Source organism: Sarcophilus harrisii, chromosome 3 (assembly GCF_902635505.1).
Source record: "Sarcophilus harrisii chromosome 3, mSarHar1.11, whole genome shotgun sequence".
Classification (NCBI taxonomy): Eukaryota; Metazoa; Chordata; class Mammalia; order Dasyuromorphia; family Dasyuridae; genus Sarcophilus; species Sarcophilus harrisii.
In genome coordinates, this window is record NC_045428.1 from 577,824,465 (window position 1) to 577,965,670 (window position 141,206).

The 141,206-nt window shown below is 45.2% G+C and overlaps 4 protein-coding genes across 6 annotated transcripts; 2 read left to right on the forward strand and 2 right to left on the reverse strand.

The window, feature by feature from the left end:
- Positions 1–5,568: 5,568 nt before the first annotated feature.
- ZBTB48 (zinc finger and BTB domain containing 48) lies at positions 5,569–15,543 on the reverse strand. 2 transcript variants are annotated; one of them, XM_031962946.1, is made up of 12 exons: positions 15,186–15,543; positions 14,381–14,497; positions 11,278–11,943; positions 10,600–10,841; positions 9,257–9,368; positions 8,454–8,546; positions 8,145–8,231; positions 7,720–7,874; positions 6,598–6,734; positions 6,317–6,481; positions 5,967–6,055; positions 5,569–5,892 (listed from the first exon to the last, which is right to left on the reverse strand). In XM_031962946.1, the coding sequence occupies exons 2-12, from the start codon at positions 14,423–14,425 to the stop codon at positions 5,596–5,598; spliced, it is 2,088 nt and encodes a 695-aa protein (XP_031818806.1). In that variant the 5' UTR covers positions 14,426–14,497; positions 15,186–15,543; the 3' UTR covers positions 5,569–5,595. The 2 variants fall into 2 exon arrangements, with proteins under 2 accessions (XP_031818806.1, XP_031818807.1); XM_031962947.1 differs by lacking the exon at positions 14,381–14,497.
- A 1,465-nt stretch (positions 15,544–17,008) lies between these two features.
- On the reverse strand, positions 17,009–25,440 carry TAS1R1 (taste 1 receptor member 1). Its single transcript, XM_012545761.3, has 6 exons — positions 25,256–25,440; positions 23,546–23,852; positions 20,250–21,008; positions 19,536–19,748; positions 19,066–19,186; positions 17,009–17,940 (listed from the first exon to the last, which is right to left on the reverse strand). Exons 1-6 carry the CDS (start codon positions 25,438–25,440, stop codon positions 17,009–17,011), a joined length of 2,517 nt encoding a protein of 838 aa, XP_012401215.2.
- A 3,303-nt stretch (positions 25,441–28,743) lies between these two features.
- Positions 28,744–52,047, forward strand: NOL9 (nucleolar protein 9). The gene is made up of 12 exons (XM_031961562.1): positions 28,744–29,889; positions 31,782–32,001; positions 32,612–32,739; positions 36,577–36,718; positions 36,854–36,950; positions 39,126–39,223; positions 41,842–42,003; positions 42,145–42,433; positions 45,326–45,437; positions 46,615–46,792; positions 50,158–50,291; positions 50,667–52,047. Exons 1-12 carry the CDS (start codon positions 28,744–28,746, stop codon positions 50,775–50,777), a joined length of 2,817 nt encoding a protein of 938 aa, XP_031817422.1. The 3' UTR covers positions 50,778–52,047.
- Positions 52,048–56,085: 4,038 nt separating this feature from the next.
- Positions 56,086–121,035, forward strand: LOC116422856. Of its 2 annotated transcripts, none has more exons than XR_004233393.1 (2): positions 56,086–59,884; positions 119,712–121,035. XR_004233393.1 is itself a non-coding variant. In XM_031962948.1 (2 exons), the coding sequence occupies exons 1-2, from the start codon at positions 101,235–101,237 to the stop codon at positions 120,047–120,049; spliced, it is 675 nt and encodes a 224-aa protein (XP_031818808.1). In that variant the 5' UTR covers positions 100,725–101,234; the 3' UTR covers positions 120,050–121,035. The 2 variants fall into 2 exon arrangements, 1 of the variants encoding a protein (XP_031818808.1); XM_031962948.1 differs by lacking the exon at positions 56,086–59,884 and adding an exon at positions 100,725–101,571.
- The last annotated feature ends 20,171 nt before the right edge of the window (positions 121,036–141,206 follow it).

Genomic DNA, 141,206 nt, shown 5'->3' on the forward strand with positions numbered 1-141,206 from the left:
AGAGAGAGGGATTCTGGGTTATCTCCCAGAGTGCTCTCTGGCCCTAAGGGAGGTGTGAATTAGGATATCTCATACTAATCCCTGAAATCTCCCAAAAGTGTGAACTCCATTGAGTACTTAGATACTTATGAGCTCTCTAAAGGTGTGAACACAAGCATCTTTTCTATCAGTTGTACTTAGTACCTTGTTTCAAGTTCTGGCCCAAAATATCTCCTTCTAAGATCAAATCAATCATATTGAACCATGCTAAATTAGATAATTATTGTCTCTATCAACTCCAATGTCTTAACATTTTGTAAAGATTCCAACATTTGATAAATCCAAAGATCAAAGCTTTGGGATTAAGAACTCAACATCAGACAAAAATTGCTGGAACTACTAGAAAACAATTTGGCAGAAACTAGGCATAGATCAATAGCACATATCATAGACCAAGATAACGTAAAATAAATACATGATTTAGACAGGGGTGATATCATAAGCAAATTGGGGAACATGGAATAGTTTATCTGTCAGATTTATGGGTAAGAAAAGTATAGCAAAACAAGCTAGAGAGCATCTCAGGACATAGATTGAACAAATTTGATTATATAAAATTAAAAAGCTTTTGCACAAATAAAACTAATGCAACCAAAATTAGAAGGAAAACAAAAGTGAAGGGGAAATTTCTTTGATAAAGATCTTATTTCTCAAATAGATAGAGAACTGAGTCAAATTTATAAAAATAACCATTTCCCAATTGTTAAATGACTATCAAAAGACAGCCAGTTTACAGAATAATAAATCAAAGTTATCAATAATCACATGAAAAAAAATCTTTAAATCATTACTGATCAGAGAAATACAAATTAGAAAACTCTGAGATACCACTTCACACCTATCATATTCATAAATATGACCCCAAGAAGAGGAAAATAACAATGTTGGAGGAGATATGGAAAATTTGGGACAGCAATGCACTGTTGGTGGAGTTGTGAACTAATCCAATCATTCTAGAAAACAATGCTATCCAAAGGGCTATAAAAGCATGCATATCTTTTACCCAAAAATGACACTATTAGATTTGTATTCCAAAAGCATCAAAGAAATTGGAAAGAGACTTATTTTTTTTTTATTTTTTTAATTAAAGCCTTTTATTTAAAAGCATATGCATGAGTAATTTTTCCAACATTGACCCTTGCATAATCTTTTGTTCCAAATTTTCCCTTCTTCCCCCGCCCTCTCCCCTGCATAGCAGATAGTCCAATATATGTTAAATATGTTGAAACACATGTTTAATCCTATATATGTATACATATTTATACAGTTATCTTGCTGCACAAGAAAAATCCAATCAAGGGAAAAAAAAACTCAGAAAGAAAACAAAATGCAAGCAAATGACAACAGAGAGAGTAAAAATGCTATGTTGTGTTCCACACTCAGTTCCCATAATCCTCTCTCTGGGTGTAGATGACTCTTCATCACTGAACAAGTGGAACTGGTTTGAATCCTCTCATTGTTGAAGAGAGCCACGTTCGTCAGAACTGATTGTCGTAGAATCTTGTTGCTGTGTACAATTTTCTCCTGGTTCTGCTCATTTCACTCAGCAAGAGTTCATGTAGGTCTCTCCGAGCTGAGACTTATTTGTACAAAAATGTTTATAGTATCTCCTTTTGTGATGGCAAAGAACTGGAAATTGAGGGAATGCTCATCAGCTGGGGAACAGCTGAACAAGCTGTGGTATGTGACTGATAGAATACTGATGTGTTATAAGAAATAAAGAGCATTATGACATAGAAATTATTTGGATCCTGGAGCGCTTCTGGGTAAAGGCCATATCTACAGTAAGAGCAAATTAACTCAAAAGATGGGAGGGGAAAAGAAGGAAAGGGTAGGCAGGTACCAAGAGCAAAGTGCAGGAGTAGTGCTGTACTAGACGTAGACCTTTCTTTTCCACTCAAATATTGGCTTTTTTTTTTTTTTTTTTTTTTGCTGAGGCAATTGGAGTTAAGTGACTTGCCCAGGGTCACACAGCTAGGAAGGGTTAAGTGTCTGAGGCCAGATTTGAACTCAGGTCCTCCTGACTTCAGGGCTGGTGCTCTATCCATAAATATTGGCAATCTTAAACAAGATGAATTCAAAATAACCTCCCTTGCTTCCTTGACTGCTCTTAAAGAGAGAAGGTAACTCCAAGATTAGACCATTGTGATTATACAAATAGGGAATAGGAGGAAACTCATTTATCTAAGCAAGGCAGCAAAAAAGAAATCAGCTGAATAGATTAGAATATACCAAAGAATACGTGAGAGAATAAGCTCTTCAGCTGGGAGTGAGAGAAGGGCCTGAATTTACCCAAAAGAAATCATCCCGAGGGAGGTGTTCTGGAAATCAGGACATGTTTGAAGAGTCACCTTCCTTTGTACATCTCCATGTGTATCTTTGAAGAATGGAGAAACTGGAACCAAATTAGCAAGTTCCCAATATGTCAGTAGTGTTGTCTCCTTATTTATATTTGGTTTTTTTTTGCTTTTTTTTCTTCCTGGTGATTTTTCCCGTTTGTTCTAATTCCTCTTTCACAACATGACTAATATGGAAATGTGTTCAACATGATTGCACATGTAGAGCCTATGCAGTATTGCTTGCTTTCTTGGGAAGAAGGAAGGGAGGAGGGAGAAAAATTTGGAGGTCAAAATCTTGCAAAAGATAAATGGAAGGAGGGAATTTAAACACTTAAAAAAATGTTAAAAATTGTTTTTATGTGTAATTGGGAAAAAATATTCAAAAAAAAGTTTTTAAGCAAGCATTGTGCCAGATGGAGTTCTCTCCATCACTCAGGAATACCTCCCTATATACAACAATGCACTAAATGTCTCAGGCTATACTGACATTACACTTCTAATAAAATGTAAGATTTTTGAATGTAAGATTTGATATTTGTCCTTCTCGTCTTAGAAATTAACATTAACACACAAGAGCTCAATAAATTCCTGATAATCGAGTGATGTGAACACTTGACCCTAGCAATATGTCCTTTAACTCGTTTTGATGAATCAAAAATCACTTAGACATTAGAGGAGAAAAGCTTTTTCTGATCAAATTAACTTAAATATAAAGGTATTTTATATATATTATTTATATTTATCTATAAAATATAGGTTTATCTATTTTGTTGATCATAAAAAAACAGCTTTTAGTTTTATTAGTTCAATAGTTTTTTGTATCAATTTTAATAATCTCCCTTTTATTTTTAGAATTTCAAATTTGATATTTACTTGGGGGCCTATTTATTCTTTTTCTAGTATATTTGGTTGCATGCCCAATTCATCGATTTTCTCTTTCTCTATTTAATGCAAATAAGCATCTAGAGATATAAAACTTCCCCTAAGAACTGCTTTGACTGCATCCCACAAATTTTGATATGTTGTCTCATTTTTGTCATTCTCGGACAAAATTATCGATCGTATCTGATTTGTTGTTTCACCCACTCATTCATTAGGATCAGATTATTTCGTTTCTAATTAATTTTTGGTCTCTTTATTCCTGACTTTCTATTACATGTGATTCTTTATTGCATCATGATCGGAAAAAGATGCATTTACTATTTGTGCCTTTCTATATTCGATTTTGAGGGTTTTAGGCCCAATTTTTGTATAGGTTCCATGTACTGCCAGGAGAAAAGTATATGAGGAATGGCTTTTAAAGGAAAAAAAAAAAAGGTTTAAGTGAGTCTCTGTAGAGGCAGTGCACCTAGAGAGGTGTTCAATCCTTCTTGAAGCTGAACTTCACCTGGTCTGAATGCTGGCAGAGGCTGAAGGAGGGGTGGTACCGGGGTTACCGACAGCTACAGTCAGTTATTTGTAGGGGCCTTGTGAACAGCAACCCATTATTGACTTAGGGTCTCTGCACTTTCCTATTGCTGACTACATGATGGGGCTGAGTGTGTAAGAGATGTATGAAAAGTAGAATTATCTAAGTATCAGTTACAACCTGAGACAAATTTTCCCGTTTCGTGGATGGTCAAGTTGAAGTTCAGGGAATTTGCTGCTGAGGTCCGTTGCCCCTGAAGGCCTAGGCAGCACCAAATGGCACCCTAAGATCACAGATTCAGGGAACTATTCCGAGTCCCATTTTTCAGATAAGGAAACCGAGGCTCCAAGAAGTAAGGTGCTTTCCCTCGGTCAGACTGGCAGAGCGAGTAGTTGGTGATCGCAGCATTCCTTCCACCGTGGGACTTTGCTCCTCTAATTCATAGGATGATAGGACAGGAGGGGACTTTTTGGAGAGGGGAGGTGTTCCAATCCACTCACTGCCTGCCCAAGTATCTGATTTGGATTTGAGCTCCGGTCCAGTTCTTTCCTTTCTAGGACGCATGGTCCATGTTTAGGTCTGGTCCACCTTTGTTCTGAGATGTTTGACGTGGTCCGAATCTCATCTGGGACACTTTTCCCAAGAAAGCCTGTGGCCATTAATTCTCCACGAAAGCAAATTGATCTTATTAGACTGCCCAGAATGAGCCTTCTCCCACACCAAGGGTAGCCCCGAGGCCATGAGTGGACTTGGGAGTTCAAGGGGGGGACCAAGCTTCTTGCCTCCCGATATTACTGGGGTGGGAGGGGACTAGAAGGTTAGAAGCTTGGGGATGGATTCTGCTCCTCCCGTCTAAGACTCCTTGTGAGGGTAGTATTACCCAAAGTAAGTGCCTTTTTTAATTATAGCTTTTTATTTACAAGACATATGCATGGGTAATTTTTCAGCATTGACCTTTGCAAAACCTTCTGTTCCCAAAGTAAATGCTTAAAAAAGTGTAGGAGTTCCCAAGTCAATCCCAATAAACTTGGGTTAGAAACTGCCATCTGCATCCAGAAAAAGAACTTGGAGACTGAATGTAAATCAACACACGCTATGTTCACTTCTTTTTTAACTTTCTCCCTTTTGTTCTGCCTTTTACCCCACTAAAGAAATGTGTATTAAAAATAAAATTTAAAAAAAAGGAAAAAAGTAGAAACCTTCACCAGCCAACACCTTAATATTATCAGTGAAGGCCTTGGAATTTAGGAACAGGGAGTGGAGAGCCGGCCTTTATGTGAGGTGCGAAGGAAAAGTCCAGGGCCTTGAAAAAAAGACCTGGTTTCAAGTTGTGCTTTTGCATAAATACTTGCCGTGTGACTTAAGCAAATCTTTTGTTGCTTTTTGCTCCTATTTCCTCTTCTGTAAAAAGGGTTCAGTCCAGACAAACGCACAGGCCCGTTCCAGCTCCTAACACCCCGAGGTCCTGTGGCCCCCCACAGGGAGCTCGGAGCGCTGGGCCCCAGTCGGACAGGGGTCCCTAGGAACGTCTGGGGGGGCGGCTCTAACTGCGCACCCCGTGCTCCTCCTGAGTTACTTGGGTTCTTCTCCACAGCTGCTTCTGGGATGAGGGCCCGCTGTGCCGAGCCTTGGGGCCACCGTTTCTGTGCAATACAATTGATCTTGAAGTTCAAAAGCCCCCCTGTATTCCTCGTGGGCTGCCCCCCCCCCCCCGAGGCCCATCAGGACAGACGGATGTGGGAAGAAGGCAACCACCGAGTCCAAAGCGAAATCTTTATTGGGGAGGGTTGGGGGGCTGCGGGACAGGGGCTATGTCTCACAGTCCTCCGGAATGGTGGCAGTGATAATGAGGGACTGCTCAATGACGTCGGTGCTAGAAAAGTGCTCCTCGGCGCAGAGTCTCTGGCCGGGGAGCTGGGGGGCCAGCCCTCCCTGCGTTAGGGACTCCACGATCACCTCGGCAGAGCCCATCTCCAGCTCCGGTGGAGGCTGCAGGGCCACCACGACCATCTTCTCGTCCTCGATGACCAGGTTCCGAAGCTTCCTCTGACGGGGATTGTAATTTTCTACCCGGTCGTGGATCTCCATGTGCCGGCGCAGGTGAGCCTGGGGAACAAGCAGGGCTCAGCGGGGGCGCCGGTGGCAGGGCGGGGGCGCGTGGAGCCCCTCCCGAGACCTACCTGGCGGGTGAATTTGTAGCCACACTCGGTGCACTCAAACTTGCGCACGCCCTTGTGTCTCCGCACGTGTACTCGCAGCTGCTCCACGGCTTGGGGGGCAGGGGGAGAGACACAGTCCTTTGTACGGTCCGGGGCCAGAGCACAGGACTGAGCCCTCCCGAGACAAAGGCGGGGGCCGGAGATGGGGGGCCAGAGGCGGAATCAGCCCCCAACTACTGGGGAGGACCTAGGAGACGGGCAGTCCCCACAACCGGACAAATCCCGGGAACCCCTCCTCTGGCTCCAGCCCCTTGGGCTCCCCCCTCCCCCCACAGAGGGTCCCCCTGGAAGGGCCTGAGGGGAGGGGGCACCTTTGAAGGTCTTCCCGCAGATCTGGCAGAAGTGGGGGCGGCCCTCCTGATGACGGCTGGCCACGTGCCTCAGCAGCGGCCCCTTCTCGGTGAAGCGCTGCTCGCAGAACTCACAGCTGAACGGGCGCTCACCGGTGTGCGTGCGGTGGTGCTTGTCCAGGCTGGCTGCAACGGAGCGGAGAGCGGGAGGGAGCGCGGCGCTCGGCCTGGGCAGGGGGGAAGGGCCAGACAGAAACCAGGGCCCCGGGCTCGGGGCTCCCCTCCCCCACCCCGGGGAGTACCTTGTGTGCGGAAGGTTTTGCCGCAGAGGTGGCACTGGAAGGGCTTCTCCCCGGTGTGGGTGCGCAGGTGCATGTTCAGGTTGGCCTTCTGCGTGAAGGCGTGGCTGCAGAACTCGCAGACGTACGGGCGCTCGTTCCTGGGGAGAGGGCCGGGGTCGCTCAGAACCCGCCCAGGCGGAGGGAGGAGGTGGGGGAAAGGGGCGAGCAGGGAGCTCAGGCCGACCATGGCCGGAAACGACCCTCAGGCGAGACCCCAGGGACCCACGAGGGCCCGGATGGAGGGGTCAGGCAGGAGACTCATACCCACAGGGTTCCCCTGGGGAAGCAGGGGCCTCTGTGCCAGGAGCCGTCACCAAAGAGGAACCAAGGGATGACTTCCTTCGCAGATTCCTTCCCGCCACTTAACAAGCAGTCACTAAGCACCTACTAAGTGCCTGGTGCTGGCCATCCCAAGACAAAACTAAGACCAGCCAGGCTCCCATTGACAAGAGGCCAGTTGAGAGGAGCAGAGAAAGCTGTTTCTGGGACTGCCAGAGCTGGCCACGAGGGGTCCAGGGCTGGGCGGCTCCACCCCCAGTACCTCCAGGGCCCCGGCCGCCTGTCAGCCTCTTCTCCACAGTCCTGACAATTCCCAGGACCCCCTGAAACCCAAATCCCGAGAGCAACAAGGCCCAGGGACTGAGGAGGGGCCACTGGTGGGAGAGGGGGGTCACAGCCCTGCCAACATCAGGCTGGGGTGGGGGGGCTCCCAAGGAAACAGGATGATCAAAAACAAAGGGGACCAATAACAAGCATCTTTTTAAAAAAGGCAGGTTCTAGAACTTTCTTTGGCTCTCCATCCACAGGAGGCTGCCTCCTTCCCATCCTCCACAGACCAGAGGCCCTCGGCCAGAACCCAGGGCATCTCCTGCAGCCATCACCGTAAATCAACCTCCTGGCTTCTGGAGACCTAGGGGCTGGGAGCACCCTGGGACCTCCCGGGAGCCTCTGGGAGCGCCCTGGGACCGCCCGGGAGCCTCTGGGACCGCCCGGGAGCCTCTGGGAGTGCCCTGGGACCTCCTAGGAGCAGAAGGGCCCGCCCGGACTCCTCCGAGTGCCAGCCCAAACAGGGAGGGTCCTTACCTGTGCTTTGCCTTGATGTGCATCTGGAGGCCATTGCGGCTGGAGGCTCGGTGCCCGCACTCCTCACACACAAAGAGCTTCTCCCCTCTATGCTTAAAGGCTTCATGTAACTGAAGCTCTGTTCGAGACAGGAAGCATTTGGCGCAGGTGGGACACTGCAGGCAAGAGGGGCAGGGAAGTTCACGGCCGGCCCCTACACCTCATGGCCGGCCTGGGGTCTGGGCCCCGTGGGGGGTGGGGAGCAAACAGTTTGCTTAGTTTGCTCCTGGAGGGAAGCCCCCGGCCCAGAGCTGCGGCCTCTGTCTCTGTGCTTCTGGGCCTGCACGGGCTCAGGGGAAGGTTGGCCTTGGGCTCCTGGGTCCCTTCTCCCCAAGGGGACCCCATGGGTCCCCGGCCCAGCTTCCCCTCCCCCCAGAAGCACTCACCGCGTGGGGCTTGGGGGCCCCGTGCAGCTTGATCATGTGACTCTGCAAGTCCTTTTTCTGCATGAATTGTTGTGAGCAGGACGAGCACTGAAAGAGAGGGTCCAGGGTCAAGGCCATCTGCCCAGGGAAGCCCCAGTCGGACCCACCCCACGACAGCGTTTTGGGCCAATGTGACCTGGTGGGGGTTAGTTCTGAGGTTGTGGCTAAGGGAAGGGGAGAGCTGAGCCGCAGGGGCATAGCAGGGACCACAGGGTTCAGCGGAGGTCATGGGGGCTTTGAGTCAGGGCCCCACCCTTCCAGCCCCCTGACCTTGTAGGGCATTTCCCCAGTATGGGAAACCATGTGAACACGCAGCTCCATCCTCCGCCGGAAAGTCTCCTGGCACACGGAGCAAGTAAACACCTGGAAGCAACAGGGGCCGGCATCAGGATGTGTGCTCTGGGTCCCGAGGCTGGGGAGCCACATAGGAGAGGGGGCCATGGGCAATGAGAGCAGCCCTGCCACCTGGCCCCTTGGGAGCCCCTGGGAACAGGAGGATTTGGGGCTATGGGCCAGGACCTCACTGCCCACAGCACTAACATCTTTCCTTACTGGCAACCTGGCGCCGACCTTCTGGGCCCAAAGGCCACTGAGGTTCCCAGGACAAGCTGTGTGACTGGGAGCAAGTGCTTTAACTCTTAACATCCCGTGTTCTAGGGCCCTCCCAGCTCTGACCTCGAGTTCTAAGGGCTCTCCCGGCTCTGACCTCCAGGGTTCTAAGGGCCCTCCCGGCTCTGACCACCTGGGTTCTAAGGGCCCTCCCGGCTCTGACATCCTGGGCTCTAAGGGCCCTCCTGGCTCTGACATCCCGGGTTCTAAGGGCCCTCCCGGCTCTGACCTCCTAGGCTCTAAGGGCCCTCCCGGCCCTGACATTCTATGTCCTAAGTTCCCTCCCAGGTTTGACATTCTACTTTGTACAAGTTCTATCCTGGAATTACTTCTTGTTCACACAGGTTGGACAAGGTTACCTTCTGAGATACAAAGGTTCTAAGAAAGGCATTTTCTTGGGGGCTTGAGCCACACCCAGATAGAGTGGGGATAGTGGGGCAGGGCCTCGGGCACCCCAGTAATACCTGCTCTGAACGGTTCAGGCAATTCCGCGCTTCGTGCTCCAGGAGATTCTCTTTCCTAAAGTAGCATTTCCCACATTTGGGGCATTCAAAAGGCTTCTCCCCCGTGTGTTTCCTGGAAGGAATAGAGCCCAAGAGGGATTTGGGTGCTAGAAAGACTTCCCAGCCTTCACAATGGACCCACTTCCCACCTCCCTCAGCCCTCCCAGAGAGAGAACAAGGACGGCAGGGGAACTGTATGCTGAGGGGCCTGGCCAGCGAGAAGGCACCCGGGGCAGGCGAAGACCCCCCAGGATCCTAGGCTCAGGACGCTGGCCAGACGGCCAACTTGCACTCGTGGGGAGAAAGCCAACCCCTCCAACCTGCCCCGATGCCGGGAGGACCGCAGCACATCCTCGCATGCACAGAGGCCGTGTTTAGTGCCTGACCGGCGGAGCGAGCCTCCTTCCAGGGGCCGAGAGCAGACCTCCAAGCGTGAGCAGCCACGGGGACGCTGACGGAGACTCTGGCCAGCTCTGGCCTGCCTCTGCCTCTCTGTGGGTCTGCTACGAGGCTATCCACAGAGGTGACTTCACAGCATTGTATTTGGGGCAAGGCCCGACCTTCCGCCAATCTTTCACTCAGGAGACAAGGACAGATTTGTTCCTAGTGTCCGAGCCACGCAAAGAGGGGAAGGGAGCCCACAGAGATGACACTAAGCAGAGGTTCGTAAACTGTGGCCTCTGAACTTTTAAAAATTATGCTGAGAAGCAGATTTCAATAGTACTGCTTTCCTTAGAAATTAATCCTCTGTATTTTTTTATTTTCTGCATTTAAAACCATCATTCTAAGAAGAGCTCCTTAAGTCTACCAGGTAAGGTCAAAGGGGTCCTTGACACAAAATAGCTTAAGATGCTCTGTCCTAAGAGGAAAAGCCTCACCAGCTTCCACTGGGAACACCCCAGAGCCACTTCCCCTTCTGCCAGGGAGCACTTCCCTCCCTCTCTTGCCATGTTCAGTGAAGGAATATGAAGGTGAAATGGAGAAATTTCCCATTTTTTCTTCTATCACACATGAAGGTTACACTGAAGAGTTACTTTGCCACCCTATTTACCCATCTTCTCCTGTCCTGTTCCTCTCTAGTTCTATGCACCCGCTTACTGCGAGAGCAGCCTGGGCTAGACGAATGAGAGGCCCGTCTGCCGGTGGCAGGGACCAGACTCCCTCTGAGACCACGGCAAACAGAAGGGATGATGGGAAGGAAGAAAGGTGGGAGGGACCTTTTCAGAACAGATAAACGGGCTCCCTGCTCTGGGTACAGAAAGGGCAGAGATGGGGAAAGGGAATTAAAAAAAAAGAATCTTTACCTGTTGTGGACTTTTAGATAATATTTGCTGAGGAACTTTTTATGACATGTGGGGCATTCAACCGGCACAGCTGTACCTTTTCTGTTCCCGGGGGGCTCGGTGCCTGGGGGCCCCAGGCTGAGGGCCGGCTCCAGAGCACCAAGCTTTGGGGCGGGGTCGGACTTCCTGGTGGTCCGCACAGTCTCTGTTTCAGAAACGTCACCTCCATCTGCGTCATCCTCGACTTGGACCACCACTTCCCACTACGGCAGAACAGGCAGACCAGGGAGGCGACGTCACCAAAGGAACTCTGCCCGGCCTCAGGCCGAGCCCAACTGGCGGCAACAAGCCGCCCTCTCTCCCTACTCTAAGGGCCTCCTGCCAGCCAGCCCTGGGACCCAGGGAGGAGCTAGTCCCCACTGCGCCCTGGTGAGGGTGGCACCTGGCCAGGGAGAAGCGGCTGGGAGCCCCCGCATTCAGAGGGGTCAGTCCCCAGAGGCCGGCCGCTGGTCCCCACACCTGGGCGCAGAGCCCAGCCCCAAGCCCATCTCTCTGTCTGTCTGTGAGAGTCTGTCCCACCTCGTCCTCTGTGAGGAAGGCTCCTTCCAGATCACCCCCAGGATCTGCCCTGGGGGTCCCCACCAGCTCCCTCCTTCTCCCATTCCCTGGGGGCACCTCCCCAGTACCCTCGGACAGCACCTCATTACTACCAGCCTGCAGCAGGACCCCTCCTGCCTTCAAGGGTCTCTGGGGGTCTTTACAGTCTTGAGGGTCCTTGTCCCCAGGACTGGGGGGAGTGCTAGGCTTCAGAGCTTCCTGGAGTCTCTCATGGGGAGAGGAAGGGCTCTCCCTCTGACTAGGGGGGCCAGGCTTGGCCCCAGGGGGGTTCTGGGGAGAGCAGGGCTGTGGAGCCCCAAGGCCCACATAGAACGCTCTGGCCACGTCCTCCTCCTCGGAGTCAGGGGGCCGCTTGAGGTGGCCGTTCACGTCTCCGGCCGGCTCTTGCCCCCCCAAGTCCTTGAAGCTCTGGCACAGCTCCACGACCTCGGGCACGCGGAGCTCCCTGGCGGCCAGGAGCACCTTCTCCCGGTTCCCTGCCGTGAGGGCCAGGTGGCCGGTGTAGAAGAAGTCCAGCAGCAGGCCGAAGATCTCGGCAAAGCCAGCAGGGAGGCTGACGCTGCCCACAGTGCCGTCCCCATAAAGGCTCTGGAAGAAGTGGCTGCAGCAGGCCAGCACGCTCCAGTGGGCCTTGAAGACCAGGCCGCCCACGTCCAGGGTGGCGTCGCAGTACTGCCCCTTCTCCCGTTGCTTGTTGAGCTCCTGCAGCACCCGGACGCTGTGCTGGACAAAGGAGCCGTCCATCGTCTGCAGAGGGGAGGGGGACACGGGGGTCAGGGGCTGGGCACCGGACAGCAGCTGGGCCAGCCCGGGACTGGAAGGGGCTCCTCCAGTCACGGATACCGAGCACCAGAGCTGATGTCCGCAGCAGCGGCGTCTGTTGGTCATACTCTCCCTGGGGTCACCCACCCCAGAACCTGAGCCTCTGTCTTCTGGAGACCCTGCCAGGGGAGGGGCACTGGGGGCAAAGTAAGGGGCACCTTTGGGACAATGCTGTTGGGGGAGAGGCATGACTGGGGGGTGCAGCTAGTCAGGAAAACAGTCAGCGAGGTACAGCTAACAAGAAGCTGCCTACAAGCAGCCAGGTGGTGCCGTGGAGGGAGCACCGGTCCTGGAGCCCGGAGGACCGAGGTCAAATCTGGCCTCAGACACTTAACACTTCCTGGCTGTGGGAACCTGGACAAGTCTCTTAACCCCAATTACCTCAGGGGAAAAAAAAAAGGCAGTAGGATTAGGAGAGAATATGGTTGAATGGAAAAAAAAACTATCAAATTTCTGTCATAAAGGTTTTGTATCCAAGATAAAGAAACAATTAACATATTACTGATTAACAGCTATTCCTCAACAATGGATAAATGGTCAAAGGGTACAAACAATTTCAAAAGAAGAGCTGCAAAGTATTCATAGCACTTGAAAGAATGCTTCATATCACTAATCATAAAAGAAACATAAATGCTGAAGTTGCACCTACACCCTGTAAATGGTCCAAGATGACAAAAGAAAAAAAAAAAAAAAAACAGTGATAATGTTGAATGGGTTGTGGAAGGACAGGCATGTTAACACATCTTGATGGAGTTGCGAAATGGCGCAACCATGTTAGAAAAAACTTGGAACGAGGCGAAGAGTGATTAAAAATTTAAAGTGGTTAATACAATGTCAACAAAGAACCACTTATGCCAGAAAGAATCAAAAGTGACTGTAGCAAAATTAGAGATCCAGCAGGAATGGAATGAAGAGCTAAGAGAAGTTGTCAGGTGCACAGGTGTCGGACATTTATTCATTAGCTAAGTCGATTTCTTTCTCTTCTTTGTCTTAAAAATGTTATGTAGAAGAGTGGGAGGCGTGTTGGAAAGGGGTACCGGAAAAAACTATGATGATGTAAAAAAAGATAGCCATAAAAATGTATGAATGGGAAAAAGCTCAAGGGTAACTTGGAAGATAGAATATCCCATATTTACCCCAGCGTGGGTGTTATTTATCTGACATATTTTGGACCTTTTCAATATATTGATCAGTTTTTTCCCCCTCTTTTCTTGTCTTTAAAATTATTGTTACATAAAATGGCTCTCTGGGAGAGGTAACAGATCTTTTTCACAGAAAATTAGAAAAATAGACATATAATAAAACCTTATAAAAAGGGCCAATCTGGTCAGCTGAGCATGGTTAATGAGGCTACAAACAGCTGATGGAAACTTATGGCAAGAGGCACATTTGATATGAATGACAGCTAACAGAACAGGTTCATGGTGAGTCAAGCCAACAGGTGTTGGCCATTCTGCACTGGGAACATCAAACAAAGGCAAGAGATAGTCCCCCTCCTTAAGAAGCTCACCTGGGGAAGATAATGTGCAAACATTTGGAACAAACAATTTATACAGAATAATTTGGAGATGACACAGACGGAAAAAGGGACCGGAAAGAATTCTTATAGAAGATGGAACTTAAAGGAAGTCACAGAAGGCAGAAGGTGGAGGAAAGGAGAGCGAGCATTCCAGACCTGAGTGACAACCAGTGAAAATGTTCAGGATCAGGAGATGGGAGTGTTGTTGTTTGAGGAAAAGCTGAGGGCAGTATCCTTGGTCAAAGCGATGGGGAGGAGTTAAAGCACAAGAAGACTGAAAAGGCAGAAAGAGGTCAGGTTATGAAAGGCTAATCCTGGAGGCCATAGGAAGATACTGGAGCTTACTGAACATTGGACGGACATGGTCAGATCCGGGGTCTGTTTTCACACGAGACTAACTTTACAGGTGGACTGAGCAGGGACAGACCTGAGGCAGGGAGACCCTTCAGCAAATCCATAGGAGTTCATGAGATGGCCAAAGAATACGGTATAGTGCGTAGGGGAGCCAACTCCCGGTTACTGTATTTTGGAATGGCCTTTCATTGGATCAAAAGCTGTAAAAACCATCCTTAGCTGGAGCGCTGTACAAAAGCAGCAGCTGGGGACGGCTGCAGTCTGCTGACCCTCTGGGAGAGGAGAGGAAGACCAAGGACGCCCACCGTTAGTGCCCGGGACCGGGATGAAGACCAGGAGCAGAACCAGAGACGGGAACAGCAAGAGTGTGAGCGACAGTGTCAAGGCTGAGGACAAGAAGGATGGTGCCGAGGAGACGGTCGGCCTTGGGGGGGGAGAGGTGGGAGAAAGCCCCGGAAGGGGGGTGCAAATCCAGCCTCAGACACTTACTGGCCCGGTGACCCCGGGCAATGCCGTTTGCCTCTGGTTCCTCATCAGTAAAAGGAGCTGGAGGAAGAAAGTGCAAACTAGTCCAGTGTCTTTGCTGAGAAAGCTCCACGCAAGGGTCTGAGGAGGGGGAGACGTAGTAGTCAGCAAGGACGCAGTTGGTGGGAGGAAGGATCAGAAGCCGTCGGGGCCCACGGGGAGAGGGGGCCAGGAATGGGGGGGGCACAACTAACTGGCACAGTTAATGGGGGACCCCAGGAAGAGGGGAAGGGTTGTCAGGGGCCTAACTATCAAGGAACAGGGGAGGAGACGGCGAGCAGGGGGCACAACTACTGGGGAACGACAGCGGAGGAGCTCCTGAGGCGCGGGGCGCCCCGCGACTCAGGGACGGAAGCAGGGTTCGGGGGGACACAACTACTGGGACACCGGGCAGGGGCAGTTAGTGGGGGGCACCGCTGGCAAGGCTGGGTCAAGGACCACGGCCAGGGGCTGATGGCCAACGGTGAATTCCGTTAGCAGGACACGGGAAACGAGGGGTCCGGCCGTCGGGGCAGGGCAGCAGCTCACGGGGGAAGACTAGCGGGCCGGTTAGCGAGCGCGGTTAACGCGCAGGGAGGTTCGGGGCCCCGGTTAATGGGGAGCGCGGCTAGCGGGACCCGGTTAACGGGGCGAGGCCGCGAGCCCCGCCCCCGCCCCGCCGCCGGCCCCTCTGCGCCTCGCGGCCCGGCTGCGCACAGCTCGACGCTCCCTGGGCGGCGCGCCCCCGCGCCTCTCCGCCCCTTCCCGAGAGCGCGCCCCGCCGCCTCACCTTGCCCGGGCCCGGCCCGCTCCGGAGACTCCCCAGCGCCTGCCAAGCTCCCACCGAGGAACTGCCAGAGCCGAGGAGTGCGCAGCCGCGCCGAGCAAAGCCCAGCGGCGCCGCCGGATGTGACGTGGCGCGCACGAGACTGGGGCGGGGCCACTCGCGGCTTCGGGCTCGGAGCGGGGCTCGCAGCCGGACGCCAATGAGAAGCCCTCAGAGGGTGGGGGTGGAAGCGGGGGTTGTGGCGACCGGATGTTGCTCGAACCCTCGGCCACTGAGAGAACCTCGAGGCGGCCAATAGGTTCGCGCGAGGGGAACGCTCCGCCTCCCCGCCTCCCTGTTGCTGAGGCAACGGCAGAGTGTCGCGCCTGGCCCCGCCCCCCCACCGGACAGGCGGGCCTGGCCCCGAGCGTGGGGCTGCCTGCCGAGGTCTCGGGGTCAGCCCTTCCCCGGCCGGAGGCGGGGCTCCCTAAGAAGTCGAAAGCAGAGGCGGAGTCGAGTTCTTTTTGGCATCCCCAGCTAGGCCGGGATTTCCTCTTTGCGGGAGAAACCGGCTCCGCTCCTCTCCAGCTCGGGGACTGAGAGCTTCACCTCTCCCGTCAAAGTGGGTCGCTTTGGACCAGCTGACCTCTCCCGGCCTCAGTTTCCCTCCCCGTAAAAGTGGGTCGATTTCGACCAAATGACCTCTGGGCCTCTGTTTCCCCCTCTGCAAAATGAACGGATTAGGCCGGATGGTCTTTGATCTGATTCTGAACGGGGGTAATGGGGGTGGGGAGATACCTTTTCTGATCCCCCACGGCGGGTGCCCTTGGTTCCGGCCCCTCGCAGCCAGCTCGGGCCGGATTCAGCTATGCAGTGACCTGTTAGCCAAGGCAGCCCTTAGAAGTCACCTCATCGCAACCCCCGCATTTTAGAAGGAAACCGGAAGTGAATTTGCCCAAGAGCACACAGGTGGTGAGAGGGAGGGCCAGCTTTTGAACCTGGATCCCAACTCCCAATTCATCTTTCTTTCCACTATCCCACTAGATCTATGAGCCCATAATTCGTATTTCATAAAGATTCATACTTTTTTTTTTTTTTTAAAGAAATAGGGGTTCTCTGCTCCTTTATATGGGGCTGACTTCAGATGTCTCTTTTCCTTTCCGGGACTTAATTTCCCCATCTGCAAAATGAAGAATTTGGAGTAGGCAAAGTCCTCCTTGGTTTTAGATCCTATTACTTAAAGGGCAGCGTATCAGGAAGAGCACTAGAGTCAGGCTACTCCTACCACATAACTATAACTCTGGGCCTCAGTTTCCTCGCTTGTAAAAACGATGGCATATTGGAAGATCTCATGTATTCCAGTTCTAAATCCATCTATTAGCCCTTTTGTTAACTCAAAGCCACCTTCCACCCAAGAATTCCAAGATCCCTTCCAGCTCTAAATCCTAAAGTCCTAAACTGCAGTGGAAGTTGATAGAAAGAGATTTAGGCTTAATGTCTGGCACAACTTCCAGAGGATTAAAGCCATTTAGAATTTGAACAGGTTCTCTCTTCAGGTAAAGAACTTTTTACTAAAACTGAGTCTTCAAGCAGAGATTGAAAAAAATGCCCGAGGAGACACTTGATTGGGTGTGGATTGGATTTTATAGCTCTTGACCATCCATCTGACTTTGTTGAGCTGTGCTGGAGAGCTATGATTTGGACTAGTCTCTGAACTTCCTTCCTTCCTTCTTAGCCTTTGAACTACCAAAGTTCAGGAGAGGAGAATATGTCCGGCAGAGACTTCTCATTTCCTCATCCTATTCCTCATCCATCCATCCATTCTCTCCCCGCCTAAGCTGCAGCCCTCAGGAGGAGCTGCAGCGCTGTGTGTAATCTTGGATAGAGGCCTGGAAATACTCCGTAGTGTTGAGGTCTGGGCGGCAGAGGATGACATAGCACTTGGGGAGGAAGTAGCCGCTGAAAACACCGCCGAGGCTGCTCATGATGACCAACGCGTTGATGGCTGGCAGGTATTTGCCCTGGTAGACACTGATAGTGGTAACCAGGCCGATCCAGGAAATAAAGTAGAGGAGCAGGCTGAAGGTGATGCATTTGGCCTCGTTGTAGTTCTCGGGCAGATCCTTGCCCAGATAGCTCCAGGTGAAACAGCTGATGGAGAGCAGGCAGGTGTAGAGAATGCTCAGCATATAGCCCGGAGAGCTAGCCCCGGAACACTCCAGCACCACCAGCTCGGGGAACCTGTTATATTCCTTGGTGGGCCGGGGGGTCCAGGCCACCAGCCACGTGATACATATGAGCAGCTGGATAGTCGAACTTATCACCACAAAGATGCCGGGTCCATGGTTCTGCACCCAGGAATGATAGAGGGTGGGCCTCTTGGCTGACAACTTGAAGATGAAGACCAGCTGGAAGGAGCGAATGGTTAAGCAAGACAGGAAAACGGCAAAGCCCAGAGCAAAGAGAGATTGCTGTAGCAGGCAGGTGAGTGCTGTGGGTTCCCCGAGGAAGCAGTAGGGGCTGCAGCCGGCGCCTGCCAAGGAGCCCAGCATGAGGAAGCACATCCTGCCCCCCGCCGATCTCACCACAGGAGTGTCCAGGTGCCGGGCAAACAGGCTGGCCACCCCTGCCAACAGGAGGAGCAGCAGGGTGTTAGCCCCCATGAGCACCAAGGAGACTGGATGGTGCCAGGGAAGGAACTCGATGGTGCGGTTGAAACAGGTCTGGCTGCCCTCCGGGGACCATTCTTCTTTCTGACATGGCTGGCAAGTGTACTGGTCTGGAAGGAAGGAAAAGAACCCTGAGCAGAGACCCCTTCATCAAAGCCCAAGACAGCAGGAAAGTTTACATGGAAGGCCTGAGGCCTGGGAGATCCAAGGCCTGCCTCATACCCTGAGGGTTTCCTGTGGAATAGCTTTGGCAGCCAGCAGCTGGGGTTTAGCTCTCAAGGCTTCCATTATTCAACTTCTGTTACTGGCTGTATGCAAAGCACTGGGCAGATTAGGGGAGAAACGGTAGAAACGGGATTCTGTGCTTGGAATTGTCTCAGCAGGCTCCCAGAGGAGATGAAAGCTCCCACATGTCCTTTTCTATGACGTCATAGGGCCACACACACATATCCTAGAGACCCTTCTACAGTACTGGGGCTATCTGCTGTCCTTCCTACTGAGCTCAGCTATTTTGTGGGCTCCAGTGTATCCCCCCTTTTTTCCTCCGAATGGTCAATTTATTTTTACTACTTCAAAGAGGAAGATGATTTCCTTTTTCCTCTCCAATATTTTCATTAATCATACCTTTCTGACTTAGGATTCAGTGGTTTCTCTGCGCCTGAGTATGTAAGAACAGAAAGGAATATGCAGCAAGAATATTCCGAGAGAAATATACGAAACTCCAACCTAAAACTGGGCTGGGAAGAACAAGGCACTTTAATCACTAGGATTACCAGTATATGGTACACATTTAATAAATGCTTGTTAACTGATTGATCTTGACTATGGTTTATATAAATCCTCTTTGAATAGTGTAGCTCTGCCACAATTTTGTCTACTGGGAGGATTCTATTATTTGTTTCTTGGCAGAGGACAAAAATCTGCCTTTTGCAGGGTAGGTCAGCGAGTATATAAATATGGCATCCTCAGGTGGTATGTTTCTAAAAGTAGGGCCTTTATGAAGGAATGGGGAAGGAAACAATTTTAATGAAGTGGGAATGAGATAGAAGCTGTAGCTACACACTGAACCTCTGCTCTGCCTTTTCTGATGAGAATAACCGCTTTGCAAACTACATAAATGTCTGTGGTTATTTTAGGGTGACATAAACGCCTGCTAAGATTTGGCTGTGTTGGTTTCTGGGACTGGGGGCAGAACTGTGAGGAGGCAGGCAGGCTTCGGGAGGGCGGACACTCACCACTTTGGTTGAGGAAGGTCCCAGCTGTGCAGAGTATACATTCAAAGCAGCAGTGGTGCAGTCCCACTATCCTCCGGGCCGCTCCTGTTTGACACTCCTCAGAGCACACTGATCGAGGCACCTGGATCCAACCAGAGATATCCCAAGTTCAGCCTAGAGGGGGCCACAGCCAAAGGAGGGGGGTGGGAAGGAGGGACCTTAAAAGGCTCAGGAAGCCAGGCCACAGGGACAGATGTTAGAGCCTTGACGTTCCTGGATAATTAATTCCCTTTGGATTTTCCCAATAGAAGTAGAGGAGAGTTGTGTCCTCTGACCCCTCAAGATCTGGCATGCTGAGAATTTGTAAGTGTAGTTCCCCTCCTGACATCCCCCCCCCCCCAGTCACCCTTAAATTCTGGACAGTGACTGCTTTATCAGAGAGTGGCCTGGCCACTGGCTGTCCCATTGTGATTCCCAAAGGGGCTCGTTACCTGGTTTTTTTCTTTGTGCCAGAGGATTTTAGTCCCATCTATTTCCAAGTGATCTGGGTACCATGTGGAAGATCCAATGACTTTGAAAGTCCAGTTAGGGCCATTCCAGTCCCATGTAACAATATCATATCCACTGACCGGATCTCCATATTCATTGAAGGACACAGTGTTCCCGTGCAGTATGAAATTCACCTTCTTGATCTCCTCCAACAGCTGCAATATATAGCAACCATATGTCCCAACCACAGACTGTACAGAGCTTCCCTTAAATACCTGACCTGAACAAAACCAAAGAATTCAAAATAAGAGCTGTTTAAAATGAGAGGAAATGGGGCAGCTGGTGGGGGGGTGGGAGGTAGTAGATAGAGCACTGGTCCTGGAGTCAGGAGGATCTGAATTCAATGTGACTTCAGACTCTTACTAGCCTTGTGGCCCTGGACAAGTCACTACATCCCACTGCCTCCTTAATTGAGTCCAGGTGCTATTTAGAGACAGCTTTACCCTTCCTAAGTGAGCTGAGTTAAGTATAGGGGGCTCCCCTGTTGAGGTTTTTACCCCTGAATTTCACTTTCAGGCAGCCAGGGACATGACAGAGAGGAGGAGAATGAGAAGCTGGGGGGAGAGAGAATTTTCCTAATGGGATTTGCCTTTGAGTCCCTGAATGATGGGAGAATGAATTTCCAGAACTGTGCTTTGTGGAGGCAAAGCTCTCACCTGCCAAGGATAGATCCTGCCTGTGGCGCAGACTCCTGAAGGGCAGCCCAGGAGCTGGTGTAGCCCGCGGGCCACAGCATACACGGCGGTGTAGACACTGTAGGCTGTATTCATGGAAGAGGAGCTCAGCTCAGTGGGGATATCTGCTGTGAAAGGCAGGTGCTGATTGCAGGTGTGATGGTCCCCATACTGGGCAGGCTCAGCTACTGACTCTGAGGCCTTCTTGGCTCGGATGTAGGCCTCTTCAAATGCCGTCAAGCCGAGGATCTGCTGCTGCCGGATTGTGACGCCAATCACCGTCCCAATCTTTGAAATGCCGGGCACCTGGGTGATGTAAGTGGAGATGGACCAGGCTTCTGTGCCCAGCCACACTTTGTCAGTCACGTTCCGTAGCACCACGGCCTTAAAGAAGATGTGAGCCAGCCCTTTGTCGCAGAAGACCACCACCACCTTTGTGCCAGAGTTGGTGATGGAGAGCATCATGTTCTGCATCACGCCGTCATTGGCTTGGGCTGAAAGGGGCACAAAATCCTTATAGGCGATGCAGATTTTCTGTTCGGTGGTCAAGTCCTCTAGCAACTGCAGCCCAAGCCAGCCATAGTCATTATCGCTGCCGATCGCCGAGATCCAGGACCACCCGAACTCCTTCAGCAGCATCACCATGGTGTGGACTTGGTGCTTGTCACTTGGGACGGTGCGCAGGAAGGAGGGATACTTCCCCTTGTCACTGAACATCATGCTGGTCGCTCCGTAGCTGATCTGTGGGGTAAAGATTAAACTCTGCACTAGCTTCCAGGCGCACTGAGACAGAAGTAAAACCTCTCAGATTCACCTTTGAGCTGAAGACTGGGTGGTTTTCCATGTGGACACACACACACACACACACATACAAAACAGGACTACAAGGAGTTCAGGGAAGGCTGGAAGGCTGCTGGACAGAGGCACAGAGGAGGGAGACGGAGAAGTAGAAGGTTGATTTAATTGAACGGCTTGGTAGATGAAGGCAGTATATATATAAATCTGGAAAGGTAAGTTGAACTCAGACTGCAAAGGATTTTAAATGCCAAGCAGAGGAGTTAACATTTGAGCCAAAGGGTTATCAGAAACAGTGGTAGCTGGAGCATCGGCCTGAGATGAAGACTTTAGTTCAAATCCTACCTCAGACCTGTGAGCAGTGTGACCCTAAGCTGGTCATTTACCTCTGTGTACTTTCAGTCCCTTTTTTGTAAAGTGAGACTGGCCTCTAAGATCCCCTCTGCTTCTAAATACGTGATTCCATGACCCTTCGAGGTCTATGTTCAGCCCTCTGCTCTAGAAATATCACTGTAGTGGTTATATTTAGAAAGGGTTGGGCTGGGGAGAGACTTGAGCCAGAGAGAAAAAAGAACAAGTTTGTGGAGTGATTCAGGCCCGCACTAACATAATGAGTGAGGAGACAGAAGGGAGCACGTGGGACAGTCAAGGCTGTGTGCGTTTATGAAGTGCTTGCTATATAATTTATGGCACAGTGCTAAGTATGGGGAGATGATTAAAGGTAGAGTCAGCTCCTGAGCTGAGGGCATTCATAATTTAATCAAGAAGGCAACATGTTAAGAGTTATATACAAACAAGACAGAGACAGGATGAGTTGGAGCTAATCGACAGAGAGAAGGCCCTAAAATTAAAGAGAATAAGAAAATCCCTCTTGTAAATGGTAGAATTTTATCTGAGACTTGGAGGAAGCCAGAGAGGGATTGGAGATGGATAGGAGAGAGAGCATTTCAGGCAAAGATTGTCTTGTGGAAGGAACAACAAAGAGGCCAGTATCTGGGTCCCAGAGTACAAAGGTTAAGAAGACTGGCCAGTAGATGCCCATCAATTGGGAATGGCTGAATAAATTGTGGTATATGAATAATATGGAATATTATTGTTCAGTAAGAAACGACCAACAGGATGATTTCAGAAAGGCCTGGAGAGACTCACACGAACTGATGCTGAGTGAAATGAGCAGGACCAGGAGATCATTATATACTTCAACAATGATACTATATGATGATCAATTCTGATGGACCTGGCCATCTTCAGCAATGAGATGAACCAAATCAGTTCCAATGGAACAGTAATGAACTGAACCAGCTACACCCAGCGAAAGAACTCTGGGAGATGACTAAGAACCATTACATTGAATTCCCAATCCCTATATTTTTGCCCACCTACATTGTGGATTTCCTTCACAGGCTAATTGTACAATATTTCGGAGTCCAATTCTTTTTGTACAGCAAAATAATGGTTTGGTCATGAATACTTATTCTGTATTTAATTTATACTCTAATATATTTAACATGTATTGGTCTCCTGCCATCTAGGGGAGGGGGTGGAGGGAAGGAGGAGAAAAATTGTAACAAAAGGTTTGGCACTTGTCAATGCTGTAATATTACCTATGCATATAACTTGCAAATAAAAAGCCATTAAAAAAAAAAAAAAAAAAGACTGGCCAGGTTAAGAAGGACTCTTTGAAAAAGGGAAAAGATGGGGATGAGTAGGAATACAAAATAAGTATTGTAGGTCTGGGCCAAGTAAAAAAACAGAGAAACACTGAAGTTGGGAACCTGGGTTATTGGCAAGATGGCAATAGTCTCAAGAGAATTATGAAAACTCAGAAAAGGGGGGCATTTGGAAGAAAGATATTCTGAAGGAAAGAGTGATCACTAGTGTCAAATGTTGCAGAGAGGTCGAGAAGGATGAGAACTGAGGAAAAAGTCCTCAGCCTTGGCAATAAGAGATCCACTGGCAGCTTAGAAGAGAGTGGTTTGAGTTGAGTGAGGAGGTCAACCTTCAGGTAACAAAGAGTATAGAAAAGAATGAGAGGAAGGAAATAGAGGGGATAAGTGTAGGCACTTTTTTTTTTGGAGTAAGGTTTGGTTGAGAAAAGGAGAGATAGAGGAGATGTTTTTTGAGGATAGGGGAGACTTGAGCAGTTTTGTAGGCAGGAGGGAATGAGAAAAAAGTTTGGGAGCAATTTATTAAAGATGAAATGGATGGGATTTAGGAGGCATGAAGAAGGGTTAGCATGGTCAAGGAGAAAGGCCACTTATTTATCAGACATTTACCTGTAAAGGAGAGGATAGGTAATGGTATCAAGATGACATGAAATATAAAGGAGAAAGGAAGTCTGCGTAAACCAGACAAAACCAAAAATTGCCAGTCACTGGCTAAATCCCCAAATGACCCCCAAATAGACTGGTGCACACTAATGGTGCCTATAAATCCCTAACTTAGGGCTGGCCTGGACAGAGATCCAAAAGATTCCAGCTTACCTGGGGGACCAAGAATGTGCTCAGTAAGGATGCAGACACAGAGGTCAGCTCTGTGTTATCTGGCCCGATCACTGCCACCGCCTTGGGGTAATAGCTGAAGAAGTTTTCAGGAATTCTGATGCGATTGCTTCTGTGCTGAGAGAGAATGCTCAGTGTGGCGTACATATTCGCAGACTTTGAGCATGCATCGTAGAGCTCATAGCCCAGAGTGATGTTGGGAAGCAGAGAGCTGGAGTTGTTGATTTCCTCTATGGCGTACCTCATGGCTTGGAAGAGGTGATAGCCATGTTGATTGAAGCCATTGGACCTATTGGAAAAGCAGGCTCAGAGAGAAAAGGTCATCGACAGCCCAAGATCCCTCAAGGATGTCTCTTCCAACTGCAGTGTGGTCTTTGAACCTAATCTTCTACAGAATGGAATAAGGTGCTGTATGAGATTATCTCATCTGATTCAGGCTTTCATGTTTCCTTGAAGGTCTGTGATATGGATATGCTATTACTCCCATTTTACAGGTTTTCTATCTTAGGCTCAGGGAGGTCATATAACTTGCCAGGAAATGTCTGGGACAGGATTGGAATTTAGTTCTAACTCTAAGGTAAGTCTTCCATTCACAGCACCATCTGTTCTATAATCTTTGGGTACTCTGCAACTGGCAATAGCAACTCCCTTATTGTGGAGTGCTTAGTCTATTGGAAGCAGAGGTTAGAGAGAAGGCTGGTAGGAGTCTGGAAGGTCTGGGTCCAAGTCTCAGTTCTGACACATGGGATGGTGGGCAAACCAATGAGCCTCTCCATGCTCTAGACATGTTCTAAAACTTAGTGGAAGAGAAGGTACATTAGTAGAGGAAGTTTCCTCATATGGGAGATCCATAGATGAATGAGATCACAAGTCTGGTCACTGCCTGTTAATTCTGTTTCTATAAACTTGATTTTTACATCCCTTTGCAAAAAGGTGAATCTGGCCACGTGATGTCAGGAAAAGTTTTCACACTAGAACTAGTCACGGGTATGATGGGCTATTTTGGAAGTATAGTCCTTGTCAATGGATGTCTTTAAGAAGAGAACACTTGCTTAGTAGCCTGGAGTGGGGTTCCTTTTTGGGTACAGTTGGGACTAATTGACTCCCGAGACCCTTCCCACTTTAAAATTCTGAGAGAAGGAAGAAAACAAGCATTTTTTAAAGCACTTAGTACTAGACACTGTGCTAAGCCCTTTACTCTCACAACAACTCTGGCAGGTAGAGGCTATTATTTCCAATGTGCAAATGAGGAACCTGAGATAAATATTAAATGATCTGTCCAAGATCCTACTGAGACATCCTAGTGTCTCAACCGGCATTTGATTTCAGGCTTCTCTTGAGGAGTCTAATTGGGCAAGACAAAAGATGTGGAGCCTAAAATTCAACAGAGATGCCAGAACAAAATAAGAAAACGAGTAAGGGCAGAGGGAAAAGAGTAAAAGATAGATGAGGATAGGTGAACATCCCAAGAAAAGATTCCCCCAAATTCCCAAAAGCCTTTCTCAATGGAGATCTTGGCAATAGAGAATGGCATAAAGGGAAGGTGGTTCAGATGGAGGTTCTAATCCAGCAAAACCCCAGAGACAAGAAATTTGCACGTTGGCTTCCGGCTGAGTAGATTGCACCGTGGAAGCCATTAGTGCTTCTCAGCAGATGACTTCCATGAGGTTGGGATTCAAATCCCTCACTTACCTCTCACATAGAGTCACCTCAGGTTTGAGTCTGACTTCATCATAGACAGAGTGGATGGGGAACATTCCTGCGATGATATGGTCACCAGGCATCTTGAAGTCGGAAAGGGCCTTTATTTCTTGAAAGCTGAAGAGGCAAGAAATGAAAAGAGGCAGGGATACAAAATGAAATTTAAAAGGGATCATACTGCCCAGATGGAGAATCTCTTTTTTTCCACTTCAGTGTCAGAGGTACTCCCTCTCTGGAAGCGCAGGACTACTGAATGAGTCAGAATCTGGAGCTCTCCCCTCATCCTCCTCAATTTTATGCTTTGGAAAGGGGCGGGTTTTGGATATGATACAAAACCCAACACCAGCAGCTAAAATATTTGAGTTGGACTTCCTGGCTTGCGGTTCTACACAGGAACCCAAGGGATGCTCTTGGGGCAAATGAGGGGATGAATTGTCCTTGCCTCAAACAGGTGGCCTCCATTGCTTCTCATTTGACAATTGTGGATTTTAGATCAGGAAGGGTGTGGTAGAGTTTTTGTTGTACCATACTTTTGCTAAACCCTGGGAGGCTGCATTAAAGGAAGCTATTTGTATAATTTAGCTGGGGGGAGGTCTATCCTACTGTATGTTTGAACTAGAGCAATTGAGCCTTCCCTGACCATCTTCCTAAGGCAGATCTTGATTGCTTTGTTCTGCATTTTTTTTTTTTTTTTTTTTGCACTTTGTTGGGAATAAGGGAAGGAGCTTGGAGTGAGAAGGGCAGTATGTTATCATGGAGATGACAATGGACTTGGGAAAGGGAAGACTTGGGGTCAAATCTCAAAGTCACTTAACTTCCCTATCTCAGTTTTCTCATCTGTAAAAATCAAGGAGTTGCAGTGAAAGAACCCTGGGAGATGACTAAGAACCATTACATTGAATTCCCCCTTCCCTATATTTTTGCCCGCCTGCATTTTTTTTTTTTAATTTCCTTCACAGGCTAATTGTACAATATTTCAGAGTCCGATTCTTTTTGTACAGCAAAATAATGGTTTGGACATGTATACTTATTTTGTATTTAATATATGCTTTAATATATTTAACATGTATTGGTCATCCTGCCATCTGGGGGAGGGGGTGAGGGGAAGGAGGGGAAAAATTGGAACAAAAGGTTTCACAACTGTCAATGCTGTAAAATTACCCATGCATATAACTTGTAAATAAAAAGCTATTAAAAAAAAATCAAGGGGTTGGTTTTAGCCTTAAAGGTCCCTCACTCAGAGTTTTAAAACCATATTGTCTTCAGTCATTCCTGACTCTTGTTGACCCCATTTGGGGTTTTCTTGGCAGAGATACTGGAGTGGTTGGCCATTTCCTTCTTCAGTTTATTGTACAGATGAGAAAACTGAGGCAAACAAGGTGAAGTGACTTAGCCATAGTCACACAACAAATAAATGACTTGAGGCTGAATTTGAGCTGAAATGAAGCTTCCCAACTCCAGGGTCCATACTCTGTACACTATGGCGCCACCTAGTTGCAAATCTATACAGTTTTTGAATTATTGAATTCCTCAATCTGTGAACTAATTTTTAATGTTTTCATAACTATTTCAATATAACTAGTTTCTTTTGTAATCCTGTATATTTTATTTTATGCATTTAAAAGCCTTATTCTAAGAGTCCACAGGCATTATCAGATAGTCAAAGGGATCCATGACCTCCTCAAATAAAGAATCCCTGCCTTCCCCTGTGTTATCCATGACTTTGAACGCATGTTTGAGCACTTTTGGGGAAGCATCTGTGTTAGGTTTGTTTGATTTCAACATCAGTGTATTATCCACTAAAGCCCATGTCTGTCTTTATATAAATTATCTGTGCATGTGTCTTATTCCCCTACTCTATTGTAGGTTCCATTATTTATTTCTTACCTAATTTTTGTTATCCTCAAATCCAAACTCAGTTCAACCTTGATTCAATGAATAAATCCTACCCATCAATTCTATCTGCAGAACACAGGACCTAGTTCTTCTTATTGACACCTCCTCTTCACTAAAAAGTCTCTGCAGCCTCCTTGACAAGCTGGGTAGGTCCCCTAAATGATCTTTGGCTCCTTCGGGCATCACATATATTGATCTTAGAGTTGACTGAGAAGCCAGGAAAAGGTCACATTTCCCACCCCACCTTCTATAAAGGGATTCTAGCATTGGGGTAATGCTGGGGGAGGAAGGGAGTGGACTTTAAGACATAAAGCTTGATGAACTGGTAGCTGCTACTATTGAGATCTCAAAATTTTATGGAGACATTTGTTCTTGAAACTCAAGCCTCTAAGATGACAGGAAAAAATAATGATGAGTGTTGGAGGGGATGTGGGAAAACTGGGACACTGATACATTGGTGGAGTTGTGAACGAATCCAACCATTCTGGAGAGCAATCTGGAATGATGCCCAAAAAGTTATCAAACCCTTTGATCCAGCAGTGCTACTACTGGGCTGATGCCCCAAGGAGATACTAAAGAAGGGAAAGGGACCTGTATGTGCAAGAATGTTTGTGGCAGCCCTTTTTGTAGTGGCCAGAAACTGGAAACTGAATGGATGCCCATCAGTTGGAGAATGGTTGGGTAAATTATGGTGTATAAATGTTATGGAATATTATTGTTCTGTAAGAAATGACCAGCAGGATGAATACAAGAAAGGCTTGGAGAGACTTACATGAACTGATGCTGAGTGAAATGAGCAGGACCAGGAGATCATTATATACTTCAACAACCATACTGTATGAAATGTAATCTGATGGAAGTGGATTTCTTTGACAAAGAGACCTAATTCAGTTTCAATTGATCAATGATGGTCAGAAGCAGCTACACCCAAAGAAAATACACTGGGAAACGAATGTAAACTGTTTGCATTTTTGTTTTTCTTCCCAGGTTATTTACCTTCTGAATCTAATTCTCCCTGTGCAACAAGAAAACTGTTTGGATCTGCACATATACATTGTATCTAGGATATACTAGGACATATTCAACATGTATAGGACTGCTTGCCATCTAGGGGAGGGGGTGGAGGGTGGGAGGGAAAAATCGGAACAGAAGTGAGTGCAAGGGATAATGTTCTAAAAAAAATTACCCTGGCATGGGTTCTGTCAATAAAAAGTTATTATAAAAAAATGCTAAAAAAAAAAAAAGAAAAAAAAAGAAAAAAGAAACTCAAGCCTCCAATTCTGTTTGCTATGAGGTATTCAATACACAGTGCTGGGAAAACCAGAAGGGCAGAAGAACTGGGCATAAAAGCTCGGATTTATGGAGTACTTTTTCCCCCGTCTCATTTGATCCTCATACAAACGATGTTAGGGATAGGGAATTGATGTGAGGTTTAGGCACTTGTCCAAAGACCTACAATTTGCGACAGAAACTGGACTCCTCTCACCTGAAAAGCTGATTAAAAAATACCCCTACACTCTGAGTGGGGAAAGGCAATAAGCATTTATTAAGCACCTTCTGGATGCCAAACTTTCCCTCGTTTGATGCTCACGACAGCTTTGGGAGGCGAGTGCTTTTGTTATCCCCATTTACAGGTAGGGAAACTGAGGCAGGCATTCCCCCACGCCCTTCCTGTCCAAGGCCAGCGCTGCTGGAGGCAGGGTTTGCCCCTGAGTGTTTCTGGAAGCTCCATCCGGAGGCAGGCTGTGGGAGTGGGCGGGGCTGGGCCGCTGAGGGGCCGCCCCCGTTCCGACAGGCCCGGTTTGCTCTGGGAGGCCTGGCGGGGCCTCCAAGCACACCCAGGGTCCGTTCCGGCTTTCCACGCGCGCCGCCCCGGGAGTCCCCCGGACTCCGCCTTAGGCTGTAAGACAAATGTATGCAAACCGAGGCATGCAAAGGCGCGCCTGCTTTGGTTGGGCGGGTTCGGGGGCGGGAGCGAGCGCCAGGTGGCGGATCCTTCCGGAGGCGAGGGAGGGCCCGCACTGCGCCAGCGGCCCGCGCGGGGGCGCTCGCGGGCCCGACGCTTCCGTTCCCATGACGTCCTCGGGCGCGCAGGAGGAAGAAGCCCAGCCAGTTCTCGCGAGAGGCGCCAAGGGGACGGAGCGGCGGGAGCCGGCGGACGCGGCATGGCCGATGTGATGGTCTACAGCAAGGAGTGCACCGGCCGCCTCGGCTGGACGCGCCTCCGCCGGGCCCGCTCCCCGCTGGGCGTGGGCCGCCGGGCGCGGCGGCGGGCCCGCTCCTTGACGGCCGGGAACCAGCGGCGGCTGCGGCTGCGACTTCAGCAGGCCGAGGCGAACGGCGTGGCCTGGCTCGCCGAGGAGGACGCGGCGGACGCCGTGGTAGCGGGAAGCGAGTGGAGCGCCCGGGACAAGAAGGCGAGGAGGAAGAAGGAGCGGCGGCGGGAGCGCGCCGAGCGCGAGCGCGAGCGCCGGGGGCGCGAGGAGCAGTTGCTGGAACGCGAGCTAGAGGAGCGGCGGTGGAGGCAGCTGCGGCAGCTGCGCGAGCTACAAACGCGGAGGGAGCGCGATGCGGCCGCCGAGGAGAGCGTGGCTCCCGCCCCCGCGCCGGGGCCGTTGGCGGGCGGCGACTCCGAGGGGCCCGAGGAACCCCCCCGGGCTCCGGGCCCGGGGGAGCCCTTTGTGGTGCGGAGCAAGGCCGGCCTCCTCGTGCTGCTGAGCCACACGCAGGTCAGCCCCGGGCCGGGGCAGCGGGGAACTGAGGCCCGTGGGCCGGAGACTCCGCCCCACTCGCGGCCAGCTGGGGGGGGGGAGGTGGGTTCCCTGCCCCTGACGTCAGCACCGCCCCGGAGAATGGAGACCCTCGGCTCTTCCCCCGCCCCGGGGCGCTGTGTCCGAGCCACGCCCCTTAATGTGGAGAGTGGCTAGTAGGAGGCAGGCATACAGGTGGGAGCCTGAGCCTGCGCTTGCGCGTGGCCGCCGCTACTCGGTGCCCGCGGCTGCCCTCCCCGGGGCTCCCTCTGCATCCGAATCCCAGCGCGAGTTGCCTGGCTGCGGAGATGCGTGACCCGATGGCGGCCTCCACGCTGCGGTCCTCTAGGCTTGGGGCGTGATTGTTGGCACGGAAAGGGATTGGGCTGAGAGAGGAGCCCCTCACAGGTTTTGAGTTGCAAGGGGTTTTGGCCCTAGCAAATCATTTCATAGAAACGAAAGGCAAAGCCCCGGATGCTAAGGGATTGTTTATAGACTCTTTCCTGGAGTCTGGAACTATGGGCTTTGGTTCAGACTCTCGATGTTACACCATGCTGGCTTCCTTTCTGACGCTCAGTTTGTTTAGCGTAGGCGAGGGCGGCCGTACTTTAGCCGGTTGGATTTTTTAAAAAAAACTAGTGCCAACTGCAGTCCCCGTTCGTGTGGATGCTGCTTCTCCCTAGAGGACGAGTGTATTGGATGAGAGTTGGTGCCTCATCACAGTCCCGTATGCCACGGTGAAAGATGTCTTCACTGGGTGTGGAGGCATAACCTGGGAGAGTAATGAAATCGGGAGAGCTGTCTTAGAGCAAAGCTTAGTCTACCTACTTGTAAGAAATTGGATTGCTTACATTATAACTCATTTCCTTTATAATTCTGTGCATTTTGAAAGCAGCCTCTAGATTTCAACAGATTTCCAAAGGGATCCATGCCACAGAAAAGAGAAGGAACGCTGTCTTAGAGACTGTAACAGGCAGCCCTTCCCTGGAAGGTCAGAGTGGAAAGAACCCCTCATTTAGAGTAAGAAGATTTGGAACCAAAAAACTAGTGTGCCTCATCTGTGAACTGGGAATGGATGAGTCAGTAAATTAAAAAGTTGTTAAACTCTGAGCTGAGACTACAGATAGAAAAATCAGGGATCTCCCTGGTCTCAGAGCTTTCCCCTTGTAAAAGAATGTTCAGGGGCTGATGGAAAGTCTGAAAGTGTCTAAGGGCGTTAGGGTACGGGAGCAGCAAGGCCAAAGACCCATTAAATTATGATCTGGGCATAGAGGTAGCCCAGGGACCTTCTATTTTTTTTTTTTTTTTTTTTTGCAGGAAACAGAGTGGTTGACTCGCATCTCATTCAAGTTCTGTGAACGATTCAGCGGGTGGGAAAAAGTGGTTTCTGGTCCATAGAAAATCATTAATAAGTACTTGTTGGTGAGCTACTTTTCCTCCTCTTGCCTTCCTGCCCACTGGCCAACCAGAATGGATTCTGGGATGGCTTGGAGGAGGACACAAGGAGGAGAGAAAAGGGATGGTTCCCCATGTTAACTTTTTGAGTCTAATTTCTCATCTTTATAATGAGGTGAATAGAGTAGGGGAAGGATTCTTAACCCTGGAGTAGCCTAGAAAAGCTTAATCATCCTTTTTCTGGAGAATTTATAAAATAGAATACTTAGGATTTACAAAGGAAACCTATTTTATCCAAAAAATTTATTTTTTTAAGTTCACAGACTCTAGATTAAGATGATCCCAAGTCCTTATTTTCTTGGTGTTTAGAAATTATGACATGATGGTATATGAGTTCCTCAGAACTTTGTAATTACTTGATTATTGGTCTCCACATATGTAAACTTTAATTTTTTTGTTCTTTTCTTTCCCACTAGACTTTTACCTTCACTGGGAAGTGTCGGATGACCTGTCTTTATGGCCGAGTACAGGTATTTGGTTTTATCATCAGCCAAGGCCAGCCAGCCTATGACCTGTATTCCCCCCTCACCAACTGTGCCCTGACTATTGAAGCAATTAGCTATGTGATGCCAGAGAAAACCCTGAAGGATATGAAACTGGAAGTCCGAGCTTTGATCAAAGATCATCTTTTTTCAGGTAATTAAAAGATCTGGACAATGATCACTATTCATTCCTCAAATTTGAGATGGGCATTTATATAGATAGATAGGATGTTGTTCTGGGACCTGAAGGATCCAGAGTTAAGTAAGATAGAGCCTCTGCCTTCTTGATCCTTAGCATGGAGATGAGAGGCAGGGAGGACACCTGGGTCATGGCTGCAGATATGAGTGATAGGCCCTGTGATAGGATAAATGGCTCGAAGTGTGGGACTTGGGTTCAGAGAAGGGAGAGAGCATAGTTGCTGAGGAGGTGGACCAGGGCTCCCGGCCATCATAGGTAAAGGAGACCTATGAGGGAATAGGAGAAGAGCAGCAAACAGCTTGTAGGCTAGAAAAAGAGACTTGGGAGTCCGAGGGAGCAGACTGGGCTAAGTTGGCAGGGAGGGGTGGATGAATTAAAGGGAAGAGAAGAGTAGAACGCTGGGCTGAAGGCTCTTGTAATAGTCCATACATTAGGAGATAGGGCAGATGAGCTAGTTTTTCTCTCTAAGATGGGGGTGATCAAGTTTGGAAAATTGCACCATAACAGTTTTCACCATGTGGATGAATTACAACTTCTGAAGTAATTTGCTTTGTTCTTTTTGCAGCTAACGCATTTCATGTGTTGAAACAGTTTTCTCCTATGTGTTCCATTGTTCTTCTCGAAAGTCTGGAGACCCGTGCTATAGACTTCATCCTGAGCTACTCATCTTTTTCTCACCTTTTCTCGGGAAAGGTAATGTCCTTCATATTTTTTGTAGAAGTGGCCTGATAGAGCCAGCCTCACTCAGAAAGCTCTGTCATCTGCTCCTGAGAGATGCTTATGAGCTGACTCTTGTGAAGAAGTGGCTGACTGGACTGATCTCAGTGACTCAATAGAATTGGGTGGACAAGACATTGAATAGACAGGCTTTTAGAGGAGTTTGATCACTCTACCTGGCTTTTCTCCCTGTCTTCTCTGCTAGCTCTTCATACCTTAAACTTGGGGGACTCCAGGGCTAGGTCCTGAGCCAATTTACCACAGACCTCTGTGGCAGGCAGTCACTCTAGTGAAAAACTTTAACCCCTTCTCATAACACTGTTTTTAAATACATGAAGTAAAATACAGAAGATTACAAAGGAAGCCAATGATGTCTAGATGTAGTCATCAGAATATTATAGAAACATACCCCAGATGCTCCAGGACATCTTGCTTTGTGGTCTCAGCAGTTCAGTTGTCATTTTTGGGCTGCTGACAGTCTTGGCTTCTCTGAGCTCACTTCACCTGTGGCTATGGGATATTTTGAACTTGATTTCCCAACAACATTTCAAACTCAGTACAGAACTCATTCTTTTTTATTTTATTTTGTTTTTTCCCCAGTTTCACATTAAAAATGACCTTTTCCCTTTTTTAAGATCTCTTTGAGATACAAGCCCAGTAGAGATACTGCTGGATCAAAGGATACGCAGAATTTTATAGCCTTTTGGGCATAATTCCAAATTATTCTCCAGAATAGTTGGGTCACTTCACAACTCCCACCAGCAACGTTTTAGGGCCCCACTGGTCTCGCATCTATTTCAACATTTATCATTATCTCTTCCTGCCATCTTAGCCAATCTGAGAGTGTGTAGTGGTACACTCAAGAGTTCTCTTAATTTGCATTTCTATAATCAGTGATTTAGAGCATTTTTTATATAACTCGAAATGGTTTTAATTTCTGTACAAAAATTGTTCATTTCCTTTAACCATTTATCAATTGGAGAAAGGCTTACATTTTAAATTTGATTCAATTCTTTATTCATTTTAGAAATTCTTTCTCCTGATTCGCTTATAAATATCACACTTTTATATCTTCAATCATGAACCCATTTCGATCTTTTCTTGGTATAGGGTGTTAGGTATTGATCAATACCTAGTTTCTGCCATATTGTTTTCCAGTTTTCCCACCAATTTTTGTCAAATTGTGGGCAGAACTCATTCTTGTTTTTTTTTTTTTTTTTAAAGCTTTTTATTTACAAACACATGCATGGGTAATTTTTCAGCATTGACCCTTGCAAAACCTGTTCCAAATTTTCTCCTCCTTTCCCCAATCCCTTCCCCTAGATGGCAGGTAGTCCCAGTACATGTTAAATATCCAATATATGTATACATATTTATACAGTTATCTTGCTGCACAAGAAAAATCAGATCTAGAAAGAAAAAAACCTGAGAAGGAAAACAAAAATGTAAGCAAACAATAATCGAGTGAAAATGCTAATTTGTGGTCCACACTCATCTCCATAGTCCTCTCTCTGGATGTAGATGGCTCTCTTCATTACTGAACAATTGGAACTGGTTTGAATCATCTTATTGTTGAGAAGAGCCGCGTCCATCAGAATTGATCATTGTATAGTCTTGTTGCTTTGTATAATGATTTCCTGGTTCTGCTTATTTCAATCAGCATCAGTTCATGTAAGCCTCTTCAGGCCTCTCTGAAATTGTTGGTTGTTTCTTACAGAACAGTAATATTCCATAACATTCATATATAATAACTTATTCACCCATTCTCCACTTGATGGGCATCCACTCATTTTCTAGTTTCTTACACTACAAAGAGGGCTGCTACAAACATTTTTGCATATAAAGGTCCCTTTCCCCCCTTTAAGAACTTCCTGGTTTATAGGCCCAGTAGAAACACTGCTGGGTCAAAGGGTATGCGCAGTTTGATAAATTTTTGAGTATAGTTCCAAACTGCTCTCCAGAATGGTTGGATCCGTTCACAGTTCCACCAACAATATATCAGTGTCCCAGTTTTCCCGCATCCCCTCCAACATTTGTCATTATTTTTTTCTTGTCATTATTTTTTCCTGTCATTTTAGCCAATCTGAGAGGTGTGTAGTGGTATCTCAGAGTTGTCTTAATTTGCATTTCTCTAATCAATAGTGATTTGGAACACCTTTTCAATGGCTACAAATAGCTTCAATTTCTTTATCTGAAAATTGTCTGTTCATATCATTTGACCATTTATCAATTGGAGAATGGCTTGATTTCTTATAAATTAGAGTCAATTCCCTATATATTTTGAAAATGAGGCCTTTATCAGAACTTTTGAATGTAAACATGTTTTCCCAGTTTATTGCTTCCCTAGCAGAACTCATTTTTGATCCTCACTTCTTCTGAATCTCCCTCTTGCTGTCTGCTGGACCAGCATCCTCATAGTCATTCGGGCTCATGAATCTGACTCTCACTGCCCCAGGTCCTTGCTGGTGCAGGCCAGGCCTCATTGTCTGTACCTGCTGGTCGACCTCAGTCTCTCTCCCCACTCTAATCCATCCTTCACTTGGCAGCCAAAGTGAGGTTTCAAAAGCACAGGCCTAAGTCAGCCCCAACTCGGTGAGCAGCAGTGGCTTTTCCTTGTGGTTCACATCGTTCTCTGTGATGACCGCGCTAGCACCCCAGACACCCCAGAATCAGCTGGAGTCAGGATAAGCAAAAGTCCCTAGTCTTTATTCTTGGTATTAGATGCAGGATTGAACAGGATGGAAGCAGAATCTCTGCAACTGCCTTCTCCTTCGTCTACCGCCAAAGAGTGACTCTGGCTAGTCTTACTCCACCCCCTAGTCCCTCCTACAATCCTCTATACACCAATCATTGAGCCAGCACTGATAGTGGAAAGGACCATTTTCCAAGCATATGCCCATAGAGTATTGTCCAGTCGGTAGTTAGCCTCAAATGCTCAGCAGTCCTGACCTCAGTGCAATGACTCAATAGTTTCGGCCCTCTACAGTTCTCCATAGAGGATCTCTGCAAAGAACTGTCAGTTATGGAATATCTGCTCTGCCCTGGGTACTGTTCTGGGTGTTGCAACTCCAAATGTATTCAGTGAAGCAATCAATAGCCAAAAGTTTGCATTTTAACATGTGATAGTGAGCTAGATAAGGATGTACAGAATAAATTTAAAGAAAATAACTACATGTAACTACAAAGTAATTGATGGTAGGAGGAAGCACTCTCAGGAGCAGAGAGATGGTTGTGTTTGAACTGTAAATTGAAGGAAGAGAAGGAATGATTTTTAGTCATAGAAAGAAGCCAGCAAAGGTTGGTAAATGATAATAAGACAATGACAGGATGTTGCCTTTGAGAGAATTTTCTGTCATCCTTTTAAAATGCACACTTTCACTCTTTCCTCTGGGGGTACCTCTAAAAAGAAGGAATTTTAAGCCAGTGGAGGCTATAATTCATTTATAACAATGATGCTTAGGAGACCATTGGACGGCCTCTTAAGAGGTTTTTTTATCTGAATTCTCTATTTTTGAGGCTTGTAATATATAAAGATAGATGTAGATACATACCATAGCCGTATGTGCATACACATATCTATGTGTTTGTGTATATTTAATTTGAGTAGATTAGGATTCCTAGGAAATGAATTTCACAGTCAATAGGAACTCAGGCTGATATTGAGTAGAACTAGGAAGATGAGGGAGATGTGAGAAAGATGACAAGGAAAAAGCCAAGAAAGGATGAGAATGCAACGAAAAGTTCTTTGTTTCTGTGATACGTGGCATTTTGCGTTTCAGACTCTTTTTAAAAGTTGAAATTGTTCATCTTTAGAAACAGGCGATGTCCTCCTCCTACAATCTGGAGCAGTTAACCATGTCTTCTATCGGCATTAAGAAATGTGAGGAGGAAAGTGGCTTTCACTTGTCTGAGAGTAGCAGTTCAGCCATAGAAGAGTTAATCTCTGCTTGTTGTGGTAAGGAGCTGACATCAACTACTTTTACTCTCTTCCTAAATTAAAGCTTGATTTTAGGCCACCAGAGACTGGAGAAGACTCCTATGAAAAAGTTTGCCACATTGAGGAATTTGGTGTGTTTTGTTTCCCTTCCAGAGGAATTTGATGGCTGCCCTATCATCTTGGCTTGTGGGCCAAAGTGCATCGGCAAGTCCACCTTTAATAGATATCTGATTAACCAGCTGCTGAACTGGTGAGTGCATTCCTGGGCCTTGGTTTGCCATTCCTTCCCCCCAGCTGTGTAATTGACCCCAAGTCATCCTACATGTGTAATTTTGCTGAGGATTTAAAGTGCCTCCCCTCATCCCCTCTCCCCCCCCCCTTGGAAACAATAGCATTTGAGTATGAGGACTGATACATTTAGGTGATAGAGTAGGTTTGAGACTGTGAAAGAATGCTGGGTTGAAGTCCCTCCCCTCCCTTTCCCCCCAACTCTTAGCCAGATAACTTTAGACAGACATTGCCCAGGCCTCCAGTAAAAAGTTGGGATTTCTAAAGTTCCTTTCTGATACTAAATCTATGGTTCTTTGCTACTCTGGATGTAGGTTAAGGATGAATCTGTCCCACTGTTGATCTTCCCATCCCCACTGGTCCTTGGAGGCAGAACTCTGTGTTTTTATTTCTTCCCTCCAGCTCTATGGCAGAGTTTTAGTGCATTTAGGTCCCCAGTCTCTCTGGGGACTAGCTGCCCTGATGGAGTGTGGATTCCATTCACACCTTTTCTTTCTTGTTGCTTATGCCTTTATACAACTGAAAATCTGCTGTAGGACCCTGCCCTCAGCATGGGGGGGGGGGGGGGGGGGGGGGGGAGGGAGGGAGGGCTTCTCTTCAGTCTTGGAGACCAGGACTTTTTGGTCCCCCTGTTATGACTGGCCTAATAGGTTTTGCACAAATGCTCATCTAATGAATGGAGACAGCAGGAATAAGTTTAGGGATAATCAGAGCTGCAAAATGATTATGAGGGAGACTCAAACAATTCTTGGAATATGAGATTTTTAATATTTTTGGAATATAGGCTGTGTGATGGGAGGGAGGCAAGGGAGATTGAACTAGGGCAAGCTAGACTTGATCTGGGAGTGCTCTTGCTCTTTAGAAGCATTACTCTCAATTCAGGATTGTTACAATGGCCTTGTGGTAGCCATTTGCACTCAGAGAGAGGTTGGGACTCAGTGTGCATCAAAGTGTAGTGTTTTCACTTTTTTTTGGTAATATTTACCTGCTTAGTATTTTTCTTTCATTTCCTCCCCTTTTGATCTGAGTTTTCTTGTGCAGTGTGGAAATATATTTAGAAGTTGATTGGTTGCCCTTCATTCTCGAAGGGGACTACAAGGACACATCACTATGTTAGAGTTGAGTTCTAGTATGTCTGACTATCGCTGGTCAGACCAATACGAGTTTGAAATGCTCTGCCATAAATCCAACACAAATATTCCACATGAACATTTGGGGAGCTTCTCTAACTCTGCACACCTCATGTTTCCTTTGGACTAATTCAGTTCTGCTTTGCTCATAGAGCCCAGCACCTTCTCTGATGATGGCACGCCACGCTCTGGGTGGTCCTGTGCCAGTGTCTCCCATGTCAGACAATCGATTCTAAAGTTCTTAAGAGAAACCTTGAGTGTCCATGCATTGCTTTTTCTGATCACCTCATGAGCACTTGCTCTGTGTGTATTCTCTATAAAATATTTTTTTTTGTCAAATGTACATTTGGCAATTGAACAGTATGGTCAACCTAATGGAGTTGTGCTCTCTGCAGTAGAGTTGGAATGCCTAGCAGTTTAGTTTAAGAAAGGTCCTCAGTGACCACTATCTTATCCTGCCACAGATCATCTTCCTAAGACAATTCAAATGGAAGCGATTTAATTTCTTGGCATTTTGAAATTGAATGTTTGGAAAAATTGCACATGTTTAACCTATATTGGATTGCTTGCTGTCTAGGGGGAGGAGGGAAGTGGGAAGGGAGAGAGAAAAATTTATAATGCAAGGTTTTGCAAGGGTGAATGTTGAAAATTATCTTTGTATGTATTTTGAAAAATAAAAAAAAAATTTTTATTATTATTTTGCTAAGGCAGTTGGGATTAAGTGACTTGCCCAGTGTCACACAGTTAGAAAGTTTTAAGTGTCTGAGGCAAGATTTGAACTCAGATCCTCCTGATTTCAGGGCTCCTACTCTATCCATGCACCAATCAGCTGCCCCCAAACCTATTATTTAAAAAAAAAAAGTATCATACTGCTGCTGCTCTCAACAGTCAGTATTTTGTCTTAGCATATTAACTCCTCAGTGTCATATGCCAATGTAGATTTAATAAGAATTGCATTGATCTTTTCAAAATGGTGATGATTTTCTTTCTCTTTTTTTTTTCTCCAGTATTCCCTGTGTCGACTTTTTGGATTGTGACTTAGGACAGACAGAATTCACTCCTCCTGGTTGTGTTTCTTTGTCTAATGTTACAGACCCTATTTTTGGTATGTATTTAAGTACTCATTTAAAGGCTTTCTTGCCAGTTGGCCACCCTGACTTCTCTGCTACTACTGTCCCTTCATTTTCATCAAACCATTCAGATGCTTTCATGCTGGGCATCTCCTTGTCCTAGTTCTAGTCATTTCTGTGCTCCGATGTATGTCCTGTTTGTCCCATGTTGGTCTGTACCCAAAGCTTCCTTCAGGGCTTGGCTCAAACTTTACCTCCAAAAAGGCTGGCTCTTTACTGTCTTTTCCCTCTTCTTTCACGGCATTTAGACAGATATTTTATGTTCCACTGTTTTTGTTGCTTTGTTACAGTCTTGGTTTTTTCAGGGATATGTCTTCAACATTTGGTGTGCACCCAAATCTCTGATCCCAGGTCTGTGTGTATGAGAGTTGTTTAATAAATAAAAGTGGAAAGAGTGAATGAAAATTTATTTTGGTTGGGAGTGGAGTTTAAGGTCATGTCCCCAGGAAGTCAGCTAACATGCAGGTGCTCCTGTACTTTTGACCTGTCCTCAGCACACAGACAGGCCTATTCACATGCAGGGGATCGGACAGCACACTCCTCCCATTGCGTGCTCACAGACACACTTCCTAGAGGGCAGAGCAGTGTTAAAAGGGATCTTAGAAGCCATGTAGCCCACCCCTTGGTTACCTGGTATCCTAGGAAAGGAGTCATCTGATCTCTGGCAAGAAACCCCATTGCTGTTTTTGGATAGTGTCATTAGATGTTGACCCAGCATAATCGCCGAATTTCTTAACAGGAGCATTGACATATTTACCATTCTTGCCATTATCTCTGCCTTCTTTGAAGAACATTAACAAAGCTAGAGGCTGTGTGAAGGAAAGAAGATTGGAACTAGACCTTCCTTCTAAGCCTAACTGAAGGAACAGGGGTCATTATTCTGAAGAAGAGAAGTCTAAAGGGATGGGATAGTGTTGTAAGTTTCTGAAGGATTGTTGTGGAATAGAGGGTTAGGCTTCCTTGTTCTTAGTCCCCAGTGCAGATGTAGGAATGCTGGGAAACAGTGTGTTGCAGATGGCAGTTTATAGTTTAATATGTGGAAAGACTTGACAAGAGTTGAGAATTATATGGAAGCATAATGGGCTTTGTCAGTCACAGGAACTTCCTTGGGGCGCTTCAGGTAGCGGAAACTGAGTGGCCATTTCTGTTAAAGGAGAATTTTTGCCCAGTTTTGCCCAGTTATGTCTTGGACTAGAGGCCTTTTGTGATCATGTGGCAGAGCAGAGAAAGAAGCCGGAATTTTGAGTTCTGAGGACATTCCTTGGTGTCCTAGCCCTGGTGCTGCTTATTTTTGTGATCTGGGACTGATCTGATAAGGTCATTGAGTTTGTCTAGGTTGTGTTCTCTCCATCTGTAAAGTAGGAAGGTTGGGCTGAGTAACTCTAAGAGCCTTTCCAGCTTCACATTTATGGGACGACAATATCATGTTCTTTAGTGAACTATTAAATGTGTCATTCTGGCCTGAAGGTAATCCTTGGGTTCTGTGAGCAGACATCACCTTTGGCAGGCTGCACCAAGCTAGAAAGTCTTCCTGGACAATCTATTGTACTGTGTGTCTCTCATCTGAAGAGGAATGAAGCTCACATACTCCACATTATTGTGTGGGCCACCACATGGTAATGCTTTGAGGCCGCAGTAAATTGAGTCCCAGAGGGGGCGGTGATGTGTGTCAGAGAAGGAACAGCCATCCTCTGAAATAAAAACAGATTAACAGGCAGAAAGTGAAAGGAAAATGAAAGGTCGAGACAGAGGTTCCTTTTGCTGCTGTAGCTCAAGGGTTGACTCTTTCCTACCTGCACCTCTGTTATTTAAAAAAAGAAACCACTTTCAGTATCAATTAACAGTTTTCTGACTAATAGAATGAGTTTTGGTTGTTTTGATTAATTATATGAATTTGTCAACTTGAATAATAATTATTTAACATCTTTTCTAAAAAAAAAAAAAAAAAATCAACCCTACTGTATGTAGTCTGTGCCAGTCATGAAATGTAAGGCATGCAGTTGTCTGAACATCTTTGAGCACGTTTTTTTTTTAAATATCTTTTTATTTACAAGTTATATGCATGGGTAATTTTACAGCATTGACAATCGCCAAACCTTTTGTTCCAGTTTTTCCCCTCCTTCTTCCCACCCCATCCCGTACATGGCAGGATGACCAGTAGATGTTAAATATATTAAAGTATAAATTAGATACACAATAAGTATACATGACCAACCATTATTTTGCTGTACAAAAAGAATCGGACTCTGAAATATTGTACAATCAGCCTGTGAAGGAAATCAAAAATGCAGGTGGGCAAAAATATAGGGATTGGGAATTCAATGTAATGGTTCTTAGTCATCTCTCAGAGTTCTTTTGCTGAGTGTAGCTGGTTCATTTCATTACTGCTCCATTGGAACTGATTTGGTTCATCTTTGAGCACATTGTTAAAGTAAATAGGAAATTATTGTGAGATGAGTGAAGCTTTCTGCAAAAAACTGATGACTTATACTTCAGGAAAGGGAGTTACAAGTATTCTTTTGGGGAGAATTTAAGACAAAGTATTTTGTAGCAGAGAGCAAAGCTTTTGTAATCCTTTTTTCCATTTTCTTAGGGTCACCCTTCACTCATCAAAGGAAAACTAGAAAAATGGTCTTTTATGGTGATTCTTCTTGTGAAGATGACTGTAAGAAGTACACTGAGGTTGTGAAGTATGTATTCAGTGCCTATCAGAGAGAAGCGCCTCTCATCATCAATACAATGGGCTGGGTGAAAGGTAGGTCTCACCATGTGTGTTCTGTTCTTGCTGCAAAAACTACTACTGTGGAAGCCTACTTTTCTGTGTTTGAATCGGAGTTGTATAAAAAAACAGCTCTTGCTTTGATTTAATGGAGTTGTTTTGTCCCCTTTCTTCCAGGTGATGGACTTTTGCTCCTCATTGACCTTATTCGAATGCTGGCCCCTACTCACATTGTTCAGTTTAGTTCTGAACATTCCCACGATATGCCCCTGCTTACCCCAGAGTACATTGCTGGGATGGCAGGTCTGCAGACAAAAGGCAAGACCAAAGTAAAAAACAGGCATTTGAACTCCGCTGAATCGGAGAGTTCAGGGGATCCAGATGAAGGGAGCCTTTTGCACTCATCAGGACACAAACTGCTGCTTATACAGTCTGAATTTGCTGGTGCTGGCGTTGCTCAATTGACGTAAGAAAGATGTGGCATCTCAAGCCTGGGAATTAGGTTTTTTCTGCAGTATTTGAAATTTATTTCTTGAAATGGTGTCCATCCTCCATAGTTACCAAGTTGCCTACTCCACAGTTTTACAAATTTAAATAGTAGAAGAATCACCTCTTTTTAAAAGTAAATTTTGATTGCTATCTTAATTTTTATATTCCCTTGGTTTCCCAATAAACTCCTCCCAAACTACCTCCCAGAGAACTATCACTTATAAGAAGAAAAAAAGAGGAAATAACATTGTAGTAAAACTAACCAGAATCTCTACTAAACCTGCCCTGATAATGCAGGTATTCTATGTTCATGGAATCTCCCTCTGTAAAGGAGGAGTTGTGCCTTTTATCCTTTCTTTGGGGTCAACTTGGTTATTTTAATTTCACAGGATGCAACTTAGTTTACATTGTTGAAGTCATTGTCTTATGTTTTTTTCTGGTTCTGCTTACTTTGTTTTGTATCCAAAGTTTCTACAATCTTCCTATACTTCCTTGTATTCTTCAAATACATTGTTTCTTGTAGCACAGTAAGACTTTTATAATCAGGTACCACAATTCGTTTTATCACTTTCTAGTCTTTGGGCATCTACTTTGTTTCTAGCTCTTCGCCCCCTCAAAAAGTTTTGCTGTAATTTTTTTTGCTATATATGGGATCTTTTTATCATTGATTTCTTTTGGGTAATTGGCAAACAGTGGGATGAAAGGTCAGGACCATTTTGCTGACTTTTCTAGCATAATTCCACATTGCTTTGGAAGTTATTAGATCTACTCATTGTTCCCCCAATGGTATGCTTGTTATATCCCCTAATAGTATCATCCACCATCTTTGCCTAATTGTCTTTGTCAAGTCAACAAGCATTTATTAAGTGCCCATCAGGTGCCAGACCTTAATATGCTGGGGATACAAAGAAAGCAGGCAAAAGATGGATGCCTTGCTCAAGGAGTTCGTAATTCCATTGGAGGGGAAAAAATATTCAAAGAAACAGATTCAGCTGATATAGGACAACTTAGAGATAATTACAGAGGGAAGAGTGAGGTAAAAGCTCAGTTGTATATTTTTCTTATGAGTGATTTGAAACATCCTTTCATATGGTTATCAGTTTGGCATTCTTTTGAAGCACTTGGTGATTATTACAGGGCTAGACTTGGTGTGAGGAGGATTAGAGTTAAAATCCAGCTTTAGCTTATTGACTTACTCAGTTATGAGACCCAAGGCAAATCACTTCATCGCTAACTTCGTTTTTTGAACTGTGAAATGGAAATAATAGCAAACTGTTGTGAGGATCAAATGAGATAATATTTATAAAGTACTTAGCACAGTATTTGGCTCATGATAGGCACTTAATAAATGTTTTGATTCAATATAAAAGTGGTTTTTTCGCCCCCCCCCCCTTTGCTTTTTCTTATAACTTAAAAAAAAATTTCTTTAATTAAAAAAAATCTATTTTCTCCTCCTACTTCCTCCTACCTCATTGGAAAAAACCCAGAAAACAAACAAAGCATCCTTGTAACAAATATATATATATACATGTGTATACATATATACATGTGTATACATGTATATTTAGAGAGAGTAAAGCAAAATCTATTCTTGCATTGGTGACATCCAAAAAATATATATATCTCAGTCTGCATGCTGGTCTGTCAACTTGTCAGTAAGTGGATAGCATATTTCTATAAAAGGTCCTTTGGTTGGTCATTATACAATTGGAGTTTTTAAGTTTTTCAAATTTGTCTCTACAGTTATTATTTTGTAGCTTATTCTGATTCTGGATCAATTCATCAATTATTTCTAGGTTTCTTTGCAATCTTTCCCTTTATTCTTAAAGAACTAAAATTCCATCATATTCATGTACCATAACTTGTTCAGGCATTTGTCAGTTGACAGCATCCCCTGTTTGCATTTCTTTGCCATCAAGAAAAAGAACTATTCTAAATGTTTTTCTTCAAATGGGTTCTTTTCTTTTTTATGATCTCTCTGAGTTATAAAACCGTCTCTGGGAAGTGGACCATTTCATAGTTCCACCAACAGTGAATTAATGTATTAGATTTCCCACAACTCTTACAACATTTCTCTTTTTGTTTTTTCCCTTCAACTTTGCCAACCTAATGGTGTAAGGTGAAAGTTCTCAGGTGCTTTAATTTATTTTAATTATTAGTCTTCTGTAGCATTTCTTCACATGGTAGTAGATAGCTTAGATTTCTTCTTTTGAGAAGTACTTGTTTATTTCCTTTATCAACTGGATAATGGGTTTTCTTTTTATAAATTTGAATGAGTTTCCTCTGTATTTTGAAAATTTTTATGAGAGAAGCTTGATGCAAAGATTTTTTTCCTGTATTCCTAACTTTAGCTATATTTGCACAAAAATTTTTATTTTAATAATCAGTATGGTTCTTTTTTTCTGCTATCCTCTGTATTTGTTTGCATGTGAACTCTGAGCCCTATTCATAAGGCTGAATGAAAGGTGATTACTTCCTTTTCTAATTTATTTATGGTATCACTCTTTATGTTTGTCATATAGCCATGATTTGGAATCTATTGTGGTATATGGTGTGAGAAGGCTGCTTCTCAGATGCATTAATTTGTTCCCTATAAAAATTAAACTTTTTTTTCAAAGCCATAACTGTCCAAATGCAAAATCCAAAAATATTTGCTCCCTCAGTTGGATTGGAACCCTTTGGACTTGTAAAAAAGGATTTTTTTATTTTATTATTTTTTTAAGATTTCTGCCTCTTCTATGATGGGGACTGGTGGAAACCTTAAAAAATAATATACCTCAGAGAAATGTACTGTATGTTTGATTATAAAAAGATTTTTGTGATAAAATTGTACTGTCTTTGCTTAATTTGATTCTAATTTATTTTTTAGGCAATGGCATAGCCCTGTTCTTCGTGATATGGCCTTGTTAGGTTACCTTTCCCTGCTACAGCCACCACAGGCAAAAGCATTTCTTCCATTACACCATCTAGTCCCCTATCAGGTAATTTGAGCATTTCTGGGAGAAATGCACATGGGAGTCTTTATCCAAACGAGGTTCCATTTGGTAGGAGTTTATTACTTGTTAAGCCAATTGAAAATTATCAAAAATACTAGTACCTTCTTTTGTAATTTTGGGTCACCTTGTTGAAAAGATGTGCTCTAGGATCTGGATTTAGCCATTGATCTTTATGATATAGCTTTGCCAGGACTATGTTGCAGGCTCTTTCAGATTTGTCTTTGTAGGTTCAGCTCTTTGAGGAGATTTGGGAAAGTCTGGAACGTAGCTTCCTATTGCATATTCTTTTTTATTTTTATTAAAACTTTGGTTTCTAAGGGATGGTTTAATTGAGGAGTGATGTATAATGCTAAAACCAAGACTGAGATGCTCACAGCCTTTGAATACATAATCTTTTAGGATTAGGGAGAGGGATTTTGTCTTTTTGAAATTTAAATGTGAGAAGCTGCTCCAGTCATTTTTTTTTTTTTTAAAGTCCAGAATGTCCTTAAATCTAACTAGCATATTAAAAAGATAAAATTTCCTTTGGTATCTTAGGGAACCTTAAGAGTTGTAAGATGGGGAACAGCTAGAGGGTGCAATGGGTAGAACATTGGCCCTGGAGTCAGACCTGAGTTCAAATTTGGCCTCAGACATTTAACACTTCCCAGCTGTGTGTGACCCTGGGCAAGTCACTTAACCCCAGTTACCTGGTGTCCCCCTCCTCCCCAAAGTTGTAAAGTAGGAATGCATTCACTCTTGTTCTGTTCTTCTGATCTCATTGTGTTATTGTAAAAATGAGTGGGAGGTGTTTAAAAAAAAAAGTTTATGTGGATACTACTTTAGGAGATTTAGCAGTAGTAGGTGTTTTCACCAGTCTCCCAGTACTTTAATTTGCAGCACCCTCAGACTGCCATTTTGTCTTTCCTTCCAGGTAAGAAAGACCTTTGCTTCCTGCTGTAGTGCTGGTGTTCACTAACTTTATTAATTCTTTATGTTCCTCAGACTTCAACAACTAAATATTAACCAGAAGAGTGGCTAGTGTTTGCAATTAATGTTTATAACAGTTTTCAGTTAATTATATAGCAAGGGTATTGGGGAAACTTATGAGTAGCCTTTAGGTTGATTAAAAAATTAAATTGCCATTTCAGGGTGGAACTAACAGAAGGCCTTTATTTTCCAGATCCCTTTCAGTTCTGTTGCTCTCCGGGTTATTCACACTGATGTTGCTCCTACACATACCATGTATACAGTAAATGCCAGCTGGATTGGTCTTTGTAGAATACTAGATGATGTCAAACAGAAAACTGATGGACCAGTTTTTCTTACAGACAATCCAGTCTGTGACTGTTTGGGGTTTGGTAAGTTCACAGAGGTATCTTTCTGCCTCTCGTTACTGAAATGGCCTTGGTTTTGATAAAATAACATGATCTTTTTTGCGTGTAAAATGACAAAAACCTCTTAATCAAGACTGTACAAGTGGTTCCTAAGTCATGTTTAGGGAAAGTCATATTTCTTTGGGTCATCAGATGACTCACTCAAAACCCAGAAAGTAAAGTTTATCATGAAGTGTGCTTGCTTCTCCAACAGGATTTGTTTATATTGCTTCACTGGTAGATAAAAAAATTGGATCTTTTTTTGATAGTCTTACTAGGTGTGTTGAAGCTAAGTAATTAGGAATTAGTCATTCTTAAATAAAAAATTCACAGAATCACAAAATTAAGAGATTTGGAAAACGTCCCAGGTCACCTAGGCTAATTTGCAAATAGTAGAACCCTATGTCCCCCAGAACATTCTATCTGTGTTTGAGCACCTTCGAGGTAGGCCGCCCCATTTCCTGATAGAGTGACATTCCTTCCCCCATCTTTTGTGTGAGATCTTCCCTGACACCAGACTTAACATTTGCTTCTTTGCAGTCTCTGCCTTTTTCTTCTGGTTGTGCTCTGAGTGGCTAAATAGAACAAATTCAGTCCTTCCTCCCCGTGACAACCTTTCAGATGCTTGAAGACTCTTTGCTGCTCCCTTTGAGTCTTCTCTGGTTTAAACCTCCCCAATATTTCAACAGATGCTCATGATGTGGACTTAAGGTACTCACCATCCTATTTAGATGTTCTCCAACTTGTTAGTGTCTTTAAACTTTGATGCCTAAAACTCATGAGATCAGATAAGGGCCGAGGGCATTCCTAGAAGCAGGGCTTCTCCTGGTGATCCCAAGACCTTTTTTTCTTTGGTTTCTATATTGATCCCACTGCTGAGTCACTTTGAGCTTTTGTAGTCCATTGAAACTCACAAATTCTTTTAAGTACAGCTTCTGCCCCTGTCTCTGCCATGCTTTATTTGTGAGATTAGTGTTTATGCTACCCAAGTGCAAGACTCTACATTTGTGTGTATTAGATCTCATCTTATTATGTTCAGCCCAGTGTTCTAGACTGTCAAGACCCTTTTGGATCCTGGCTGTCATCCACTGTAGCAGCTAACCCTCAGCTCGGTGCTGCTTTGGATGCCCATGTCATCTTTGCCTTTATCCAGGTAATTGATAAATGTGAAACAGCACAAGTCCCAATGTAGATCCCTGGGGTCCTCCACTGAGGACCTTTTGGCTCATTGAGATGAGTCCAGTCAACTACCAGTTCTGAATTCTCCTACTTGCATCCTTTCTGATTGATTCATGGCGGTCTTTCCAGTGAATGCACAAGAAAAGAGATATTTGCTCAAAATCTTTGCTAAAACTTAGGTGAGCTAAATCTGTCGCATTCCACTTAACCCCTTGAATAATCCTGAGGAAGTCAGGGTAATTTGATGACAATTTCTATATATATATTTTTAAATAATAGCTTTTTATTTTTCAAAATACATGCAAAGATAGTTTAGACATTCTCGCAAAACCTTCTGTTCCATATTTTACTCCCTCCTTTCCCACCTCTATCCATTCTTAGCAGACAATCCAATATAGGTTAAACATGTGTATTTCTTCTACATATATTCCTATAATTATGCTGCACAAGAAAAATTGGATCAAAAAAGGGAAAAAAAAAAAAACAAGCAAAAAACAAAAAGATGAAAATATTATGTTGTGGTCCACATTCAATGCCCATAGTCCTCTCTATATGCAGATGGCTCTTCTCATCCCAAATCTATAGAATTGGCCTGAATCACCTTATTGTTGAAAAGAGCCACGTCCATCACAGTTGATTGTCACATAATCTTGTGGTTGCTATGTACAATGTTCTCTTGGTTCTACTCACTTCTCTTAGCATCAGTTCTCCAGGCCTCTCTAAATCATTCTGCTGATTCTTTTAAAAAAAAAAAAAATTACTTCCTCATAGGTATTTTAATTTTTTTTTAACCTACATGGTTTTTCTTTATATTAATTTTTAAAATATGCATTTCTTATGAATCATGTTGGGAGGGAAAAATCAGAACAAAAGGGAAAAACCATGACAGAAGGGGAGAAAAAAGTGAATATAGCCTGTGTGGACTTACATTCAATCTCCATAGTTCTCTCACCGCATGCAGAAGGAGTTTTCTGTTCTCAGAATTTATTGGGATTGTCTGGATCACTGAAGCACTGAGAAGAATCAAGTTTTTCATACTTGATCATTGCACATTCTATTACTGTGTACAATGTTTTCCTGGTTCTGCTTGTTTCACTCAACATCAGTTTGTGTAAATCTTTCCAGGCCTTTATAAAATTAGCTTGTTCATCATTTTTTATAGAATGATAATATTCCATAACTTTCATTTACCATAACTTACTCAGCCATTTTCCAATTGATGAGCTTCTATCACTTTCCAGTTCCTTGCCATCACAAAAAGAGCTGCTACAAGTATTTTTGCACATGTGGGTCCCTTTCCCTTCATTATAATTTCCTTGAGCTACAGACCCAGTAATGGTACTGTTGGATCAAAGGGTATGCACACTTTGATAGCCCTTTGGGCATAGTTCCAAATTGCTCTCCAGAATGGTTGGATCAGTTCACAACTCCAACAATGTATTAGTGTCCCACTTTTCTCATATCTCCTCCAACATTTATCATTATCTTTTCCTGTCATCTTAGCCAAATCTGAGAGGTGTGAAGACTAGAAATAGCTTTCTTTGTCTGAAAATTGTTCATATCTATTTATCAGTTGGAGAAAGGTTTGTATTCTTAAAAATTTGAGTCAATTCTCTATACCTTTTGGAAAATGAGGCCTTTATTAGAATTCTTGGATGTAAATCTTTTCCCCCCAGTTTTCTATTTCCCTTTTAATCTTGACTGCATTGGTTTTGTTTGTACAACAATTTTTTAATTTAACATAGTCAAAGTTATCTATTTTGTATTTTATAATATTTTCTAGCCCTTCTTTGGCCATAAATCCTTCTCCACAGATCTTAGAGGTAGTCTTATCCCTTCTTCTCGTAATTTGCTTTTTGTTTAAATCATGAACCAACTCATTTTGACTGTTTAGTCAAACGGGAAGAGGATGTTAGGTTGGTCACTGCCTAGTTTCTGCCATACTGTTTTCTAATTTTCCCAGCAGTTTTTGTCAAATAGTGAGTTCTTATCCCAGAAGTTAGGATGGTCTTTGACTATGACACAACTCATTCTTCAGGGTGCTGGCTGGCTCAGGGCCTGTCAGAACCCTTTAATCTGCTCCACAGTATTCTCAGTCACTAGGGTCACGTGTGCTGTCTTTTGAATTGGATTATTATCATTATTATTGTTGTTATTTTTTTATATTAAAGGAATTATCCGAGGGATCAGCATGGTGAAAAAAATGTACTACATTCTGACTCCTCTGTCTCGTGAAAAGTTAAGGCATGTGAATTGTCTGATGATTGGAAATATCACTGTTCCTCATTGCGTCTTGAAGTACCAGGTACAGTCCATGAAGAAGTTTGCTTATCTATAGCACAGCTCACCTGTTTTTCCCAGTTAAACCAGGTGAAAAGGGGAGGCGTATTACAGACAATGTGAAGAGAAGTGAGGGCGGTAAATTAGAAACGATATTCTATACCATTTGGAATGTTGATTCTAAATTTTGTGTTGTAGCTTGTACGGGGTGGGACTGCCAGGGAAGGCTGCCATAGCCGCTGCCCAAAGGCCTCAGTGTGCTGAGTTCTGTGGCCTTGCCCCTTCTGTTGGGGGGAGCAGCTCATCCCCTCTCCCAAATTCTGCCCTGCAGGGAGGTGGCCATATCCTGTATCTTGTGTATATGCATTTCATCTTTCCTTCCTGTATCTTTGTGTTTCAGCCCAAGGTTGAGGGGGATATCCCGTACGTTACTTCTGAATACAATTTTTCTATTTGGGGATCAGGAAAACTCAGAGTGAGGAAGCTTCTGCAAAGAAGAGAATACCTATAATCGCCAATGAACTTTTCACCGAAGAATTAGCCTGAAGCTCTTGGTTTAATGAGGGAGGGGGATGCAGAGGTGTCCAGTGGAGTGAGGTGAACAATTCTCCAGCCAAAATACTGTTTATAGTTTACAAGTGTTTTTGTATTAAAATATTTTCTGAAAATTCTTCTCAACATGATGTGATCTGAAATGCAAAAGGCATCCCCCAGGCATGGCCACGGAGCCCTGGGGACCGCATGGCCCTAGACTCATGCTTCTCCCCTGGAGAAATTCAGGCTACAGCAGGCCTTTTGACGTCCTGATTTGTGCCTCGTCCGTTGGATGATGACGTTGCAGCTCTTTGATTTATAATGCACTTTAAAATTTTCAGAATACTCTCCTTACTACAACTGAGGAAAATCGTGTCAAGACTATTACCTCTTATAGTTAAGGAAATAGTCTTCAAGAAGGCTAAGCAGTTTGTGGAAAGTCTCAGATCTGGCCGGACAGCATCGGAAAAACCAGATCTTCTTATTCCTTGACCAATATTCTTATCCCATCCTACCTCCTCATACAGTTCCTTATTCAGTGAACTCCTTAATTAAATTAGGACATGAAATAAGGACCAAAAATAGGAGATTTGGGCCAGTAGAGCAAAGAAGGAGGAAGGATGAATTGACATCAGACATCAGGAAATCTTAAGGGTCCTATGGCATGAAGCTAGAACCCCATCATCTTGTTTACTGTGATGATTCATATATGCTAACTACTTTTATTGGGTCCAGCTGCTCATATTCTGGATTGATGGAGCAAATACCCCTTTTTAATTATCCTTGACTGCATTGTATTTAATTCCTGATGTCTTTAAATATAAATATAAGTAGTTGAAACAGCCATTATTAAAGATTTCAAGAATCCTCAAGAATGGCACCTCCTACCCCCATTATAAACTGCAACTCTATTTTAGTAAATTGATGGTAATCATGTTACAGTAAACCAACACCTTGCAAAATAAGCTCTCCAGATTTGGGTAGTATCTGTGTGACAGACAGAATGTGTTTTGGGCCTGTTTTATTGGACCTGTCTGATGTTATGGTCCATTGTCATTGCCTTGGAGCCCAGGGCATTCCGTGGAAGACATCAGAATTAGGATTTCCATGGAAGAAATTTGCTCTTGGTGTGGGTTTTTAAAGTCTGTGGTTGATAATGTATAACCTTTGAATAAATGTAATGTCTTTTTCATGTTTTAGCAAAAATAGGTGGAATAAATTGCCTCCCAATCTCTTTTTTAATCCTATAGTTTGGTGCTTGTCAGAAACAAGTCCAAATCCTTACAACTTCCAGGTGTATATAAATACTGATTTTATAGAATGATCAAATTATTTCATTTGAAAACTATAAAAATCAACCATAAAATTAATTGAAACAATTCAGCCAAGTTGCAGAATATGAAACATCCACATAAATTGTCAACATGCCTGTGTGTATTGTATTACTAGCAGAATCCAGTGAGAGTCCCATTGGAAATCACCAGAAGCTATAAAATGTTGGGATGAGTAGTACATCTAGTAGCAAAGCACCAAACTATATTAATTGCTCATGGGTAGGTCAAGCCAGTATAAAAATGATACCCTACCTAAATGAATTTCCTTATTTAGTGCTGTAACAAACGAGGAATATTTTACAGAGCTGGGGGGCAAGGGGAGGGAGAAGCAAACCTTGTGGAGAAACAGAAGGCCAGGAAATCAAAGGGCTTAATGAAAGTGGAAAGGAAGGCTACCTCTGTCTGATGGAGGTGACTGAAAGCAGTCATGAAAGTGATTCGATTGGCCAATGAAACAGCTTATATGCAAACAGTGTCATTAATGTTGACTGTTCCAAAGACTAGTTTCCAGAGGGAGGGCTTAGTATGTGACAAAATCTGGGAAACTGGACTGCAGCATGGCATGATGACATGCCCTATGCCCAGATACATGGCCTAGATTTAAAGGTCACATACATTAGAGGAACAAGGAAGAAATTAGGTGTTTGAAGGTGTAGATATGGGAATTCGTGAATAAGTGCCAAGGTGGTCACAGAAGATGAACCATTTCAGTTATATAAAATTTAAAATTTTTTGTGCAAACTAAAAATTAGAAAATTAGGTTTTTCTGGAAAAAAGTCTTATTAACATAAACACACCCACACACACATATATTGGTTTAGTTGTATAAAATAACTAAGCTAGAAGTTGCTATAGTGCACAGAGCATTGGACCTGGAGTCTGGAAGACGAAGTCCAACTCCTGACTCACTGTGTGACCCTGGACAAGTTACTGCACCTCTCCCTCAGTTTCCTTAACTGTAAAATGGGAAAGATAATGGCACCTATCTCAGGATTGCTGGGAGGATCAAATGAAAGAAAATATGTGAAATATTTTGTGAATCTTCATGTTATTATGGTAATTTAATATTAAGACCCATTGCCCAATAGAATAACCATATGATGGAAATCAATAATAAAGGCAAAATAAAGCAATTGAGATCCCACTTTATAGCCTTCTGACTGGTGAAGATGAGCAAAGTGACAAATTTTGAAAGGGCTGTCAGGGAACGGGCACTTTAGTTCAGTGCTGAGAGCTTTAAATTGGTCCAGCTATTTCAGAAGCTTACCAGGCTTTATATCTGCCCTTTGACTCAGTTACCCTTGATGGGTCTATACTATAGAGATCAAAGACAGGAGAAGGACCTATACAAAAAGGGAGCAGTTCTTTTTGTGGTGGTCCCAGATGGGAGTCTTTGGAGGTATTCTATTGGGAAATGGCTATACAAATTAAAGTAGAGATGTAGTGGAATTACTGTGCTGTAAGAAAGGACAGAATGGACAATTTCAGAAACTGGGAAGACCTTTGAACTGATGCAGAGTGAATTGAGCAGAAGTATAAACATGTGACAACATTGTTAAGAAAATCAACTTGGAAAGACTTCAGGACTAATTGATTCGTTGATAAATCCAGAGTCCAGAAGATTAAAGATGGAAGGTGCTACTGACCTGTTGTTAGAGAGGGGGTGAGCTTGAAGTGCATCTAGTGTAGCCAATGTGAGCATGTGTCTGGCTGGACCAGGCACAGTTAGGATGAAAGATTTTTTTTTAATTCAATGGAAGGGGCAGAGGGAAGAAAAGATTATAAATGCGTGTAAAAATAATATTTAAAAATAAATTTAGAATTGGGCAGATCACGAAGGTTCATTGAATAAAATAACTGAAAAAGACAAGATAGCACTGTTAAGCAAGCTTATTGGAATAAGGATACTATAAATACTTAACACTGGAAGAATTTTAGTTAAGCCTCTGCTCTTTGTGAATATTTTTTTTTCATGTTTGGCATAATTACTATCAACAAATTTGGGTCATTGGCTGGTCCTTACTAGGCAAAATGTTAAGTAATGACCTGCCTGACTTCTCTAACCTGTAGTGTGTAAGGTGTCTCTATTAAGTTATATGATTTTTTAAACACATCAAGAGTATTGTGTTTACACCCTTGAAACCATCTAAAATGGGTCTGTCTTGATCACTGATGGGGAATCATCTATATTAGGGCATCAGGAGCTTTCCTTCAAATTTTAACATTTTATTAATTTGCACGAAAATTGTTAAATTTTACTGGCCTATTCCAGGAGAAATGTTGATAGATAGAAAAGATAATGTGGTATCTAAAGGCCTACCTTTAGAATTAGATCAGGTCCAGGCTGACACAAACAGCCGTGTGGACAAATCTCTTTAACTTCTCAGTGGCCTCAGGCATCTGGGATTAAAAATTGAGGGGGACCTGCAAGTTGGAATCAGTGGAGAGATCCTTACATGGATCAGAAGTGAAAAAACCCAGTTGAGTCAGAAAACTTGAAATTGGGAGCTACGACTTGCAGGACTTGGGCAATACATGCCTTTTCTGATGCTTGGTTTGTTCAAAATGCGATAGTTGGACCCTGTTTCCCCCAAGATCGTCCCTTGGGGTGCTGGATGCTATCTCACCGACCCTCTCGCCTCCTCAGAAAGGCAACAGTTCATCCTTTGAGAGTGGATTTTTCAGCTTAAAGTTATTTGAATTCAAATCTGGTGGAATGACTTTTTTTTCTTTATCATTCATATGCTTCTACACTAACTTGGAAGGCAGTAGGAGAACTTTCAACATGTTTGAAATAGTGGCTATGTGGTACAAAGTCAGACCTCGAAGGACAGCACTTCTGTGGATGTTAATTAGTTCTGATATCCTCGGGGCAAAAAAGGCCATTAGTGTACGGACATAAAAATGGAAATAATATTTTAAGCGTAAGGATTCTGAAATTTCGCAAGCAGAGTCCAGTTCGTGGAGAGATCTTTATTCCAACTGTAATTTTTAATTTGATCATATTTCTAGAATCATAACATTCCTCTTACTGAGAAATTTTATCAAATGATCGAGCAATTTTCTTAAACAAACAATTGCATAGCTCCCCATAGCTGAATCCTAGCAATCACTGCCCAGTGGTCCTCATCCACAGGAGGCCCCACTTTTGAAAAATGGACAAAAACCACATTTGGCCACTAGAGGGAGTTGAGCCTTGGTGATCTCTAAGCAGTTTTCACCTGGCCTCTTGGCTCCTTTGCTCGGGGGAGACTTAATTGGAATTTCCAGAGGAGGTTCAAGAACTTGTTTATTGGCCCTAGTGAATGCTTTCAAGTCCTAGGTGTCTCCCAGATCCTCTCCCAGAGAATCTTCGTGGTATTTTGTCAAAGGCCAAAAGGCTGTTAATGTTCTAAATTTCTGGAATTGATTATCAGTGTCAGGAACAAATTCAGTGTTCTTTAACTAAGGATGTAGCTGTTCGATGTTCATGTCAATTTGCTAATCAAGGGGAAGGAAAGGATCTTCCTATTGGATAATTCAAACTGGATATCAAGCTGACTGTGTCATAAATTGAATTCATTATCTTTTCCCCCCAAATCTTTCCCTTATCCTCATCATTACTGCCATATGTCCAGTCACACTGGCTCAGAACCTAGTTATCAATCCCTTTCAGCTCCTCATTTTTTCCCACTCCTCCTATAACCATTCTATTCCCAAGGCCTACTGATTCTACCTTCGAAATGTTTCTTGTCTTTACCTCCTGTATTCCCACCCTAGAGCAGGCCTTCATCACTTCATGCTTGCTGGGGTGGGGGTGGGGGTCTGCCTGCCTTAAATTTGCCCTGACAGCCCATTCTCCACCCAGCCATCAAATGGATTTTCCTAAAAATACAGGTCAGGTGATATGGCCACTCCCACCCCCTTCTCCTCTATTGCCTCTAGGATCAAAAATAAGATCCTTATTTGAATTTGAAAGTCCTTTGTAACCTAACTCTTTCCTACCTTTCCAGTTTTCTTACACTTGCATGTATTTTGCAGTCTTCTCAATTTTTCTGGCATAAGAAATTCCAAGTCTGGGCATTTTCACTGAGTATCCCCCATGCTTGGAATGTTCTCTCTCCTTGCCTTCATTTCCTGGTTTCTCATTTCACCTTCCTCAAGAATCTTTTCCCAGCCTTCCTCCATGTTAGTATCTTCCCTCTGTTGATTATCTTGAATTTATTCTGGATATATCTTGTTCGTATGTTTGTTTGCATGTTGTCTCCTCTTTTAGATTGTGAGTTCCTTGAGAACGAGAACTTTCTTTTGCCTTTGTATATGTTAGCATAGTACTAGTCACATAATAGACTCTCAATAAGTGCTTGTCGACTTAAATCTACATTTTCCAAGATTTGTTCTAACCATTTCAGTGCTTTGAAACCAGTGTTCCAGTTGCTACTTTGAATGACGTCAATGGATCCATCTGTTTCTTTAAAGAAAAATCTATTTTCCGGATAGATTAGCATAGATCAAAAACTTTCCTTAACTTGTGTACTAGGACAAACTAGGACTTCACTGAAAATTCTGGGGACTGAAGATGTTCTCTCTGTGACTGACTAGTTGGAGGCGAGGTGAAAAAGTGTTAAGGCAAGATATACTTATTAAGGATTTATTATGTGCCAGGACACAGGAGGCACAAATATGAGCAACAAGAAAGACGGGCCCTGCCCTCACAGAGTTTACAATCTAATGGGGAAGACAACACACCAAAAGGATCTGGAAAGATGAAAGGAGAAGGAAAGATGGCTGGTCCCGGTTCCAATGGATGATGTGACAGTCTGGGAAGACAGCAGAGGAGGAGGCCATGGGAGCTGAGGCATTCCCCAGGCAGCTGTGTCATGGTGTCTGGAGCATCAGCAGCAGAGCTGGAAGAGGAAATGGGTGAGAAATAAGGAAGTGAATGGGAGTTTGAGATGCCTTAGACCAAGGTGACTGAAATCATTTCGTTATCTGTCATCTCTCCAGCAACGTCGGTAACTCTTGGAGAGAAGTCCTCCATGCCGTAAGGCTGAACACAGTATTCTCTGATGGGCAGAACTGGGGCTGTATGCTGCAGACTGGAAAGGACCAGTCATCTGGTCGGGCTTTTTTTTGTTTTGTTTTCAGCAGACTGTCTGCACTATGATGTGGCAGTCAAAAAAGTTGGGAGCCTTGCCAGGTGTTGTGCTAAGATTACACAAAAGGGGCAAAGGACAGTCGCAGCCTGCAGGGAGCTTGTAGTCTAATGAGAGAAACAAGCAAACACAGGTGTATGGGATAAAAGGGAAAAGAGGAAGAGGGAAGGGGTTAGAATTAAGAGGGGTCCAGAAAAGTTTCCTGTGGAAGGTGAGATTTTAGTTGGGACTTAAAGGAGGCCGGTAGGTAGAGGTGAGAAAAGCCAAAGAAAATGCCCAAGAGACAGTATCTTGTTTTTGGAGCAGCCAAAAGGCCAGGATCACAGCATCCTGGTGGGAAGTGAGGCATAAGACTGTGGAAAGATTCATCTAGTCCCACCATAGGCTTGATAAGGTGATGGCCATGTTGATGGATAGACCTTGGCAATAACAGACTGGGTATGAGGGAGGTGGGAGAGGGAAGAGTTGAGAATGAGATCTAAGCGGCAATCCGGGTGATGGGAAGGGTGGGAGTACCCCTACCATAACAGGGAGGGTTTGGGGGGAAAGATAATGTTGATTTTAAGACATGTATGACATCCAGTTTGAGATGTCTGTTAGGCAGTTGGAGACAGAAGCAAAAGAGGTTGGGTTTGTTATCTACTTTTCAATGCCAAAGTTTATTGCCCTATTTACAGAGAAGCGTGCACCCTAAATTTTTCACGATTCAGGAAATCTGTCTTTTTAAAAGCTCTTTATCTCTCCCTCAGACTTGGGGATCATCATTGGTAATCCATTCCAACTGGAGAGAAATGAGTCCTTAGTTCTTAAAAGAAGGTGAATCAAATTTGGGGGCTAAGAGAAGACCCTCAAGATCCGGGGGCCCATTTCGTAATTGCACACAGGATATAAAGAGAGTGGCAGTACAGTATAGTAGAGAGAGAGAACACCAGATTTGGAGGCTGGAAGAACTGGTTTCCTGTGTGACCCTGGGCAGTCTACAGAACTGCTCTGGGCCACGGTTTCCTCCTAGGTAAAATGTTGAACTGAATGGCCTCTGAATCGATGCCCTTGGGATCTTTTAACTAGATACCAGTCCAGAACTAAGTCTAGGTTCTAAGCGTCCTCTGCTGACCTCGGTGTCAGTAAAGTGAAGGGACTTGGACTTCTTTTTTCTCTTGAGTTCTAAATCAGGTCTTTATGGCCCTGTCCACTTGCAGGTCTGGGATGCCATTAGTTTTCTGTGAGCCTCAGTTTCCTCCTCCGTTAAATGAGGGACCCTTGAGGTCCCTGCCAGCTCTCTTTGAAGCTCACGGATGGCTTTTATGCTAATTTCCTGATAGACTTTCAGGAAGCTCCATGAGTTACCCATGCCCTGTCCCTCTTGACGTCATGTATGTAGATTGTGCCCTTCAAAGCTATTTTTTTTTTTAAATCCTGACTCATTTGAAAGCAGACTGAATCTGTGCCTCTAACCCTCCCTTTTAAAGAGTTAAAGCTTTAGCTAATCCAGTCTTAATTCTCCCCATATGGCTGGGCCTGGCAGCAGAGGAAAGAGTTGGCTGACAATTCAAGCCTGAACAGTGGCTAAGATAAATATGGGGGCCATCTGTGCAGCTAGGAAAAAAAAATTCATGTGAGGAACAGACAGACCCTGCTAAGTTAAACATATTTCCGAGACTCTGCTGGGGGAAAAAGGAGGGGCCCAGTGGGTTGGGGTAGGGAGGAGGAGGAGGCTTGCGGAGCCGCCAGAAAAGAGGCAAAGTTGGCTGTCTCACAGGCAAGGGGGTCCGTTCCGAAAATTCTGGCAAATTGAATGATCAGACCTGGAGATGGGGAAGGGAGCTAGGGAGACAGTGATGTACCCAGGCGTTCCCACGGCAACCCGCCCCACCGCTGCCGTGATGCTCAGAACGCTGCAGTCTGGGTTTGTATAAAGGGCTGGAAAATCAGCTCGTGCGGGCTGTGAACATTTCTCCCAAGCAGGGGCTGAGCTGGCCCAGGCAGGTCTGGGAAGCTACAACCTTGAAGGACTTCCTCCTGGCTCAAGACAGCGGCTGGCTGGCAGAGGAGGGGCTTGGAGCTGGCTCCTGAGACTAGAGAAAAGGGGGTTTCGCAGTCCTGGGTGCCTGGAGTAGGGGCTTGGTCAGCGCTGGTCAGGCAGGGTGGGTTGAACGGCAGAGCCAGCCAGCAGCGCGGAAAGTGAGCTTCACGGCTTCAGAGACTGGACTGCCAGAGCCGTACCTTAAAATATACAGCACCCAAGGGGGCCCTCAACCCAGCGGGAGCCGAAAGCTTCATATTCTTTTGGCACAAAGACAGACCAGCTGGAGAAATCAAGAGCAGGACTGAGTCTGAGAGGGGACCTCCAGCAAGCATCCAGACTGCTCCCTGGCAAAGCCGGGCCAGACCGGCCCCAGGCGCCGGTGGGCAACCGGGTCTGGGATATTGGGGAGCAGCGCTGTCCTGATGCCATCCGGACCGGAGGGCTTTTAGCAGGCGGGATCCATTGGCCAGCCCCCCAGTCTCGGGGCTCTCCTGGCTTTCACTCCCAGCCCCATCCAGGAGCATGAGTTCAGTTCTGACAAAATATGGATCTCCACCACGCAGTTGGCTCAATCTTCGCTTGGGAACCAGTGAGTACATTTTTACCTTATTCCCCCTTTGGCCCCAGTTCATACCTAAAATAGGAGGTAGGGCTGGGGAGAAGAAGGGTGCTGGGGAACGGGACTGGGTCTCGCCTTTCTGGATCAGCTGGGGAACAGCTGAGAGCTTTTAGTCACTTGGATAATCTGGAGTCTTTCTCTGCAGTGAGATTAATCTGTAAGGTGCCAGGTTAAGGGCACAGAGACAGAAAGCACCCCACTGAGCAAGGGCAGAACAGTCAGGATAATGCCCTGTTCTAGAAAGAAGGACGCAGCCGGGTCATAGCTACTTTCTGGGCCCGAGGGGAGCCATCTCTTGGGAAAAGCTCCCAGGAGTCTCCAGGGTCGGTGGTGGCAGAGCACAGCTTTGGTGCATCGGAACGTGCAATGGCAGCGTGTCCTTGGAAGAACAGTCTAGCCGCAGCTGACTCAGAACTTCTGGACTCTCCAGCAGGGAAGCCCGGATTGAATCCCCCATTCTGGTTAGCTCAGTGTCTGGTGTCTGTGCCGTGAGGGGGAGAAGGCTCAAAAAGCAAACTCAAGAATCGAGAAATGTTTTGCTGATGCCTTTGTTATCCTTCCCATGCTTTCATTTCCAAGGACCCCCTTCACCCACAACAAAAGTTAGTTAAGCATGAAGCAAACAGAACAAAACAGCCCCCAAATCCCATCATTGGCCAGGTCAGCATCATGAAATTCTCAACAAGATGGCTGGAATTTGTTTTAACTCACTTTTTACAATAATATGCCCTGTAGCATTTTATGGGGAGGGGGGAGAAGAAGGGGATCAGGCTCAATCAGTGACCGACATGCTGGAGGCCTCACACACACACACACACACACACACACACACACACGTATGTGGAAGCCGTCTGAAAATTTTCACCTCAAAATGTCTCCAAATCAGAGTACTGGGATTATGCCTTTCATCCAGATGGGGCTGGCCTGAGACAAAATGGCCAAGTGTGCAAGTTTAGCTCCCTGGGGCCTCCACCCCCTCTCCTGTTTGTTGCCCGCTCCCCCCACTGGCGTGGGGAATAAGCATCCAAATAATACCTACTCTTTGCCAGGGCTAAGTGCTTTTTACAGCTATTATCTCATTTGATCCTTCGAGTCCAAGTGTGTGTTATGATCTCCATTTTACAGATGATTAAACTGAGGCAAGAGGGGTTGAATGTCCAGGGTCACACAGCTAAGGGCCAGCTACCCTTCAAATAAGGAAAGGATTTGTGTTGATGATATGAATCTGTTCTATCTGGGTCACATGTGGTCTCTACCGTCAGGATGCCCACTTTGGAGACTCTTCATTCGGTTCCCATAGCCTGACACCTGCTTCGGAGGAGCTTCTGTCCAAGGGAAGAGACCCTGGTTTTGTCCCTAGCTAACAGGGGGCTCACTGAGCCAAGACACATCAAGTCTGATGTATCCTAATTGTCCTTGAGTGTCCTGAGTGGTTTCTGGGGGTGGATTCCTCTCACCAGATTCTCATCTTGTCACAGAGGTCAGAAGATACCCTGAACTAGTATGTAAAAGGGGGGGGCCCGGTTCCATTCCCTGGTCCCCTACCTCAGTGACATACCCTCCTCTCGTTCTGATGCTGACTTAGCCTTTCATTGACCTGAATTAAAAAAACTACAAAACTTCCCTAAATGCTCAACCGAAACCCCCATTGATGGGAAGTAGGAGGAAGCAGGAGGCCTTCCTGGATGGGGCCTTCTTGGCTGCTCTCAGAGGGTTAGCCTTGTGTCATGTGGTATGGGGAGCGGGTGCAAGGGAGCCCTGCAATGTTGCTTAGGAAAGATAATGACACTGAGAAGCTCGTGGAGACTGATACGGGCTTCTGAGGGTCCGGGTCCAAGGACCTCACTGATTCATTGATTGCCAGCTAGAAGGGACCCTCAAAGTCAAATGGAGACTCATTTACTTTTAGAGTTGTAAGGTAGGACCTTGAGATATCTTAAGGTTCATGGACTTAAAAAAAAAAGATTTTGATAAATATGTTTCAACAGAATTCATTTCCTTTATAAAGGAATTTATTTTATTTTATTTACTTTTATTTTTTATTTTATTTATTTTATTTTTATTATTAAAATTATATATTATTTTATTTACTTAAAAACTTGATTCAGAGAAGAGGTCTTTGACATAAAGGTTAAGAACTCATGACTTCTAGGCTGACTCTCATTTTACAGATCATGAAACTGAGGCAAACAAAGAGAAATGACTTGTCCAGAGTCATTCAGCTAGTTAAAAACTCAAGTCTTTCTGACTCTATACCCAATGCTGCCTCAGTGATCCACCCAAAGGGACTGCTTGTAGATTGAAGGAACTGACCTGGATGACCTCTCAGTCCATTTTATGATTCTAAAATGTGGAACTTGGGCCCTGAATTGGACCCAGAATGCCTTAGTATCCAGCAGCTACTACTGCCCCTGAAGTCAGATTCTAATCCTGACCTCTGTCCTAGGGCCAGTCTCCCTGCCAAATTATTGATCGTGAACTCTGGCAGTAGGAAAAAAATTGGTACGCATGACCAATTTGCATGTATTTATTAATTACATAATATACTACTGTTCTGATAACTACATAGATTATAAAACACCTAAAATAGAAATAAAAGGGACCAGATGAAGATGAATTGGTATTTGGTTCTAGAATTAATTAGCCACTAGAGATTTTTGAGTTGGGGGTGACATGGTCAGACCAAATCTTTTGGAAAACCACTGGCAGTTGAATGGAGAATGAATGGGGAGATTTCACTCAAGGAGATCAAATTGGAGAGGTCCGGAGAGATTGAGGTAGCCGGGTAGCCGAGTGAGTAGAGAAGGGTCAAATGTGAGAGATGTTGGGAAGGGAGAAAGGACCAAACTTGGCGACTGATTGTATGCGTGGGATGATGGAGAGCGAGGTTTCAGAAATAACAAGGGGTTGATGGGGCTGAGAGGCTGGAGAGATGGTGATGCCCTTGATGGAAATTGGGGCCTTGGGAAGATCATGTCATGAGATCTGTGATGCAGATGATAAGCAGTCTGTTCCGGCTCCTTTTATGAACTCCCCCCAAAGGAAAGAGGGGGGTCCGCTCTTATTGTCACATTGCCTGGGTTCCAAGAGCCTGAGCCCCAAGGGGCCCGCCCAAAGCTGGAGCAGGGCATGGTGGCCTGGGGGGGGCGGGGGCAAACACGTGTGCTAGCTGCTGCTGCTTCTGGTGGGCACCTGGGCTGTTCTAAGAGGGCTGTGGCTGATTCAGGAGGCCGGGAGTTTGGGCAACAGGGAGAGGAGGAGAACGAGGGAGCGAGACACTACCCAGCTCCCTGCTCTCTGACTAGCTCATTATATAATCCTCTGCATCCTGACATGGCCCAGTTTGGAGACTCCTCATTCGGTTCCCATAGCCTGACAGTTGCTTCCGAGGAGCTTCTGTCCAAGGGAAGAGACCCTGGTTTTGTCCCCAGCTGGCAGGGGGCTCACTGAGCCCAGACACATCAAGTCTGATGTATCCTAATTGTCCTTGAGTGTCCTAAATGGTTCTTGGGGGGTTGAGCTTCAGGACAGCAGGATTGTTGTTCCAGAACCCGAGGGTGAGACAGCAGGAATGGGCAGACCTTCCCATCTGGGGAAGGAAAAGATTGAGACCTTGAAGGGGAGACCCAAAGAATTCTCTCTCTGTTTTGTCTGTCCTTTTCGTTCTGCGACCGCCTTCTGTTCCCTCTGTGTCTCTGTCTGTCCTGTTCTGTTGTTGCTTCTTGTCTTGTGTGTTTGCCCTCTGTTCTTTCTTGTTCTACTTGCTTGCTTTTGTTCTTTCCTTGCTTGTTTCCTTGTGTTCTGTCCCCCCTTCCTCCCCTCCTTTTTTTTTTCTTCCTCTGCTTTGTTTGCTTGTGTTTTCGTCTTTCTTTTTTCTTTTTTTTCTTCCTTTTTTCTTTCCGTTTTATCCTTGTTCCGTTTTTTTCCCCGTTTGGGAATGGAAGAACTTTAAAATTCTTTCAATCCTAAACAGGGAGGAAATTGGGAATTAGACTTTAAACCTTACTCTGGAAACACTTGTTCAACACTATTCAAATGTAACCTCAGACACTCCCTGTAAGACCCTGGATATATGACCTGACTTCTTTGTCCCAGTGTCCTTTAGAATGATGATATTAATAAAAGCACCTATTTCTCAGGGATGTTTTGAAGATTAAACGAGATAATGTTTGTAAAGTGCTTAGCAGAGTGCCTGACACATAATAGGCAATTTCCTTCCTTCTCTTCCTCCCTTTTCCCCTCTCTTCCTCTCTCCCTCCTTTAATCCCCTTTTTTCTTTCCCTCCTTCCCTCTCTCCCACTCTCTTTCTCTCTCTCTCCCCACTCCCTCTCCCTCTTTCCTCCAACAAGTATTTATCAAAGGCCTCCTGTGGGTGAGTCTCTGGGGGCTTCGAAGATCGAAGGGAAGCAGCCCCTGCTCTCAGTGAGTTCATATTCTGTGCATGGATAAGTTAGAACCAAACAGATTCAAAATGGCCCCTTGGGGAGATCTGACTTTGAAGTCAGGGTTATAGATGGAGATCTGGGAGGCACCTCAGAGGCCATCTAGCCCAACCCCCTCATTTTACAGATGGGGAAACTGAGGCTCATACCGGTAAAGTCTCGTGGCTAGGATGGGCCAAAGGCAGGGCTGGACCCCATGGTTCTGGACTCCAACCTCAGTAATCTTGTCATTCTGCTGCCCTGACTCCTGGGTCAGTTTCTGGCTCGTGAGTGCTTCTAGGGGAAGGAGTGCGTTTCCTGGGCAACCTGTGTCAGTCAGGGAGCGCACCTGTGGCTGGACAGAGGCAGCGCCCGCTCAACCTGGAAAGGGTCTGGCCCACAAATCCCATTGGATCCTTGTTGACTAGCTCACTGGGAATGGAGGGCTTGGGGTGTGGCCCAGCCTCTATGGCCACAGCACTGCCCCCAGTCCTGCAGGTGGGTTCCCATCTCTTGCTCCTTTGCTCCCTCCTCAGCCCTGTGAGATACCCGGCACCCAGAGGCTGCTGGAATCACTGCAGTAGACGCGGCTGCCTGACTATTAGAAACCACCTCCTCCTCCCTCCGTGGCTGGAGGCCGACTTGCCAGCCTCTCCGAACCACCAGGGACACCAGGAGAGAGGGCCTGGCAAGGGGAACAAGGGACTCCTCTGGCCGTCATCGTCTTGCTCTGGGAGCTGAATCTTGGCCCATTTAATGGAGCAGAAGAGCTACAACCTTGAAATACAAGAGTTAGAAAGGAGGGAGGCTCTATGAGGGTTCCATTTTCCCAAATAGAGAAGCTGCTCATTGTCCAGCCTCTCTCTACCTGGTCAGAGGTAGGGGCCAATAATAATAATAGCATAATAATTTCTGAAGAAAGAAAGAGGGGGAAGAAAGGAAGGAAGGAAAGAAAGAAGGAAGGAAGGAAGGAAGGAAGGAAGGAAGGAAGGAAGGAAGGAAGGAAGGAAAGAAGGAAGGAAGGAAAGAAGGAAGGAAGGAAAGGAAGGGAGGGAGGGAGGAAGGAAGGGAGGAAGGAAAAAAGGGAGGGAGGGAGGCAAGGATGGAAGAAGGAAGGAAAGAAAAAAAGGAAGGAAGGGAAAGAGGGAGGAAAGAAGGAAGGGAGGAAGAAAGGGTGGGAGAGAAGGAGGATGAGGAATTATCTGTTCATCTTCCAATGGAGCTTCCAATGGGAGGGATCATGGAGATCTTTGGGAAGGTCCTGATGTGTCTCTCCCTGGAGTGCTGGACCTTGGTTCAGGAAATTCTCAAATCCAAGTCTGGCCTCAAACATTTACTAGCTGTGTGACCCTGGGCAAGTCATTCAACCTCAGTTTCCTCATCTGTGAAATGGGGATAATAATAACACCCATTGCCTAGGATTATTCTGACAAAATGAGATTTGCAAAACTGTAAATCTTGAAGTGCTATGTATTCATTAGCTATTGTAATTATAACTTTCGTCTCAGTTTTTAGAGTATGGCAGCAGCTCTAATGTAGTAGATGGCAGAGCTGTTTACGCATGTGTAAGGAGGATTTAAGAGACATCTATATATTAGATGTGCTGGGTGAAATAGACACTCCATCAGAGGAGATAACATACATATACAGACATATTATTTATGTGTATATATGTATAATATATACATATGATGTACAATATGCATATATATATCTATTGTATAATACAATTATATAATACATGACAAAATATAACAATATATTATAAAATATAATGCCTATAAAAATAACACAAATAATATACACATGTGTATATTATATATACACAACATAATACATACATATTATAAATACATATATGTATGTATGATATACAAATATATGATAAAATACCATACAATATAATCTATTAATTATATATATTATTTGACATACAATATACAATTTCATATTTTATCATATATTTTATATTTTTATTAAATTTATTGTGCAGTGTTATATGTATATGCATATAGAGACAAGGTATGCATGCATACATATATATGTGTATCCACATACATATATAGTTATTTGAGAGGGGGTGGACTGAATCTATGATTTCATTGGGGCAAAGAGGATCTTCTATTACAGTAGATCAGCACCTTCTCGAAATCTTGAAGAGAATCGGTGTGTTGTCTGGGAAGATTGAAGGGCTAGGTGATTTGCTCTGGATCACTCAGATATTCTTTGTCAGAGACTGGACTTGAATCGACCAGTGCTTAGCACAGTTCTTGACCCATAGTAGGTGCTTAAGAAATGCTTATGGACTGACTAGAGCAGGGTTCTTCTACTTTTTCCATTTGTCACCTCTTTTTCACCTGGGAAAATTTTTACACACACCTACTATGTAGTTAGATAAAGTAGGTATACAAGTCAAACATTTACTGATAATAAATCATAAAGAAATTAATTTTTAAAATCTTTGGTATACATATAATTTTACCATTTGTTAAAGGTAAAAAATTTGCTTTCTAACGAGATGGTGTGCTTGTTTGTTTTTACATAAATAATTAAATCTTGATCAAATATTTGATAACTTTCTTTTGCTAAATTCGCGCTGGTTCTGTTCATTTCACTCAGCATCAGTTCATACAAGCCTCTCCAGGCCTTTCTGAACTCATCCTGCTGATCATTTCTTACAGAACAATAATATTTCATAACATTCATATACCACAATTTACCCAATCATTCTCCAATTGATGGACATCCATTCAGTTTCCAGTTTCTCGCCACTACAAAAAGTGCTGCCACAAACATTTTTGCACATACAGGTCCCTTTCCCTCCTGTAAAGGACTTTTACCTCCAAACAGAGATTTGTTTGTATCTGTTCTAGAAATACTGTTTGGGGGGGCCATTGCAATTTACTGAGCAAGAGAGGGAGTGACATCGTCAGCCCTGTGCTGCCTCCTGGTTGGATGACAGTAAAAGCTGCAAATAAGGGACTTTATAGAGGGAGCCTCGATGCAAACATTTTCAGTTTTTGGACCAGCCCAATTTCATTAGGAGATAAAATTTACCTCTTTGGGAAAATTCTGCCTGTTAATGGAAAGCCTGACCTCCAGTTACCTTTGGGGGGTGACCTGGGGCTTTTAAAGAGAACTAACTTGCCCAGAGCCAGTTCTCTATTCCCTGTCTTTGCTGCCTCTCTAAACACTTAAAAAGCACCTACTATGTGCACAGTGCCAGGAAAATTGAGAGAATAAAGGAGGAAAGCATTCATTAAGCACTTACTAAATGCCAGGCACTGGGCTGGGGAAAAAAATACAATAAAAAAGACAGAGCCTGCCCTCTCCAAGCTTATATTTTAAGGGGGAAAACAATAGACAAAAAGGGGCAGAGGAGTGGAGATGGAAATGAATATCAGAGCATGGTTTGGAAGATTCACAGGGAATGAAGAGCAAATACTAGTAGTTGGATTGAGGCAGGAGGGAATCAAGGAAGGCTTCATGGGAGGTGTTGCCTTGACTGAGGTTGAAAGAAGAGGAAAAGTCTGAAAGGATGGCTTGGCATTCAGGGATCTGCCCATCCTTCTTCATGGACCCCTGTTTGCCAAATCTGGTCCCTGGGCTAGGGGCACCAGCCCAGCCCAGGGTAGTGAGGGGATCTGCCCCTGTCCTGCCCCTACAGCATGAAATGTGCCATCTGCTTTGAAGGTTACAGAGTTTTAAAATTAATATTCAATTTAAAGCAACAAACATGTATTAGGTGCCAGGTACTCTATTAGTCTCTGAGAAGATAAAGGCAGTCACTTTAGCAAGGTGGCTCAGTAGATACCACACTGGGCCCACCTGAGTTCAAATTCAGCCTCAGCCCCTTACTAGTTGTATGGCCCTGGGTAAGTCATTTCATTTCTGTCTGCCTCAGTTTTCTCAACAGTGAAAGGTCATAAGAACACTTTCCTCCCAGGGTTTTTTTATAAGCATCATCTGATTTAATATTTGTAAAATACTTAGCACAGTGCCTAGCACATTTAGTATTTAATGTGCTTCCTTCTCTAACTAGGGGATAGGGAGAGAAAAAGCAATATATAGACACTTAAAATATATAAAGTAATGGAGAAAGTCAAATTACCAGGGAAAGGCCTAGGCTAGGGGATGCTGATTGAACTAAACTTTAAAGGGAGTTAAGGATTCCAAAAATTGGAAGAGAAAACTTCTCAGATATGTGAAGGTGAGAATAGGAAATGTGTGGAAATTTGTATATGAAACAAATATGTATATGAAACAAAAATATAGTGGAATTGTGTTTTTTTAAAAGAAGGTTAAAAAAAGTACCAAAACAAAATGTATTTTCTTTTTAACTGCAAAGTATTCATTCTGCCCACGTAGCAGAATTCTCCCCCTTCCTCTCCAGCTGCTTTGGTGACCACAAGCAAACACACACAACTGTTTAGAGGGAAGCCGGCCCTAGTCTTGGAGAGAGGGGGAGGCTGGAGGGACCCAGAGGCAGAGAGGCCCTTCTGTCCTCAGCTGCCAATCTTGTGGTTAGCTAGAAAGGGTTTGAGGCCTGCAGCATGCACCTAGTGTGGATGTGGACTCTATTATGTCAACCTCCCCTTCCTCACTCCGGCCTCAGCCAAAGTCCTTCTTCTTTGGATCCTTTATCCATGTGGCTTCTCTGCCTTTAAGAGCTTATTTGTTCATTCAATAAGCATTAATTAAGTACCTACTGTCGTGCCAGGCACTGTGCTAGAGTCTGAGAAACAACATGTCTCTGGAAAAATCAATATAAAAAGTCAATAAAAATAATTTCAGAGTAAAATGCACTAGTCACTAAGGAGACTGCCTAATACTGGGTTCACATCCCACCTGTGATGTTTACTCTTTTGGGTAAGTCATTTTACTTTCCTGGGCCTTGATTTCCTCATCTGTCAAATGAAAATGCTCTCTTTTAGTTCTAGATGTGAACTAGAACTCTTTGCACATAGGTTACAGAACATAAGCTGCACTTTTGATGGAACTTGAGATTCCAAGTTCTTCCTTCGTGTTCATCTTTGTGAGCTCAGGCTCAGGAGCTTGCATGGACTAGCTCTTAGTGTTTAGGAGACCTCTGCTTTCAGTATCTTTGTAAATCTAAGTCCTCGGAAGGAGGAAAAAGGAACTGGCTTAGGCTTCTTGACCACAGGATGGCAGCCCCCCAGAGGGTCCTGGGTCATGATGAATTTCAGCAGTTGCAGGTAGAACAATATCCTTATCCTCGGGGAGGGGGTGTCTTCCTGAAGTGAAAGAAATAGTTGGAACCCAAGAGATGAACTATAGGGAAATTGCCTGAGACTAGTGGAGCTGGGGGAGCACGGGGATAACGGGCGGGGGTTATGGGTGGAGTCATGGGTGGGGTCTTGTCTCTCAGCCCGACCACCTTTTGGACAAACCAAGAACAAACCAGAAGAGCTATTTCAGGCATGTACTTAGGAGGGAAATCAACAGAGATGTTGATGAATGATTGGCTTGGATGCCATTCAGGTGGCTGGGTCCCATTTTTCCACAGCCTTCTTCCTAATCTAGGGACTTGCAGACAGCTCTGGGGCAAGATGGCTGTCCTCCAAGCAGATGTGTCTGGAGTTCAGCCTTTGGAAAATCTGGTGGGGAAGAAAAAATAACCCTTGAGCTCACAACCCCACCACCCATAGGGACCTTTAGTTGAGATTGGGCTTGCTCAGACTAGCACCTGCAAGTGTTGGGGGGAGCAGATACAAATGGGATCCATGTTTGGTCATCGTTAGCCCGTAAACTGGATAGAAAGGAAGGCAAAGTGAAGGAGGGGATCAAAAACCATGGGATTCAATCAGAGCAACTGAGAATGCTCAATCCGGAAATGGGAAGATGGTGGAGTTATCCATTTGGAGCCGCAAGGGATCTCAGAACTCATCCAGCCTGACCCCCTCGTATACAGATGGTCCTGCAGAAGTGGTGTGACTCATCAGAGCTGCCTTCCAGTACATGAAAGGAATTGGATTTGTTCTGTTCACATTCAAAGGGCAGAACAAGGAGCAACTGGGACGTAGAGAGATCTATTTTAGCTCAAAATAAGGAATTTCCTAACAACTAGTGAAGTTAAGACAACAAGCAATTATTAGCAGGTTCTGGGCACTGGGATGAATGCCGAGAACACCGACAAAAGCAGAAAATAAGTGTTGGCGCTCAAGGACAGTCTAGTAAGGGATTCAACATCTGTTTATGATAAGCATCAATTCAAATCAAATCAATAAGCATTTATTGCTTATGTGCCAGATACTGTGCTAAGCACTAAGGATACAAAGGCAAGCCAAAAATTGTCCTTTCCTCAAGGTGCTCACAATCTAATTTTAATGAAGGACAATAAATAGTTAGGGATATACTTTACATGAATACATAATATATATGTGTGTGTGTGAATACATGTGTATATATGTATATGCACACACAGAATGAGACCAATTGGCAGAGAGAAGATGAAAAAGAAAGAAGAGAAAGAGAGAAGAAGGAGGAGAAGAGAGAAAGAGAAGAAGAAGAAGAGAGAGAGAGAGAAGGAGGAGGAGACAGAGGAAGAGAGAGAGAGGAAAAAGGGAGAGACAGAGAAAGAGACACACACACAAAGAGACGGAGACAGAGAGACACAGGGAGAGAGAGAGAGAGAGAGAAGGGGTAGAAATGAGAAAAAGAGAGAGTCAGCTGGCTGATTGTATCAATTTCCAATGAAATGATCCAATACTACCAATAGTATATTAATGTGCCTGTCTCTTCCCAACCTTGCCAATACTGACCATTCCCATCTTTCGCCGTGTTTGCCAGTTTGCTGGCTGTGAGGTTACTCCAAGAGTCCCAGGAATGGCAGCCCCCTCCAGACCACACATCCTGCTCGCAACCTGGCCTCCTCAGCCTTCTTCCAGGAAAATAGCTCAGGAAAAAATAAGATTCTGCCCCTGGAAGTCCCTGACACCGTGATCAGACAGCTTCACTTAAGAAAGATGATGGTTTTGTTCATGGGACGCACTTAAGGCTGCTTGCTTGTGAATCCCCTTAGAGGCACGAATGTGCCCCTTCCATGTGACCGCAGACAGCTAGCCCCTCCTCACCCCAGAGCTAGACCATGAGCTCCTCCGAGAAGGACCTGTCATTATAGTGTTTGTATTCCCAGCAGGGACCGGTGCTCAATTAAGAGTGTGAGTGTAAGTGCGTGTGTGTGAGTGTGTGTGTGTGTGTGTGAGAGAGAGAGAGAGAGAGAGAGAGAGAGTGTGTGTGTGTGTGTGTGTGTGTGAGAGAGAGAGAGAGAGAGTGTGTGTGTGTGTGTGTGTGTGTGTGTGTGTGTGATCACCAGCCCCTCCCAGTGAGTGCCTGGTGCTGGACCTACAGTTTGGAAAGCCTGAATTAAAACCCTCCCCCAGCCACTTCACAGCCGCGTAACCCCGCCCAAACTCCAGATGCTCTGCCTCAGTTTCTTGCTTTGTTAAACAATAACCCCTGCCTTCCAAGTTTGTTGTGGAAAACAAACGGGAGGATATATGTAAACTGCCTTATAAATCCTTCTCTAGAAACGCTACTTTTGAGTTCCATTTCACAGAGAAGTAAGCTGAGGCTGAGACGGTAAGAACCTTCCCGAGGTGACGGGCTAGAGAGGGACAGGCCGGAAAGAGCCCTGACCCTCGGATCTCCTTCCTTGTCTGCGGCCCTGGCCGGGGCTGGGAGTGTTTGTGGGGCCTGGGTCCCCGGCAGGGAGGAGGAGGAGGAGGGGAAGGGGGCGCGGAGGGCACCGCAGTCAGCGGGAGCCCGGCCCTTGGGCCGCTTATGTAAGCAGAGCCCGTGTTTTTGGCTGCGGGGACTTGATTCATACCAGAGGGGAATTGTTGTCTGGGCTGAAGCTGGGAGCGCTCGGGCCGCTTCTGCAGAGCCTTGTCACGCGAAGCCCTCGGCGGCTGGCGCGGCCTCCTGGAAACAGCCGGCCCCTGCCAGCCCTGCCCGCCGCCTCCCAGACACAGCTGGCTCTGCTAGGAGCCCCGGGGGGCCGCGCGGGTGGTACCCGATGGCTTCTCCCGGGAGGCTGGGGTCAGTCACCTGCTGGAGGGGGGGTAATCCCTGAGGGGGGGGCACAGGGGAAGCCGTTTTCGGGGCTGGGGGGTGGGGAGTCAGCCTAGACTCAGAGAGCAGGATACCAGGCTTCCCTCGGGAAGAGGGAACTGCTTCGTCAAGGGACATCCAAGATGTCCATCTTCTGCATGGAGCCTTTCCTGGTTCCCTCCCCTCCCCCTCCTGCCCCCCTTATTTTTAACTCCGAGATTTACTGGTTGGATGGCTTTGAGCCTCCTTTTTTAATCTGCAAAATGGGAATAGTGATACTTTCTCCACTTACCTCCAGTTTTCCCATCTGCATACAGGGGAGGCAATGGTTTGAAGTTAAAAAAGATTGGGTTCAAATCCAGCCTCTGAAAAGAAGTGACTTCAAGGCAAATGAATTAGTCTAGTTGAACCTCAGTTTCCCCACCTGCAAAATGGGAATGGTGATACTTGCTCTACTTAACTTCATTTTCTCCAAAGGTGAGGCAATGGGTAGTAAAGTTCAGAGTCAGGAAGATGGGTGCAAATTCAACTTCTGATATTATGTGACTGGAAGGCAAATGGATTAATCTTGTTCAGCCTCACTTTCCCCATATGCAAAATTCCCTTTCCTTATCATAAAATAGGATTAACTGTAAGACCACTGCTTGCTTTGAAGAAAGGGCTTTGTTAATCCTACAGTGGCTGTGTGGGGAAGAGGATGGGATGGGGGTGGGGCTGGAAAGGGGAAAAAGGCTTCTTTTTCAACCGTTGTCCTACTGAGATTGTACCTTCCCTCTCTGGACTGTCCAGCCCGGGACTCCATCTCCCTAGAGAATTCTCCTATATAAATAAATATAAGCTTTCTGTTACTAATCAGTGGATCACTTGGGGAAAGGGGAAAGGGAGGACTGGTTGGGGGAGGGGGAAAGGAAAATGCTGGATTGGGGGAGGGGAAAACTGTCAAGATGACTCCTCCAGGGCCATCGTCACCCTTCTTAGCCATTCTACAGAGCCTCTGGACTTGGCCAGCCATTGGCTGCCCCGCTTGTTAACACACAGCACTGGAGTCAGGCACGCCAGGCATTTTGTGCTAAAATTGAAGAAATCAGATCTGGATTTCTTTTGGGTACACGCCGTTCCTCGACAGCCTCTCTTCCCTTCCTTGTTCTGAGCTTAGCAGGTGTTCTTTTGAAACTTTCAACAACCACCCTTATGTCACATTTCCTTTTTGGAAGGAGTGTCTCTTTTATTTCCCTGGCTAGAGCCTTCTTGGGCTGCAGCAGCAAGCCACAGATTCAGCCAGTCCTAAGTTCAAATGCTACCTCTTGGCTGTGTGATCCTGGGCAAATCACTTAATTTCTCTGGCTTTAGTTAGCTCATCTGTAAAATTATGGGTCTGGACTAGTTGAGCGCTCCCTAAATCTATGTACACACACACACACACACACACACACACAAAACACACCACACACACACCAGAAAAACCCACCACACACACACACACACACACACACAAAACACACCACACACACACACCAGAAAAACCCACCACACACACACACACACACACACACACACACACACACACACACACAAAATCTATGATCCTATATATTCCCTCCACTCCATGGGGAACACCTGTCCTTCATCTCTCCCCCCTCCCCAGTCACAATCATGGGTTTGTAGGATTTCCAGCAAGGAGAGTCTTCAGAAATCATAGAATCATAGATTTATAGCTCAAAGGACCTTGGAATTCATCAAGTTCAGGTCCTCTTAAATTGTTTCCACTTGCGACTCCTTTTCCCCTGAGAAATTTTCATGTGACCCTGGTGTATATAGGTATATAAAATAGGTATACAAACCAAACATTTACTGATGATAAATCATAATTCTTGTGACCCCTCCCCACATTCGGTTATGAGACCCCATATGAGATCACAACTCACAATTCAAGAAGCTGGGACGTACCCCATCATTTTATGGATGTGCAATGGTTAGCTCCCCCCTTCCCCAGACTTCTAGCCATTGAGCAGAATCTAGTCTCTTATTCTACAGCATAAACTCTGCCAGACGTTGCATTTCTCCTTTTTGCCCTCTCCCCTGCAGCAGGATGCAATAAAAGTCAGCTTATCTTTTATTTGAAGATAAAACCCATTATAAAGATACAAATGGCAAATAAAGTTTTGAAAGAGCAGCAAATTCCAAAAGGATAAGCAGAGCTGGTTTGTCAGATATTCATGTGTCAGTGAGAGGGGAGTGGAGAGAGAATAGAAAGTGGGTGAATTTGCCAGGTCCCAGAATGCTCTAAGGCAGAAATATTCAGTCAGATCACAAATTCTGGCCCAGAAGATCACTCCTAAAGCTGATCAGCAAGCCAGACAACACTTAAATTTCATAGTGCTTATGGTTGATTCTGTGATAGATCTGAGGTAGCTGAGCACTTTGATTTCTCCCACATTTGGCATGCTTCTGGAGTCCTTTCCCATGAGCTCCAAACTTCCCAGCTCCCCTTTCCTTCATGGGTCCTTCTCTAGAGGTTTTTCCAGTTTCACCTTTCAGCTGAAAAAACTATACTTCCCAACAGCACCCTCTCCCCCCATATGAGACTATGTTTACCCTACATTTTTCATAACTCACATAGCAACTCTATGAGGCAGATGCTACAGATATTATCCCTCCCTTTATCATTGAAATTAAGGACAAGGTGGGGAAATGACTTTCTTAGGCTCACACAGCTACTAAGTGTCTGAGATGAATCTACTTCTCTACTTCCTGTTATAGTAAATGCTCATTGGATTGAAGAGAATTAAATTGAGGAGTGTGCAGTGGAAGGGGAGGGATACAAGCAATTTATTATGCAGCACACCTAGTTGGGGGGGAGGGGGGAACGACAAGAATATATCAATGAATAGATAATTTTTCTCCTTTTGATCCAGAACTATGATTTCTTTGATAGGAAGTAATCCCAATATGGAAATTCCTTCTACCAATGCAAATTGAACAAGTTTTATCTCTTGTTTTTAATGGCTTTTTTACTTTCTAATATCTTTCCCTCTCCTCTACCTGGAGAGTCACCTCTTGCATCAAATAACAAAAAAGAAAAACAAACTGTTATATGAATGTGAGCTATTAATTATCTATGGAAGATGCCCTCCCTAAAGTGGTCCCTGCTGGTTGGTCCATTCTTGCCATTCTCATTTGTTAAAAGAAAAAAAAAGTCAGTTCAACAAAACTAATTGCCATATCAACCAATTAACATTATATTCAATGTTCCACATCCTTGGCTACCTACTTCTTTTATAACTTATTACAAGAACCAGTCTCCATTAGCCAATGCTGACTGTCACTTGACATTGCAAAGCCGGTTATTCCCCCTCTTCTTTCTATAAATATGCCGCTATGATAGAATAGAGGAGTATACAAAGTTTGATTAAGACACAATCCTTTAGAAGGATAAGAACCATATCTGTTGTCTCCAACTCTTTGTGATCCCATTTGGGGTTTTCTTGGCAAAGATACTGGAGTAGTCTGCCATTTCTTTCTCTAGCACATTTTCCAGATGAGGAGACTGAGGTAATAAGGGTGAAGTGACTTGGCCAGGGTCCCACAGCCAGTTCCTGTCCAAGTTCAGATTGGAATTCAAATTCTCCTGCCTCCAGGGCTGGTGCTCATTCCACCACACCAACCATCTGTCCAAGAAATAGATATCTACAAAGATTGGAACTGAACCTTTTCATTGATATAAAGGAATACCAAGTGAGGAAACTACCATGGGATGGTACCTTTTCTCCATTTTAGAATCTTAGAGAAGAGCCTGAATCACTGAGAAATTGAGAGATTTGCCTACAACCACCCAGCCAGTGGATGTCATAGACAGAATTTGTTGAGTTATTTTTCTCAATTGTTATTTTATTTTTCCTAATACCTGTAAAGATAGTTTTCAACATTTATTTTTGTAAGACTTTGTGTTCCAAATTTTTCTCCTTCCCTCCCTTCCCTCCTCCTCTGCAAGACAGCAAATAATTTGATATAGGTTATGCTTCAATCCACATTTATGGTTCTTTCTTTGGATGCAGATGGTATTTTCTAAACCAAATCTATTCAAATTGTCTTGAATCACCAAATTGCTGAAAAGGTCAAATCCAGCACAGTTGATCATCACATGATCTTGCTCTTACTGTGTTCAGTGTTTTCCTGTCTCTGCTTACTTCACTCAGCATCAGTTCATCTAAGTCTTTCCGGACTTGTCTGAAATCAGCCTGCTCATCATTTCTTATAGAACAATCATATTCCATTTCATTCATATACCATAACTGATGGGCAAACTCTCAATTTCCAATTCCTTGCCTTTACAAAAAGGGCTGCTACAAACATTTTTGCACAAGTGGATCCTTTCCCCTTGTTTATGATCTCTTTGGGATACAGGATCAAAGGGGATGCACAGCTATGGCCCTTGGCATGGTTCCAAATTTCTCAGAGACAGAATTTGGTTTTGTTTCCCCTTTATTAAAACTTTTTATTTTTCGAAACATATGCGTGGACAATTATTCAACATTAGCCCTTGCAAAATCCTGTGGTCCAATTTCCCCCCTTCCCTCTCCCCCCCCTTTGATGACAAGTAGTCCAATATATGTTGAACATGGTAGAAATATATTGAATTTAAAATATATTGCCACAAGATAAAATATATCTTGCCACAGAAGAAAAATAAAATCAAGCCAGAAAAAAAAAAGAAACCAAATAAAATGCAAGCAAACAACAGCAAAAAGAGTAAAAATGCTATGTGGTGTTCCACATTCAGTTCCCACAGTCCTCTCTCTGGGTGTAGATGGCTCTCTTCATCACTAAGCAATTGGAACTGGTGTGTATCATCTCAGAGACAGAATTTGAACCCAGCTCTATACCTCCTATATCACAGCGATGACTACAATGATCAATGGTTTGCTGCTTTAGACATCAATAAGGTGTAGGAAAATAAGGGATGGAGACATTGAAAGGTCAGCGTGACAGCCTTTCAGGTCGTAGGAAATGTGAGCCTTGAATAAATAACTCAATTGCTTGTGGGCTTGGACTGCTCCAATATTTTGTCCCCAGTGAGTCATGTCTGCATAATGCTCAGCAGGATTCTGGGAAGTGTAACCGGTCAGATTATCATCAGTAAGGAAGGTGTAGTACCTGATTTAGGAAAGCCACTTCTGAATCAGGAAGGATTATAAGAAAAAAGAGGCTGGGGTCTGTCTGTCTCCTGCCTGGAAATCACAAATATTGGAACCAAGCCTTAAAAGGAAGGGCTTCTTCCAATTCTAATCTAGGAATCCTTGCCCTTGCTAAAGCCGAGCCGGGGACTGAAGGTGGTGAAAGACGGTAGCTGCTTGCTGGAGACAGAATCTGGGGAGTCCAGCAGAGAGAGGCGCGGGGCTTTGTGTTCCTTGGCCATGTTTGTTTTTCAGAAGGCAGGATGCTATTAGAAGAATGAGCCCGGGGGGAAATGGCCGTGCTTGGTAAATGAATTAGAGAAATGCCAAAGCAAATGCTGTGTGAGGTTCAAGGAGTCGGGGTGAGGGGAGATCATCCTGACAGTGGTGATCTAGGAAGGCTTCATGGAAAAGATGGCTTCCATAGGTAGAGATTCACAGGTGGAAAAGAAGAAAGGATGTTCCAGACATCAGAACAGTGTATGCAGAGATTCTGAGGCAGGAAAATAGACCCTGCTGAGGGGACAGAGAAAAGAGTAGTTTGACCGGGATAGCTCTTGTTGGAGAGAAAAATGCCAAAGATAGGAGGTGACCACTTGGGGAAGGTCTGGAATTCTAGGCAAAGGAAATTGAACTTTATTTTAGCTTAGCAATCCTGTTTTAACAAGTGTCTACCAATGGCGGGCATTGTGCTGAGGCTCTCGGAGTACAAAGACAAAAACTTAACAGCTTCTGCCCTCAAAATGCTAGTTTTCTTGGGGGTTAACAGCTCCAACACAGATAAAGGCAAAGCCCATGCAAAAACAGAGACCATTTCAGCAGCAAGGAAAAGTCACTGACAACTAGTTAGTTAAGGAAAGGTATGATGTAGGAGGTAGCACTTGATTTAAGTCTCCCCAAAAGAAGAGGTAAAAGGAAAAGGCATCCCCACCAGCTGGATAATGGCTGAAGAAGTTGTGGTATATGAATGTTATGGAATATTATTATTCTGTAAGAAACAATCAGCAGGATGATTTCAGAATGGCCAGGAGAGACTGACATGAACTGATGCTGAGTGAAGTGAAAAGAACCAGGAAATCATTATATATGGCAATATCAGAATTGATCATCGTATAATATTGATTATTATAGATTAATCGATGATCAATTCTGATGGACGTGACTCTTGTCAACAATGAGATGATTTAGGCCAGTTCCTATGGTCTTGTGATGAAGAGAGCCATCTGTACCCAGAGAGAGGATTGTGGGAATTGAGTGTGGATTACAACATAGTATTTTTACTTTTTGTTGTTTGCTTGCATTTTGTTTTCTTTTTCATTTTTTCCCTTTTTAATCTGATTTTTCTTGTGCAGCAAGATAATTGTGGAAATATATAGAAGAACTGCACATGTTTAACATATATTGGATTGCTTGCTGTCTGGGGGAAGGGGTGGAGAGAAGGGAAGGAGAAAAAAAATGAAACACAAGCTTTTGCAAGAGTGAATTGTAGAGGGCTGGAACTCTGGAGAAGTATACTTGAAACAAGGTGTTAACTCAGCGGAATTGATGAGATTTTCTAGTTCACATATATACTTAGTATGCTGTAATGATGTAATTACAATAAGGGATATAAGGGCTAAGAAGCACTTCATGAGTAAGGGAGTGTCCTGATCCGATTTGCATGCAAGTATTATTATGAAAGCATTCTGAGTAATGGGCAGAGACCTACAAGAAAAGTAGACTGGTTATCCTGGATCTTGGTTGTCTGTCCTTCAAATGATCATGACAAAAGCTTTTTTCTAAAGTTTATTTCAAAGTAATACGATGTCAAAAGTAACCCAAATTATATCTTCCATTCATGTGACTTTAAAAGTTTTTTTTTAAATATCTAAATATCTTATGAATCGGGACCATGATTAAGAAATAAATGTGAAATTGATTTGGGGGTATGCCCCTCCAGTTCTGGTTTCTCACCTCAAGGAAAAAAAGCAGAATGTCAGATCTGTAAGGAACTTTAAAGAACATCTGCTTCCTCCTTTTAATTTTATTGAAATCTAAGGAGTTCTCAAAATAATACTTGAGTTCTTTTGTTTCCACAGCATGTTTATTTCCAAATATAACCCTCTTTCATCCCTCTACATTGAACCACCCTTTGCATTAAAAAGAGAAAAAAACCAGTTCTACAAAAATAATCCATCATGCATCATGGCTAAGAGCATAGATAATATTCTTTACCCATAGTCCTCCACCTCTTCATTGAAGAAGGTGTATTTTTCTTCTTCTGGGCTAGAACTGAAGTAACTTTTACTGAATCCAAGTAGTTTGTGGCTGAGTGTGTACTATTTAGTAATTTAATTAAATAAGCATTTATTAAGCACTATCTGAAAGTATGGCGCAGTGGAGAAAATACGGTCTTGGGGTCAGGAAGAGTTGTAGCTATGACCCTGGACAAAACATTTCATCCCTCGGTGCCCTGAGTAGGACATTTTATAAGTTAAGAAATATATTAATGTTATAATAAAGAGTGGTAGCAAGTATTCATGACCTCAGATGGCATTTCAGTCCACCATTTTTGTGCCTGGATGGGCAAAAATCTTGAATGGCAGCTGAAACCCTTGGCCTTGGGGACAGAGGCCATAGTAAAAGGTATGGGTGGGGCTGGGACTTGGGTGGCTTCTTCCCTGCCCATGGCTCTTACTGCACCAGAAGATATACAAATAAATATAAGACACTTTACTTTGGAAAAGACTTGAAGTTTGCTTGTGGAAGTAGGTGATGGAATGGTTGGAACTTGTGAAGGGGTTCAGTTTTCTATTCATTGTTTCTCTTGAGGAAATCTTGAATAAGCAAACTGGAAATTCTTCTGATAATCAAATTGTTCCCTAATGTATTCGTTCAGTTGGAAAAAATTTGCATTTTCAGAACAAGCATTATAGCAGAACAGACTGTATAATTGTTCATGAGCCCCCATTGGGTGTGTTCCCCAATATAATTTGACCAGTTAATAGCTTCCCAGTATCAACTAACCAATGAACACAAATTAACTTTGGCAAAAGAATATGTACTGAAAAGATATAGCAAGGATGAAAATAAAAAAATTTAAAAATCCCTGAACTAGGGTTCATGCTCCCCTACAAACATTCAGTCACTGAAGAGAGTAGATTCAAATTTAAAGTATTTTATTACCAAATATTTCCCTCCTTCCAACCTGGAGACAAGGTACGTTTTGGCCTTGGGAGTCCTTTTCTGCCTTTGTAGAATCCCCACCCCGTTGACTTCTGGGTGTGTTGCATGGCAGATGGACAAGTTATGGCCTTGCTTGAAGGTGTTTCCTCTGCTAGGCTGAATCAAGCAGTCCACTTCTTAGGACTAGCTCCTTACTAGATACTGCTGCTACTGGCTCTGGTTGATGAGGAGACTTCTGATGATTCTTTTTTTCCTTTTTTTTTTTTTTGGTAGCTTTTTATTTACAAGTTACATGCATGGGTAATTTTTCAGCATTGACAGTTGCCAAACCTTTTGTTCCAACTTTTCCCCTCCTTTCTCCCACCCCCCATCAATACATGTTAAGTATGTTAAAGTATAAGTTAAATACAATATATGTATACCTGTCCAAACAGTTATTTTGCTGTATAAAAAGAATTGGATTTTGAAATGGTGCACAATTAGCCTGTGAAGGAAATTAAAAATGCAGGTGAACAAAAACAGAGGGATTGGGAATTCTATGTAGTGGTTCATAGTCATATCCTAGAGTTCTTTCCCTGGGTGTAGCTGGTTCAGTTCATTACTGCTTTATTGGAACTGATTTGGTTTATCTCGTTGCTGAGGATGGCCTGGTCCATCAGAATTCATCATCATATAGTATTGTTGTTGAAGTACTAATGATCTCCTGGTCCTGCTCATTTCACTCAGCATCAGTTCATGTCAGTCTCTTCAGGCCTTTCTGAAATCATCCTGTTGGTCATTTTTTACAGAACAATAATATTCCATGGCATTCATAAACCACAACTTATTCAGTCATTCTCCAATTGATGGGCATCCGCTCAGTTTCCAGTTTGTAGCCACTATGAAAAGGGCTGCCACAAACATTCTTGCACATACAGGTCCCTTTCCCTCCTGCTGGATCGAAGGGTATGCACAGTTTGATAACTTTTTGACCATAGTTCCAAATTGCTCTCCAGAATGGCTGGATGCACAATTCCACCAACAGTGTATCAGTATCCCAGTTTTCCCACATCCCCTCCAACATATTCCGCATTATCTTTCCCTGACATTCTAGCCAATCTGACAGGTGTATAGTGATATCTCAGACTTGTCTTAATTTGCATTTCTCTGATTAATAATGACTTGGAGAATCTTTTCATATGGCTGACTTCTGATAATTCTTCTGATGTTTTAAACTTTTCAATAGCCTAACTTGGTCTGTCCCTCTATGATTAAAAAAGAATAACCACAGGGACAGCTAATTGGTATAGTAGATAGAGCACTAGCCTTAAAGTCAGGAAGAACTGAGTTTAAATCTGATCTCAGACACCACTTCCTAGCTGTGGGACTCTGGGTAAGTCACTTAACTCCAATTACTTCAGAAAAAAAAAAAGGAAAAAGAAAAAGAAAAAAACAACCACAAAGAAATGAAAGAAAGAGAATGTATTTGTGAATACATGGTGCCTGGGTAGGAGTAGAAGGCCCCAAACTCTCCCAACTGGAAGCCAATACCAGTTTTTGCCTTCCTGGCTACCAAGGAAGAGAGTTGGGGGATGCTCTTCTCAAACTTCTTGGATATGTGCTCACCTTTATTTCAGTCACACATTAAAAGGCTTTCTGTAATCATTCAATGAATCCACAAGAAACACTCAAAAGATATCTTCAAGTATTTTTTCCCCTCAACAATGTTTTCCCAAACATATGTAAAGATAATTTTCAACATTCATTTGTGTACCAAATTTTTTTCTCCCTCTCCCCCCCAAGAAAACAAACAAGTTTATATAGATTATACATATACCAATCCTTTTAAATATTTTCGTATTTGTCATATTTGGGAAAAATCAGACCAAAAGGGACAAAATCCTGAGCAAGCAAGCAAACAAATAAAGATGAAAATACTCTGCTTCGATCCACATTCAGTCTCCATAGTTCTCTCTCTGAATGCGGATGGCATTTTCTACCCCAAATCTTTTGGAACTGCCCTGAATCACTGCATTGTTGGGAAGAGCCAAGTCCATCACAGCTGATCATCACATGATCTTCTTGTTACCGTATACAGTGTTCTCTTGGTTCTGTTCACTTCCCTCAGCATCAATTCATGGAAGTCTTTCCAGGCTTTTCTGAAATCAGTCTGCTCATCATTTCTTATAGAAGAATAATATTCCCTTCAAGTGTTCAGATGCAGGGATCAGGGCCCCTCCATTACTCCATGGCTGAAAGGAGTTTCCCCAGATCTTCAGCATGCTTTCAGGATCTTCTCCCTACCCCCATTAAACCAAAATGAAAAACTCAGGTCCCTGTCCTCAAGGAGTTTATAGTTTAGTAGTGGGGGTTGTTCACAGCTACTTTCACTTGGCAGATGTAAGACAGAGAAAATCCAAGTAGGCTTCGTGGAAGAGAATTCATGTAGGTCGGACCATCTGGGTCGTCCTACTTGGATGTTCTATTGAGGCCATGGGAATGGACAACCAGAGCTCTGGGTCATAGTGGGCATAAAGGGGCAATCTGGGTCATTAATTGTGAAAAGCAGAGAAGAAAGGGGCAATGGGATCTTGGACAGCCCCAAGAGAGGCTAAGCTTCCAGGAGTAAGGAGGGTAGAGTCCCTCAGTCCTCTGCCCTGGACAGAATCCTCCTGGAGTATTGCATTGAGCTTTGAGCACTCCAAAGGGCCCAAATTGCAAAGGGGGAGATTAAGGGTTAACGTCCAGACAAATTTCATAACGATAAGCACTATCCCAAATAGAATGGTGCCCTACAAGATGGGGTGAGCTCCCCTTCTCGGTGGTCTTCAAGAAGAGGCTCGCTGTCTGTATGTCAGGTTGGTGGGAATTCTGGTTTGAGGAGGAATTGGATGAGGTGTTCTTTAAGGTCTCTCCCAATCTTACAGTTTTCTGGCTGGGTGACTTCTCCAGGGTAGTGGATCCCCATCTCAGGTTAAATAATACCCACTTGCCTTCCTTCTATTCCTTCATCTTGCAGAAGAAGGATGGGGGCTGGACAAAGAGCGAATTACTATTTTTCCTTTTTCAAAAAATGACAATCAGACTTGAAGAATAAGGGAAAAGCCCTGAAGTCAGGAGGACATGAGTTCAAATCTGGTCTCAGACACTTAATAGTTCCTAGCTGTGTGAACCTGGGCAAGTCACTTAAACCCAATTGTCTCAGCAAAAAAAGAAAAAAAGGAGAAAAAAAATAAGGGAAAAACTCCTTCCAAAGAAAATGGCATTTGTAGGGGAATGACCCCCCCACAAAGGAAACATGTAATTAGCCTCTGCTGGTGCACAGAATGGGAAGGCTTCCAGCTTAGCCAGCCAGCATTCCTGCTGAAATAGCACTGACCCAAGTCTCTCTGGAATGTCTCTAGATGACCAATGGAACGGGGATGCTGGTGGCCATGGCTCGGCCTGGTCCTCGGGCCCACCGGCCTTCCTCCTGGCCCGCGTTTTCTGCTCTGACAAGGCGGGACCAGCCCGGGCTGCTTAGAGAGAAGGAGCCAGTCCAGGGAGGGGGTGAGAGGAAAGGGATGGAAGAAGCTCAAGGGGAGGGAGAAGCACCAATGGGACCCCCATCCTCCCCCTCCCATCCGAGAGGGATCAAAGCGGTCTGGGGCCTCCGCAGCAGCCAATCCAGGTAATGGAAAATGTGGTTGAATGCAGACAAATCTGAAATAATAAGTCTGGGGCTTTGAGCCAGGGGGATAGAATGCAGATGAAACAGGCCAGCCAGAGAATGGGGCTGCCCTGGGAAGGGAGCCCGGCACCGGCTTTAGCTGAAAACCTCTGGAGACTTTGAGGCGAGGGAGTCTGGGTCTCCTACAGGTCGGTGGAAGATGCCCAAGGGACACAGTGCCATGATGATGGAGAGAAAAACGTCCCCTTCGTTGACTCGGAGGCAGGAGAACCGCACAGTGGGCCCGGGAGAAGCCTCGACTCACCCTAGTCAGAAATAGCTTTCAAGAGATCATTCTCCCCTTTATCCTTCTGAGGCTAGCTTAGGCAGAACCCCAAAGTTACTACCCTGGCTCTGGAAACATGGCCTGAAGAGGCAGAGAAGGGTCCGACATCTTGGGGGAGGGGGAAAACAGGGTGAGATCGAGGTAAGGGAGATGACATTTGTCACGTTCTGTTCAATGAGATTTACTGGATAGGATCCTGGCTAGGAGTTAGGAAGATCAGGTTCAAATCCAGTCTCAGATACTTACTACTTGTGTGACCTTGGGCACTGTTTGCCTCAGTTCCCTCATCTGTAAAATGGGAATCATAACGTCACTTACCTCGCATAGGGCTGTTGTGAGGATCAAATCTGATAATAATTGCAAAGGTGCTTAGCATACAGTGTTAGATAAATGCTAGCAAAAGATAAAAGATATATATTTTTTAATAAGGATAGACTCGAATTCAATCCCACCTCTGACCTTTACTAGCTTCGAAATTCTGGGCAAGTCACTCAACCTTTGTCAGCCTCAGCTTCCTCATCTGGAAAAAGGAGTCAATAATAACACCCACTTCCTAGGCTCCTTGTGAAGATCAAATGAAATAATGTGTTAAGCACTTTTGTAAAATTTAAATTGACATTATATAAATATTGGAGATTGTTTTTATGATTTGTGATTCTCTGAACAGGACACTCTGGACTGCCTGTGTCCCACAGCTGGAATGCCTTCCCTTCTCATATCTATTCCTCAGGCAGGGATTTAATATATATATTAAATACATATACACACACACACACACACACACACACACACACACATAAAGACTTAGCTCCAGTACCACTTCAACTACAAATCACTCACCCAGTATTAAAGCACCCCCTCTTTCCCCCACCCATGTCAGGCAAAAAAACATCCCTGTTTTAGGAGGAACTTTCCCCTTTATGGGGAAAACCATGTATATGCATGGAGGATACAAGTAGATCCAACTGATACAAGATAACAAACAGATAAAAGGGAAAAACCAACCACTGGAGTCTCCTCCTCCAAGGCATTTCCTAGTTCCCCTTATTGTTAATGTTCCTTTCCCTGTTACTTTGTCTTTATTTCTTATCATAGATTTACTTATTATATATTATTATATTATACTAATATATTGCTATATAATATATTACATCTATGTTATATAGATGTAATATGTTATGCTCTATAGTATTATCAGTAAATATTTACTGATATATCTTATGCTATTATATCAGTTATATTAGTATATTATACTGTATTACTATATTATTTGTTCTATTATTAAATATTTACTTTTATATTTTCTTATCTGTCTATATCTTTTTTTATCTGTCTGTATCTTGTTTCTCTGCAGTTGACTATAAACTCCTTGAGGGAACCGTCTGTTCTCTCTTTCTTCATATGCTCTGTCCTCAGGAGGTGTTTAATATATGTTTGAGGGATGAGTTTGTTGTTATTGTTGTTGTTGTTGTTGTGACCCCTGGACTGAGCCTTAGCTCAGCGCCTGACTTGCATCTAATTGGGATGCATGTCATGAGACAAAGGGCAACCCCCCAGTCTGACACATAGTAGGCTCTTAGCTGATGTTTGTTGATTTGAGAAAGAAGATTCTAAGAGGCAGAGGAGAGGAGTAAAGGCGTTCGTTCCAGGCTTGGGGGGGCAGTCCGTTAAAGACTAAGAGAAGGGAAGGGGAATGTCCTATAGAGAGAGCGGGGACACGTGTTGTGTTGTGTTGTGTGTGTGTTGTGTATGTATGTGTTGTGTGTGTGGTGTGTGTGTGTTGTGGGGGGTGTGTGTGTGTAGGGGCACTCATCTCCCTCCTCTAAGATGGAGAATCCCTGCTCTGCATCCTCACTTGATCCCTCAGACACAATCTCTCATAGTATATTAATCAGCAAAATAGGAAAAGAAATGGAAAAAATCTGGGAGATGTTCTTCCCAGAGCCAAATCCCTGGGCATGTTTTCCAGTAAATTGGGTCATTCCCTATCTCGTATGGGATCCCGGACCTAGAGCTGGGAGGGACCTCCGAGGCCGTGTAGCCCAACCCCTTCCCCCTCATTTTACAGATGAGGGAAACTGAGGCCCAAAGAGCACCGGCGACTGGTCTCATCACCTAATCAGGCAGAATTTGAGCCCAGCTCCTCCGTCTCCTCAGGGTCAGAACCGGGTCTGCCCGGCGTTTGCCGTTCTAGTTATCCGTCTGAGAGAGTCCAGTGGGGGGCTCAGCACGTGGCCTTCTCCTGTTTGTTGTTCATTTGGAACTAAAAGAAAGAGGGAGGAAGGAAAGCTTTTGAAGCCTTTGGTTGGAGAGGCGAGGCTGCTTGGAACACATCAGGCCAGGGTCTGAGACCCCAATGGTAACCAGGTGTGTGCTGCCCCCTCAGACCCGGGGAGCCGGCGGTGGGGGCGAGGGACGGCCTCTAGTGGGCTCCCTGGGCTGGGCCCCAGCCTAAAGGCTGGCATGGCCTGTGGCGGGCTCTGGGCCAGTTCTGGGCTGTGGCTCTTCCCCCCCGGTTCCCCCTCACTTGTGACCTTTGCCTGGGGGTGGGGGTGGATGGGTCCAAAGCCATTCTAGTGTCCCCGGGGTTCCAGAGCTTCCCCAGACAGCCCCTCCCGCCCCCTCTCCAGCCCAGCCGGCTGCCAGACCTGGGACTGTTTGGGTGTTCCTGGGTGAATGAATGAAGGGCTTCCCAGTGTTTTTCCATCCCTGGGCCTGGAGTCGGTGGGAGGAGGGAGGGAGGCGGGGAGGGAGGCAAGAGGCATCTGCTTTGAATTAGACCAGGCAGCTGCTTGGCACCTCAGGAGCCAGCGGATGGGGGGTGCAGTCTGACCCCGAGCCGTTCCCCCCCCCCCCCCCCCCCCCCCCCCGGACCCAGCGGCCTCCGGTCCTCGCCGGAGCGCTCTGCCCTCACTTTCACCCCTAGATTTCCAACAGAACACTCACAAGTCAGGCTCAGAAAGGGCCCCCCCAAATTATCTGGGACGGCCCAGCCCCCTCCTTCCACAGAAAAAGACACGGATATTTAAGCGAGGAGAAGGACTTGCCGGACTTTGAGCAGGTAGCCAGTAGTAGGAGAGAGAGGATTTGAATCCAGGACCTTGGAATCAAAGCCCTCCCCTCCCCCTCTTCCTAGGCTCTGCCATACCCCAAGAACCTTGTCTGATGCCAGTTAGTCTAGTCATAACAAGCAGAGATTAAGTGCCAGGTGCCAGACGCTGGGCCTGGCTCTGCTCCCCTGGGGCAAGAAGAGGGGTCTCCCAGAGGGGGACTGAGCCAAGGGCCTTGGGAGGGGGAAGAGATTGCTCAGGAAGGACTCGGGGGCTGCCCTCTTTGGGGTACCATAAAGAAGGTCAGAAGTTGTGGTTCAGTCACCCAGTCTGATTCTTCACGACCCAATCTGGGGGTTTTCTAGGCAGAGGTACTGGAGTGGTTTGCCCTTTCCTTCTCCAGCTCATTTTACAGATGGGGAAACTGAGGCAAACAGAATGAGGTGACTTGCCCAAGGTCACACAGCTAGTCAGTGTCTGAGGCCAGATTTGAATTCGGGTTTTCTGACTCTGACACTCTAGGCCACAAAGCTGCCCTCTGGAGTCAGAAGATCTGGGTTCAAGAGTCTGCTGCTGGATACCACTTTTCTGAACCTCAGGGTTTTTCGTTAAAACAAGAGGACTGAATTAGATTGCTGCAGAGGCCCCTTCCTGCTCAAATCTAGGATTTTATGATTATTGTGTGATCTTGGGGAAAAGAATTTATCTGAGCCTCAGTTTCCTCATCTGTAAAATGAGAGGGAAGGGACTGGGTGACATGGCCTCTGAGGCCCCTTCTAGCTTTTTATTTGTGATCCTATAAAAGATAAGTGACCTGGGATCTGGTCCTGGGAAGGCTGCTGTCTGCCTGGCTTCCCTGCCTCTGCCTCGTCCCCTTCCCCCTTCTCTATCTCTGCCTTTCAGTTGTGGGAGAACCTTCTCCTTTAGCTCCTGCTCCTGGAACATGCTCAGTCTCAGATTCCTTCCCATCTCATCCCATTTCTGCCCCCCCCCCCCCCACCTGCCCATTTACTATGTTCTCTCCGCTCCTTGGGCTAAAAACTAGGAGCTGTGACCTCCCTGCCGCCTTCTCCCAGACAACACCTATGGGAGGGAGCCTTTGTTTTAGCAGGGAGAGGGGGCGGGGGCTGGGATAGAATCGGGACTTTTGTCCAGGTCTGGGTTAACTATCTCTCTGCTCCCCAGAGCTGGAGCCCAGGAAAAATGCCCAGATGGCCCCGACGCGAGGGGGTGGGGGTGGGAGGGGGGGAGGCGCAGGGGCAGGAACATGCCCGTGTGAGAGAGCAGGGGCTAGGCGGACACTGAGCTGTGCTAAGGAGAGAGAGACAGAGAGACAGAGAGACAGAGAGAGAGAGAGAGAGAGAGAGAGACAGAGACAGAGACAGAGAGAGAGAAGGGAAAGAGAGAGACAGACAGACAGACAGACAGAGGGGGGAGAGAGACAGAGACAGAGAGAAACAGAAACAGACACAGAGACACAGAGATAAAGGGAGAGACAGAGAGACAGAGACAGGGAGAGAGACAGAGACAGAGAGAGACAGACAGAGACAGACATACAAAGAGACAGAGAGATAGAGAAGAGAGAGGCAGACAGAGAGACAGAGATAGAGACAAAAAGACACAGAGACAGAGACAGAGAGACAAAGATAGAGAGAGACAGAGACAGACAGAGAGAGGTCAATATACCAGTGTGAGACCGTTGGGAAAACTGACCAACAATCTGATAACTTTGTTTGAATTCATCCTTTTTAGGAGCTAGGTACAAAGTAAGCACCATTGTTTCTCAGCTTCTGAAGCACTGCAAGGCACACTGGGACAAAGTTCCATTCACCACACCCTAGTTCAAGCTCTTCCTGGAAGGAACTCTTCTGGGTCTCAGTCCTCAGAGAAACTGGGAAGTTTGTCTTTGAGAACTGGGCTTTCTGTTCTTGGGCCGCAGTGTCCCGAGTGAGAGAAAACATAGTTCCTCCATTCTTTGCACTAGTCAGCCCCCGCCTGGAGAATTTTGTTTGGTTCTGGGAACCAAAGGGGAACGTGGACAAGCTGGAGTTAATCCAGATGCGGGCAGCCTGGCTGGCACGGGCTTAAAAAGGGCTATATGAGACAAAGTTGATTTTTTAAAATGACAGTGTAATTAAATAACGGGAGGAACTGGTTACTTAGCTTAAATAAGATTTGGGGGGAGCAGAGAGCATGACTGATGTGTTCATATTCTTGCCTGAGCCCAATGCTCTGGGCTTCTATGTTTTTAAGCTGTAAAATGCAGGGGCTGGCCAGAGGAGACATGAGAAAATATACCCCTCTTCCTTCTTTGCCGAGATGGGGGAACACTTCAGACGTTTTCGGCCTCGGTTGATGTTTTGGTTGAATCGTCCCCCACCTTTTTAATTCTCTAATACAGGGTCTAGCTGTCTGGGTAAGGGAAGGGGGTGGGTGGGTGGATGAGAATATTCAGAAATAAATGTGATATAAAAATATAGAAATTAAAATAACTATTTTTATAATTTATTATGATAGTTATTTTTAATAATATTATTTTAAATGAAAAGATTGGACCAAATGATTTTAAAGTCCTCTCAGCTATGCCATTGTATCAGTTTATGAGAAAAGTGAGGGATTTTTTTTTTAATGAGAAATAATGGTAATGGTGCCAGAAAACGGATCTGAAGTCAGGAAGTTGTTGTTCAGTCGTGTCCTACCCTCTGTGACCTCATTTGGGGTGTTCTTGGCAGATATTCTTGAAGAGGTTTGTCAGTCCTTCTCCAGATCATTTTACAGGTGAGGAAACTGAGGCAAATAGAGTGAAGTGCTTAGCTTAGCTAGTAAGCATCTGAGGTCACGTTTGAACTCAGGACTCTGGGCCTGGCACTCTGTGCACTATGGTGCTCCCCAGGGACCCAGAAGTCAAGAAGAGGAGGGAATAAATTTTACCTCTTAATACTTACTGGCTGTGTGACCACACCCCATCTCTGCGCCTCAGCTGTAAAATGTACAATAATGTGTGTAGCGCCTCCCTCACAGGCTTGGAGGAAGAGAGCGAATATAAAAGATCTTTGTAAACTTTCAAACTCCATTTAAATGTCAGCTGTTTTATCGTCACAGAGAGACAGGGTGTTAAGATCTGGTTTCATAACTCGGTTTCAGGGCTCGGAAAACCTGAATTCAAGTCAGCCATGTCTCTGTGACTCCCAGCTGTGTGACCCTGGGCAAGTCATTTCATTAAGACTATAGATTCTAGATTGGTAGTCGACCTGCTTTATTAAAAGAACTTTTCTTACTTGGGAGCTTCTTAGACTGATGAAATCACAGATCTGGAGCAAACATTTTTATCGTCATCATCCAAATGTGAAAGATTTTTTCCCTGTGGCTCCGGATGGCATCGTCTAGGACTCAAAGCCGGGCAGAAGTTGGGAAAGGGCGTTCTTAGTTCCATCTAAGGAAGGATTTTTGAGCCATTAGGGTGGCTCAATAATAAAATGGTCTGCACCATGTGCCAGTGAATTAGCCATCTTTGCAATTATTCAGATATGGGCTGGCTGACCCTCTATTGGGAATTTTCTGTACTAGACTAAGGGGTGGGATGGGTCTTGGTGAGCTCCATTCCTAGACTAACATGTCAGAGCTATATTTCTTCTGGTGAGATTTCTTCTTCATTAGGACCCGATGAGGTAAGATCAATCCTCTGGTGAACTCTGCTGTTTCTGCTGATATATAGGGTTGCTTAAGACTTGAAAGGATCACGCTGGAATTGAATTTCTTCCCCTCCCCACCTCCCACCGGAAATGGGGAAAGAGAGGGTGGCTAAAGAGTCAGTTCTCCTTTCCTGGACCTTCCCAATCCACACGCCTCACAGTACCAGTAAGGGATAAGGTACTCCTCTACATCTTGGTTCATTACTCTTCAAATCTAGCCCCTCCTTTGGTCCTTGGGTTCAGGGTCCCTTGCCAGATCAATCTAAATTTCTGTGACTTCTCCATCATTGCCTCCAGGTCTTTGAGGTACTATGCCTCATGTTGTATTGCCACAGATTACTCAGAGAAATGTTACATGTCAATTTTTTTTGCATTTTATTATTTTTTTTATTGTAGCTTTTGATTTACAAGTTATATGCATGGGTGATTTTTCAGCATTGACAATGGCCAAACCTTTCGTTCCAATTTTTCCCCTCCTTCCCCCATCCCCTTCCCCAGACAGCAGGTTGACCAATACATGTTAAATATTACATGTCATTTTGAATGATAGTCTAGGCCAGCATGCATTGGAGCCCATCAATGGTTTTCAGCTTCTTTTGCTATTCGGGCCCAAAGCCCTGCCCTATGCACCAAAGGCTCCTTGGGGAGTTATCATTTCTGACCAGTCTCAATCCAGCCCTCTCTTCTTGCTGAATTAAGCCAAATGAATTTCAATCACGGTTCCCCTACCTCAGACAAATGGGATTCTGCACCTATCCCATGCACAGCCAGAACTTCCCGGTTAATTATCTTCTTGAGGCTAGGGAAAAATACTCAACCGTCTTCCCATTCAGTCTTCTGATTCCTGTTATTTCTCCTTGGGCTGTCATAAAAAAAATTTTTTTACCCTGAGGAAGATCTCAGGGAATGGAGAATCAACCCCATTGTAATTACATCATCTCCCCCCTCCCCTAGTTAAAAAATTTACAGTCCCTGAAAAGTATTCCAGGAACAAATGTATAGTCTGCAGATATAATATACATGTGAATATATTTTCTATCCATGAAACTATACATGCAGTAGCAACTATAGATAAATTACATTCATATGGACATATAACACTACTGAATATTAACTCTCCAATAATTGGACACAATAATTGTGTATAACTGTTTGCGGTGTTTTATTGTGTCATCAAGAAATGTGGGCACCTTGAAAGAGAGGAGGGAGGAAGAAAATAGAAACTGGCTTTTTCTTTTAAAGCCCACTGAGTGGGATGTTCTTCTTGCCAGATTATCCATCATCTTCTCCCCAGCTCCCAATAATGAGAACCTCAGAGGTGGTTAAGGGGCCCATTGGATTAATGGGGGCTGGCTTGGAAACAGGAAAACCTGAGTTCAGATCCAGCCTCAAACTGAGCAGACTACCTGGGTGATTCTTGGTAAGTCATTTAACCATTTAACTTCAGTTTCCTCAACTGTAAAGTGGGGATCTTAATTGCACCTACTTCTCAGGATTGTTGTGAGGATCAAATGAGACATTTGGAAAGTGATTAGCATGGTGCCTGGGACTATATGGTAGGCGCATAATAAGTGCTTGCTCACTCCCTTTTCTGGGAAAACCCAGGCAAGGAAGCATCCTGGGAAGAGTGAAGGCTCAACTCCTCTATCTGGAAGAGGAGAGGGACTTCTCTGCCGTTTTACACCGTCAGCCCCTATCCCACCATTTTTACTTTTGGCCCCCTACAGTCTCTATTCTACCCTCCTTACTAGCTCTCTCTTTTTTTTCCCCTTGCGGCAATTGGGGTTAAGTGATTTGCCCAGGGTCACACAGCTAGGAAGTGTTAAGTGTCTGAAGTCAGCTTTGAACTCAGGTCTTCCTGACTTCAGGGCTGGTGCTCTATCCACTGCACCACCTAACTGTCCCAATTTTCCTATATCTCAAACTGAAACCTACCCCTTTGTATCTTCTACTTATTTTTCGTAGCCTGTCCTCTGGATCCAAGCAAAAGTCTAATCCCTCTAAGAGCCATTCACATCTTGAGGGTGATGATGATATTCTATCAGCTCTCCTCTTCTCCAGCTGAAATGATCCTGGTTTATTCAATCTATCCTCTGCGGTATTCTTTCTAATCTTGTCACGATCCAGGTGGCCCTCCTCTGGACAATCTCGAACATGGCAATATTATTCTAAAAATGTGGGATACATCATCATCATCATCATCATCACAAGACAGTATGATATAATAGATTTTGAGCTACTGTGTTTGAGTCAGGAAGACTTACTTTTGAATCTCACTTCAGCTGCCTTCTTGCCCTGTAAATATGGATTCTTATTCTCTTTGAACCTCAGTGTCTTAATCTGCCAAATGGGGAGAATCTCACCTGTAGAACCTGCCTTATAGTGTTGGTGGGAGTACAGAATGGAATAGCAAATACTTTGCAAACCTTAAAGCAGTGTCACTATTATCATGACTAATGACAATTAATAATGATACATTTACTATTTCTTTTATATTTAACATAATTATACATTTATTATTACAAATTACATTTTTTTTTTTTTTTTTTTTTTTTTTTTACAAATAATACATTTGCCCTTTCCCAGGGCATGCTCCTATTCTGTCCATTGTTTCAACTTTTTCCAGTAGCAGCTCATTAATCCCAACTCCCAGTTGTTTCAATACCCTGAAACTTTGTTCTGATCTTGTAACTTGAAATCATTGAGAGGAGCTGGATACTTTCTTATTCTCTCTCCCCTCATCATGGGTTTTCCCCCTTTTTAATCTTTAAAATCTAAGGATTATTCTCCCTGACAGAGAAAATGAGTAAAATAGGTGATGAGTAGTTTTAGTTTATCTTTCTCACCATGATCACTTATCATCCCATTCATTCATGGAAAACCTCCTTCTTTTCTTTGAGTTTCTTCTCACATCCAATATAAACAAGAAAAAAATACCCAATGGCCTTTTTAAAAAATGTAACCCTTAGCATTCATTAGTCAACCAGCAAACATTTATCAAACTTTTATTATAATTTTCTGGGCAATATATTAATCTCTGGGGATATAAAGAAAAAGTAGTTCCTCCCTTCAGGGAGCTTACTTTCTTCTTTTTTAAAAAATATTGTTCGTTTCCCCAGTTATATGCAAAACTTTTTTACTTTTGTTTTTAAAACATTGAGTTCTAGATTTTCTCCCTTCCTTCCTCCTTTCCCCCCCCATTAAGAAATCGATGTAAAGTTATACAAAACATTTTCATAAAAGTCAATTTCTGAAAGAAAATATAGATCTTCTCCCAAAAAAAGATCTTCAAGAAAAAATAAAATTAAAAAAGAGTATGTTTTTAATCTGTATTCAGACACAATCAATTCTTTTTTCTGGTTATGGATAGCATTTTTTCACCATTGATCCTTCAGAGTAGTCATGGAGCATTGCATTGCAGTCATTCACGCTGATCATCGCACAACATTGCTATTACTTTGTACACAGTACATTGCACTTTGCTTGAGTTCATGGAGGACTTTCCAAGTTCTTCTGGGAGAATCCTCTCATTTCCCATAGAAAATAATATTCCATCAAAATCACATACCACAGTATATTCAGCCATATCCCAGCTGATAAGCAATTCTTCAATTTCCAATTCTTTGTCCTGAGAAGAAAGCTGCTATAAATATTATATAGGTCCTTTTTCTTTTCCTTTCTAACCTCTTTGGGGAGGAGTTTACTTTTTAATATGGGAGAAAGCATAAGTAAATAGATGTATTTAAGGTACACAAAGTATCTTGGAATAGATAGAAATTAATCCTGGGTACTTGCAGGAAGATAGTAGGAGGACCTCTTATAGGTGGTGGTGTTTGAACTGAGACATGAAAGAAGCCAGAGAGGCTCCTCTAATGTCTTTTATTGGTTTTTTTTCCCTTTACATTATAGTAGTTTGTTCTCAATTTAATTTTATTCCCTCTGCATCAATTCATAAAAGTTTTCTCGTATTTCCCTATTTCACAATTTCTCATTTCTTTTGTTGTTATTGCTATTTAGTCTTTTTTTGATTGTGTTTGCTTCTTTGTGACCCCTTTCGGGTTTTCTTGGAAAAGATACTAAAGTAGTTTGCCAATTCCTTCTCTGGCTCATTTTACAAGTGAGGAAACTGAGGCAAATAGGGTTAAATGACTTGCCCTGAATCATATAGCTAATAAATATCTGAAGTCAGATCTGAAATCAGGAACTGGAGTCTTCCTGACTCCAAGCCCAGTGTACTATCCACCATGTTACCTATCTGTCCTTACTCATTTTTACATGCACTATTTAGTGATGTTCACATACTACAATTTGTCCATCCATTCTTCAATCCATATATACGTACTTTGTTTCTGATTTTTTGCTCTCACAAAGTGTTATTATGAATATTTTGGTATCTATTGAATCTTTCCCTCTGACTTTGACCTCATTGGGATACATGCCCAGTCATGGAAATGCTAGGTCAAAGATATAAACAATTTAATCACTTTTCTTGAATAATTCCGAATTGTTTTTCAGAACAGTTGGGCCGATTCATAACCAACAGAATATTAGTGTGTCTGTCTTCCCACAGTCTCTCCAATATTGATTATATCAATTTAATTTCCTACTTTAATTTGTATGTCTCATTACTGATTTAGAATATTTTAATATGGTTGATGAGAATTTGTATTTATTCTTTAAAAAAGTTTGTTCTTGTTCTTTTCCTATTGCAGAATGGCTCACAATCATTTTTATTTGCATGAATTTTTCATATCTTTTGGATATAAGATTTTTATCAGAAATATTTGATGCAAAAAACTTTCCCAATCAGCAATATCTCTTCTTAGTTTATCTGCATTGATTTTAATCATTCAAAAGCTTTTAAATTTTGTGTAATTGCAAATATCTGTCATCATTTGTCAAAGTCCTAGTCTCTTTCTCTTGTTTGATTAAGAATTCTCTCTTAGAATTGTACATATTTAACTTATATTGGATTTCTTGCTGTCTAGGGGAAGGGGGAGGGAGGTAAAGAGGGAGAAAAATTTGGAACACAAGGTTTTGTAGAGGTGAATGCTGATAACTATCTTTGCATGTATTTGGAAAAATAAAATACTTTTAAGAAAACTAAAGACTTGTCTCTTAGCCATAAGAAAGGTACAGCCTTATATTCCTATCTAATTTTTAATTATGTGACTATACACACACATAATTCATTTGAAGATTATTATAGTAGATATCTAAATATAGATATATCTATTATAGATAAGTATACATTATGGTGTGCTGTGTGTGGTATAGCATAGTGTAAAATATTAGCTTAAAATTATTTTTTGCTAAACCACTTTCCATCTTTCTCAACAATTTTTCCTGATTAGAAAGGCATAGACTCAGATTTAGAAATGAAAGGAAATGTTATTATTAAATTATTATTAATATTATTTAATAATAAATATATTACTAACATTATTATTAGAAATAAAATAACCTTAGAGGTTATTGAGTCCAGTCCTTTCCACCCCCATTTTTCTGATAAACAAAGAAAGGTCCAGATAGTAGACTAAGTTAAGTGATTTACTTGGGACCAACCACTGTGCAACCAAGTTGCCTATCCTTAGAATTTTGTGTTCTTGAGTTTACCAGCACAGGAGCGTTGCTTCTGAGTCTTGCTTATTTCTCCTTTTGGGGAGACCAGAACTCTTCATAAATCTCCACCAAGTCCTCAAAAAATCATCAGCTCTCAATGACTCTTTGGGTGTGGCCAGGGGATGATGAATGAATCTACTTTATCAGTACCATCGGTCATTCCTTAGAGTCGTCCCTCTGTGACTCACATGCTTGATCTAACCTTTATCAATCGACAACTTTTGACCAGAATCTTCCCTGTCGTCTGTTACATTCAATCAGGGGCGTGCTAGTAAATGTTTAACAACCTGCTCTCCGGAGGAGAGGAGAAAAATGAATGGATGTTGGAAACACTTTAAAATTTTATCTCCATTATTAACATTTTCCTAACACTTTATTAATCCTACACAATCATAAAACAGTAAATCAAACCCTGACTTGTACCTTTTACTGATTTCCAAGGTCTAAATGTTCACACTGAAAATTTAACCATCAACTCCTCCCTCGCCAGTTTGAGCTAGCTTCAGCACCTTACACTTAATTTTTTTCTGGTAAGTTTCTATTATACCATGTATTAAAATAATGATGTGGATTAATAGGAATTACAAAGAATTAAAGTGCAAATTATGTACAATCCTAACTAAAACTAGAATGCTTCTAATACGTTCATGAAGCAGCTAATGAAAAGCCCAAGAAAGATGATGCTCTTAATTTAATAAAGTCTTGTGCTGAACAAGGGGAAATTTTTGGTTATCATTGCTGTGGGTTTTGCCATTTTGCATCCTTTTCTCAAGCAGGAAAAAAAAAATCCTTTTGAATCTTATCTAACATACATGGAAAATAAGATTTTGAAAAAATACATGGTCTATTATAAGAGTTACTGCAAAGATATTGTCTTACGTGTTTCTCATGGGCAACAGGTTGGGGATGATACATGAAGAACGTGAATTATCACTGGTTGAATCTTTTGCTCTTCTTGAATCTTCTCAAGTATGATGTAATCATTCAGCAAAAGTATCAGTGCCCAGTACCTCATATCCCAATTGCTTTTAGCATGAGCCTCTAGAAATACACACACAATATATATATGCTTTATGTATGTATGTTATAGACATGTATATATACATACATGTTTATATACATGTACATGTGTTTCTATAGGTAATTACGCTTGTGTGTACCTCTTGAGCTGTGTACTTAAATTGGTAACATCTCATGACTGAAGGTTGTTTTTTTCTCCTGGGATTCTCCTGCCATGGAAATTGAATTCTACTCATTCATTATGTTCAGGGCAGCTAGAGAGCAAAGTGGAGAGAGTTCTGGGTTTAGAGACAGGAAGACTCATTTTCCTGGATGATGGCTGAAAGATCTGGGGTGGAAGCAAGACTGGTGACAGTCTGAGGAGGGGGCAATGCTATTCTCAGGGTTCTGGGCTGTTTCCATGAGGATCTTGGGAAAGTGGCACCCCCCCTCCCCCATTCTCACACTCTTTCTGCTGAGCTGGCTAGGTAGGTGGCAATAGGTGAGCAGTGTAGGGACAGCCCAAACTTTCTGACGAGGAGTAATTCCTTACTAATGTAGGTAATTTTTTTTTTTTTTGCCAATTTGAAAGTTCTATACAGTTCTCAATTATTATATAAATAACTGGGGGGGGGGTTGGAGGAATCATGAGAACTGTACAAAACCGTACCCATGAACTCCCTCAGACCATAGCAGTAGGTCACTGGCTGCTTCAGCTACAAGTAAATTAGCTTAGCTGAGAAGCCTTGAATTCTTGAATAGGAAGGTCTTCTGAGCTTTCTGCTTTCTAAGGAGCAGGGTCATAATCAGTACTTTTTGTGTTCAGGAAAAGCAACTCATGTAGGCAATAGCCCATAACGTGAGACTGAATGGGGGAGAGAGACAGAAACTGGGATTGTGGCAGAGAGGCCATTGCTGGAAAAGCTACTGTGGGAATATAGAAAGAGAGCTGGGATGGATGGAGGCAGAATTTACCTTAAGATACTGAAATATCGTAAATGTTGCCATTGCCCTTTAAATTCAGGGCTCTAGGGCAGAGTTCTGATCACCCAATCCTAGTTATGGATAATCAATAAGTCAGTCAAAAAAGCAAACTGTGTGAGTGCTTAAATTCAGGGCTCTAGGGCAGAGTTTTGATCACCCAACCCTAGTTATGGATAATCAATGTCAGTCAAAAAACAAACTGTGTGTGTGCTTAAATTCAGGGCTCTAGGGCAGAATTCTGATCTTCCAATCCTAGTTATGGATAATCAACGTGTCAGTCAAAAAATACACATTGAGTGATTAGCCCGTGCAGGCACTTTTTGTTAAGAACTAGGGATCCAAAGAAAAGCAAAATGTCCGCCCCAGCAAAAATAATTAGTTAGCTCATATTTTAATGGGGGAGACTATACTAAACAATTAGGTACATTTATAATATATTGAGGATAAATGGAAGTTAATATCAGAGGGAAGGGGACTAGCATCAGTGTGGGGGAGGATGAAAAGACCTCTTGTAGAAACTGGGACTTGAGCTGAATTTGGAAAGAAGCCAGGAGGCCACATTGAGGACAAGGAGCCTTCTAGGGATAGGTTCTAAGCAGTGATAAGGATAGGTTCTATTTCAATGGGAAGATGAAGCCTTATGTAACAAGGAAGCCAGCATAAATAAAAGAGAGAGGAGTGTAAGACTGGAAAACTAGGAAGGACTGGGAGGAGCTTTATATTACCAGAGAATTTTATTCTTTGTCATTTTGTTTTCTTTTTCACCTGGAGGTAATAAGGGATGCTAGATGGCACAATGGATGGAGTACCAGGCCTAGAGTCAGGAAAACCTGAGTTCAAATACAACCTTAGAGAATTGCTTGATGTGTGAACCTGGGCAAGTCACTTCATCCTGTTTGCCTCAGTTTCCTCAGCTGTAAAATGATCTGGAGAAGTAAATGACAAACCGCTCCAATATCTTTGCTAAGAAAATCCCCAATAGGGTCACAAAGGGTTGGGCAAGATTAAAATGACTGAATGACAAAAATAGGGAGCTCAAGAAAATATTGAGTCAGACCTATGCCTTAGGAAGATCATTTTGACATCTAAGTGAAGGAGGCAATGGATTGGGAAGTCGTTTGAGGCAGTTGGAAGACTTGTGATGAGCCAGGTTAGCTGAGTGGAGAGAAATGAGATATGTTGGTAAAACAGAAATAAACAATTAGACAACAGCCTGGATATGTGGAGTGAGTAAGAATGAAAATTAAGGATGATACTCAAGGTTTGAGCCTCGGCAACTGGGAGGGTGATGGGAAGCGAGTAAGATTTTGGGGAAAGAAAATGAATTCTATTTTAAGTGGATTGAGATGCCCACAGGACATCCAATTCCAGACCTCTAAAAGCCTATCGATTATGTGAGATAAAGATTTCTCGAAAGAAATTAGGGCTGGCTCTGGAGATCTAAGGTTCATCAGTTATTTTAGTCATGTCTAGCTCTTCATGATCCCATTTGGGGGTTTCTTAGCTGAGATACTTGGAGTGATTTGCCATTTCCCTCTTTGGTTCATTTTACACATCAGGAAACTGAAGCAAACAGAATTAAGGGAATCGTCCAAGGTCACAAAGGTAGTGGGAGTCTGAGGCCAGTTTTGAACTCCAGAAGCTGAGTCATTCTGACTCCAGGGCTGACACTTCATCCACTTTGCTACCTAGCTGCCCTTCATCTTCATGGAGATGGAAACCGAATCTATGGGAGCTAATTCTAGGGAGCTAGGAATAGCTTTGATTATGAAAGAGACTTTTGAAGGAAGAATTTAAATGCCCCCAGTCCCTTCTTCTTCTAGATAGAACATGTCTCATGTTCTTCTATCATTGAGGAATCCAGAGGAAGACTGAGATTCGGCCCTTGCTAGGGGATGGGGGAGGTAGACAGGGAAGAGGAAGTGGGGTTGTCGTTTGGGATAACATATTCTTTAGCTCTTATCACTTAGTAGCAAAACTGCCCCACAATCCCATTCTTTTGGAGAAACTGAAATCATCCCAGATCAGCCCTTAGTTGAATGTCTCTTGGAGGCTGGAGAAAGTGAAATTTGTATAATAAATGTAGGAGTTTGAAGAAAGGACCTTTGTCTGGGCCGGGGGCCTGGGCCATTGGTCAGTTCCTCACAGCCCCCGGCCTCTCCCAGAATGCCCCCCTCTCCTGATGAATGCCGCACTTGTCCGCAGAGCAGGTCCCGGGTCTCCCAGTCCTGGGCTTGCCTGTGTCCCCCCTCCCCTGGGTGGTATCATCATGGCCCTGACTCAGGCCCTGGGGCCTCCCGCCGGCACCTTCTGGGCCTGAGAGCCACCAAGAGAAGTTGCTCGGGGAGATCTGAGACCCTGAGTCTCACCATGTTTCTCTACTGGAGGAAGCGGGGAGCTTATGAGCTGGAGTCACTGCCCCCATCCCTGACCGAGCTGGAGTATGGGACCGTGGAGCGTTTCTCCTGGAGCTCATCCCTTGACATCATTGAGGACCTTGAAGGTAGGTGTAAGGGTAGGGAAAGAGACTATTCCCGCCCAATAATAACTCCCCCCACCAGGCTTTAAAAAGACCTTAACTGACACACCTGAAGTCCCAGCATTTATGGGAAGGATTCGATCCCTATTAAAATATAAATCTTTGGAGGGAAGGGGGAGGGGCAACTCTCACAAATTATATGGATGGATGTTCCTTTTGGGGCATTTCTTCCCAAGGATCCCACCCCACTCCTAAATGAAACCTTCTCTTATAACAAGGCGGTAACCAAAACAAGCCCACATCCATCTCATTCTGCACTGACTATGCTCCCTCACCTGTTGATTCCACCATAGGGGGAGGGGTGGGCTCTTATTTTTACCCACAGACTTATTATTGCTCATTATGAGGAATGAAGATTATCAGATTCTTTTCCCTGAGAGGAGGGAAGGGAGAGAGCCCCAGATCACTGGGAGCCCAAAGAAAATAGAGGACCGCAGAAAGGGGGGAGGAAGTCATCCCCTTCAGGGCTGGATTTCATCCTTACAGTCTGACCGCATCCCAAGGGCCTTTAGCATGGAGCCTGTCAGACTGTAAAACAGAGCTAGGAGGAGAGAGGAGCCAGGGCTAGTGGGCCCCTTCCCAGGGGCTGCGTCACTACCAAGGGTCAGGAGGAGGGGCAGCAGAAGGTCAAAGGAGACTTCCTCTCCATTCATTTGGTTCAGGGTATCTTGAGAGGGGGTTAAAAGGGTGAATGGGTGTGGAGATGACTGAAGGCTGCGAATCCAGAGTGATGGAGGAGAGAGAGAGAGAGAGAGAGAGAGAGAGAGAGAGAGAGAGAGAGACAGCGAGACAGAAAGAGAGACAGAAAGAGAGACAGAGAGAAGGAGAGAGACAGAGACAGAGAAAAGAGAGAGAGAGACACACACACACACACAGACAGTGAGACAGAGAGAGAGAGAGAGAGAGAGAGAGAGAGAGAGAGAGGAGAGAGAGAGAAGAGAGAAGAGAGAGAGAAAGAGAGAGAGAGAGAGAGAGAGAGAGAGAGAGAGAGAGAGAAGAGAGAGAGAGAGAGAGAGAGAGAGAGAGAGAGAGAGAGAGAGAGAGAGAGAGAGAGAGAGAGAATCCTCTGATAGCCCCAGAGCTGGGTTTTGGTTCTTTGGTCAAAGACCTTTTGGAAGTTGGGAATGAAAGAGTCCAATGTGGTCTGACTGATCAGCACCATCTTATCTTATATTTGTGTTTCCTTGTAATGTAGTAGCTAGGGAGCAAATCCTAACTTTCACATTTCCTAGTTGTCAGAGATTGGGCTTTATCTTATCTCTCAAGTCTTAAATGATAACTTGCTTTTCTTTTTCTTTCCTTTATTTTGGTGAATTTTCTTTTATTTTGAACTTAATAATTGTAAATGGTTCAATTGTCAGAGAACAAGAAAGAGGTTTACAAAAGAGAATATGAACTTCTGGTTGCATATATATATTTATAGATAGATACTTATGTATGTATGGTTCCATATATATGAAACTATGAACTTCTGGGTTTTACACACACACATACACACACACACACACACACACACACACACACGAAACTATGAACTTCTGGTTATATATATATATAGTTTCTTATGTATTAAATGATGAAGTTTTGGGTATATATACACACACATATATACCCAAATATATATGGAACTATGAACTTCTGGGTTCCATATACATACACAACATATAATATGTATATAGTTATACATACATGTGCATATACACACATACATATATCTGTATTTAAAGAAATATATGCATATCAAATTTACCAAGAGAGTAACCAAATTGTTCTTTATTCATTTCCCCTTTTCATTTAGTTTTGCTGTTTTCTGGGCTTTTCAAAAACTATCTGTTGCCATGCTTTCCCTCCTCACTGTCCAGGATTCTACCACCCTTCTCCCCTCAGTCCCTATCTCACCCCTGCTCCTTCATTTTGACCTCCCATACCTGCTGCACCTGTCTCCTCCTGCTGTTCATTTTTAAATGTTTTCATTGATCTCATTTGTGGATACATCATCCTCATTTCCAGATATCTTCTTTTCCCTCCACTGAGCCGTATCTATTCCTTATAACAAAGAATAAATGAAAGAGGGAAAAAACTAGCTCAGCAAAACTAACCAATATATCAATTTAGTCTAAGTACATGCTGTGTTCTGCATACCTAGGTTCCCCCACTCCAACTCTGTAACTCTGCAGAGAAGTGAGGGGGACAAATTCTCTCATTGTTTTTTTCTTGACAAAGTAAGAAGGAACATTTGGCCATTATCCTCATGCTGTATCAAATCATGGAGTTGCTATTATGGGAGGGGAGGGTGGAGAGAGAGAGAGAGAGAGAAAGAGAGAGAGGAAGAGAGAGAGAGAGAGAGAGAGAGAGAGAGAGAGAGAGAGAGAGAAAATTTGAATAGTATTGAGTTTAGTTAGAGAACTTAGGTTTAAATTCAGGCTCTGTTGTTTGTTACCTTTAGCAAGTGGCTAATCTCTGTTTCCTCCTCTATAAGATTGGGGGGGAGGAGGGTCTATTGGTCTAAGTAATAAGAATAATTTACCTTTATTTACTGTTTTACAATTTCCAAAAAGCTTTTCTTACAACACTGGGAGTTAGGTAATGGCAGGATTGTTAGTCCATTACACACATGAAGAAACTGAGGCTCAGATGCATTGATGTCTTCTGCCTAATATATGTCATTCTTATTAGAGGGTGTTCTTCTTAGTGGAATTGAGTTATTAAGGAATAACAGAGGTTTTTTTGAAAGAAAGGTACAGAAAAGCAAATTGCCTGTCAATGAGTGTCTGAAACAAAGTAAATCTAGATTTTCTGGCTCAGAAAGTGGGATTCCTAATCATTACTCATCTCCTCTCTGTGATTGCACAGGGAAGTTCCCAAGCCTGGAATGCTCCTCTCTCTGGCTCTTCCAATTCCTAGCTCTCTTCCAGGCTCAGCTCTTTCATGGCTCAGCCCCCACAGGAGCCCAGTTGTGGTCCCTCCTCCCTTAGTTGTTGCTGCCTTTCCCCAGAGATTACTTAGTATCAATGTTGTGTATACTCTGTGTCCTCGTATATGTTGCTTTCCTCCATATATTAGAATGTAAACTTCTCGAGATCAGGGACTGCTTTATTTTATTTTTTGTCTTTTTATTTTTAGAATTTTCAGGAACAAAGCTGGCATTCAAAAACTACTTACTGAATGAACTTTCTAAAGTTTATTTAGATAGATGTCAAATAGCCCAGGACTCACTCCCAAGTGGACCCTAACCAGGGAGATAGAGCACCAGTTCTGGGGTCAGGATTTCAAATTTGGCCTTAGTCACTTAATATTTCCTAGCTGTGTGACCCTGAGCAAGTCACTTAACCCAAACTTACTCACCAAAAAAAAAAAAAAAAGTAATTGGGAAATATTCAGTAAAATAAAAATACAAACCAAATTAAATGTTGTTATATGATTTTCTAAGGCAATGTACCTCAGCAGGGACCCTTTAATACCTGATTTCTGCTTCAGTTTGACACCCCTGCCTCGGAGGGACATTCAGCTTTAAACCATATGAACTTGCCAAGCTGAGAGGCTGCAGATACCTGGCAGTCCCCGGAACTCATTGAGAAGCAAGATCAGCTGTGGGGGTGGGAGGGAGGAAAGGACAGAGTCCCACTCTCAGGGGGCTCTGAGGATAGTGGGAGCCACCATCACCACTGCTCTGAGGCATCTTGTGTGGTTTACATGATTAAGGCATCCTAGACTCTGGCTGAAGGGACCTGAATGGCCACCAAGTCATAGTCTAGATAAGGAGTCTGAGGCAGAAGTGAAATGATGGACCCAAGCGAACCATGTGTCAGGAAGTGCAGGTCAGTATGGCTCTGCAAGTGTGATCTGAGTGCGGGGAGTGGTGACGGAGACCTTCAGGGGGGCCCGGAGCCAGGCAGGAGGTCCCATGAACATCCTCCCCAACCTGGGGGCCACTCTTTTCCTCGGAAAAAAGCTGCCACCCTGCAGCTGCCTGGGAAGGAAATACATTTCACTTCCCACCCTCATCACCGCCTGGGACAGAAACGTGGTGTTTCTGTGTTAGTCACTGAGCTCTTTCTCTTATCTGAGGATTAGACTACTGCACCCAGACCAGTAAAACAATCAGTCATGACCCAGCTTTGAAATTTCTCCCTCCCTCTTCTCCCTCAATATCTCTCCTAGTTCCAGAGGCTGCCCATTATCCATCTGGAACTATCCATGAGTGTATTCCCTGCAAGCCCCTTGTGGGTCCCCCCCCCATCTCTCTGTTTCTCTGTCTCTGTCTCTTTGTCTCTGTGTAAGTGTCTGTGTGTTTTTGTTTCTGTCTCCCTCCTTCTCTCTGTCTGTCTGTCTCTCTCTGTCTCTCTCTTTCTCTGTTTCTCTCTCTGTCTCTGTGTCTGTCTTTTTCTGTTTCTTTGTCCCTGACTCTGTCTCTATGTGTATATGTATTTCTGTTTGTCTCTGTTTTTTTGTTCCTGTTTGCTTTTCTCTATGTGTTTTTCTTTCTCTCTCCTCTTCCTCCTTCTCCCTCTCTCCCTCCCTCTCTCCCTTCCTCTCTCTCTCCTCCCTCTCTCTCTCCTCCCTCCTTCTCTCTCTCCTTCTTTCCCCCCCTCCCTCCTCTCTCTCTGTCTCTCTGTCTCTCTCTCTCTCTTTCTGTTTCTTTGTCCCTGACTCTTGTTTTTTTTCTGTCTGTGTGTTTCTGTCTCTGTCTGTTTTTGTCTTTGTCTATCTGTCTCTATGTATGTGTGCATGTTCTTCTGTCTGTCTCTGCATCCTTAAGGCATCCTACACCTCTCTCTGCTCTCCTCTCCTCTCCCTCCTTCCCTCTCCCCCTCTCTGTTTCTCTCTCTGTCTCTCTACCTCTAAATCTCTCCTTTTCTCTCTCTTTGCATAGGTTAGAATTGCTCAGAGTGAAATTTCAACTCAATTTCAACAAGCATTTTAAAATATTTTGATTTTTCGATTTTTATATAGAGGCAGCTAAGTGATGTAGTAGATAAGAGAACTCAGTCTGTAGTCAGGAAAACCTGAGTTCAAAAGTGCTCCCAGATAATTACTAGCTGTGTGACCCTGGACAAATGATTTAACTTCTGTCTGTCTCAATTTCCTCACCTCCAACTGGACTATATGATTTTTCAGGTCCCTTTCAGGCAGAGGTCTATGATCCTTTAATCACGTAAATCTACAAAATGGGGCCAATAAAAGCATCTACGTCACAGGGTTGTTATGAGAATTAATTTGAGATAATATCTGCAACGTACCTAGCACACTGCCTAGAACATAGTAGGCACTATATAAACCTTAGTTGTTTATTATTATTATTTTATTGTTGAGTTTAGGTTTTTATTATATTATTACTATTATCTTTATTTCTTCAACTATAAAATGGAGATAACGGTTTCTCCCTCACAGGGTTGTTATAAGGATCAAGTGAGAAAAATATTTATAAAGCACTTAGTGCAGGGCTTGGCACATAGTAGGTATGCTATAAATGTTCATTCCCTTCTATCTTTTTATATCAGGTTAATTTACAAATGTATCCATTCTTGCTTTCCTGCTTGCCAAATAATTCCTCATAAGAAAGAAGAGGAAACAAAAACATCTTATCCAAACCAACAGACATCAACAATGTCTAATAATATAAACAATATTCCTTGCCAGTTATCCCCCACCTCTAAAGAGAATCAGACTTCTAAAGATCCCAGAAAGAGATCTTAAAGGCCCCAGAATCTATTTGTTCCATTTTACAGGTAAAACCAAGAGATCAAGTGCTGACTTACATAGAGCCCCATAGCTAAGTATTTCGGACAGGATTCGAACCTAGGTTCTTCTTACTTAAATTTCAGACTCCCTTTATACTATCCTGGGAAATGAGTTCCATTTTTGACAGCTCTTCCTCAGGACTCAATTTGATTATTATAAGTGCATAATCTTCGATTTTTCATGAACTGAAACAATCGATTTTGCCTATCCTGAGCTCATCTAACTCGTATTTGACTTAAGAACTTTCAGTCTAGTCAAAGCTGTGAAATATATAAGATCACATTCTCTTTTGATTTATTTTATGCTGTGCTTTTATGTTAACATTCAGATTCATTTTGAACTTACTGCTGTATATAGTGTAAGATGCTGGTCTCATCTTAATTTCTGCCAAACTGCTTTTCTGTATTCCCAGTGGTTCTTTTTAATGAAAGGAGTTCTTTTCTAAATAATTTCTATTCCAGGGATTATCCAGTACTGGGTTACTGCATTCAGTTGTTTCTGGTATGATTTAATGATTTGTTCTTCTATTTTTAATGAGTATTAAGAAGTTTTGATGACTGTTTTACAAAATTTGAGCTCTAGAAGTACCATTCCCTCTTCAATCCTACTTTCCCTCTCCCCCAATCATGTCCAAGATGCTATGCTAGCTAGAGAAACAAAGACAAGAATGAAAAAGTATTTGTTCTTGAGGAACTTACATCCTCCTTAGGAATACATATGATAAGCAATTATTAAGGTATATTAGAGGAGAGAGAATATAATTGGGGACATCAAGGATTCAGTATAACTAATTGGGTGAACATATACTATCTGTGCGTGTTTGTGTATGTGTGCGCTTTTATCTCCAAGTGAAATGGGATGTGACTTTATTTAACTATTTGTGTTTTGTGCTTACCTGTGATTATATGTTAGGATGGTCTTCAGGCAATCACTCAATAAACATTTATTAAGCCCTTACTGTGTGCTGGGCACTATACTAAACACTGGAAATAGAAATACAAATGGAAATAAAAAAGAAACATATCTGCCCTCAAGGAGCTAATAGTATTTGAAAAATTATTTATTTTTAATATTAAAAAAATTAAAATTCCAAATTCTCTCCCTCCCTCATGCTCCTCCGTGACTCATTGAGAAGGCAAGCAACATCATATCAATTACACATGTGAAATCAGGAAAAACATGTTTCTATATTAACCATAACGTGAAAAAGCAAGAAAAACAAAGAAAATGAAAAATTAGGATTTGCAATTAGAGTTTATCAGTTCTCTCTCTGGAAGTAGACTTCTTCCTTCTTTCCTTCCTTCCTTCCTTCCTTCCTTCCTTCCTTCCTTCCTTCCTTCCTTCCTTCCTTCCTTCCTCTCTCCCTCCCTTTCTTTTTCTTTCTTTCTTTCTTTCTTTCTTTCTTTCTTTCTTTCTTTCTTTCTTTCTTTCTTTCTTTCTTTCTTTCTTTCTTTCTTTCTTTCTTTCTTTCCTTCGCCCTGAGGCAATTGGAATTAAATGACTTGCCTAGGATCACACAGCTAGGAAGTGTTAAGTGTCTGAGACCAGATTTGAACTCTGATTTCAGAGCTGGTGCTCTATCCACTGCACCACCTAGCTGTTCCTAGATAGCATTTTTCATCAGGAATCCTTTGAAATTGTCTGGGATCATCGTCTTATCAGAATAGCCGAGTCTTTTACAGTTAAGCGTCATTACAACATGGCTATTGCTATGCACAACACTCTCCTGGTTGTGCTCACTTCATTTTGCATCAGTTCATGTAAGTCTTCAAAGGTTTTTCTGCAGCCATCCTCCCTGTCGTCTCTTCTAGCACAATAGCATTTCATCACAATCTCACACCAAAACATGTTTGTCCAACTGATGAGCATAAGGAACTTATGTTCTAACAAAAGGAAGACAGCAAATAAAAGGAAGCTGAAAAGGAAGAAGGGAGGCAGGTACACAGCAGCCGGACCTGATGGAGAGCTCCTGAGTAAAGCTTAGAGAAAGTAGATTTTTTTTCCCCAAATGTATAGTATTGAAAGGGAGTGAGTCCTAGGGGTAGCTCTGTGTTCGTGTTTTTGAGAAAGGAAAGAGCTGATATTATCTCATTTGATCTCACTGGGAGGTAGATGTTATTATCCTAATTTTTTCCCCTGAAGCAATTGGGGGTAAGTGACTTGCCCAGGGTCACACAGCTAGGAAATATTAAGTGTTCTGAGATCAGATTTGAACTCAGGTCCTCCTGACTTCAGGCCTGGTGCTCTATCCACTGAACCTCCTCACTGACCCCACTATTCCTGTTTTTTAAGGAAACCAAGACAAAGTTAAATCATTTGCCCAGCCTCTCTCAGCTATAGTTGGAGGCTGTATGTGAACTCAGATTTTGCTGACTCCAAGTTGAGGGCTTGGCGCCCCTTAGTGGGCCGGACGTAATTTGTTTGAGTTCCGTTACTTTCTGAGCCTTGGTTTACTCATCTGCACAATGAGAATTGTTCGCCTTCCAGCTTGGACCCTTCTGGTCCTGATGCCTGTGTTCGGGACTCGGAGGGGATCCAGTGCCCTGAGCCCATCCTGCAGGGTCCGAGGCCCCGTGCCCTCCCAGGGGTAGGGCAGGGCCTTTTGGCAGAGTCTTTGCCCAGTTGGGGAGGACTCGTGTACAAAGCGTGACGGAGGCTGAATCTTAAACACATTTTTGCTGGGATGTTAATAGCGCTGAGTGAGGGCTTCTCAGTTCCTCTGTGAGGCTGCCAGAGGAAATCTTGGGCCTGCCTTCCTGGCTGCCTGGCCCCCAGCACACAGCTGTGATGCCCTCCACCTCCCCTGACTTTGCAAGAGGAAATGGCTGGTCAGCGGTCCCCTGGGCTGTTCCGCTATCCGACCGTCCGCGCATCCGCTCCCAGTTTGCAGGAGCTCGGAAAGCTCTCTGGGCCCCATGGGAAGAATTCTGGATCTGCTTTTCTAATAATTCATAATAGGTCAGCTGCAAGGCGGGCCGGGGCCTGAAGCTCCAATGAGAAGCCTGTTTCTATGTGGTGGGCACGCGGCGGGCACAGAGAGGGATTGTCCTGGGGGATGATTTCAGGCCGTGGGCAGCTCAGTCTGAACATTTCTCCCAGCCCCCACGAGTGGGTGAGAAGGTCACTTCTTGGCCTGCAGTTAGATGGGCCAGGTGCCCAGATCGCCATCCCGCTGTCTGCTTGGCTTTTGTGCCCAAGGCTTCTCACTCACTACCCACTTCTTCATGGGGCTCTAAGGCAAGGAGCCGGGGAGCGATGGTTTTCTGTGAAATGGGAAGGCTAGGGGGAGGGGGAGCAAGAATGAGGTCTTTTCTGTGACAGGACATTAAGCTCAAGGATCTACCCATGACTGCCCAGCCCTCTCACCCTCTCCCAGAAGGGGGGACCGCAGGGCCGGAGCCCCGGGATGAATGTCTCATGGCCAGAGCCTTGGAAGAGCTCACCGGGAGGGGTTGGGGAATCTGAGAAATGGGGAGATATCAGCTGAGATTAGAGGCCATAGGTTAGGAGGGTGGGGAGACATCACCTGAGATTAGAAGCCTTGGGACAAAGGTTAGGGGGGCAGGTGAGAACACAGGGACAGGGATGGGACTGGGGACCTCAGGAAAGTGTAATGAAATAACCCCTGAGAAATCGGGGAATTGGCTAGACTCTCTTGAATGATGATAATATTTCTATAAACTTTTATGATTTACAAAGTGGCTCCTTATATACGTAAGTGTTTTTTTACTCCCATTTTAGTCTAAAGACTTTCCCAGGCTTTCCAAGGTTCTTAGATTTTTTTTCCCCCCTGAGGCAATTGGGGTTAAGTGGCTTGCCCAGGGTCACACAGCTAGGGAGCGTTAAATGTCTCAGATAAAATTTGAACTCAGGTCCTCCTTACTTCAGGACTGTCTATGCCATCTAGCTGCTCTGGTTCTTAGATTTTTTTTTTTTTTTTTTTTTTCAAATTTATGGTGTTGGAACAGAGTCCTAGAGGTAGAGTGTTTTTGAGAAGGGAAGGAGCTGATATTATCTCATTCAATTTCACTGTGAGGTAGATGTTACTATCCCTATTTATAGTTAAGAAAACCAAGGCAAAGAGAAATTAAATTACTTCATAGTCTTAAGAGGTGACCCCCAGGCCCTCCAAGACTCTGCGTCTGGGCAAAGGGCAAAGGAGATCGAGGCTCTAAGCAGGTGACAAACTACCTGTCTTCTGTCCAGCCGAGTCGGTGATGTTGGAATCTTTTGTCCCCAATCACTTTTGAGACCACCTAATAATTACAACCCCCTAATTATATCAAACTTTAAAGTTTGCAAAGCACTTTGAACTGTCATGCAACTTTTATTTATTAAAAAAATAAATATAATATCTTCTAATTTTGCAGCAAATGAATTTTCTGCTGTATCCCCAACCTCCAGAGATCCATTTCTGTAAAACAAAAAAAAAATTTAAGAGCTTTGGAGAAGTTTACAAAGTATTTTACATAACTGATCTCCTTCTATCCTGAAAACAATTCTGCAGGAGTAGTCACATTTTACATGATGGGAAACTGAGACCCCAGGAGGTCAAACATTTTGCTCATGGCTCAGGGCTAGTTAAGTGGCAAAGGAGGGTGACAAATTAAGACTTTTTGATTCTTGTTTTGTTGCCTTTTCTTGGAGAGGTGTGAGCAGATCAGATGGGTTCTGGGGCCTCTGAAATCACCACCTGATTACCCTAGAGCTGCCATTGTGAAAGACAAACCTAAATCATAAGCAATTATTAACTACCTACTGAATACAGAGTATTATGTTCTATGCATTTTATGGAGCTTATTTCCTGGCCTCAGGATTTACCCACAGCCCAAATGCCACCTCTCAGTAACATGAAGAAACCTTCCCCAGGAGAGACTGGGCAAACCCACAGAGTTTGAGAGCACTCTGCTTACTCTCTTGGGCAAGGACAAATAAAGCCTTTGTTTCCCATCTTGCCTCCACTCTGAGCTAGTGCTGTGACATCTACTGGGGAAATTTCTCACGATCCCCCAGCCCACTTCTTGCACCTTCTTCCCCAGAAATTCTTCCTTCCCAGACTCATCCTTTCAGCTCGGGTTCGACAGTCGGCTAGTGTGTCCGGTGGGGGCCTCCGAGTCTGAGGACTGCTTCTGGAGCCGGGAAGGGCATCTTCATGTGGGTGTATGGGAGTGTGGAGTGTGGGACCCACTGGGAGCAGAGGAGAGCTGGAGAGTCTGAAAAGCCTTCTGTTCCAAATCCTTCAGTCTACAGATGAGAGAACTGGGAAGGCGGAATCGTTTGCCCAAGGCTGCCTGCTACTCGTGTAATCTTAGGCCTCTTACCAGTGGCAGCGTAGGGCGCTGAGGTTAGACCAGGTAACCCGAGAAAAGCCGTCTTCCTGTCCTCAGGTCCCCCCAGCCTGTTGGTGCTCCTGATTTCCACCCCATATTGTCCCAGGTAGAATATAGAGGAGCCCCCGCCGGGATGGGGAAGACCTGGATTCGAGGCCCTCCTCAGACGTCTGGGCAGGTCACTTTTAATGCCCCAGACAGCTCGAGGAGGTTATGAATTGCCCAGCAGATGCCAATCTGTCCTGGCAAAAGGAGTTCTTTACATCAATGAAATCACGGGTCGTGGTCTGGGTTGGAGAGCTGAAATCCTGGCTTTCTTTACAGAAGTCTATCAGTCCCCAGCAGGGTAAGGGTGGGGTGGCTGGCAGGGTGGGGCTTGTCTCCTTGCTGGGCTTGGGGTTGCCAAGCTGCCAGGCAGGCCCTGAGTCAGATGCCTCCTCACCCAGCAGGAGTTACTCCCCTGGAGGCCTCCCTCTCCCATTCCCTCTATTCTCTGCAGCCAATGGGCTAGGAGCAAACACGATAGCATCATTAGCTCCTCTTTCAGGCCCTCCTCCCTCAGGTGGAGGGGCACTGCTGGGTGAATCTGGATCCCCCTTCTCTCCAACCCAGGGCAGTCAGCACCTGGTGCCCTTCCCCTCCCCCCAGCTCCTCTTGTCCCAGGGATCCCACCCCGTAGCCCCCTGCTCCCTGTTTGCGGCTTAATTTAGTTCCCACTGGGCCCAGTTCTGGAATGAACATCCATACAAAGCCAACAGCACATTTGCATAAATTTCCCGAAATGGTGCCTCCTATTCTTACATGTTTGTACAGTTCCCAAGTTACAGTTCTTAAAGGGGCAGATACCCCTTCCCCTGTGCTGGGAAGGGCCTAGCAAAGGACGGGGGGTCTCAGAGAGAGCTCAAGACCCCCAGGATCAATGTCGCTGGGGACCATCCCGAGGCTAGGACTCCAGGGGGTTGTGGGCTCAGCCTAGGAAAAGAAAGACTAGTCTCAGGAGCTGAGCCTGAGCCCTAGGGGCTCAGGCTGGTGGGAGTCCAGACCCAGGGGGTGATGAGACCTGTTGGGTGTGGGATCTGGTAAGCTGGTGCTAAGATCGTACTATGTAGATCTAATCAACTCCCCAGCTCGGTAAGTTCCGGGGCAAGGTGGTCTTTCCCCTGCCTGGCTGCCCCGGACTGTTCAGTGTAGTCTGATTTCATTTGAAAAGAAAAAAAGAGAGAATGAGTTGAGGGGTGTCAGTCAGTGACACCGGAGACATAGGACTGAGTTCTGTTCTAAGACTGGCCTGAGGGGCTTCGGATGTCAGATCTGTTCCTGTTAAAGTGGGAGCTCTGAGAGACAAGGACTAAGACATCGTTTCCTCTTCACATCCTCCAGTTCCTAGCACACCAAGAGGTTGTTGGTAGAGTTGTGAACTGATTCAATCATTCTGCAGAGCAATTTGGAATTATACCCAAAGCAAAAGAGATAAAAAACAAAAAGTAAAAGGACTTATTTGTACAAAAAAAAATTTGTAGCAGCTCTTTTCTGGGGGCAAGAATTGAAAATTGAGGGGAAGCCCATCAGTTGGAGAATGGCTGAACAAATTATGATTATGATAGAATATGATTGTGCTATAAGAAATTTTGAGCAGGGTGCTCTCAGAAAAACCTGGAAAGACTTATGTGAACTAATGCAATGTATACATAGTAACAACAATATTATAAGATGATCAGTCAACAATACAATGATTCAAGACAGCTCTGAAGGACTTATGAAAAATGCTATCTATCCCAGAGAAAGAACTGATGGTGTTTGAATACAATTTGAAGTATAATTTTTTACTTTATTTTTCTTGAGATGTTTTCTTTCTTTTTTTGGGGGGGGGGGTAGGGTCTGTTTTCTTTTACAGCATGACGATTATAGAAATGTTTTGCCTGACTACACATGTATAACATTGCTTGCTTTCTTAATGGGAGGAAGTAGGGAGAAAGAAAGAGAGAGAAATTGGAACTCAAACTCTTAAAAACAAATCTTAAAAATGGTTTTTGCATGTAACTGAAGAAAAATAAAATACTAAATAAAAAGGGGAAAAAAAACAAACATAAAAAAAGAACTCCCATTTTCATATCACTACTTGGAGTGTGACGAAGAAAGCACAATGTTTCCATTTTGTAAATAAGTACTGAGCTTTGGTGACTTGTCTAAGATCTTTCAGCTAGCAGATGTCGGAGGCAGGATTTGAATCCAGGCCTCCTTGCATTCCTCCATGTTACCTGAATGTCCATCCCATGGAATGGGTTTGTTCTCCACTGGGGTCCAGATGGCCAGAAATGCTTCCTGTCTGCAACCTTCAGGAAATTTCTGTCTGGGTCACTGGGCTTCCTTGGCCAGGAATAGTACCTGGGAATTCTCAATTCAATTCAATTCCATCGGAATCAATTCACTTCGAGGAGCATTTTTGGAGCTCGTCCTGGGTTCCAGTCTAGGTGCTAGGTGATGAAAGTACAAAACCAGACACGAAACCCCCCTCTCCTCCAGGATTTTACATTTTCCTAGGGCATAGAAGGGGCAGCGAGGTGGTCCAGTGGATAGAGCACCAGGTGTGGAGTCAACAATATCTGGCTTCAAATCCAGCCTCAGACACTTACCAGCTGTGTGACCCTGATAACTCACCCTGGTATCTCATCCTGGTAACTCATCCCTGTCTGCCTTAGCTCCTCTGTAAAATGGGGAAGGGTATGGTCAACCACTCCATTATCTTTTCCAGAACACACCATGGACAAAGTTTTGAGTCAGACAGGACTGAACAACAAGAGCCCGTCTACCCAGAGAGGGAAATATAAGTCTAACCCACACCGAATGACCGTGGGCCGCTCACTTAACCCCTTCCTCATTCTGGGAGACTTTTTAAGACTAGAGGGGTCCAGAGAAAAGCCTCCCGTGGCAGACGCCAATGTAGAGGCCAAGTCCTGTGCCCAGATGGGCCTCCTCCCCTCGCATCCCCCTCTCCAATTCTTTAGCTTCATTACCCATCAGCCCTCAGGGCCACGCTCCCTTCCCACCGCCCTCCTCCCAAATATCAGACTGTTTGTATTTTATAGCCCCTTACTGTCTAGTAGGCGCTTCAATGATGCTTTTTGATTGGTCCTCAGACAAAGGGGACGACTACTGGGAGAAAGGCCTTATTGGCTAAAAGACTTGGTGATGAGTGTCTGAGAGGGGAACTGATCCCAGGCCTGTGTCTCTCACCCCGGGGGGAGCTAATGTTGGAATTAACAGCGGTACCCAGAGCCGCGGACCCCCCACAGATGGATTCCAAAACTGCTGACTTCGGGAGGCTCCATATAATAGGGGGAGGGAAGGGGGAGCTCAGAGAAGCTCCGGTTTCCTTCCCTCTGGGCCGAGCCGGGCCCTGCTGACCAGATGATGAGCCCAAGGCCTTTCCACTCCCGCAGGCTAAGCCGACTCCCCTCGCCCCCATCACCAGACACTGCCCCACCCCTCTAGGTTACCCACCTAGGGGCAATTCGGAGACGTCTCCCGGGGCCACGCCCAGGCCCGGCCCCTCTTCCTTCCCAGGCTTGGCTGGCTCCATCTGCAGTCTCTGACACCCCCTGGGGCTGGGACGCCCCCCTGCCCCCCTGCCCCTCTGGGACCCGATTTCTACCTGTCGCTGCTGCTTTTTATCTCTCTAGCTCTGTCTCTACCTCTATCTCTGTGCTCTCTGTCTCTCCCTTTGTTCTGTCTCTGTATCTGCCTCTATTTCTTACTATGTCTCTGTCTCTGCCTCTGTGTCTGTCTCTTGAGGCCCTAGGCTGATCTCCAGCAGCCTGGGCTCGAGCTCAGAGCTCGAGACTGGGGGCTCAGGGCTCAGAGCTGGGGGTTTGGAGCTCAGGAGTCAAAGCTCAGGGCTGGGTGCTCGGGATTGGGGGCTCGGAGCTGGGGGCTCAGAGATTAGGGTTGAGTGGCTCAGGGCTCGGGGCTCTGAGTTTTTGCTTAGGGGCTCGGAGCTGGGGGCTCAGAGTTTAGGCTTGGGGGTCTCAGGGCTTGGGCCTGGGGCTCAGTGTTTAGGTTTGGGGTGCTCGGGGCTCGGGGCTCAGAGTTTAGGCTGAGGGGCTCGGAGCTGGGGGCTCAGAGATTAGGGTTGGGGGGCTCTGGGCTGAGGGCTCGAGGCTGGGGGCTCAGAGTTCTGGCCTGGGGGCCGGGGGCTCCGGGTTCCCGCTGCATCCGTGTCTCGCCCGTGCAGCCCGAGCCCCGCGGCGCTGTTGTATCCGCCTCGGCTGGGCCGGCTTCTTGCTCTCCTCCTCCCTCCCTTCGTCCCTCCTCCCTCCCCTCCCCTCGCCTCCCCCGGGACCAGGCCGGGCCGGCGGAGCTGCGGGCTCCGGGAGAACAGTCCCTGGCCCCCGGGGACTCCTCCATGGGTGAGTGCGGGCATCCCCGGGCGGGAGCCGCGGAGGGGAGGCGGGGAGGGCTGGCGGCCGGCGGGCCGCTGCGGCCGCTGAACCCAGGGACCCCGGGATCGGCGCGGGGCTCGGAGCCCGCGTCTCCGGCCGGCCCTGCTGTTGGGTTGCCGCAGCCGCCGCGCTGGCCCGGAATGGCGGGCCGGGCCGGGGACCCCCGCTCTCCGTGCGCAGAGGCGGGGGCTCCAGGATGGCGGACTCCGAGACTGGAGAGGGGGGGCGGCTTTGGGAGCGGAGGCAGGACCGTGGGATCCTGGACTAAGCCGGGGGAGGCCTGGCTCAGGGGTGCTGGGGGACTCCAAGGACTGGCTGTGGATCCTGGTCTGGGGGCCTCTGGGTACGAGATGGGGTGCGTGGTCGAGGGGACTCTGGTCTGGGGGGAGAGTCCGGGGTGACCATAGGGCTGTAGCATTCCCTTGGGGGGGGGGGAGACTGGCCGGTGCTCCAGACTAGAGATAGTACACCCCCCCCACCTTGGGGGGAGGGGCAAAAGGACCCGGACCATGGAATCTGAACTTGCAGAGAGGCCTGGGGGTTTCCAGAGGGAGGTATCCTGAAGAAATGAGGGGGCTTGGGGTTTCAGGCCTGGGGACCCCAATCTACAGGAAGAGGGTCCCTTGAGACCAGAGTCTTTGATGTGGCTTTTTATTGGGGAAAGATTCCTCTATTAGAGGATTCTGGGGATGGAGGGGGGGGGGTCAAGGCTCTGTTCTAGACCTTTGCTGGGAGCCAACCAGCTCTGGGGGAGTTGGGGAGACGGGCAGGTTGGGGCAAGCTGGGAGCAGCTGGACGGGTATCTAAGGTTGCCCTAGGTTCAGAGTGAATACTGGTGTATCTTTTCTGGCCTAACCCTGGCACTTCGGCCTGCTGGGGGCTGCAGGAGCTGAAGAGGAGCACTTGGGAAACCTAAAAAAGGAGTGAAGGGTCATCTCGATTGATCTCTTCAAACCAAAGCCTCCTGGGTAGGGGGAGCCTTCAGGTCCATCCTTGGAAGCCGCCTCCTCCCCACCCCTTCTGTGCGACTGGGCTGGGCTTTCTAGTGTCTGGACCTTCGTGTCCTCGGATGCCCAGCGGCCTGGGGTCCTGGGGGCAGCCCAGGACCAGGTTTGGGGCCGGGGAGTAATTCAGACACTTAGCATTGCCACCCCTCAGTATGCCCACCCCCATTTCCTCGTCCACCCTTACCCTTTCCCAAAGAAACAAAGGCAGGGACAGGAAGGGCCGTGGGGTGAGGATTTGTTCCCCTCCATCCAGCTTCAGATCAGTCTAATTCCCCTTTGCGAGTGGGGGTGGGCCCAAGACTTTGAATTTCAGTTGGACCCGTGGCTTATATGCTTATGGGTGGAGACCATGTGGTAAACCTCCCCCCAGAACTGGCACTGTCAGGGATTAAGCTGGGCGCTGGGTGATAAGCCCTATTCCAGGTTCTAGAGCTGTCGCTTTTAGAAAAGTCCAAGGTCCTGTCCTGTAAATTTACTGTCTCAGAGAAGAGGAAAAGTGCTAATCTCAATAGCAAATGCTATCTAAAGGTGTATACAAAACTAAGGGTCCGAGGATGGCCCGAGGGGGAGGAGCTGGGCTGTTGTGGGTCCTTTCTGGGGAAGGACCTGGAGGGAGGTGTGGAAGTGAGGTGGGGCTGTGCAAAGTCACTAATCTCTTGGTCTTTTCCGGAGCCACTTGGGCCCTGGGGCGGGATATAGATCCGAGTGACTGATGGCCCTGCCTGCTCGGGGGAGCTCCCAGATCTGGAGAGAGCTGGGCAGTAGCCCTGACCCTGTAGAAGGGGCCCTAACAAAGGATATGTAGGAAATCAAAAGGAAAATCAGGATTAGGCTGGGACAGCCTTCCAGGTATAGGAAACATTGAACAAAAGGCAAGGGAGGGAGAGGTGTATTCTGGGGCTAGACAGGAAACTATAGTCAGAAAATTAGCTTAGCCAGATCAAGAGAGCCTCAGGGCCTCAAAAGTGTGAACTTTGTTGGGGAAGCAATAGGGAGCCACAGAAAGTACTTGAGAGGGAGACTCAAATGGGAATGACTAGATTTGTGTTCTTTTCTCCCCTATCCCCTCACTTATCATTAAGCTCCTCCCAGTCTCCTCTGAAAGGGAAAGAAGGAGCTGGGGATAGGGGGAGGGGGTGTGAAGACTTGTTTGAGAAGCCTTTCTCCAGGCTGTAGGTAAGGGAACTCCTCCCTCCCCCTCTTTGGCAGGAGAATGAGGACCCAGGAGAGAGCTGTTCTTCCCTGACGATTGGGAGTGGGGACAAGAGGAGGCTCTAAAGCCTTTTATTTCCAAAGAGAGCTTCTCCTGGGCAGTGGAATCTAGATAATTTCCCTGGGGAATTATGGGGGTGGGGGAAGAAGCATTGAAAACAGATAAGTTGGCATTGAAAACAGAAAGTGACACTGACCCTCTTTGAAGGGATGGACAGAGGAGGCCAGCCCCACCTTCCCTTCTCTGCTGGGCCCTGCTCCTGGGGAGGGTGGGAGGGAGCTGGGAGGCTGGGCAAGGGGAGGGAGTGGGGAGGCTGGGCAAGGGGGGAGCCCCCAGCCTGTCTGGCTCACCCCCTCTGCCCTCTGCTTTGCAGATGACCGCGGTCTAACGGAGGAGAAAGGACTTCGGTGCCAGAATCCAGATTGTATTGACAAGAAGAGGGCATCCAAGGTAACTGAACGCTTGGGGCCCGGGGCGGCTCCAGCCTGGGTCATGGGGCCAGGGGCCGGGGAGGGCTGGGACTTCGGCTCGAGCCACAGAGTGAATGCACCGAGGCGGCCCAACCTGGGAGAGAGCCTCCAAGGGCGGTGCAACAAAGTCTCCCTGGGCCCATCCCAGCCACCCCTGCGGAAGGGCAGCTTTTCTGGACCGGGCAGAGAAGTCTTGGGGTCAGGCGCCAGAAGAACCTCTGGTTTGAGAGGGAGCCCTTAGGAGCCTGACTCCTGAGCCCTGGCTGATCTTGGCTCCCTGCTCTAATCCTGTTCAACACTTGGTAACAGTAATTCCACTGCCAGTCCTGCAAAACTCCCTGCAACGGGAGCTTTAAAACATCCCCCTTTGACACACTGGGACCTCCACATAAAATGTGCCCTTCCCTTAAGGAGCTCATTCATTCATCCCTCCTTTCCAGGTGGGTCATGGGTATTACGTGGGAGCGTTACAATTTTGGCCCTTTTCTATGACGGACAAGTTATGGGAGGCCCAGGGAATCTGGATCCAGGGAATTCTGGTCCTGCCTCTGGCTCTGCAAAGACTCTGCCAAAGGGGGCTGGTGGGGCCAGTCCTGACTAAGTGGGGACACCGACCTTTCCGGCTTCCGAAGCTCAGACCAAGGCTTCTTCTGAATCATTTATTGTTCTGATGGAAGCCCTGAATTCAGAGCCTGCCATTGACACCACCTGGGGGATCTTGGTCATGGAGGCTTTCTGCGCCTGCGTTCCCTTGGATGCAAAATAGAGATAATGATATTTGTACTACTGCTGGCCCTGGTGAAGCCCTCAGAGAATATATCAGTCAATTCAAATCTATTCAAAACGTTTGTTAAGCCGGGCACTGGGCTAAGTGCTAGGGATACAAAAAGGCAGAAGTGGTTCCTGCCCTCAGGGAGCTTACTATCTAATGGAGGAGATAATATGTACCAAGATAAATAGGAAATAATTAAGAGAAGGAACGCACTTGAATTAGGAAGGATGGGGGAGGGCTTTCTGTCCGAGGTGGGGTCGTGGTTGGCTCTTAAAGAGAGCCGGGAAGGGGAAGAGTCTTTCTGGCCTGGGGAGGAGGGCTTAGGTTTTGAAGGGCTCTGTATCCCAGAATATTTAGTACTTGCTCCTAGAGGAAATCAGGAGCCATTGAAGGTTATTGAGTAGGTGGAGGGACATAGCATGATGGATGTATATTTTTATATGTGTGTGTATTTATTATACATTAATATACATATATATTATATAGAATACATTTTAATATATAATATACAATTATATAATAGTGGATTTATATATTATACTATTTACTATTATATAATAGCTAACATTTACACAGTACTATTTGTAAAGTACTTACATGTATATATTATATATGTATGTGTATGTGTATATATTAGACATTAATATACATATATAAGACATTTTAATATAATATATGAAATATATAGTTATATAATAGTGGATGTTATATATTATACTATCTCCTATTATATGATATAATAATTCTATGTAATAGCTAACATTTACACAGTACTTACTATTTATAAGTACTTAGGACAGTGGTTCTCAAACTTTTGTTCTCAGTATCTTCATGTTGTTAAAAACTATTGAGGATCTGTTCAAAGAGTTTTTGTTCACATGAGTTATATTTACAGCTATTTACTACATTAGAAATAAAAAATAATTTTGAATTTGTAGACCCTCTGAAAGGATCTCAGAGACCCCAACAATTCTTTGGACTACACTTTGAGGACCACTGACTTAGTACAATACCTAGCAAATAGTACTGTACATTAGGCATTATGCTAAGTACTTTACAAATACCTCCTTTGATTCTCACAACAACCCTAAGAAGAAGGGGGCTATTATCATCCCCATTTTTACAGATGAGGAAACTGAGGCAAACACAGCTAGTAAGGTCTGGATTTGAATTCGGTTCTTCCTCCCTCCAGGCCTGGTACTCTATCCACTGGGCCCCCTAGTTGCCTAGGTCTCACTGCCCAACCTAACTTTTATTTTTTACACGATTGTGCTCTGCTGGGGGAGGGGAACAGCAATGGCTAGAGTCTCTGATATTTCCAGGAATTATAGGTATGTGACTGGCAAGTTCTGGGGAGGCAGAGGCCCCAGAGGACTCCAGTTTGGGGTAGCAGTCAAGGGATCTGTATTTGAGTGTGTCCAGTGACACAAATCTAAGTGTCAGCTGCCTCAAACATGGCAAGCCCTTAGTAAATGCTTGTGGTTCCTTTAGCTGAAGAAAACAATCTCTTCTGTTTCTGATTTTTTTCTACCAAAGCCTCCTCCAAGGCCTCTCCTCAGCATGGAAAGGACCCTGGTTTTTCAGTGTTTGGGGCAGCAGACCCGAAGCGGGTCCTACCAGTCGGGAAAGCCTCCGGGGTGGTCCCACGGCCTGGGTTTGCTGTCCAAGGTGAAGCCCACCATGTCACAGCTTTTTGTGCTTGTAGCGACAGGTGAGGAGTGAAAGAAGGGTCCCATTTTTGCTCTCTCCTGTTGGGAGCAAGCTTCTCCTTGCTGAGAATGCTCTCAGCTTTGATGTGTTGAAGGATGGTGCTTTCTCCATCCCTAGGGCTTGGAGCTTCTCTCCAGGCCCTTACTCAGCCACCCCAGACAGGGGAATCTCCGGGATTCCTCGCCAGGAGATGGTGGTCTTTGGGCTCTCTCTGCCATCCCTCCTTCCTTCGGGAACATGGATTTGGGAGCTCAAGAGTGATGGGCTCTGGCCTTCTGTGCCCAAAAGACATTTTTTACTTTGGCAGGTCTGCCTTGATTTGTCCCACCTGATGAGAGCACGGAGTAATTGAAAATCAGGGAAAGGGAGATGCAAGAGAGCTTGGAGTGTGGAATGACAGACTAAGAAGGGATCTCATAATGTAGAATGTCAGCTGGGAGGGCCCCTTAGAACACAGAATGTCAGAGCTGGGAGGGCCCTTAGAACCCAGGATGTCAGAGCTGGGAGGGCCCTTAGAACCCAGGATGTCAGAGCTGGGAAGGCCCTTAAAAAACAGAATGTCAGAGCTTGGGGGGACCCTTAGAACCCAAGATGTCAGAGCCAGGAGGACCCTTAGAACATGGAATATCAAAGCTGGGGGGCCCCTTAGAATACACAAAATATGAGAGCTAGGAGGGTTATTTAAAACACAGAATGTCAGAGCTAGGAGGGACCTGAATACAAAAAAATTCAGAGTTACAAAGGACTCTAAGAACACTAACTGTGAGTATTCTAAGGCCAGGGAGGGAAACCATGTAGTCCAACGTTCTCATATTACAGGAGAGGAAACAAGCCCAGAGAGGAAAAAAAAAAAAGTGATTTGCTTAAGTCCAGTGGCAGACCTGGGAATGCTCCTCCAGGCCCCTACTTAACATCCATATGCTTTTCCTCATCCTGAGCTGGTTGCCCCGACAGCTGGACAAGCTCCCTCTGACATCCGGTCTCTGGCTCCTTGGCCAGCCCAGAATGTGGGATTCTTGGACTCCCAGTGTAAGGAGAACCCATCAATCAAGAATGGGATGTGAACGCCGCACACACACACACACACACACACACACACAAGTGTTACTTTCTCTGGCTGTGAGATTATCCATTTGGGGACCCTGGAGTCAGGTCTCAGAGGAATGAAGGGAGCATTGGGGAGCACGGAAGCTCCCAGAAGAGGGGCACCTTTTCTCATAAAGGCCACATAAGTTGTCCCCAGCTTCAATAGGCCAGACCACAGACCTCTGCTTTTTCAGATAATATTACTGTTCCTCCCCAGACTAAGGCTGATAGGATGTCTAATGCCCCCAGCCTTCTGGAAATCTGCCACAAAGGAGGGAAAGGGTTGGAAATCTGCCACAAAGGAGGGAAAGGGTATGACTAGGAGGCTAGAAGGACCTGGATTTGAATTTATCTCACACACTTACTAGCTTTGGGACAAGTAAATTTCCTTCTCTGTGCCTCAGTTTCTTCATTTTTGCCAAAAAAAAAAAAAAAAGGAATAATAGCTATCATTGTCAAGATAAAATGAGATACTTGATTAAAATCAATGTAGTGAACTCCCAGGTGAAGAAAATCCCTCCAACAATTCAGATTGCACTTTCTCTGCAATTTGCAGTCTTGAATTGTTGGTTCTTAACCTTTTTGGTGTCAGGGTCCCCTTCTGAGGATCATGGGTTTTTTGTTTTTTCTTGTTGTTCTGTTTCATTTTGTTTTGTTTTTGTTTTGGGGAAGGCAGTTGGGAATGACTTGCCCAGGATCATTCAGCTAGTGTCAAGTTTCTGAGGTCAGATCTGAGCTCAGGTCCTTCGGATTTCAGGAGTATCACCTAGGATCCTGATTGCTCCAGGATCATGTTTTTAGATAATTGAAGGAAAATGTTCATTTTTCAATCAGATTAGTGAAAGCTAAGATTTTGTTTTTTTTTCCCCCATCCAAGTTCAAGGATCCTTAGAAATCTAATCCACAGACCCCGTGAATGTCTGTGAATCTGAGATTAGGGACCCATGTCTTAGAGAATTGCCCAGAATCCTTAGAGGCAAGGAAAGAGAGTTCTGGGATGGAGCATGGCCAGTGAAGATGCCCAGAATGGGAAGATGGAAGCTCACAGGGGAGGAAAATCAAAGAGATGTAGAATTTGTGAAGGGCAATGAAGTGTAAGAAGCCTGGGAAGGGAAAGAAGGGACCATATTAAACAAACAGGATTTTATATCTGATTCTGAAGGTAATAGGGAGCCACTGAGTTGATGGAGGAGGGAGTGACGTTTTTAGATCTGTTCTATAGGAAGCAGTTTAAGAAGAAGTTTGTTTACCAAGAGCTTTGTGTCTGTAACCTTAGCAGCATGTCCACAAAATGTACCTTGGTGTGTGGTGTAGGGGAGCATGCATTGACTATTGGGAAGACAAGGATTCAAATCCTGCCTTTGAAGTTTGCAACTTTGGGTACCAGCCACTTACTTATCATGGGACAGAGCTTCCTTATATGTAAAATTAGAAAGTTGTAGACAGAATAAGAGGGAATAATGTATCGATTCACACAAAACAACAGCAACAACAATAATAACATTTATATACTCAAGTTCTTTTTGAGCCTCACAAAACCTCTGAGATGTTGAGATGTTATTATCCTCATTTTATAGGTGAGGAAACTAAGGTTGGAGAGGAGGGAAAGTGACATCTAATGCATATCTTAAGCAGAATTTGAATTCAGGTCTTCCTGCTTCCAATGCACTAACTGTTTCCCAACTGCCAGATTTGGGGCCTGAATACCTGGGTTAAAATCAAGTCTTTACTCCTTATAAACTGGTGACCAATGACATCACTGGAGCCTCAGTTTCCCTTTTAAAAGTGAAGGGTTCTGAAGAAATGATCTCTAAGGTCCCTTTGAGTTTATCAGTAAGATATGGTCTTGATTAGGAAGGGACCAACTCTGAACAGTTTTATTCAATAAGCATTAATTGAGTGCCGACTATGTGTTGGCCACTGGGCTAGATTCTGAGGATAGAAAGGCAGAAATATTCATCTTTGCCCTTGCAGAGATTCCCTTCCAGCAGTAGGCAGATAGTGCCGTTCCCTGTGGGGATGGAACTGGACAGTATCTTGTCTGCATGGAAGGGGAAGAGGGAGAAGGAAGCAGCAAGCTTCCTCCAGGTGACCATGAAAGGGAAACAGTGGGACCCCGACTAGCTGCCCCTGTTCTGTCTTCTCCTGAGACTGGGGCAGCTCCCCAATTCTCCCAACATTTGCGGTCCTAATACTAGAACCTCTAAGGGAAAAGGCTTTGTTCTAGGACTCTAGAGCAGTCTCCTTCCCATCTACCTAGGTGAGGTCCTCCTTTTGGGCTATTCCTCTAGCTTTCCTGATTGGGCTCTGGTTTCATCTTCTCTGTCCCATTCATAGGACCTCTGAATGACAGATTTATTTATTTTTATTTTTTATTAACGCTTTTTATTTTCAAAACATATACATGGATAATTTTTCAACATTGACCCTTGCAAAACCTTGTGTTCCAATTTCTCCCCTCTTCCCCGCACCCTCTCCCCTAGACAGCAAATAATCCAACATATTTCTTAAACCCGTGCAGTTCTTCTACACATATTTCCACAATAATCTTGCTGCACAAGAAAAATCAGATCAAAAATAGAAAATATGAGAAAGAAAACAAAGTGCAAGCAAACAGTGACAAAAAGAGTGAAAATACCATGTGGTGATCTACACCGAGTTCCCACAATCCTCTCTCTGAGTGTAGAGGGCTCTCTCCAGCACAAGACCATTGGCACTGGCCCGAATAAATGACAGATTTCAAAGGGACTTTAGACATCATCTAATTCAATCCCTTCTTGATTTTCTGGTGGATGTGGGAGGGCGTTCCTCCTCCATGCAGACTGCGACTTTCTCGGTGATGTAGTGTCTGAGAGATTTGCCTGAGAAGCTAAGTTCGGCTCACACAGCCCCCGAGCCCACGTCTCCCTGATTCTGATCGAGCTTTCTATCCATAAGAGACACTGAGACCTCACCTCAGGAAGCCCAGGTGAAATGATTTGCCAGGGACTGTTGGCAGGGGGGAGAGAAGGGGGTCTGCATTTAGACAGAGCTGCCATATGCTAAGCACTTTACAGACGTGTCAATTGTTTCCTCACAGCTACTCTGACAGATGCTGTCATTATCCTCATTTTAAGCTTGGGAAAACTGAGGCAGATGGAGGTTGTGAGTTGTCAGCTAATAAGTTGGATACGAACTCAGCTTTTCCTTGCTCCACGTTCAGCACTCTATCCACTGCCCCATCTACCTGTCCCCAGGTAGTTAAGTGGTAGATTTCAGATTCGAACCCAGGTTCTCTGCCTCCAGTGGCAGCTAGGTGACGCCATCAGTGTGAGGAGGAAGAGTTCAAATCTAGCTTCAGATACTTCCTAGCTGGCAAGTCACCTAACTCTATTTGCCTCAGTTTCCTCAATCTGTAAAATACGTTAGAAAGGGCAAAGGCAAACCACTCCAGTATCTTTCCCAAGAAAACCCCAAACAGGGTCACAAACAGCTGGACACACCTGAAAAATAACAATATAGTACCTCCTGGTCACTGGGTAATCTCAGACACTCTTTCCAGCTCTTAAATTGTATGTTCCCCCACCTCTGATTTTCCGCATTCTACAAGCACTCTGAATTCTAAGAGACATCAAAAGGGCTGAAAGAAGGATCAATATCTTAAACCCAAAGGGTCTCCCCTTCCCGGTGCCTGGGGACACTGACCCCTGGCCTGGATGGGACTTTTCGCCATTGTTTGTGTTCCTTTTGAGAGAATCAGTGACATCACAGGGAAATGTCTTGACTTGTTCCTGGATTGGATTAAAGCGAGGCAGATGGGAATATAAGTGAGTGAGAGGGAAAGGGGGCCAGTTGCTGCTCACTCAGACTTCCCAAGGCCTGTTATCCTCCTCCTACAACATACCCTCCCTCACTGGCCATAAATCGAGGCACGAAAGCAGAGTCGGAACCAGTAAGTACAAGTTATAGGGAGACAGGGGTGCGCCAATGATTAAAATTTCAGTGTGATCTTTTACGCCTCGGAAATCAGCAAGTTTTACAAATCGGGGCTTAATTAATGGGTTGGTGATGGAGAAAATGTGAATAATGAAGATTAAATTTAAAAGTGTTTCTTCTACACACTTGGGGGGATGGTGGGGAGCAAGAAGCTGGTAGTTAAACATTTACCAGCATTCCACTGGGACAGATATTGACTTAAAATACAAAAGAACAATATGGTGTCATGGATGGAGTGTAGGTCTTAGTGTATGGCTCTGGGACCCCAGCAGATCTTTTAACCCTTATTGCCCCAGGCAGCACATGTCGTTATTGATGGAAATAGAGAGAGGTTTCTATAGTTTCTTGCTCCTGGAAGCATTCAGTCTCCTCTGAAGGAGGAGGTTTTGTCAGGGGGATTCTAGCATGGGGAGGAAAATGAGACGTCGGTAACTTTGAAAGTCTCTCCAGATTCTATGTTTTTTATGAGATGGGACCCATTGGAAGCTGGGAGATCACTCCTTGGGGGGTGATGAGAACCTGGACGAGGGTGGCGGCCCTTCCAACAGAGAGGAAGGGGTGGATCTAAGGGACATTGTGGAGAAAGAATCAGCAGGATGTGGTGACTGACTGCATGGGGTGGGGACCCTAGGAAGGGAGAGGAATCAGATAGAACTCCCAGGTTACGGGACTGGATAATGGGAAAGGATGGTTCATAGCCAGAGCCCAAGTGGGGCACGGGAAGGGGAGGTTCGGGGAGTTGGAACGACAGGCTATATTGGGATCAGGGGAAGGAGAAAGGCTATGAGTTCATTTCTGGACATTGTTTTCTAGCCAGTGGAAGGTCATGGTTGGAGGACTAGATTTCGAGTGAGGAGGAACTGGGTTCGAATTCAAAGTCAAATACTAACTCTGCCCCGGGTATGTCGTGTAACCTCAGTTTCTTCATTATTGCAGTCCCTACTTCACTGGGGTATTCCTGAATGTCAAATAAAGATAAGGGCCCTGAATCCCTCTTTGAGCCTGTAAGTGCTATGTAAACACCAGGGACTTAAGGTAGTGACTCCCTATAGGGGGCCTAACATCTGCTGGAGAAACAGGAAAGGAGTGAAATAATAGAGATGAGGCCAGGGGATGGAGAGCAGGGCAAAGTTCACTTACAGACCCTGGAGATTTAGTGCCGGGGAGACCCTGAAAGTCCTCTGATCCATGATCAGAGAACACTTAAAAACTGAGACGGAGAATCATCACTTATCACGAGCCATGTGCTCTATCAATATCATCTCCTATAATAATGGTAATACTAGCATTTATGGAGTGCTTGCTGTATACCAAGTACTCTACCAATATGAGAATAATATTAACATTTATGGAGCACTTGCTGTATACCAAGTGCTCTACCCATATCATCTCCTATAATAATGGTAATACCAGCATTTATGGAGTGCTTGCTGTGTACCAAGTGCTCTACCAATATCATCTCTTATAATAATAGTAATACTAGGATTTATGGAGCACTTGCTCTGTACTGTACTCTACCAATATTATCTCATATGAGAATGGTAATATTAGCATTTATGGAGTGCTTACTGTGTGCCAAGTGCTTTACCTGAATCATTTCACATAATAATGGTAATGATAGCTAGTATTATGTAGTACTATGTTCCAAGCATTGGGATAAGTGCTTTACCTATGTCATCATCTCATTTGATAATGATAACGATAATGATAACGATAGTAAGACTATATAAATGCTATCGTTATCATTATTACATCTAGCATTGTATTAAACACTTTACAATTATTTCATTTGATCTTCACAATAATAATAAACACTTCCATTTATTAAAGCATTGTAAGAATTGCAGAATGCTTTAAATATGTGACTTCACCATAATCCTGGAGAATAGGCATTTTTATTTTTGCCATTTTTTAGATGAGGAATAGGGTGACTTGCCCAAGAACACAAAAGCTAGTAAGTATCTGAGGAACAATTTGAATTCAGTTCTTTCTGGCTCCAAGTCCTAGACTCTATCCTAACTAAAGTTTAAGTCTGAAGGGTTTTTTTAAACTAGGTTAAAACAGTCACAGAGCTTGAGCCTCAGGTCTACCATGGAGGGAAATGGAGAATCTCCAGACTGGAGAAGGTAGGTTGGCCAGGCACTCCAGCCCAATCTTTTTCCTGGAAGACAAATGGTGATCCAATTGCATCCTTCAGGGAGGGGCATACCCCTTCCTCCTCCAGGACAGCCCATTCTTCTGGCTCGTGCTATTATTTGGGAATTTTTCTTGAGGTCAATGCTAAATTTGCCTCTTGGAATTTCCATCATTTGCTCTTAATTTCACCCCAGGGACAAGCAGGAGAAAGCTAATCCTTCTTTCACTGATGGCTCTCATATTTGAAGGCAGCTTTCCTGTCTTTTCCTTTTCCAGGCTGAACACCCCAAGGTTTCATATCGGTGAGCTTCAGACTCTTCGACATCTTGGATGCCCTTTGTCGACGAGAGATGCATTTTAATATGACTTTTTAAAAGTTATTTTGCAGGTTAGAAAATTCCATTCTTCATAGTATGTAGAGAGGCAATGGACAATACCACTAGACTTGGGTTCAAATCGCAGATCATACTTTTTAGATGTGTGATCTTGGACAAGTCACTTCAGTTTTCCGAGTTAATTTTCTCATAGCAAAATGAGGATAATACTGCTTATGTCACCTATTTACAATCCAACGATTATTTGTTAAGCATTCACTACATGCTAGACACATTGCTAAGAATGGGGGATACAAACACAAATCTGCCCAGTCCTTTATCTCAAAGAGGTGATGTCTACTGGGAGATACCATACATACATACATACCTATACATAAACAGGTCAATATAGACATAGCTAGATGGCACAGTGGATGGAGTTCCTTAAATTATGAAGACTCATTTAAATCTGACCTCAGACACTGTCTAGCAATATGACCCTGGTCGAGTCACTTAACGCTGTTTGCCTCAGTTTCCTCATCTGTAAAATGAGCCGGAGAAGGAAATGGCAAAGCACTGCAGTATTTCTGCCAAGAAAACCCCAAATAGGGTCACAGAGTTGGATATGACTGAAAACGGCTGAACAACAACAAATATATACATGACGTGAGAGATAGTGTAGTATAGTAGAGAGTTGTGGTCAGAACCAGGAAGATTTGGGTTCAAGTTTTACTTCTTACAAATACTGACTTTGTGATCCTTGGCAAGTCACTTAAAAATCTATTAGTTGTGTAGATGGCTCTGGCCTGTATGAGTAGAGAGATTTCCTTGGTCCAAAAGTTTCCCATGTCAAAGCAGTCTCTGTCCCTCATATATCTGACACTTCAGGTTCAATAGCTAGATGGACTGTATGTGAAGTCAGGTTAAGAGGAGCAGGTCTTTGTGGGAGACAGAGGAGGCTGTGAAAAAGAGGGTCCTTCCCCCAAAAACCCAGGTGTCCTTGGGCATTCAAATAAAGTCAGAAAGGACGGCTTGACATGGGTCCCGTGGGTGGGGGAAGGAGGAAGCAGACACTAGAAAGACATAGTGGGAGGAGAGGGAGATAGAGAAATAAGAGAATGGAGAAGAAAGGGCTCCAGGGTCATAGAATCATAGACCAATGACCTAAGGTTTCCTTGAGACAGAGATCGGTGCAGTGGGGGTGGGAGGTAGCAGACAACAGACCAAAATAGTTTACCTGAGAGCCTAGCACCTAATCCCATTGCCCCAATGGTCAGGGATTTCAGATTTATCTCCCAGTTGGATAAGAGGCTAAGGATTGAGGCCCTGGCTGACCTGGGAGATCTCTGCTGGCATTCAGCTGCACTCCTACCTCTAAAAAATTCAGCATATATTTTTCTATATTTTAAAAAATAGTTTACAACATATATTTACTATATTAATATAAATACTATGTAATAAATAAAACATATACACACATACATATGTGCATCTGCCTATGCATACATATGTGTGTATATAAAAATGGTCTTAAGAAACTCCCCAAACCTATCCCTTGTCAGTGATTTCCTCACTTACATACCTAATAATCATTTGAATTACATATAAAATATATATACACACATATATGTATACATATGTCTCTTGTGTATATATATAAATGGTCTTAAAAAACTCTACAAACCTATTCCTTCTCAGTGACTCCTCTACTTACACCCCTAATAATAAATATATTTGCGTTACATATAAAACATATACACATGCACACATATGTGCATATGTATATATGTGTGTATAAAAATGGTCTTAAGAAACTCCATAAATCTATCCCTTGCCAGTGATTTCCTCATTTACATACCTGATAAAAAATATATTTGTATTATATATATATAATATATATACACATACACATGTGTATATATATGTTGCTGTGTATATATTTAGATGTTCTTAAGAAACTCCACAAACCTATCCCTTCCCAGTGATTTCCCCACTTACATATCTGATAACAAATATATTTGTATTATATATATATGAACTATATATACACATCCACATGTGTATATATATGTTTCTGCGTATATATTTAGATGTTCTTAAGAAACTCCACAAACCTATCCCTTCCCAGTGATTTCCCCACTTAGTCACCTAATAATAAATATACTTGTGTTACATATGATACCTATGCATATATGTTCATATGTATATGTGTGTGTATATATATATCATTATATATATATATATAATAATTCATTAAGAATATATATATATATATATTCATATATATATAATAATTCATTAAGAAACTCCACAAACCTATCCCTGGCCAGCGATTCCCCGACCTACGCAGCTGAAGGACAACAAAGTACAGTTGAGCAAACCCAGACTATCCTTCGTGGAATCTGATAACTAAATCCCTTCTCTCCGCCCAGGGTCCAGCACCTCTCTGCCTGGAGCTCCTGAGTGTCCATTCACTGAGCGGACTTCTGGCTCTGTAAATCTGATCGGTTTTCCTTTATGGTACCCGGGTCCTCAGTAGCCCCCCCCCCCCCACTGGGGTTCGGCTGGCACTGTGCCAGATCATTTCCCGGAATTCTCCCTCTTTGTCCCTGCTAGAACATTGCCTTCCCTCCCCGTCCCACCGTGTGTTCCCTGCTCCCCCAGCTATTGCCACTAACCCTGCTGCGCTAAGAAGGGCTCTTGCGAGCCTTTAGCTGTAGCTGGCGGCCCCGCCTCTCGGGGCTGAGAGGGCACCCCGAAGGCCGATTCCTGCCACCTGACAGCACCGGACGGCTTGGGACGCCTTACGGGGCTCCCGGCCCCCACCCCCGCGTACGTCTCCACCAAGTTTTGGCGGAGGGTTAAGCGCAGGGACGTTTGGTGAGTTGGGAGGAGATGATTCTGTGATATGGCAATGGGGAAATCTGAGGGAGCGTCTTCAGAGATCCTCCCCCTTTCCCCAGCGGCATCCTGGGGTTCGGCCTCGGTATTTCCCGGAGTGTGCGCGGAATCGGGCGAGCCCCAGGTAAGCGTGGAGCTCCGGGCCTCGTCGCCCCCCCCCCCCATCTCCTTCCTCCCCTCCACATGGGGGGCCAGCTCAAGGCGCAGCCTCCGGACGTGGCCGGGTGCCATAGGTGGCCGACCTCGAGCCGAAGACGGGGCTGCCTTCCGTCGGTGCGTTGTTATTTTAAACTCCGGTTGCTCCCCCGCGGGTGCCGCGTCGGGGGGGAGGGGCAGGACTTCACCTGGCGTCGCCAGCCTGTTCTCCCCCTCAACTCCATGCCAGGGATAGGGTCCAAAGAAAGAAAGAGCCAGGAGTGTTTGGGGAGCACACAGGGAGTGTTTCCAGGGCGCGGCCAGAGTGCGGTTAGAAAGGAGTTATTTATAGCCAGGGAGCGGAAATCTGGAGGGTCCGGGAGTCGGGCTGGGAGTGAACGAGGGAGCGAGCTGGCGCGACCGTCGGGGGCCGGCGGGGGGGGGGGGGGCGGGGCGGAGGCGCAGCCCCGCGCTCCCCCACCTGCGCCGCCCTCCCGCGCCGCGGTGCCCAGCCTGGGGGTCTCCCCGGATCGGCAGCCCGGGCTCCCACCCGCCCCCTCCCCAGCGACGATCCGTGGTCGGTAATCGGGACGGGACTGGTCTTAAAGCCCCAGTGAACGATTGTGCTCTCTGCTCCCCGGCTATCCACTTCCCCGGGTCTAGCAGCGCGGAGAGGGGAGAGGAGACCCGCCCTAGACTGCTGCTCCATCCCTCTGGGGGCTGCCAGCTGGGGGTCTCTGCCCTCGGGTCGCCCCTTCAGCCGGCAGCCTCGCCCCTGGTCCCCCACGCGGAGAGTGCCGCTGTGGGGGCAGCCGAGGCTCCCCGCGGACCTTGGAAGGTGGAGGCCGTGCCCCTGCCCCCCTTCCTTGGCCGGCTGCGCCCCGCGAGGCCCGGGCCCGGCCTTGTTCTTAACACGCCCTGCACACTTCGTAAGTAGTACATTCCTCCCTCTCTCCCATGCCCCGCAGGTGGTAGATCCCGACTGTGCTACCGTAATTACGGGGCTGGGCCTGGCGGCGGCGGCGGCTCCCCAGGGGGGACCTGGCTCCGCCTCTCGCCCTTCCCCTCTCCTCCCCAGCCGGGGGCTGCCACCGAGCCGAGTCTCTGCCCCAGCCTGGGGCGACCAGCTGGCCTCTCTGCTACCGGGAGGGAGGGAGGGAGGGAGGCCGGCCCGGAGAGGCTCCCACCGCCGCGCGCTTCGGGGGCCCGAGCCTTGGGCTGGAAGCGGGGGGTAAGTAGGGGGTGGGAGGGAGACGCCAGGTAAAAGACGCGGACCCGATCGGGGAGGGAGGCGTGGGAGGTAACGCCCGAAAGCTGAAGCGCCTCCGCGCCCGCGCCGCCTTTCCCTGGGAGTGGTGATCTTAGAGGGACCGGAGATCTCTAGTTCTGGGGGCCTCGGGTCCTAGGAAAGGCAGGAGCTGAGGCAGTGGCTAGGGAAACGACTGGCTCGCCCCGGCGCTGACCCGGTCTAAGTTTATGCTTCTCGGCAGTGGGCACAAACTCTCCTCCAAAGCGGACATGTCTCTGATGCTCTCGGCGAAGCCGACACTGCCTTTCCGTAGGGATCTCCCCTCTCTTGAGGGGTCTCGGCTCTGGGGGGCAGGCTCGTTTTTCTGGTTGTCGGACCCCGAAGCTCAACGCAGAACCAGGAGAGGGAGCCCGAGGAAGCGTTTTATGAAAGTGGCCCCTATGGGAAAGGAGTATATACTGTCCCAAGAAGGCTCCTCTAGAGCCGATTAAAATCGGGAAAGATGGAGAAGCGGTGAGGAGGGGGTGGGGTGAGGTGGGAAAAGCGCCAGGTTCCCCCCTCTGACACGACCTCCGGGAGCTTTGCCTCCTTCTGGGCTGTCATTGTGCCGCTCCCCATCAGGACTGCTCATACTGATACGGCGCTTCCCGTGTTGCCTCCTTCGCTCTTCCCAACAGCCCTGAGATGCAGGTGCGATTTGTATCCCTAGTCTACAGATGCGGAGACAGGTTGAGATCGGATAAATAATTGAGGGGGGGGGGGATGGTCACAGAGCTGACGAGTGACTGAGGTCAGACTTGAACTCCGTGTGGTCCCCGGGATCCCACCTCGTTGTCACAAATCAGAGACTTGCCAGTTTGGTAGCAGGACTCAAGTCTGCAAAGCAGAATTTGTTTTTCCTGCCTAATCCACGGAGCTACTGCAAAGGGTGTGTTTTGTTTAAAGAAGACATGTTGTGAAGGATGAGTTTTGTAAACCTTCTGGAGGAAGTTTTGTGCTTGTTGCAGAGGGGAGGAAACGTGGGCCAGCTATTTTCTTAAATAAGTGTGAGCTGTCATTATAGAGACCTGAGCTGGAGGTAGGCAGGTCAATAAAATCCCAGTCAGGGATTCTGGGACAAAATTGTAGACTGTTCTTTTTTGGAGTTGGCAATGAGATGGTGGATTGTATGACCCAGAACTGGAAAAGACCTTAGGGGTCATCTTAATCCTTCCTTCTTTCCTCCCTCCCTCCCTCCCTCCCTTCCTTCCTTCCTTCCTTCCTTCCTTCCTTCCTTCCTTCCTTCCTTCCTCTTCCTTCTTTCCTTCTTTCCTCCCTCCCTCCCTCCCTTCCCTTCTCCCTCCCTCCTTTCCTTCCTCTTCCTTCTTTCCTTCTTTCCTCCCTCCCTCCCTCCCTTCCCTTCTCCCTCCCTCCTTTCCTTCCTCTCTTCCTCCCTCCCTTTCTCCTCCTTTCCTTTCTCAATGGGGGACAGAGGCCTGGAAAAATAATGTGACTTGCCCCAAATCACACAGGTGGTAGGAGGCAGACTAACACTAATTAAAGTCCTCTTTCCTCTGTTCAGAAATGCTTCTCAAACCAGGGGCCATTGCCCAGTTTTTTGGCCATGGCTTCTCCTACCATGCACAAATCTCACCTCACAGGTTGCTATCTAAATATCCTCCTCCCTGTGAGATGCATTCCCTCTTTTACTTCCAAACCAACCCCTTTCCTAGGGAGCTGTAGAGCAAACCCTACTGGGTGAATCTAATCACCCTTTCCTTGTAATCAAAGGCCCTGGGTTCAATTCTAGTTCTTCCCCTTATGGTGAGCAAGTCACTAAAAAAAAAAAAATCTCCTTGTGGTTCAGTTTCCTTTTCTGTAGAATGCAGGATTTGGACCCCACAATCTCCCAAAATTTCCTTCCAGTTCCAGACCTCTGATAAATAATAATCATCCTGATTTATACAGAACTTCAGCATTTACAAAACACTTTCCTCACAACCTCCTGAGGTGGTGTGTTGCTGCTAATATTATTAGCCCCATTTGACAGACGAGATAACTAGAAGGCTCTGAGTGAGGATCCTGCCCAAATTTTCTGGGTGTAATGAGTCGTGAAGCTGGAGTGCAAACCCAGGCTACTCAAATACAAATCAAGTCTCTTTCTGCTCCCCTCTTCCTCTCCCTCCATTCCCATGGCTGGTCTGGAATGATTAAAGTTGTTAACAATCCAAGTGAACAGTTTGCTAGCCTTTGTGTGCTCTGTGCTAAGCGACAGGATGCAAAGACAGAAATGGAATGGTCTTGACTCCCTTTGAACCTCTGTTGTGCTAGGTGATGGACATATAAAGATAAGAATAAAAAAAAACACCCACTTCTTAGCCTCAAGAAATTTCCATTCTATCAAAAAAAAAAATAGATATACAAACTAGTAGAGGCAGCTTGAGGGGTATTACTGGGGACAAGCTATGCCGAGTCCCTTGTTGGCCCCTTGAGGAGATAGGGAAATTTGTTCTGGGTTGTTTGTCAGTCATATCTCATTTTCCATGACCTCTTTTGGAGTTTTCTTGGCAAAGTTACTGCAGTGGTTTGCCATTTCCTTCTATAGCTCATTTTATAGATGAGGAAACAGTTAAAAGCTAATAATTCTGAGTCTGAATTTGAATCCAGATCTTCCTGACTCCAGAATGAGTTTCAGACATTGGCAGAGATGTATTTTAGCTTGAGGGTTCTCTTCATGGCCACTAGATGGTGTCCTTTTCTCTCCCTCCCTTCGTAGCCCTATGGAAGATCTCCAGTGAAAGGTCCTGCCTACATTCTGTATCCCCTGGAAGGCCAGAGCCATTAAGGATACCTCTAGGCTTGTGGCTGTTGAAGATGTACCTATCTTCAAGTAGAAGGGAGCCTTCAGGACAGAAGGCAGGGTCCTGTCTAGTGGCTTCCCTGGAAAAGGTCATGGGCTAGGATTAAGGGGAAATCTGTAGTGTTTCTGCCCATTTACAGGTCTCGCTCTGGCTGACCCTCTCAGTTTCCATTTTCTTGGTGAATGCTCTTATGTCTGTTAGATGGGTATAATTTATATATAGGTATATATATGTATATGTGCCTATAAATAGGTAAATAATAAAACTATATCTTCCAGACCCTTAAATGAAATGCTTGGTTAGTCCTAGTCCTTCAGTATGAGATGTCTGCATTGCTGCTTTATTTAAACTTGCTAGGTGCTCACTCATATGATTTGTAACTTCAGGATTAATGTCTTTACTGCTGTAACATTTATATCCTAAAGAAATCAGAGGTATCTTGAGTGTTATAACTTTTCTCTCAGCCCTGCTAGATCTTGAGTCACTGAATTGAACAGAAGGTTCAGAAGGAGTGAAATCCCCCAAAATTCTTTCTGTGGCCTGGCATGTGATGGGCACAGCATCCAAGGAGCCAGCAGCTAGGCTTACATAAATTAGGAATTGGGTTGCAGGAACATGGGTCTAAGTTAGAGGAACATAGATGTGTCAAGGGTGTGCTGGAACCTGTTCCAACTGGCTAGTAGATTGTTAAATTTTTGGTATGATCTTTTACACCTTGGCAAAGGTTATATATAAATCAGGACTAGATTTATTGTTTAATAATGTAGATTAGGTTTAGAGATGTGTCATGCTTTTGGGAGAACTGGTTGTTAAAAATTTACCAGCACACTGCCGGATATGGCTTGCCCAAAATCACAGTTAATAAATCGTAGAACTGAGATTTGAACCTGTGACCTCTGATTCAAGAGTCTCTTCCCACTGTCACAGTACCTTGGTGTGTGTCTGAATCTTCAAAAAGAGCTCAGGATGAGACCTCTTTCTGTTGAGGATACCACCATCTTTTCAGTGATGAGCCATTCCTGACTCCTCTCTCCCTCATCCTTCACTGGAATTAGCTTCTTAGTCTTGTCAGTTCTCCCTCAACAATATCTCTTTTATACATCTTTCCACTTAGAGAGCCCCCACTTGTGTCACCCCTGATATGGTTTTTCTGGCTTCAATTCTTGCCCCTCTGTTCTTCAACCCATCCTCCACACAGCTGTTAAAACCATCTTCCTAAGGCACCCTAGTATGAGAATGTCACTCCTTTCCTCTAAATCTCCAGTGGCTCACATTTACCTCTAAAGCTAAATGCTTAGCTTGGCTTATTTCATATCCAAGCCTTTCATGCACTTTTTATGTTCCAGCCAAGCTTGCCTCTTGTCTCTTTCTGAACTGGAGTTTGCATTTCTTAACTCCTAGTAAGATGGCTTTAAAGTTAGAGGACCAGTCACTCTCTCTGGCTCTCAGCTTCCTCAATCTCTACAATGAGCTGGAGAAGGAAATGGTAAACCACTCCGGTCTTTGCCAAGAAAACCCCAAATGGGGTCACGAAGAGTTGAAAATGACTAACCAACAAAATGAGGGGACCGGCACCTACTGTTTAATGTGTGTCACCTTAAATTTCCAAGGCCTCATCCAATCTAGATGAGTCTCTGACTTTTAGGTTAAAGGAAGGTGGGGGGAGTGAAAATTAGCAAGTGACTTATTCTGGGGCCTGGAGGGACTGGTCAGGGCTGTTCCTAATTGTGGAGGAACTTGAAGAGAGCATAGAGCAGATGCAACTGATAGTTTTAGGACTTTTATTAGAAGGTAGGGCAGGGATTATTTTTTGCTTTTTCTTTCTATCACCTATATTTAGAGGTCGGGACATTGGAAGCACTTATTAAATGCTCTTTTGGTTGACTGATTCTGAAATATACCTTGGTCCAAAAATGGAATGAACTGACCTTGAGGAAGGGAAGTTCAGGCTGGCTGAAAGGGATCTCAGAGGCTATCTAGTTCAAGTTCCTCTTCTTAGAGATGGGGAAACTGAGTCTCAGATAATGTGACTTGCTTAAGTTAAGATAAAGAATGACAGAGTTAGGATTTGAGTTCAAATGCACTGACTCTATATCTGGTGCTTTTCCCACTGTATCCTCTATCCAAGGCAACAAAGACTCATTAAGCACCTACTATGTGCATGCCAGACAACTGATTCCTGCTTAAATAGGTAAAGGTACTTCCTAGCTGTATGACTCTGAGCAGTCACTTGACCCCAGTTGCCTCAGCAAAAAACAAACAAACAAACAAAAAATAGGTAATGGTCTCCATGAGTCTTCCAGTTCAAAGATTTTGTGATTTTGTTCTTGCTCAAGGGGAAAGCCAAGGCCTCCGGATGCTAAGTGGTTAAGTAAGTGGACAAGAATGCTCAACTGGGAGTCAGAAAGACCTGCCCCAGGACAGTTATTAGCTTTGTGATGGGGCCACTCCCAAGCAAGGCACTTAACCCGTCTGCCTCGGTTTCCACAACTATACAGTGGAAATAATATAGGCACCTACTTTCCAGGATTGTGGAGGTTAGCTCAGTGCCAGGCACATAGTAGGTGCTTAATGGTGTTCCCCTCTTTTTTCACTGTGCCCTGCCCAGAGGAAACCAGCCCTGGAGGATCAGACCTAACCTCCTCAGGACCTGTTTACCCCATCCATAATGGGGTCAGGGAGTCTCCAGGAGCTTGATGTTGTCATGTCCTGTCCCATCTACTTTCAATCTCTGGGCTTTTTTCCCCAGAGATCTTTGGACAAAGGTTGCAGGGAAGTGGGAGGGGAGGGGGTGATGTACAAGAGCACTGAGTCATTTTCTTCAATCTCTTTCTGGGGGGGGGGGCAGGGAAGGGGGCGCTCCTTTCCTGAAGATTTCATTATTCATTTAGAGTGATCTGGTTTCTGGGTATCAGTTTCAACAAGTCGGTCCTGACTCATAAGCAGGGAGCTGAGGCCCGAATCCTGAGTCCCGGGGAGACTCCTCCCATCCCCCACGATCACCCTAGAACAGCAGTGGTCTACTCAGACCCCCCCTGGCATCCTGTCCGCTGGGTTCTAGCCACCGTGTGGGCACAGACAAGCCCAGCCCGGGTTCTTTGGCTAATTAGCGCCCCAGCTCTCCGGGGAAGAGGAGGAGGGGCGGGCTGGGTCTGGGTAACGTTATCCCGGGGCACAGGAGAGGCTAGGAGATGGAGATCAAAGACGGAGGCAGAACCCTGGAGCCCTGGGCTCCAGTCTCGGCGCCCTGGCTTCTGAGTGTCCCTGGGCGGTGCGTGTCGGGGGAGCCCCCTTCCCCAGCTGGCTGGGAGCACCCCTGGGCCCACGGGCCCTGGAAGTCGGGACTAAGACCCGCATCCCACGGCTAAGCGACGGAGGAGGGCCGTGACCCAGACGAGCTGGAGGTGAGGGAGGATGTGACTCCCGCCGGAGTCCGCGCACTATGAGATACCTCCGCTAAGGAGGCAGTATGGCCCATTCCTTCGGCTCTATAACCCTAAGCCCTCGTTCCCCACTGGGGCAGTCTCCGGGATAAACTGGGGGAAGGGGAGCTGACGCGCAGGACTCTTTCCATCATCTCCCCTTCCCTCCCGGGGGAGGGGCTGGCTCTCGCCTCGCACCTTGGGCTTCCAGAACCAATCTGGACGGGCCCAGGCTTGCCGGGCCTTAGCTCCTCCCCACTCCGGCCCTGCGGGCGGTCTGGGCAGGAAGAGGGCGGCGGTGAGCCGGGGGTGCCCTGGAGTCAGATGCCCTCTTCTCCACGCAGGTCTGAGGTTGTGGGCACCCACTTTTTGACTCACTGGGACGCAGGAAACTGCAGTCCCCCAAGAAAAAGGGGATGGGCTAGGATTACCCAGGCCGACGTCGGGGTACCCATGCGCAGTTCTCCGGTCCCCCTCCAGGGACCGGGGATTTTCCTCCTGCCCGCCCCCTTCCTTTGAGTGGGGGGTGGGGTAGGAGTTACTCACTGCCCAGGGGCCGACGCGGCCCTTCCTGACCCCCTTCTCGCTCCCCAGCCTGGTTCAGGGAATGCCTGGGAGGCACTGGCCCCTAATAAACCGCCTCCACAGCTTATCTTCAAAAGGGTTCATCACTCTCAGCGGCAAGGGTTCATTAGCTAGTCCTGCAGCTGGGTCAGGGAGGAAGGAGGCTGGAGGAAGCCTCATAGTAGTTCTGGCTCCGGGTCCGAATCCTAGAGCACATCCTGGCCCCGTGGCCCTGAGCCAGTGTCGGGGTAGAGGAGACTCACGCCAGGGCTGCCGTTCTGATTTGGGGGAGAA

Excerpts from the sequence above, each read along its gene's own strand:
- ZBTB48 (XM_031962946.1), bottom strand. The coding sequence starts at position 14,425 with ATGAGGAACCAGAGGCAAACGGCATTGCCCGGGGTCACCGGGCCA. Across the intron at positions 9,369-10,599 it reads TATCTAAAAGTCCACAACAG|GAAACACACGGGGGAGAAGC; the intron begins GTAAAGATTCTT and ends TATTCCTTCCAG. Across the intron at positions 8,547-9,256 it reads GCCTGAACCGTTCAGAGCAG|GTGTTTACTTGCTCCGTGTG; the intron begins GTATTACTGGGG and ends TGTTGCTTCCAG.
- TAS1R1 (XM_012545761.3), bottom strand. The coding sequence starts at position 25,440 with ATGATCCCTTTTAAATTTCATTTTGTATCCCTGCCTCTTTTCATTTCT. Across the intron at positions 23,853-25,255 it reads GAGGTGACTCTATGTGAGAG|GTCCAATGGCTTCAATCAAC; the intron begins GTAAGTGAGGGA and ends CTTTTCCAATAG. Across the intron at positions 17,941-19,065 it reads GACCTTCCTCAACCAAAGTG|ACCAGTACACTTGCCAGCCA; the intron begins GTGAGTGTCCGC and ends CCTTCCTTCCAG.
- NOL9 (XM_031961562.1), top strand. The coding sequence starts at position 28,744 with ATGCTCACGACAGCTTTGGGAGGCGAGTGCTTTTGTTATCCCCATTTA. Across the intron at positions 32,740-36,576 it reads CTCACCTTTTCTCGGGAAAG|AAACAGGCGATGTCCTCCTC; the intron begins GTAATGTCCTTC and ends GTTCATCTTTAG. Across the intron at positions 36,951-39,125 it reads ATTAACCAGCTGCTGAACTG|TATTCCCTGTGTCGACTTTT; the intron begins GTGAGTGCATTC and ends TTTTTTCTCCAG.
- LOC116422856 (XM_031962948.1), top strand. The coding sequence starts at position 101,235 with ATGCCCCCCTCTCCTGATGAATGCCGCACTTGTCCGCAGAGCAGGTCC. Across the intron at positions 101,572-119,711 it reads CATCATTGAGGACCTTGAAG|ATGACCGCGGTCTAACGGAG; the intron begins GTAGGTGTAAGG and ends TCTGCTTTGCAG.